This window comes from Pinus tabuliformis, chromosome 6, assembly GCF_031772625.1.
Source record: "Pinus tabuliformis cultivar Carrire ecotype Pingquan chromosome 6, CPIR1, whole genome shotgun sequence".
Taxonomy (NCBI): domain Eukaryota; kingdom Viridiplantae; phylum Streptophyta; class Pinopsida; order Pinales; family Pinaceae; genus Pinus; species Pinus tabuliformis.
Window position 1 is genome coordinate 69,159,856 of NC_142292.1, and position 144,179 is coordinate 69,304,034.

Below are 144,179 nucleotides of genomic sequence, written 5' to 3' on the forward strand. Positions count from 1 at the left end.
AATTTTTGGATAATGCAATAGCAGAACTGTTGTCACAATAAATCACAGTTCCTTTTACCTGCTCTTGGCCTAAGCTCCTTAACATCCTTCTCATCCAAACTGCTTGACATGCTGCTGCTGTAGCTGCCACGTACTCTGCTTCTGCTGTAGACAATGCCACAATTGGCTGTTTCTTGGAAGCCCATGAAATGGCTCCTGAACCCATATGAAAAACATAACCGGAAGTGCTTTTCCGATCATCTACACTACCGGCCCAATCACTATCAGTGTATCCAACTAAATTTGAACATTCTGAAGTAGTATATAAAATTCCAAACCTTTTGGTACCTTTGACATACCTCAGAATTCTTTTTGCTGCCTGCCAATGTGCTTCCTTTGGCCTCTCCATGAATCTGGAAATTAAACTAACAGCAAACATAATGTCAGGCCTAGTAGCTGTTAAATACATAAGGCTGCCAACAATACTCTTGTACAAACTAGGATCAAAATCCTTGCTGCTGTCCTCTCTACTGAGTTTTAATCCCATTACTGTGGGAGTGATTGCTGCTTTACATTCTTGCATGTTAAATCTGCCAACACTGATTCCTTTTCATTTTGATCTACTTCTATGCCTAAGAAGTATCTCAAGAAACCCATGTCAGTCATTTCAATTCCTCTTTCATGACTGATTTAAAATTCTCAATGAGCTGATCATCATTACCTGTGAAAATAACATCATCACATATAAGACAACAATTAAAATTTTACCATCCTTTTCTTTGATGTAGACGGGGTGGGTTCTCCTTCACACTTGTCAAATTCATTATCCAATAGATAGGAATCTATCCTGCTGTACCATGCTCTTGGCGCTTGCTTCATCCCATAAATAGCCTTCTTCAATTTGCACACTTTGTGCTCTTCACCTTTCTTCTCATAGCCTAGAGGTTGTTCAACATAAACCTCTTCCTTTAACACTCCATTTAGGAATGCTGACTTCACGTCCATTTGGTAAACTTTCCACTTGTTTTGAGCTGCTATGGACAGCACTGCTCTCACGGTTTCCATTCTTGCAACCGGGGCGAAAGTCTCCTCATAATCTCTCCCATATTGCTGCTTGTACCCTTTGACAACCAGCCTTGCCTTGTGTCTTTCTATTTTACCTTCAACATTGCTCTTGGTCTTGTAAACCCATTTCACTCCAATGACTTCTTTGCCTTTTGGTAGCTCAACCAAATCCCATGTTTTGTTTCTCTCTATGGCATTCATCTCCTCATCCATAGCTTCTATCCATTTCTTATCTTTAATTGCATCTTTGAAATGAATAGGGTCTTCAACATGACAATATAAAGCAAATAAAGAATTCATACCTTCATTTGTTGCTTCTTGTTCATAAATTTCATTTAAATTTCTGAACTTCTTACCTCTTTCATTTGGTGTATAAGTGCTTGAAGAAGCACTTGAATTTCCTCCTTGTGGTGTGCTTGAAGAAGCACTTTCATTTCTTCTCAAGGGTGTCTCTTGCTGTCCTTGTGTTGGCGCTGCTGTTTGGGGTGTTTCAGCCATTTCCTCATCATCATCATCATGAGACAAACAGTTTTTAACATTAACTGTTTTCTCTATGCTTCCATCCCAAGCTTCCTCCTCAATGAATTGAACATCTCTGCTGACAAAAAATTTCTTGGTAGATGGGATATACAACCTGTAAGCTTTGGATTCCTCACTGTATCCAATGAAGATACATTTCTCCCCTTTGGTGTCCAACTTCCTCCTTAGCTGATCGGGTATGTGTGCATAGGCCACACATCCAAAAACTTTCAAGTGGGTGACACCTTGCTTTCTCCCACTCCATGCTTCTTCCGGCACTTTGTTCAACACTGCTTTTGTAGGACACCTGTTCAAAATATACACTGCACAATTTACAGCTTCAGCCCAATAATCATTTGGCAAATGCTTTGCTTTCAGCATGCTCCTCGCCATATCCATGATGGTTCTATTCTTCCTTTCAGCAACTCCATTTTGCTGTGGGGTGTACCTAGCTGTAAACTGTTTGTGAATTCCATTTTCTCTAAAAATCGTAGGAATTCCTTGGAGATATACTCACCTCCTCTGTCAGTTCTCAAAACTTTTATATGCAGCCCGCTTTGGTTCTCCACAAGTGCTTTGAAATTTCGAAATTTCTGAAACACTTCACTTTTGATCTTAAGGAAATATACCCAAGTTTTTCTTGTAAAGTCATCAATAAATGTTAGAAAATATTGGTTGCCTGCTAATGATGGAGCTTGCATTGGTCCACATAAATCTGAGTGGATGATCTCTAAGGGTGCCTTTGCCCTTATGCTTTTACCTGATGGAAAACTTTCTCTATGTTGTTTCCCCAAAATCCAACCTTCACATAGGTTGTCCGGTTTCTCTATCAATGGTAATCCTCTTACCATTCCTTTTCTGCTTAACAAGTTTAGACCTCCAAAATCGAGATGTCCAAATCTCAAGTGCCACAACCAATTTTCATCCTTTGGCACGCTTTGGAAAGCCTCTTGTGTCACTGCTGCAATTTCTTCTTTATTTTTCAAATCTGCTCTTATTCTAAGAGGGAACATTATGTTCCTTGTCATCTTCACTTCAGCAATGCATCGCTTGCTGGGTGCTCTGTCCATAATGGTGCATACATCATTCTTAAAGAAAACATTGTACCCCTTATGGACAAGCTGTCCAATACTCAAGAGGTTACACCTCATTCCAGGGACATAGTAGACATCTGCTATGGTTTTCTTTTCTCCTTGCTTTGTAAATATTTTTACCTCTCCTTTTCCCATAACAGAAATTTTGCTATCAGTTCCTAGTGTGACTTCTGATTTCACATTTTTATCTAGGGCAGAAAAGAAGGCTATGTTTCCTGTCATATGGTTGCTGCAACCTGAGTCTAAAAACCATATGTCTTCACTGTTTGTTTCAGCCATATTACAAGCTAACAGCACATTATTTTGGCTCATATTTTCACTAGTAATGTTTGCATTAGATCTATTGATCATATCATGCTGCTTCTTTTTACATTCACTGGCATAATGCCCATATTTTTTACAATAATAGCATTGGACATTGGATTTTTCATACCTTTGTCCTTGAGCATGATGTTGTCCTCTTTGCTGGTTGTTGCCTTGGCCTTGGTTCTGATTTGGATTGCTGCCTCTTCCTTGAGCATTTGCTGGGCTGTTCCTTCCACCTCTGTTTTGACTTCTGCCTCTTCCTCTCTTGTTTCCTCTGCCTTGACCTCTTCCTCTTCCAAAAGACATCTGGGTCTTGAAGGCTTGCTCTAGAGATGAGTTTTCATTCCTACTCAACCTCTGCTCATGTGTTATCAGTGATGCATGTAGTTCATCAACTGAAAAGTTTGAGAGATCCTTTGTCTCTTCAATGGTGGTGACAATCGCATCAAACTTTGAGGGTAAGACCCTCAATATTTTCTCCACAATCCTCCTTTCTTCAATGGTTTCTCCATGAGTCCTCATCTGTGTGATCAGACCAATCACATGTGTGAAGAATGAGTCAATGTTGTCTGACTCCTTCATGTTCAGATTCTCAAAATCCTTCCTCAGCAATTGTAGTTTTGCTGTTTTCACTCTCTCCATGCCTTGATAGGCTGTTTTGAGGGTTTGCCATGCTGCATTGGATGTCTTAGCTGCTGCTATTCTTGGAAATACACTCTGGTCCACTGCTTGATACAACAATACAATGGCTTTTGCATCCTTCTTCCTATTGCTCTTCAGCAGATCTTTCTCTGCCTGAGTTAGGTTATTAAATTGATTTTCATCTGCTGGTTCTGCAAACCTAGATTCAACTAATTCCCATAAATCTTGAGAGATAAACACGGCTCTCATGGTTATGGCCCAATAGTCATAGTTTTTCCCATTAAACTGTGGGAGCTGGGTGTTAAAAATACCCATACTAGTGTTGGTGCTAGCCATTCTTTCAATACTTGACTGTGTAAAAGAAATTCACTGACTGTCTTCACTCTGCTGGTGAAGCTGCTACAGCAATAAACCCTTCCTTCAGCTTCTTTGACACTTCAAAGAGCCTGGACTAGCTCTGATACCATGTTGGGAATTTATGAAAATTCCCTAACAGACAGACAACAAAAATGCTCTGTTTTTATACTCTGTTTTAACACAGAAAAACAGAAAAAAAATCGTTCTCTGCCCTGGTGTTGCAGCAACGTAGATTGGTGTTGCAGCAACGCTGTAACTGGTGTTGCAGCAATGCAAAAAAAAATATTTTCTGAAAACTGAATTTCAACAGTGCACAGCAAAAGGGAAGTTGTATTCATGTATAATACTTCCTCTAACAGAGAGATTTCTACAAGGCTACTTTAAAGACAGTTCAAACTTAAAAAAAACTTCATGCTGTAAACAGAAAATACATTACTGTGTCTGCACTGCTGTACATTACAGAAAACAAAATACTCTGTCTCCTCTGAAAAATCAACAGGCTGTTTTTCACTGCTGTGTCTGCACTCTGCATTGCTGTGACTGCACTCCTGTGCATTTACAAAACACTCTGTTTCTGGTCAGAACTAATGTTGCTGTAACACTCTGTTTCAGCTCAGAACGCTGTTGTAACACGCTGCTGTAACACGCTGTTTCTTCCTTGAAACATTTTACACTGCTGTGTGTAAATTACATTCATACATTCACGCTGCTGCATACATAAAAAAAAAACTTCTGCACTGCTGTGCATTACAAAGAGAGAGCTCTGTCTCTATTCCAAAAAAAAGCTAACACACTGCTGTGTCTACATTTCATTTTTCAGATTCAACAAAAAAACTGAACTTCACGTTTTTTTACTTGCCGTAACAGCAAAACTATACCTGTGAATTAAAATAAAATAAAATTAAAAATCCTACCTACATTTACCAACTACAGCAATAAATTACCATCATTCCGTGAGTGACCACCATTCCGTAATAAATTGCTGTGTAATGGTTGATTCAGGAAAAGATTGGAGCTGTGGCTGTTTAATGGCAGTTTCATCAATGTAGAGGTATGGCTGTTGATTCATCAGTACAGGAGTATGGCAAAGGACAAGCCCTGCAGTTGAAAATAATATTTCAACAGGCCTTAATCCCCCTCACACTCATCCGCGGGCCACAGAAATCTTGGTGGTCATCGAGGGTACTCTCTCAGTCGACTTTATCACCACTGCCAATAAATTGTTCAGCAAAACGCTTGAGAAGGGAGACGTGTTCGTGTTCCCCAAAGGTCTGGTGCACTTCCAATAGAACGTGGGCTATGGCAACGCAGTGGCCATCGCTGCACTGAGCAACCAGCTTCCAGGAACCCAGCAGGTCGCCCAATCCTTGTTTGGAGCCTCTCCCAGTTGATGCCTCCCTTCTGGCCAAAGCTTTCAAGATCGATGCCTCCCTCGTGCAACTTCTCCAAAGGAAATTCTTGGGTTGATGCCCACTCATCTAATTCAATCATTCATTCATGCCAGGAGTCACCAGTCATTCGTCGGGTTGTTATGCGACCAAACAAACAAATCAATAAAACCTCTCTTTCCCTCACGTACGTGTACACTCGTGACTCCTCTATATGCAATAAAGGAAAATTTTACATCAATATGGGTGTTTGAGAGTTTTATGTTATAATCATTTACACCTTTCTGTTTCTGTTTAATGGACACGACACTGCCTAATAGCTTATCGGTTGAATTGATGGAGCGTTGCACGATGCATCTCATCTGATGCAAACAAAATAAAAGTATTTGTCTTTTAATTGTGATGCAAAGAAAGAAAAGTATTTGACTTTGAATTAAAGACGGGATATAAAGAAACACTCTTATCATTTAATCCGTACTGGTGTCCTTTTTGGTAATGTGAAATTTCCGTGTTGCGATCGTTTACTCTTTGACACAACATACCCTAATATCTCCGCTCAATACATCGACCACGGCATCATCATGCCTCTCTTCCAAACAAAACAAATATATGGCTGAGGTGAAAAAAATACACTCACTGCATTATAAAGACTAAATGAATGACTGATTAAATTTAGTTTTTTCCTCTGGTGACACTACTTTAAATTTAGATTTTGTGTCTGGCGGACATGATTTCAATTCAGGTTTTGCTTCGGGCGGACGAGATAAATCGTTTTAAATTTGATTTCAAAATATGTTCTTAGATTGATTTTTAATGACTTTTGGATTTTGGATTTTGTATTTGAATGGCAAAATTAAATTTCCATTTATTTAATTTTTTTATTTTCTTTTTAAATTTTGTATTTGAATTTGAAATAATAAAAAAAATCCAAATTTCAGTTCTGTATTTCAAATGCTAAAAAGTTGTATGAATTCCTTTTAAAATAAATAAATAGTAACATACTATTTTTGACCACATAAAAATACATATAAACATCACTATATTATTTGACTTTCTAAGTGTTAGATTTTGTATTTGAATTTGAAATGATAAAAAGAAGATATGAATTTCAATAGAATAACAACTCAAATGTTGCCTATTTTTTTTTTGTTTTAATTCAGAGCCGAATTATAAACAGGTGGATGGATACCCCCAATTTCTGAAATATAACACAAAATTTATATAGACCATCCACATGAATAAGAATTTATTGCAATTAAATATAAACAGGAGGACGGATACTCCCCAATTTCTGAAATATAACACAAAATTTATATAGGCCATCCATATGAATAAGAATCTCTATTGAGGGAACAACTTATGCAATCTAGACCATTCTACCTTGTAGGTAGTTATGGGCACATTGTATTTATTAACATATATGCCAAACAAATATAAGGAAATCCCAAATATTTACCTCCTCTTTTAGAGTTAAAAATATAATTTAAAATTTAATGTAAGTTTTACATTAAATTCTAAGCAAACTGTATTACTATTAAATAAATAAATCTTAAAACTATATTTTACGTCAAAAATTTACACTTGGGAATATTTCAGAAATTGGGTTTTACATTTTGTATATTTTTAGTAAATAGATTTTTTTTCTACCAATACATTAATACTGATTTTTAATGAAAAACAAATATTTACAAATACATTGACACTTTAAAAATTACTAATTAATATTAACAACACTCATGTGAATAATAATAATAATTATTATTATTATTTTAATTACATTATTAATGCATCACTACTATTATTATCAATGTTAACAATAATAATATTTTTTGTAGAATAACATTAATATTTACTAATACATTATGTTTCGCTACCCGAGCTCTGGGCATTCAATGCCGAGCAGAGTGAATCGATGGCGTTGCAGAATGCAGTTAATGGACGCTCGCAACGAAGGAATGAAGCTCGATATCAAGGGGCAGTGTGAGGCGACGCAGACTCATTGGCATGGTGAACTGGGAAGGTGCGAGCGCAGAGGAATTTGAGGTGGGTGGATGTCTTACCACCTCAACACGCAGTCTTGGTTTTCCGCCGCTGCAACACAAGGAATTGCCTTAGGTGGGAGCGGCAATTCAAGAGCATTCAAGGACAATTGGATGCGAGGAGTGAAATCTCCCCCTCCGGCGAAGTTTGCTCAGTGGTTGTCACGCCTGTGTGTGGTTTGGGGCGAAATCAGCACTGTGCTTGTTTTTACAATTCACTTCAGGTACTCGAAGGAGGCAACAGGAAGCTCATGGCAAAGCTGCGGGAACGGCAACCGAGCAGAAGGGGACCAGGGCGTGGTTCATCCTCTCGACCCCCTGCAGCTGATGAGCACCACCATTGCTGCTGCTGCTACTATTATAGGAGGGCAAGAGCCACACCAATTCCAGCCGGGCAATTCACGGAGGTTGGCAGCTCAAGTGAAGGAGAGCCAGTGCTTCCAGCATTTGGCTCAGTCGTGTTCACTCTGGGCAGCTCAAAGGATAATGCAGGTATCAATGCTCACATTTCAGTTCTTTTCACTAAAGTCCCTGAAGGAAATGTTGTTGGAAAACCTCCAGGATCGGTGGAGCAGCCTCCAGGAGGTACTGGTGAGGAGAGCCCTGTTTTGCAGCCACCAATTGAGGCGGGCACCTCAGGGAAAGAGATTTTGCATGCCCCCTCACATCCCCTGGAGCCGGAACCTCAGGGCACTGCAAAGGATCCATGGACCACCATGTGGGAAGGAATCCCTGAGGGCCAAGGGTGGAGCTATATCGTGGAAGATAAAAGTCTCTGCGATGACTGAGCCTCCGACGCACGCACTGGCACATGCCTTTCTCTCTCAGCTCGGGTCCAGGATAAAAGTCTCTGCGGGTATTGGGGTTCTGGTCATCATTGTGTTTGTTTACTTGCAGTTTTTAATATTGTCTTGTTTATGTCAGTCTTGTTTACTCTCAGTTTTTAATACTATCTTGTTCATGTCGGTCCATTGTAAGTTCTTTGATGGACACGGTCCACAGTCAGTTTTGGATGGAAGCCCCTGCATGGGCCGTCACGTTCATGTTTAACTCAATGCGGTTCCAGGTTCTGATGTTAGTCATGTCATTTTGGTCTCCAGCCTCAGTAAGTTTTTGGAGGGATTTTGGAAGTCCAGTAGGTGCTGCCCCTGCGAGGGAGCTTTTTGTTTCAAAGCTAAGCTATCCAAGGTGCAACTGCTGGCCCTGGAAGGCATGTCTCACTGTTTGTAAAGTTTACCTGTAAATTTAATACAATAGACTAGCTAGGATTTTACGAGAAAAAATATTACTAATAACATTTAAGTAGTGATGTTAACATAAATAAGACTAGTATTATTAACATTGAAATTATTAACTTGAACATTAACATTATAATATAAATATTATTAACCTTAATATTGATAAATAACATTAGTAATATTTCAATTCTATTCATTAATAAGGATGATGGTAATGTTTTAGATGTTAACAATATTAATAGAAAAAATATTTACATTAATATTATTCACGATATTATTATTAACATCATTAATACATTATTAATAATATCAATAGAATACAATTCAACCAAATTGAAGAGACATAAAGTCAAAAGTATTCCACAATGTGTGAGGCTTGCATGCGCAGGTGGTTTCCTTAAGCACCCAAAAAGCCGAGCAAAAGCAAAAACTCTCCACTCAAGGAATAGTTTTGAGCTTGAAAGGCGTCAAATCTATGCCAAATTAGTTTCCTGATGCGATTGTGAAACGAAAAGGTTGCAAGAACGGGGTAAATGTGTATATTTTTTTTTCATAGATCCATATTGCAGTGAAAAGGTTGCAGGGGTATAGGTGTATATTTTTTTTTCATAGATCCATATTGCATTGTTCCCGTGTGCGTAATTGTGGATATGTTCCATGCATAGCCATCTTGGAGCGTCCTTGTGTACGTGAAAGGAGGAATACATTTTCAAGAGATTATCATATTGCTTGGAAATTAAGAGAGGAGAATCCCAACACATGTGATACCGCTAGTGCTCTTATTTTGAAAGGCATGACTATTTTTAGGTTATTGTGATTATTATGTGAATTTAGTGATTGTGGAAGCAAGGATTGGAATTGATGGATTGTGGAATGAAATTTTATATTATGAATACATGTTTTGTTGGGAATTGTATGGGAAAGAAAACATAAGTAATAGGGACTTTTTTCTATTTTAGAATATTGTCAAGTGGTTAAGTCCACATAGCCTTACCAAATATTTTCCTAAGAAAAATCCGAGGAGAAATTAATATTAAGAAAATAACATAATTGAAGAGAAATATTATGCTAAATTATTATTCATGAAATATCATAATGAGAAAGAATGATTAAGTTAAGAATTTAGCTAGAGAGAAATGATAAGCTGGATGAAAAGGAAAAGAAAGCACAACTAGAGAGAAAGATTTGCTTTAAAGGCGAAAGGAAAGAATTTTTCCTAATTAAAAAGGAAAGCCTAGCTAATTAAAGGAAAAATATGTTGGGAAGAATTATAAAATACCACTAAGGAATACATACGGGTTTGTTGTTTCAAGAGGCAAGAAATTGACCTCTGGGGGAATTACTGGTAGTAACTCATTGGTTGGGAGGAACATGCTCTCTCCCATAGGTTTCCCAGGAGACTATTCTATTGAATATCTGAGAAGGAGACTATTCTATTGAATTCTAATTGAAATTAGAGGGATATTACATGTCCACCCATGGTCAACATAATCATCATGGTTGGCCATGGGCAACCATTACCAAACATGGACAATAATGGTGAATAGTGGTAATTTCTTTCAATCATAACTTATCATATTAAAGTATATGTTGAAGTGGGATGTTACATCTTACTATGCGTGACTGCAACCTTACAAAAGTTTCTACCCAAAATTGACTATAATCCAACCCTAGATACCCTTATTTGATCTTTGTGAATGCTTAAAATTATATGCTTGATGGTTGTATGAACTACATATCCTCTTCAGGTTTGAGGGTTTCTTCAAGGGATCTATAGATCAAGGCAAAACAAAAATTCCTTATCAAAGAACAGGCCTACATACTTGTGGCTAGGGTTTCTTCTGCCACTTGTCTTCCTCTAACTAGTGCTGTGATACCACCTGTTGGTTTTTAGAATCTGTAAAAACATTTTCAACAAAGAAGTAATGATAGAAAACACTTAAAATTTTATGTGGTAAAACAATGAAAATTTATCAAGAAAATATCCATGAGACAAGGTAAGTCAGCCATGGTTAACCATCATTTTCAACCATGATCAAACATGGAAAGCCATGGTCAGTGGTGGTAAACCATTGCCAATGATAATCTATCATAGCGAATGGTAAAGTTTTACAAATCATGTTCATCCATGGTCAACATGGTAATCATTTTTGACCATAGTCAGCCATGGTCAACCATTACCAAAGATGGACAATGATTGTCAATAGTGGTAAACCTTTTTCAATCATAATCTATCATATTAAAGTATAGGTTGAAGTGGACTAGCATGATCATCCATAGTCAACTATAGGTTTACCATATTAAACCCTCCTCGACTACAACTTGAAAAAATTTACCATAGTCAAGGATAGTCAACCGTTGTCTACTAATCTTTCCCACACACATTGATCATCAGCTAGCAGAACCCCATTAGTAAATTGTGCTTGATATATGCCGATCGATGACATTTTGCACCTTTTATATGCCAATAGACGTATGGAAATTATATCGATCGACGTATATCAACCACATTTACTAATGTGCTTGGGATAGTTTCTATTCATTGAAAAGATAAATCACTTTCTGCAAACACTCACACAAAATACACAATCAAAGTCCTGTCAAACCTAGTCTTGTCTTCTACATTAGTCCCTGAAGGAGGAGTGAGTTACAATATTGACACTTTTGATTATTGAGTTTCATAATTTTATGGAAAGCTCCATTGTTTTTGATGCACGTGCATCTTACCTCCAAATCAAAATAACTTTTGAATAGAATAGTCATTTTCATTTACCAAGGCAGTTGGTTCCCTAATTGAGTGTAATTATTTATTTAATTGTGTTTTCGTATGTTTTCTTAAGAAATGTACACAAGTGATGAAAATGAGGAGTATTGTAACTAGATCTCTCTTTTAGAATATAGATATCGAGAATATTTGAGAGAGTTAGATAGAAATGAGGGAAGTTAGATTGTTGAAAGTTTTATGGACCTAGGAATCCTAGAATAGGGGTTTTAGGGGAGGATTTTATGGATCTAAACCATAATATAGTTCCGAATCCTTATGTATAAATATGTAGCTAAAATAAGATCACGTGTGTGTGTGGGGAAAGAGAGAGAACGAAGAGGCTTGAGGAGTCAAGTATTGCTTCAAAGCCAAGAAAGGGCCATGCAATGAAAATATGGCTACAAGGGCCTATGTAAAGTATTTATGTACATATATTAATAGAAGAAACACTTTGATGCAAATGTTTGACCTGCGTGTTGTGATTCTGGCCATTCTCTTAGTCTTTTTACAATACAAAGTTTATTCTGTGTATTATGTTGAATTCAATATATATAGGTTAATTGCAAGTGAATCGAAGATTAGGTGGAATTGCACTAAGAGAAAGTGTCATCAAAAGTGCGCAAAGGCCATTCCCCATGGTTGACATCATCATCTTGAATCCTATTTTTTCTTATAAATTCATTTTAGTTGTACATTTTTCTTAGGAGGCCCATTTTAGATCTCAAAATTCCCCTAACGAAAACCCAAAAAGGTTTGAATTCAAAATGTCATGAATTAAGAAAGGAATGATTATGCTAAAAGGACACAATGGAAAATAAGTAAATTAACATAGAATACATTTAAGTTCTATGACAGGCCTCCTAGGTAAATCTACTCACTATTCCTCTCTAGAATCGAGAATGAAACCATAAGAATGATAATCTCAACTATGGACATATACAGAGGAGCATGATGGCATATAACAAGATCAATTTCCAGTGTCCGAAAATAAGAGCAAAGGGTCGAGGGAAATTACATGATAGTTAATGGCAAAGCAAAACTCCTAGAAACCCTTTGAAAATTTAGTAACCAACGTTTTAAAAATGAGACAAAGTATCAGAATGATTCCTCGTTGGTATACAAGCCATAAACCCTTAAATTTCCTCCAAAAAGAAGCATTGTAATAGTTAGAAATTGTAATGGCGAACCAAGAGATCTAAAAACTAAACTTAGTTCAAGTAAAAAAATGAGAATTGTTGTCTACCTCTACCTCTTATGAAAAATTTCTTGTGTGGATGAAAGACTTCTGAAAATATGGAAGAGATATACAAAAAAAAAATGAATATTGGTATCAAGAACACCTGCCATGATAAAAGGTCAGGGTTTGAAACCCTCATTTAGCCTTTACAGAGAGAAAACCACATTGATAACAAAATAATTGTTAAAAGGTAAATGAACAAGGTAGAGCAACTTTACCCTAGTCGTATACCCTTCTTTTAGTCTCAACCATTGGATGTCCTTGGTGCGTCACAACCATAGAACCTAATCAACATGTGATTAAGGGGAGATGACCTAGGCATAATTTGACAAGAAATAACAATAACGTCGAGGGGGGTGATAACCCAATGTTCCAAGTTCATATGAGTGTATTCATAGGTGTAATGATCAAATAAGAAAATATTGTATAATGTATATCCTTTGCTAGGATAGTGTAAAGGGGTGTGAATACATATATAATACAACTATTGTGACATAACCATAAAGGGTACCAGAACCTATGATTCAAGACATGTATATATTATAAAGTCCATTGCTTTATGATTTCCCAAAACCTTATGAATGGAAAGAGTTATTGTCAATGCGGTAATAATGTTAGTAAGAAAGAGAACTATAGTAGTCCTATGAACTTTACCTATGGTTGTTTCTCTAATGGAGGTGTAGATATGGAAACAAACCAAAAAAAATAATGAGACTCGAGGTCTTGATTAGTAAATCACTGTAAAATAATGCTAAGTATAAAATAACACTTATGAATTCAAAGGAGGAACATGATTGATGTTCCAATTTTATTATGAAGACATATTTCCTAAGGAGAAATTGTTGTTGACACTATATTTAAGTCAATGAATTTTTGTTTTTCTTTTAGTGTGAAAATGAGATACATTACAACAAAATCAATTAGAGAAACTGGCCTTATCCAGACCTTGTGTTACAAAACTTTGTTGTGGAAGTTGATAAGGAAGTAATTTTACTTGGAAAAGATGTTGGTGAAAAGAATATGTGAAGTTTCATTTTCATTTCTAATTGCATAGTAAATGGAATGTAAATTTTGTGACTTGAGGGGTCATCTCTATAAATTATATAATTAGAAGCCTCAGTTTTGTTGTCATGTGAGATTTGAATCCTAACTGGCAGGAAAATAGTTGAAATCAGTTATGTCCAAGAAGGGGGAAGGAACAAAAAAAAAAAAATCCTCCTTTTTGCCATTATTTAGTACAACTATTGGCAGACCAAGAAATTTTCATGAGTGGAGATATATTTCATGAGGTGGAACTGTAAAAAGAGAACTATGGGATATAAAGACAATTTATTTTGAAAAGAGGAGTAGTGGGAGAGACAAACTGTTTTAGAACCCATTGAACTAGCAAGACGCTGCTAAAGGGTTCAGGAGGTAGATTTCGAAAGAGATTTCTATGTTCTTTTCGATAAAGAGAGAAGTGGAGCATGTAGGGAACAAACTGGAAAAACTATTTCATGGTTGGGAGGAACGTTGAAGCCTTAGCATAATTTCGGGAAGCATTTAGGTGAGGATAGAAATGTTATTGATTTTTATGTTGACCAATTTACTTTGGAAATTGGAAGGTTCAATACTAAATTTGAACTATGGGAAAATCCTCATAATGATTATAACTGTAATAGGTAGATACATGTACATGTATTTGTAGTTGCGTGTGTATCTGTCTCCAATCTGTTACAGGTAGCTTGAACACTACAAGTGTAGGTCAAGCTTTACATTTGTTGTAGAGGATGGTAAGAGGTTTAAATAAGAAACTCAGCCTAGAATTTACCTTGAGGGTGTGAATGATTTAAAAGGAAAAGAAAAGAATGTCACCTCAGGTAAAAGCGCTATAAATAAGTCTAATGAATGTCAAATTTATAACCTGAATTTGTTTGCTTAATTCCTTTTGGTCGTAGAAATGAATGTTGATAATATATCTATATATATATATATATATATATATATATATATAGTATATATATATATATATTATATATATATATATATATATATATATAGATATAAGGTTCAGTAATTAATACTAGAAGGAGAAGAGACTTGGCTGACGTTAGATGTCCTAGGCCATAACTAGGGAGGATTGCTATTTATTATCCCAGGGACAACAATCCTGAATGTCGAAGAGGTTAGGGCTCAGAGGAGAACTTGGAGAAGTTTCCATGACATAACCCACTAGTGTACATGAAAATAAAAAGATTCTTTGCTATATATTTCATTAAAGTATATAGGAATCATAGCATTGGTAGTATGGGAGTAAATATAATCATATCAAACTTATGGAAAAAAATATGGCATACATGTTTACATAAATGAATGGAGAAATGATAAATGTAAGGGTGCAAAAGCCCTATAAAATAGAAACCCATACTTTAGAAGATATTTTCAAGAAAAACAATCATACAATTGTGCCTTTTATTACGAACAAAACACCAATAAATTTAATCCACATCCACATGGGTGACGACATCTTTTTTTATACTCTAACTTATACAAAAGAAAAAAAAAAAAACCCTGTCATGTAAAGTTATTTATTAACTTATACAAGGTTTCATAACAATAATATACTATCACCTTCGTGGCATGAGGAGAAAACAAATATAATGTATATAAGAGTTTACAAACATGACCAAGATTGGTAAGTATATATTAACTATAAAATTTACTAATGGAAGCAAAGAATCGTTAAACTCCAATAATGATGAATAAAGGTGAAAATATTGTCTACAAAAGTTGAGATTTTTCAAAAAAATATTTTTAGGAATTACATAGAAAGTTTCAGAAATTCATAAAACCATGGCCAACATAAGGACTTTTCATAAAACCCTAAGCCAAGAAAATTCTAGAAGGGTCTTGGTAACGTCAGTATGAAAATCGTAGAAAAGAAATGAAAATTTTGTAAGCACTTGTAATGGTTGTGAAGCATAGGAGAGAAAATATTGTGAAAATCCATTTTAAGAAAAGGCTCAATGAAGATAACCAAAGCCACAACTAACCTACAAGGTGAATACAAATTTGGTTAAAAACACTAAAATTTTCTCAAGGGATTATTGTAAAAGTAACGTGGTAAACATGTAAGGAAGGTAAACAAGAGGGTTTACCTGACGAGTGACATGAAGTAGTTGTCCAAACCCTGCTCCATAAAATATGAATTATTAGTATCGATGATTATGCTATAATGGTAAACCGTTCTTCCTTTCTAAAGAGAAAAACAAGCTAGGGTTTGAACTTATAGAAAGGTTTTTTAGGGAATTTTACCTTGTAAATATTGTATGGCTTGGAGCCGCAACATTGAATCTTGGAAAAGGTGGACACCATAACTTGGAAGCCACATAAAGTTGGGATTTCACCTGTAATTTTAACCAAAAATGATGATTAACAGAGAAATAAGATTTAACTAACAATTAGTTGCAAGGAGTAAATATGCATAATAATAAAAGTTAAATGAATGCTTTTAGGGTCTATTTCCAACCTAGAGATGTAAAATTTTCCTTGGACCACAAGAAAAACCTTTGATAGAAGCATTTGGGCCAAAGCCAACAAAGAATTACTATGCGAACCATCAATACTAGAGGGATAAACCCTAATTACCAAGAGAAAGCTTCCAATTTCATAGCTTGTTTCAAAAACAACATAAGAGAAAATGAGACGAAGGTGGTGGTTGGGCCATAAGGAGGTAGTTACTTAAGACCAAAACAAAATAAATTCACCATTGATATCAACCCTGAGCAATCTGGACCGTCGAGATTACACACGTTATTGAGCAGATTGAGAGGTGGACCATACCACGAACTATATCAAATTCACACGGGCCAAGGGTGGGAAGGCCTCCACGAAATAAAAAATAGCCACGGAGGACTCCACGGAGTCGAGAACCTTGAGAAGCATAAGGGAAAAAATATATCTCTAACCAAGGAATTTAATCATTGTGAACCTTTTTCCCATACATTAATATATATGTCAACTCTACGAAACCTACAGAGATATAGGTTAATCCTCTTTGTAATTTTTTAAATAATATCATACCATAAGGTCGAGAACATGGTTTATATGGAGCAAGGCTAAACACAAACAATTAATTGGGTATTGCAATGTACTTATGGTTGTAGTAGTTGTATATTATAATGCAAGCATAACATAAACCTTTGACTATCAGAAAGGTTGGTTAGATCAATACTTCAAATAAACATATTTTAGGCATTGAGGAGATGATCCTAATCCATAATAAGTTCCTCAATTGGAATACCATGCCATATATGAATCTAGACAAAAGTGTTGGGAGTGAACTCTCATTGTTTCACGAAGAAGATATCTGGAAAATGGATCAATACGTTATCAAGGATAGTTTGCTGGGCTTTAATAATTGAAGAAAATCGTTTTATATATTTATATATATATATATATATATATATATATATTGATAGATTACAAGTAATTCTAATTGAAATTAGAGTGATCTTACATGTCCACCCATGGTCAACATAGTCATCATGGTTGGCAATAGGCAGCCATGGGCAACCATTACCAAACATGGAAATAATGGTGAATAGTGGTAAACTTTTTTCAATCATAATTTATCATATTAAAGTATATGTTGAAGTGGGATGTCACATCTTACTCTGTGTGACTGCAACATTACAAAATTTTCTACCCAAAATTGACTATAATCCAACCGTAGATACCCTTATTTGATCTTTGTGAATGCTTAAAATTATATGTTTGATGGTTGTATGAACTACATATCCTCTTCAGGTTTGAGAGTTTCTTCAAGCGATCTATAGATAAAGACAAAACACAAATTCCTTATCAAAGAACAGGCCTACAAACGTGTGGCTAGGGTTTCTTCTGCCACTTGTTTTCCTCTAACTAGTGCTATTATACCACTTGTTGGTTTTTAGAATCTGTATAAACATTTTCAACAAGGAAGTAATGATAGAAAACACTTAAAATTTTATGTGGTAAAACAATAAAAATTTCTTAAGAAAATATCCATTAGACAAGGTAAGTTAGCCATGGTTAACCATCATTTTCAACCATGATCAAACATGGAAATCCATGGTCAGCGGTGGAAAACCATTGCCAATGATAATAGATCATAGTGAATGGTAAAGCTTTTCAAATCATGCTCACCCATGGTCAACATGGTAATCATGGTTGACTAGAGTCAGCCATGGTCAACCATTACCAAAGATTGACAATGATTGTCAATAGTGGTAAACCATTTTCAATCATAATGTATCATATTAAAGTATAGGTTGAAGTGGACTAGCATGGTCATCCATAGTCAACTATAGGTTTACCATAGTAAACCCTCCTCGAATATAGCTTGAACAAATTTACCATAGTCAAGGATAGTCAACCGTTGTCTACTAATCTTTCCCACACACATTGATCATCAGCTAACACAACCACATTAATAAATTGTGCTTGATATATGCCGATCGACGACAATTTGCACCTTTTATATGCCAATAGACGTATGGAAATTATATCGATCGACATATATCAACCACATCTACTAATGTGGTTGTGATAGTTTCTATTCATTGAAAAGATAAATCACTTTCTGCAAACACTCACACACAATACACAATCAATGTCCTATCAAACCTAGCCTTGTCTTCTACATTAGTCCTTGAAGGAGGAGTGAGTTACTGTATTGACACTTTTGATTATTTATTTTCATAATTTTATGGAAAGCTCCATTGTTTTTTATGCACGAGCATCTTACCTCCAAATCAAAATAACTTTTGTCTAGAATAGTCATTTTCATTTACCAAGGGAGTTGGTTCCCTATTTGAGTGCAATTATTTATTTAATTGTGTTTTCGTATGTTTTCTTAAGCAATGTACACAAGTGATGAAAATGAGGAGTATTGTAACTAGATCTCTTTTAGAATATATATATCGAGAATATTTGAGAGAGTTAGAGAGAAATGAGGGAAGTTAGATTGTTGAAATATTTATGGACCTAGGAATCCTAGAATAGGGGTTTTAGGTGAGGATTTTATGGATCTAAACCATAATATAGTTTAGAATCCTTATGTATAAATATGTAGCTAAAATAAGATCATGTGTGTGTGTGGGAAAGAGAGAGAACGAAGAGGCCTGAGGAGTCAAGTATTGCTTCAAAGCCAAGAAAGGGCCATGCAATGTAAATATGGCTACAAGGGCCTATGTAAAGTATTTTATGTACATATATTAATAGAAGAAACACTTTGATGCAAATGTTTGACTTGCGTGCTGAGATTCTCGCCATTCTCAAAGTATTTTTACAATACGAAGTTGATTCTGTGTATTATGTTGAATTCAATATATACATGTTAATTGCAAGTGAATCAAAGATCAGGTGGAATTGCACTAAGAGAAAGTGCCGTCAAAAGTGCGCAGAGGCCAGAGGACTGTTGTTTGAAGCTCAGGGGGGACAACATCTCAAAACACAATTAAAATACAAAGGAAATGAATGCACTTAAGAGAGTCGCGCAACTGAAGTGATTATAGTAGAGCAGTGGAATCATGGTGATCCTAGGAGATTAAAGAAGAACTATGATGGATCAATGTGTATAAGTGTGTATGAAGAAGACTAGAGGATTGGAGAAGGACCAAGATCAAAAAATAAAGGATGAGGATAGAGGAAAAACTGGTAGAAGAATCCAAACACAAAGACGAGCACAACACCTAGTTTGTTTTGAAGTCCCGATGGAAGTTCATCACTTGAGAGCGTCGGGAGATGGAAATTGATAGCGCCAGGTCAAAGGATTTATCCTAGAAGGATAAGAAAACAGTTTCTTGACAACTTCGGGCCGGAGGAATTATCCTAGAAAGAGAAGATGAGTGCTTAACTAGAATAGGCATGATGATTGGGACTGGGCTAACATGTGAGCCCAACTAATCAATAGAGGGCTGGGATTGTTTGGAGCATTACACGGAGTTGAGTGTGGGCCAGCTAAGATACGGATATACCGAGATTTATTTTAATAGTGAGTCGGGTATCAAAGTAATGAGGCCTTTATAAATATCGGATGTGGGTAGCGGTAGACATAGAAGCCAACATACCAATCAATGTCGCGACAATACAAGTGGACCGTCCTGGAAGCTTCAAGCCCAAATGTTTTTTATGATTTAATGTAAGGGACTTGGCCCGAGATGATGGATCGCATGGTTATAAGGCATGGTCACAAGGAGAATGAAGAGAAGCCTAAGACCGACGAGAAATTGGGGCTTTCTACACTTACATGAGGGGAGTCAAGGTACAATTCACATGAGGTATCCACACCTGTTTTAATAAGTAAGGGTCGAGGCCACAAGAATTTGAATATATATAGAAAGGGTTGATACCCTTTAGCGCCTCCCACTAGAAATTATATTATAAAAAGGTTATATCCTTTGAAATCCTCCCACTGTGACTATATTATTATTTTGTAAGTTGTACGCTATTATAAAGGGTTGAAGGAAGTGCCTCTTTGATAGAGGTTTGGGCACTGTGGGTTTTCTAAGCCAGGGATTTAAGCAGGGTCGGATCGGGCCTACATCAAAGTGGCGTCAGAGCAGGAATTCTATGTGAACCTCAAAATAGGGAGGTTGAAAGGAGTAAAGAAGTAGATGAAAAAGAAGAAAGAACAGATTTAGTAGAACTAATCAAAGGAGATCCTGGCACAGGAAGCTGAGAGGAAGCTTAAGAAGAAGGATCAGATATGGAGGGGTTCGAATGAGATTGCAGGTTGTCCATATTTTGAGGTTTTTCCTTTTTGGGAGTTTGAGGCAGAATGCCAGACAAGTGAAATTGAGCATGGAGGAAAAAATTTCAATGCTTATGACTAGATAGAAGGGTATAGATGAATTTTATATTTCTGACTAAAATGAAGAATATAGGTAAATATTATCTAGTATCTACCATCAAGAATTTTTTTATTACAATTCTTGTTTTAATGGATCCATGAGTCGGTTCACAAAGGACACTGACATCATTTTCGGACCAAATGCGATGAGGATAATTAATGAAGGAACGATTGTTGCAAGTTCTCGAGACAAGAAGGCTAACTTTGTTAGTTAGAAAGATGTTTTAATTTTTTCATATCTAAGATGAGACATGTGCTCTTTCTCTATTATCTATATAAAATTCATTTGATGTTTTTCTATTAGCTATAAAAGTGGGTATATTTAAGGTTAAGACCATAGTAAGAGATACCAGTTTATGTGACTTTAAAGGTCACTTAGTTAGCAATTTTATTTATAAATTCAAAATAAAATGCAAGAAATATCTCGATAGCCTTTCAAGATCCTTTAGGAGGTTGAGAATAACTAGCGAGATGAGAAATGTTTACAAATTCGATGTATTTTTGGTAGAGATAACGTTGAGATAACATGGGAGAAAAGAGATATTGGACATGCAAATGTAGCCATGTCCACTATTTCAATGAGCTTATGTGTCGGAACATAGAGATTGATTGTAAATATCAAATCAATGCAATGATCACAAGTGCCATTGAATTTTATTTTAGATGTCTTTGTTGATAAAAATGTTATTGTATTCATTTGATGAGAGTCACTGCTTTGCTCCAACAACTCAAACAAGTGGAGCAAAGCTCGAAAAATATAGATATGTAAAACCTACAATTGTAAAAACTTGAAGAGCCTGCAATTTGAAGATAGGGAGGGATGTAGGGGAAGAGAGATAATTTTTTAATAGTTTAGGACACTATTGGATTAGAGAAGCTATACCTCATTGGGGTTCTAAGACATGCATATGGGTATTTTTTTCCAATCGTTTAAGGTATGTAGGATCTGTAAGTTTGACAACGTAACTTTATGAGATGGTTATGAGACATTTCACATGCTAATGATGCCCAATTATGTTGGGAAACTTGGATAATATCTAGGAGACTGTACCGTTTTTTGAGGGCTATGAGATATTTCGTGTGATAATGATGTCCAATGATGCTGGGAAACTTGGATAATGTCTATGAGACTATACCATTCAGTGGAATAGGGAGGAAATTGAAGGAGTCTTACTAAATCAAGCATTTCTTTCAAAGCTAAAGCCTTTGGAGGATTTTTGGTTCTATTATTTATTGTGCCAATGTGTGTAAGTTTCATTTTCAAAAGTGTAAGTCTAAAGAGAGGGTGTTAGATTATAAAGCTTATTTATGTAAAAATGACAAGATATTACGCGTCATTTTTGGATGATGGTTCACACGATCACTCGATCACCTCCATGAATAGGAAGTATTTAGATTTTATAAACAATTGCAATATCTACAACATAGACATATGTTATTGTAACACAAGCTAATATCAAATATCTTATTTGAATCCCTCACATTGATTCACTGTTTGTTGGATTGTCATTGTGGCTCTCATTCAATTAGATCATATTCCAATATAGGCGAGGAGGGGAAATTGCAAAAGTAACAAACAACTTATCCCATTCCATGTAATTTTAAAAACCATAAACACTGTGAGCAAGAAATTTATGAGATGTTAGACCAAGGAGTGGGTTATTGTGATCAAAAGTATCTCTCTTTTCGACTAATTTAAGAAGTAAATAAACATTGCTAAAATAGGAACAAATTCTCATAAACTTCATAGTGAAATAGGGTGTTGGTCACTTCGGAAAATGCCATGGGATGAAATATTTTGTCACATTTGCAAGAGTAAGAGCGTTGAAGATGAAAAGAACCTTCTCTTGAATTGTGATATTCTACTGACCTTTGATTTAATTTTCAAAATATCTGTCACTCTACTAGTCTTCTTTGCCATTCAAGTTAGCACAACTATGGTGATGTTGGAACTAATTTGATAATTCTTTTTGAGCACAAAAATAAAATGTAAAAGAATTCGTAGGATTCTACTGTATAGTCAGGTTCTATTGCTGTTGATTATGCATGTTGCGTTGCAATACAGCCAGGCCTTCCCTGAATTCCATGTGGTCCTGCAAAAAATTGATGTAGGTGCGCTGATTTCTCCTACCAGCTAGATAATTTCCCACTTGCGACCCGCCTAACCCCGACCTGTGACTGCCCCAAGAGCTTGACCGGGAACTATTCTCTGTACTTTGCACACTCGAATCCATTTTCAGACTTCCCAGAATGTCAAAGAACCTTCTGTCACTCCAGCTCAAATCCGAGATGCTCTTGTCCCACCGCTCCCGAAACCGACCATCCACCATCCCATCCACCTCACTGGCCTCCAGCGAAGCCCCAAGGTTCTGACCCAAGACACCCTCAAGTTCAAAAGTTTATAAACATTCTCTCCAACAATAATATTAAAATCGATCGTATTCATACAGACTTTACTCTACGATTCTACTCTCAAATCTTCCTTGAGGTTCTAGACCAGAAGCCAATTCCAATTCAGTCAAATAACAACACCAAACCCTACAACGACACTGAAACCATCAACTCCACTCAGACCGTGGCCCCCTGAAGCTTCCCACTCGAAATCTCAAGCTCATATGACGCCTTGAGTTTCTTCCCTTCAACCCAAACCCAACAACTGACTCACAACGACCTCAGCTTCAGCCGCCAGGCCTTCACAGAGGCCACCTGATCATTAAAGAACCTTGAACCATGAAAAATGAACATACCGTTATTCCTTATATAGCAGATGTAGGAATGTGTGATGATGTAGTACCATGTGAATAAGCTGATGGAGGTGAGATCCCGATGTATTTCCATAATTCGCAGGCGTCCACTATGATTTCCTAGTTCTTCTCTTGGTCCATCGTTCCCATCCTATGTTTCCTCCCACAAGTGATCAGGGTCGTTTTGTGCTCCATAATTAAACTTCTCCGAAATCCACATTATCTTGCAATCACCCAAGGTGGTGCGCCGACCTTTGCACAAAGAACCAAGGTGTGGGAACTGATAACACACACAGAGGGCCCTTCCATGAACGAGTTTTGTACTAGGGCGACGATCATAAAGACGTCGCGGGTGTAAGAAAAGGATGTGCTTGCCACGGGGTTCCATGACAGGCCAAGGCTTACATGGAGTGATGCGAAAGGGCCCAAGGGGTAGGGGGATGAGGTGGGCAAGGGTGGGGAATATGACGGTAAGGAGGGGAGGCGGGAAGGAATGGGAGAGGGGATCGTCAGGCAAAAAGAAAGGGGAATGGCAGAGGGAAGGGATGGGGGGGGGATAAATAGGGAAGAGGGGAAAGAAAGTGAAGGGGAGAGGAGGGGAAGGAAAGGGGGAGGGATAAGGGGAGGCGGGAGAGGCCAATTAGCTACCCTAATAATCTAAAAGAAAAGTCCCCAAATATTAAGTTTGTTAACTTCCTTGTAAGGCTAAGAGAAACCTCCAAAATCCAGAATTTGTATCTCATCAACACACTTTTGGGATGCTAGTCATGCCTGTGACCTCATTCACAATGCTCCTTTCTTCTCTCAACTGGTATGCATGGTTAGGCTGTTTGTGAGCTTCGTGATTATTTCCTCTGAGACTATGGAAGAAAGACACCAATTCGAAGGAGGGGATCAACCCTTGGGATCTCTTGATTATTTGGTTTAAGGTAGTGTTTTTAGCTGATGAAGCATAGATCATATGCCTAATAATTATCATGGAGTTCCCTAATACCTGTATTGTTTTTATGCCCTTCTTTTGGGCCAATGCGAGACCGAGGAGCAAGCCATACGCTTTTGCTTGGTTGTTTTTCTTCCATCCAAGCCCCCAAGCATATCTATATTCAATGATTCCTTCGGGATTAATGAAAATCCCTCCCCCTCATGCCATCCCTTTCTGATAATGCTTTCTGAGCATAAAAATAAAATGTAAAAGAATTCGTAGGAGTCTCTTACCATCTAAAGGTTCCATGGACCATGTAGGCCTTGGTGAGTGCTAATCATCATCGTCATCATCATAACCATATAAATGACTAGATAGTATTATTATCTAGATATCTACATTGCATTCATTTTTGTTTATCACTATTAATTATAGTTTACATTTTTATAAACATTTTTTTTTCTTAAGCTTGAATTAGTTTAATTCTATATCATTTTCAAATTCAATACATGCATTTTAAATAATGCAATATAATTGAGAAGGTAAAAGAAGAATCATAGCAACACATTTCTTTTTTTTGGTACAGTAAGAAGTTATTAAAAAAAAGAACATACATTTATATGTGATATTCTTTTGAATCAAATTTAGTGTCTAGCACACATATTTGATGAGAAAATTATTAATTTAAGTTTGATATATTTTTATGTGATATTGTTTTAAATCAAATTTATTGTGTAGCACACATATTTGATTAGAAAACTATTAATTTAAGTTTTATAAATTAATAAAAAAATAAAATAAATTTGACTAAAAATTGGTAAAAATCATTTGAAATGTTAATAGGAAATATAATTTTGCAAATTAGTTTTTAACAAGTAGGAAATGGAGTTTTTTTTTGGAGTAAGGATTAGGGTAGTCTTCATCTTAGGTTATTTTTAATCTTAATATTGAACGAAGTTTGACTTAGCTTCTTTGGGGACAGTTAACACAATGCTCATCAAGAAGCAATAATTTTTTTTAGTTATGTTGGAAGTTATTAAAAATAAAACAATATATATTTTATGAGATATTGTTTTAAATTAAATTTATGAGTACATTTTTTAATTTTTTTATCATTTAACTTAAAAGAAATGAAAATTTTAATTAAAAAAAAAAGAAAGAAATTGATATTTTGATAAGAAACATAAATTTGCAAATTATCTTTCAACACTGAAATAATTTAAAAGATAGCAACATATCAATCCACTATTGATATCCATAAAAAGAAACCACAATACCAGAAAACTACTACGAAATGAGGTGGATGAAAAATGGTTATTACGGTGGGTTCTCCGGTTACTAAATTAAGAGGTTGTCCTTGTTTTTTAAAGTAAGGATTAGGGTAATTTGCATAAAGAGTGGCTGTTTCATGTTATTGAACAATGTTTGACTTAGCTGCTTTCCCGGAGGGTTAACACACACAATGGAAATAATCTTTATGAAGAGCAAAACGCTTGAGAAGGGAGACGTGTTCGTGTTCCCCAAAGGTCTGGTGCACTTCCAACAGAACGTGGGCTATGGCAACGCAGTGGCCATCGCTGCACTGAGCAGCCAGCTTCCAGGAACCCAGCAGGTCGCCCAATCCTTGTTTGGAGCCTCTCCCCCGGTTGATGCCTCCCTTCTGGCCAAAGCTTTCAAGATCGATCAATCCTTGTTTGGAGCCTCTCCCCCGGTTGATGCCTCCCTTCTGGCCAAAGCTTTCAAGATCGATGCCTCCCTCGTGCAACTTCTCCAAAGGAAATTCTTGGGTTGATGCCCACTCATCTAATTCAATCATTCATTCATGCCAGGAGTCACCAGTCATTCGTCGGCTGTTATGCGACCAAACAAACAAATCAATAAAACCTCTCTTTCCCTCACGTACGTATTTGACTTTGAATTAAAGACGGCATATAAAGAAACACTCTTATCATTTAATCCGTACTGGTGTCATTTTTGGTAATGTGAAATTTCCGTGTTGCGATTGTTGTGTACGTGAAAGGAGGAATACATTTTCAAGAGATTATCATATTGCTTGGAAATTAAGAGAGGAGAATCCCAGCACATGTGATACCCCTGGTGCTCTTATTTTGAAAGGCATGACTATTTTTAGATTATTGTGATTATTATTTGAATTTAGTGATTGTGATAGCAAGGATTGGAATTGATGGATTATGGAATGAAATTTTATATTATGAATACATGTTTTGTTGGGAATTGTATGGGAAAGAAAACATAAGTAATAGGGACTTTTTTCTATTTTAGAATATTCTCAAGTGGTTAAGTCCACATAGCCATACCAAATATTTTCCTAAGAAAAATCCGAGGAGAAATTAATATTAAGAAAATAACATAATTGAAGAGAAATATTATGCTAAATTATTATTCATGAAATATCATAATGAGAGAGAATGATTAAGTTAAGAATTTAGCTAGAGAGAAATGATAAGCTGGATGAAAAGGAAAAGAAAGCACAACTAGAGAGAAAGATGTGCTTTAAAGGCGAAAGGAAAGAATTTTTCCTAATTAAAAAGGAAATCCTAGCTAATTAAAGGAAAAATATGTTGGGAAGAATTATAAAATACCACTAAGGAATACATACGGGTTTGTTGTTTCAAGAGGCAAGAAATTGACCTCTGGGGGAATTACTAGTAGTAACTCATTGGTTGGGAGGAACATGCTCTCTCCCATAGGTTTCCCAGGAGACTATTCTATTGAATATCTGAGAAGGAGACTATTCTATTGAATTCTAATTGAAATTAGAGGGATATTACATGTCCACCCATGGTCAACATAGTCATCATGGTTGGCCATGGGCAACCATTACCAAACATGGACAATAATGGTGAATAGTGGTAATTTCTTTCAATCATAACTTATCATATTAAAGTATATGTTGAAGTGGGATGTTACATCTTACTATGCGTGACTCCAACCTTACAAAATTTTCTACCCAAAATTGACTATAATCCAACCCTAGATACCCTTATTTGATCTTTGTGAATGCTTAAAATTATATGGTTGATGGTTGTATGAACTACATATCCTCTTCAGGTTTGAGGGTTTCTTCAAGGGATCTATAGATCAAGACAAAACACAAATTCCTTATCAAAGAACAGGCCTACAAACTTGTGGCTAGGGTTTCTTCTGCCACTCGTCTTCCTCTAACTAGTGCTATGATACCACTTGTTGGTTTTTAGAATCTGTAAAAACATTTTCAACAAAGAAGTAATGATAGAAAACACTTAATATTTTATGTGGTAAAACAATGAAAATTTATCAAGAAAATATCCATGAGACAAGGTAAGTCAGCCATGGTTAACCATCATTTTCAACCATGATCAAACATAGAAAGCCATGGTCAGTGGTGGTAAACCATTGCCAATGATAATCTATCATAGTGAATGGTAAAGTTTTACAAATCATGTTCATCCATGGTCAACATGGTAATCATTGTTGACCATAGTCAGCCATGGTCAACCATTAAAGTATAGGTTTAAGTGGCCTAGCATGATCATCCATAGTCAACTATAGGTTTACATATTAAACCCTCCTTGACTACATTTTGAACAAATTTACCATAGTCAAGGATAGTCAACCGTTGTCTACTAATCTTTCCCACACACATTGATCATCAGCTAGCACAACCCCATTAGTAAATTGTGCTTGATATATGCGATCGACGACATTTTGCACCTTTTATATGCCAATAGACATATGGAAATTATATCGATCGACGTATATCAACCACATTTACTAATGTGCTTGTGATAGTTTCTATTCATTGAAAAGATAAATCACTTTCTGCAAACACTCACACACAATACACAATCAATGTCCTATAAAACCTAGTCTTGTCTTCTACATTAGTCCCTGAAGGAGGAGTGAGTTACCATATTGACACTTTTGATTATTGATTTTCATAATTTTATAGAAAGCTCCATTGTTTTTGATGCACGAACATCTTACCTCCAAATCAAAATAACTTTTGAATAGAATAGTCATTTTCATTTACCAAGGCAGTTGGTTCCCTAATTGAGTGTAATTATTTATTTAATTGTGTTTTCGTATGTTTTCTTAAGAAATGTACACAAGTGATGAAAATGGGGAGTATTATAGCTAGATCTCTCTTTTAGAATATAGATATCGAGAATATTTGAGAGAGTTAGATAGAAATGAGGGAAGTTAGATTGTTGAAAGATTTATGGACCTAGGAATCCTAGAATAGGGGTTTTAGGCGAGGATTTTATGGATCTAAACCATAATATAGTTCGGAATCCTTATGTATAAATATGTAGCTAAGATAAGATCATGTGTTTGTGTGGGGAAAGAGAGAGAATGAAAAGGCTTGAGGAGTCAAGTATTGCTTCAAAGTCAAGAAAGGGCCATGCAATGAAAATATGGCTACAAGGGCCTATGTAAAGTATTTATGTACATATATTAATAGAAGAAACACTTTGATGCAAATGTTTGACCTGCGTGCTGTGATTCTGGCCATTCTCAAAGTCTTTTTACAATACGAAGTTGATTCTGTGTATTATGTTGAATTCAATATATATAAGTTAATTGCAAGTGAATCGAAGATCAGGTGGAATTGCACTAAGAGAAAGTGCCATCAAAAGTGCGCAGAGGCCAGAGGACTGTTGTTTGAAGCTCAGGTCCATCATTTTTCGTATAGCAAGGTCCATCGAAAGTATGAAACATGGGTACTCCTTGGATGAGGAACTAAATTTTGCATCCAATGAGTACTCCCGATTGAAATTTGGGTAAAGCCTTAGGGAGATGAGTTTAAAATACGAGCTAAAAAAGTAGTTTTATTATTTTATTATGTTTTAATATTTTTACTTTTTTACTCCAAAATGGTGAATCATCCCCCATGGTTGACATCATCATCTTGAATCCTATTTTTTCTTATAAATTCATTTTAGTTGTACATTTTTCTTAGGAGGCCCATTTTAGATCTGAAAATTCCCCTAACGAAAACCCAAAAAGGTTTGAATTCAAAATGTCACGAATTAAGAAAGGAATGATTATGCTAAAAGGACACAATGGAAAATAAGTAAATTAACATAGAATACATTTAAGTTCTATGACAGGCCTCCTAAGTAAAGCTACTCCCTATTCCTCTCTAGAATCGAGAATGAAACCATAAGAATGATAATCTCAACTATGGACATATGCAGAGGAGCATGATGGCGTATAACAAGATCAATTTGCAGTGTCTGAAAATAAGAGCAAAGGGTCGAGGGAAATTACATGATAGTTAGTGGCAAAGCAAAACTCCTAGAAACCCTTTGAAAATTTAGTAACCAACCTTTTAAAAATGAGACAAAGTATCAGAATGATTCCTCGTTGGTATACAAGCCACAAACCCCTAAATTTCCTCCAAAAAGAAGCATTGTAATAGTTAGAAATTGTAATGGCGAACCAAGAGATCTAAAAACTAAAATTAGTTCAAGTAAAAAAATGAGAATTGTTGTTTACCTCTACCTCTTATGAAAAATTTCTTGTGTGGATGAAAGACTTCTGAACATATGGAAGAGATATAGAAAAAAAAAATGAATATTGGTATCAAGAACACCTGCCATGATAAAAGGTCAAGGTTTGAAACCCTCATTTAGCCTCTACAGAGAAAAAACCACATTCTTAACAAAATAAATGTTAAAAGGTAAATGAACAAGATAGTGCAACTTTACCCTAGTAGTATACCCTTCTTTTAGTCTCAACCATTGGATGTCCTTGGTGCGTCACAACCATAGAACCTAATCAACATGTGATTAAGGGGAGATGACCTAGGCATAATTTGACAAGAAATAACAATAACGTCGAGGGGGGTGATAACCCAATGTTCCAAGTTCATATGAGTTTATTCATAGGTGTAATGATCAAATAAGAAAATACTGTATAATGTATATCCTTTGCTAGGATTGTGTAAAGGGGTGTGAATACATATATAATACAACTATTGTGACATAACCATAAAGGGTATGAGAACCTATGATTCAAGACATGTAAAACATGCATGTATATGTTATAAAGTCCATTGCTTTATGATTTACCAAAACCTTATGAATGGAAAGAGTTATTGTCAATGCGGTAATAATGTTAGTAAGAAAGAGAACTATAGTAGTCCTATGAACTTTACCTATGGTTGTTTCTCTAATGGAGGTGTAGATATGGAAACAAACCAAAAAAAATAATGAGACTCGAGGTCTTGATTAGTAAATCACTAGAAAATAATGCTAAGTGTAAAATAACACTTATGAATTCAAAGGAGGAACATGATTGATGTTCCAATTTTATTATGAAGACATATTTCCTAAGGAGAAATTGTTGTTGACACTATATTTAAGTCAATGAATTTTTGTTTTTCTTTTAGATTGAAAATGAGATACATTACAACAAAATCAATTAGAGCAACTCGCCTTATCCAGACCTTGTGTTACAAAACTTTGTTGTGGAAGTTGATAAGGAAGTAATTTTACTTGGAAAAGTTGTTGGTGAAAAGAATATGCGAAGTTTCATTTTCATTTCTAATTGCATAGAAAATCGAATGTAAATTTTGTGACTTGGGGGCTCATCTCTATAAATTATATAATTAGAAGCCTCAGTTTTGTTGTCATGTGAGATTTGAATCCTAACTGGCAGGAAAATAGTTGAAATCAGTTATGTCCAAGAAGGGGGAAGGAACAAAAAAAAAAAAAAAAATCCTCCTTTTTGCCATTATTTAGTACAACTATTGGCAGACCAAGAAATTTTCATGAGTGGAGATATATTTCATGAGGTGGAACTGTAAAAAGAGAACTATGGGATATAAAGACAATTTATTTTGAAAAGAGGAGTAGTGGGAGAGACAAACTGTTTTAGAACCCATTGAACTAGCAAGACACTGCTAAAGGGTTCAGGAGGTAGATTTCGAAAGAGATTTCTATGTTCTTTTCGATAAAGAGAGAAGTGGAGCATGTAGGGAACAAACTGGAAAAACTATTTCATGGTTGGGAGGAACGTTGAAGCCCTTAGCATAATTTCGGGAAGCATTTAGGTGAGGATAGAAATGTTATTGATTTTTATGTTGACCAATTTACTTTGGAAATTGGAAGGTTCAATACTAAATTTGAACTATGGGAAAATCCTCATAATGATTATAATTGTAATAGGTAGATACATGTACATGTATTTTTAGTTGCGTGTGTATCTGTCTCCAATCTGTTACAGGTAGCTTGAACACTACAAGTGTAGGTCAAGCTTTACATTTGTTGTAGAGGATGGTAAGAGGTTTAAATAAGAAACTCAGCCTAGAATTTACCTTGAGGGTGTGAATGATTTAAAAGGAAAAGAAAAGAATGTCACCTCAGGTAAAAGCGCTATAAATAAGTCTAATGAATGTCAAAATTATAACCTGAATTTGTTTGCTTAATTCCTTTTGGTCGTAGAATTGAATGTTGATAATATAGATATATATATATATATATATATATATATATATATATATATATATATATATATATATTATATATATATATATATATATATATATATATATCTATATATATATATCTATATATATATATATATATATATATATATACATACATATATATATATATATATATATATATACATACATACATATATATATATATATATATATATATTATATATATATATATATATATATATATATATATACATACATATATATATATATATATATATATATATATATATATATATATATATAAGCTCAGTAATTAAGACTAGAAGGAGAAGAGACTTGGCTGACGTTAGATGTCCTAGGCCATAACTAGGGAGGATTGCTATTTATTATCCCAGGGAAAACAATCCTGAATGTCGAAGAGGTTAGGGCTCAGAGGAGAACTTGGAGAAGTTTCCATGACATAACCCACTAGTGTACATGAAAATAAAAAGATTCTTTGCTATATATTTCATTAAAGTATATAGGAATCATAACATTGGTAGTATGGGAGTAAATATAACCATATCAAACTTATGGAAAAAAATATGGCATACATGTTTACATAACTGAATGGAGAAATGATAAATGTAAGGGTGCAAAAGCCCTATTAAATAGAAACCCATACTTTAGAAGATATTTTCAAGAAAAACAATCATACAATTGTGCCTCTTATTACGAACAAAATACCAATAAATTTAATCCACATCCACATGGGTGACGATATTTTTTTATACTCTAACTTATACAAAAGAAAAAAAAAGAAAAAAACCCTGTCAGGTAAAGTTATTTATTAACTTATACAAGGTTTCATAACAATAATATACTATCACCTTCGTGGCATGAGGAGAAATCAAATATAATGTATATAAGAGTTTACAAACATGACCAAGATTGGTAAGTATATATTAACTATAAAATTTACTAATGGAAGCAAATAATCGTTAAACTCCAATAATGATTAATAAAGGTGAAAATATTGTCTACAAAAGTTGGGATTTTTCAAAAAATACATATTTTTAGGAATTACATAGCGAGCTTCAGAAATTCATAAAACCATGGCCAACATAAGGCCTTTTCATAAAACCCTAAGCCAAGAAAATTCTAGAAGGATCTTGGTAACGTCAGTATGAAAACCGTAGAAAAGAAATGAAAATTTTGTAAGCACTTGTAATGGTTGTGAAACATAGGAGAGAAAATATTGTTAAAATCCATTTCAAGAAAAGGCTCAACGAAGATAACCAAAGCCACAACTAACCTACAAGGTGAATACAAATTTGGTTAAAAACGCTAAAATTTTCTCAAGGGATTATTGCAAAAGTAACGTGGTAAACATGTAAGGAAGGTAAACAAGAGGGTTTACCCGACGAGTGAGATGAAGTAGTAGTCCAAACCCTGCTCCATAAAATATGAATTATTAGTATCGATGAATATGCTATAATGGTAAACCGTTCTTCCTTTCTAAAGAGAAAAACAAGCTAGGGTTTGGACTTATAGAAAGGTTTTTTAGGGAATTTTACCTAGAAAATATTGTATGGCTTTGAGCCGCAACATTGAATCTTGGAAAAGGTGGACACCATAACTTGGAAGCCACATAAATTTGGGATTTCACCTGTAATTTTAACCAAAAATGATGATTAACAGAGAAATAAGATTTAACGAGTGAAAATGCCTAAATTCTAAACAATTAGTTGCAAGGAGTAAATATGCATAATAATAAAAGTTAAATGAATGCTTTTAGGGTCTATTTCCAACGTAGAAATGTAAAATTTTCCTTGGACCACAAGAAAAACCTTTGATAGAAGCATTTGGGCCAAAGCCAACAAAGAATTACTATGCGAACCATCAATACTAGAGGGATAAACCCTAATTACCAAGAGAAAGCTTCCAATTTCTTAGCTTGTTTCACAAACAACATAAGAGAAAATGAGACGAAGGTGGTGGTTGGGCCATAAGGAGGTAGTTGCTTAAGACCAAACAAAATAAATTCACCATTGATATCAACCCTGAGCAATCTAGACCATCGAGATTACACACGTTATTGAGCAGATTGAGAGGTGGACCATACCACGAACTATATCAAATTCACACGGGCCGAGGGTGGGAAGGCCTCCACGAAATAAAAAATAGCCACGGAGGACTCCACAGAGTCGAGAACCTTGAGAAGCATAAGGGAAAAAATATATCTCTAACCAAGGAATTTAATCATTGTGAACCTTTTCCCATACATTAATATATATGTCAACTCTACGAAACCTACAGAGATATAGGTTAATCCTCTTTGTAATATTTTAAATAATATCATACCATAAGGTCGAGAACATGGTTTATATGGAGCAAGGCTAAACACAAACAATTAATCGGGTATTGCAATGTACTTATGGTTGTAGTAGTTGTATATTATAATGCAAGCATAACATAAACCTTTGACTATCAGAAAGGGTGGTTAGATCAATACTTCAAATAAACATATTTTAGGCATTGAGGAGTTGATCCTAATCCATAATAAGTTCCTCAATTGGAATACCATGTAATATATGAATCTAGATAAAAATTTTGGGAGTGAACTCTCATTGTTTCATGAAGAAGATGTCTGGAAAATGGATCAATACGTTATCAAGGATAGTTTGCAGGGCTTTAATAATTGAAGAAAATCGTGTTATGATATATATATATATATATATATATATATATATATATATATATATATATATATATATATATATATATATTATATATATATATATATATATATATATATCTTGATAGATTACAAGTAATTCTAATTAAAATTAGAGTGATCTTACATGTCCACCATGGTCAACATAGTCATCATGGTTGGCAATAGGCAGCGATGGGCAACCATTACCAAACATGGACAATAATGGTGAATAGTGGTAAACTTTTTTCAATCATAATTTATCATATTAAAGTATATGTTGAAGTGGGATGTTACATATTACTATGCGTGACTGCAACCTTACAAAATTTTCTACCCAAAATTGACTATAATCCAACCACAGATACCCTTATTTGATCTTTATGAATGCTTAAAATTATATGTTTAATGGTTGTATGAACTACATATCCTTTTCAGGTTTGAGAGTTTCTTCAAGCAATCTATAGATCAAGAAAAAACACAAATTCCTTATCAAAGAACAGGCCTAGAAACTTGTGGCTAGGGTTTCTTCTGCCACTTGTCTTCCTCTAACTAGTGCTATTATACCACTTGTTGGTTTTTAGAATCTGTATAAACATTTTCAACAAGGAAGTAATGATAGAAAACACTTAAAATTTTATGTGGTAAAACAATGAAAATTTCTTAAGAAAATATCCATGAGACAAGGTAAGTCAGCCATGGTTAACCATCATTTTCAGCCATGATCAAACATGGAAAGCCATGGTCAGTGGTGGTAAACCATTGCCAATGATAATCTATCATAGTGAATGGTAAAAATTTTCAAATCATGCTCACCCATGGTCAACATGGTAATCATGGTTGACCAGAGTCAGCCATGGTCAACCATTACCAAAGATGGACAATGATTGTCAATAGTGGTAAACCATTTTCAATCATAATGTATCATATTAAAGTATAGGTTGAAGTGGACTAGCATGGTCATCCATAGTCAACTATAGGTTTACCATAGTAAACCCTCCTCGACTATAGCTTGAAAAAATTTACCATAGTCAAGGATAGTCAACCGTTGTCTACTAATCTTTCCCACACACATTGATCATCAGCTAACACAACCACATTAATAAATTGTGCTTGATATATGACGATTGACGACATTTTGCACCTTTTATATGCCAATAGATGTATGGAAATTATATCGATCGACATATATCAACCACATTTACTAATGTGGTTGTGATAGTTTCTATTCATTGAAAAGATAAATCACTTTCTGCAAACACTCACACACAATACACAATCAATGTCCTATCAAACCTAGTCTTGTCTTCTACATTAGTCCTTGAAGGAGGAGTGAGTTACTCTATTGACACTTTTGATTATTTATTTTCATAATTTTATGGAAAGCTCCATTGTTTTTGATGCACGAGCATCTTACCTCCAAATCAAAATAACTTTTGACTAGAATAGTCATTTTCATTTACCAAGGGAGTTGGTTCCCTAATTGAGTTCAATTATTTATTTAATTGTGTTTTCGTATGTTTTCTTAAGAAATGTACACAAGTGATGAAAATGAGGGGTATTGTAACTAGATCTCTCTTTTAGAATATATATATCGAGAATATTTGAGAGAGTTAGAGAGAAATGAGGGAAGTTAGATTGTTGAAATACTTATGGACCTAGGAATCCTAGAATAGGGGTTTTAGGTGAGGATTTTATGGATCTAAACCATAATATAGTTCAGAATTCTTATGCATAAATATGTAGCTAAAATAAGATCATGTGTGTGTGGGGGGAAAGAGAGAGAACGAAGAGGCTTGAGGAGTCAAGTATTGCTTCAAAGCCAAGAAAGGGCCATGCAATGTAAATATGGCTACAAGGGCCTATGTAAAGTATTTTATGTACATATATTAATAGAAGAAACACTTTGATGCAAATGTTTGACTTGCGTGCTGAGATTCTCGCCATTCTCAAAGTCTTTTTACAATACGAAGTTGATTCTGTGTATTATGTTGAATTCAATATATACATGTTAATTGCAAGTGAATCGAAGATCAGGTGGAATTGCACTAAGAGAAAGTGACGTCAAAAGTGCGCAGAGGCCAGAGGACTGTTGTTTGAAGCTCAGGGGCGACAACATCTCAAAACACAATTAAAATACAAAGGAATTGAATGCACTTAAGAGAGTCGTGCAACTGAAGTGATTATACTAGAGCAGTGGAATCATGGTGATCCTAGGAGATTGAAGAAGAACTATGATGGATCAATGTGCATAAGTGTGTATGAAGAAGACTAGAGGATTGGAGAAGGACCAAGATCAAAAAAGAAAGGATGAGGATAGAGGAAAAACTGGTAGAAGAATCCAAACACGAAGACGAGCACAACACCTAGTTTGTTTTGAAGTCCCGATGGAAGTTCGTCACTTGAGAGCATCAGGAGATGGAAATTGATAGCGCCAGGTCAAAGGTTTTATCCTAGAAGGATAAGAAAACAGTTTCTTGAAAACTTTGGGCCGGAGGAATTATCCTAGAAAGAGAAGATGAGTGCTTAACTATAATAGGCATGATGATTGGGACTGGGCTAACATGTGAGCCCAACTAATCAATAGAGGGCTGGGATTGTTTGGAGCATTACACGGAGTTGAGTGTGGGCCAGCTAAGATACGGATATACCAAGACTTATTTTAATAGTGAGCCGGATATCAAAGTAATGAGGCCTTTGTAAATATTGGATGTGGGTAGCGACAGACATAGAAGCCAACATACCAATCAATGTCGAGACAATACAAGTGGACCATCCCGGGAAGCTTCAAGCCCAAATGTTTTTTATGATTTAATGTAAGGGACTTGGCCTGGGATGATGGATCGCATGGTTATAAGGCATGGTCACAAGGAGAATGAAGAGAAGCCTAAGACCGACAAGAAATTGGGGCTTTCCACACTTACATGAGGGGAGTCAAGGTACAATTCACATGAGGTATCCACACCTGTTTTAATAAGTAAGGGCTGAGGCCACAAGAATTTGAATATATATAGAAATGGTTGATACCCTTTAGCGCCTCCCACTGTGACTATATTATTATTTTGTAAGTTGTACGCTATTATACAGGGTTGAAGGAAGTGCCTCTTTGATAGAGGTTTGGGCACTGTGGGTTTTCTAAGCCAGGGATTTAAGCAGGGTCGGATTGGGCCTACATCAAAGTGGTATCAGAGCAGGAATTCTGTGTGAACCTCACAATAGGGAGGTTGAAAGGAGTAAAGAAGTAGATGAAAGAGAAGAAATAACAGATTTAGTAGAACTAATCAAAGGAGATCCTGGCACAGGAAGCTGAGAGGAAGCTTAAGAAGAAGGATCAGATATGGAGGGGTTCGAATGAGATTGCAGGTTGTCCATATTTTGAGGTTTCTCCTTTTTGGGAGTTTGAGGCAGAATGCCAGACAAGTGAAATTGAGCATGGAGGAAAAATTTTCAATGCTTATGACTAGATAGAAGGGTATAGATGAATTTTATATTTCTGACTAAAATGAAGAATATAGGTAAATATTATCTAGTATCTACCGTCAAGAATGTTGTTATTACAATTCTTGTTTTAATGGATCCATGAGTCGGTTCACAAACGACGCTGACATCATTCTTGGACCAAATGCGATGAGGATAATTAATGAACGAACGATTGTTGCAATTTCTCGAGACAAGAAGGCTAACTTTTTTAGTTAGAAAGATGTTTTAATTTTTTCATATCTAAGATGAGACGTGTGCTCTTTCTCTATTATCTATATAAAATTCATTTGATGTTTCTCTATTAGCTATAAAAGTGGGTATATTTAAGGTTAAGACCATAGTAAGAGATACCAGTTTATGTGACTTTAAAGGTCACTTAGTTAGCAATTTTATTTATAAATTCAAAATAAAATGCAAGAAATATCTCGATAGCCTTTCAAGATCCTTTAGGAGGCTGAGAATAACTAGCGATATGAGAAATGTTTACAAATTCGATGTATTTTTGGTAGAGATAACGTTGAGATAACATGGGAGAAAAGAGATATTGGACATGCAAATGTAGCCATGTCCACTATTTCAATGAGCTTATGTGTTGGAACATAGAGATTGATTGTAAATATCAAATCAATGCAATGATCACAAGTGCCATTGAATTTTATTTTAGATGACTTTGTTGATAAAAATGTTATTGTATTCATTTGATGAGAGTCATTGCTTTGCTCCAACAACTCAAACAAGTGGAGCAAAGCTCGAAAAATATAGATATGTAAAACCTACAATTGTAAAAACTTGAAGAGCCTGCAATTTGAAGATAGGGAGGGATGTAGGGGAAGAGAGATAATTTTTTAATAGTTTAGGACACTATTGGATTAGAGAAGCTATACCTCATTGGGGTTCTAAGACATGCATATGGGTATTTTTTTCCAATCGTTTAAGGTATGTAGGATCTGTAAGTTTGACAACGTAACTTTATGAGGTGGTTATGAGACATTTCACATGCTAATGATGCCCAATTATGTTGGGAAACTTGGATAATATCTAGGAGACTGTACCGTTTTTTGAGGGCTATGAGATATTTCGTGTGATAATGATGTCCAATGATGCTGGGAAACTTGGATAATGTCTATGAGACTATACCATTCAGTGGAATAGGGAGGAAATTGAAGGAGTCTTACTAAATCAAGCATTTCTTTCAAAGCTAAAGCCTTTGGAGGATTTTTGGTTCTATTATTTATTGTGCCAATGTGTGTAAGTTTCATTTTCAAAAGTGTAAGTATAAAGAGAGGGTGTTAGATTATAAAGTTTCTTTATGTAAAAATGACAAGATATTATGGGTCATTTTTGGATGATGGTTCACACGATCACTCAATCACCTCCATGAATAGGAAGTATTTACATTTTAGAAACAATTGCAATATCTACAACATAGACATATGTTATTGTAACACAAGCTAATATCAAATATCTTATTTGAATCCCTCACATTGATTCACTGTTTGTTGCATTGTCATTGTGGCTCTCATTCAATTAGATCATATTCAAATACAGGCGAGGAGGGGAAATCGCAAAAGTAACAAACAACTTATCCCATTCCATGTAATTTTCAAAACCATAAACAATGTGAGCAAGAAATTTATGAGATGTTAGACCAAGGAGTGGGTTATTGTGATCAAAAGTATCTCTCTTTTTGACTAATTTAAGAAGTAAATAAACATTGCTAAAATAGGAACAAATTCTCATAAAATTCATAGTGAAATAGGGTGTTGGTCACTTCGGAAAACGCCATGGGATGAAATATTTTGTCACATTGGCAAGAGTAAGAGCGTTGAAGATGAAAAGAACCTTCTCTGTAATTGTGATATTCTACTGACCTTTGATTTAATTTTCAAAATATCTGTCACTCTACTAGTCTTCTTTGTCATTCAAGTTAGCAAAAATATGGTGATGTTGGAATTAATTTGATAATTCTTTTTGAGCACAAAAATAAAATGTAAAAGAATTCGTAGGATTCTACTGTATAGTCAGGTTCTATTGCTGCTGATTATGCATGTTGCGTTGCAATACAGCCAGGCCTTCCTTGAATTCCATGTGGTCCTGCACACAATTGATGTAGGTTCGCCGATTTCTCCTACCAGCTAGATAATTTCCCACCTGCTACCCCCCTAACCCCGACCTGCGACTGCCCCAAGAGCTTGACCGGGAACTATTCTCTGTACTTTGCACACTCGAATCCATTTTCAGACTTCCCAGAATGTCAAAGAACCTTCTGTCACTCCATCTCAAATCCGAGATGCTCTTGTCCCACCGCTCCCGAAACCAACCATCCACCATCTCATCCACCTCACTGGCCTCCAACGAAGCCCCAAGGTTCTGACCCAAGACACCCTCAAGTTCAGAAGTTTATAAACATTCTCTCGAACAATAATCTTAAAATCGATCGTATTCATACAGACTTTACTCTATGATTCTACTCTCAAATCTTCCTTGAGGTTCTAGACCAGAAGCCAATCCCAATTCAGCCAAATAACAACACCAAACCCTACAACGACACTGAAACCATCAACTCCACTCAGACCCATGGCCCCCTGAAGCTTCCCACTCGAAATCTCAAGCTCATATGATGCCTTGAGTTTCTTCCCTTCAACCCAAACCCAACAACTGACTCACAACGACCTCAGCTTCAGCCGCCAGGCCTTCACAGAGTGTTGGGTCCCTATAATACTAGTGATTACCCCATTACTATTGTAGTTATACCCCTTATTTATATTGTTGTGCCCCTATTACCCCCATATTATTATTTCTGTGCCCCATAGAATCCCTCTATTGTTATTTTTGTGGCTTTATATTATTATTGTTAGGTCGGCTGGATTATATTGTGACTCCTTAGACTCCTATATATAGAAAGGAGGTTTTGTCATTTGTATCATCCAAGAATTGTTCATTTATGTAATGTAAAGGAGGTTTCCCCCTCGAAGAGGCTGAATTCTAAGGCGTGGATCTCTCTTTTCTATCTTTTTGTGAGCTGGTTTCATAACATTTGGTATCAGAGCTTTGGATTCTAGGGTTTCGCTGCTCCAAACAGGTCATTGTGGAATTTTCGCTATAACTTTTTGTCTGTGACGTTTCAGAAGTCGCAAAAAAAAACCCATTTGAGAAGAATTGGCGCTGAACCTGGCGTCCAAATTTCAAAGCTTTTCGCGCAATATGTTAGGAGATATGATCTGATGAAGTTGGCCTTTTTGCAGACTCCTGAATTACATTCAAAACAGGTGACCTGGGGAAAATCGTCATAACGCTCTCTCTGAGGATCGGATTGAAATTTCGTAAAAAGTTACAAAAATAGGATGGACTGTAGTTTCCTGTGTGTGTGTTTTAGATTCAAAAGTTGAAACCGTGACTCATGGCACATCGTACAAGTTCGCTCTACTGAACCAGTCTAAAAGCAAGTCACTGTGGGAGATTTCACATAACTCTTCCTTGGAGAATCCAATTTGGCTCAGACTTGTGGCATTGGAAAGAGGATGCAGAAGGCTACTACAAGTAGCAATTTCAGAACTGGATGATCCGAAATTACAGAGATACATCAGATTCAATATCGGGCTTCTATAAAGTGAAAAAAGGTGTGTAGTTTTTTTTTAATTTTTTGTGTAAGCTTGGTTTAACGGAATTCAAAGGGCATAGTAAAGCATTATTATCGGTAACTGATGCCCCGAGGAAAGAAAATGCAAACACCTAGTAAGGAACCTGAAAGCTCTAGCATGACTCATGAAGAAGAAGAAGAAATGCTACATGATATATCAAAATTACAAGAACAAGTGCAACAAAAGTCACGCTCACAAAAACTAACAGAAGCTAAGATAAGTGGCGTGGAATCTAAGATAAGGGCATGGAAGCTAAGATGGATGATTCGAAGACAGATTTGAAGAGAGACATGGCAGATTTGAAGACAGATATGGAAGAATTGAAGAAGTTGCTACAAGAAAGGGTCACTAATGGTGAAAAGGTAGTAAAGGAAACTCATGATGAGAACAAAAGAAATGTTAATCATGATTCCATAGATGCTAATGTTGGATCGAAGAATCACCATATTCCAAAAATCGATATGAGGAAGTTTGATGGCAAGGATCCCGCCACATGGATATTACAGATGGAGCAATTCTTCGATCTCAATAATGTGAAAAACACACAAAAGGTACGTATGGCAACTGTATATTTGGAACCAAATCAGTTTGTATGGTATCAATGGCTTTGCTCTCGTAAACAATTTATCACTTGGGCAATTTTTACGGAAGAATTGATAGCACATTATGAAGATACAAAAAGCAACACTTTTTTTAGCCAATTGATAAGTCTCAAACAAAAGGGTTCAATAATGGAGCACATTGAGGAGTTCCAAAAATTGAACATAAGGGTAAAAGATATTCCAGAGGAGCATAGGATTGATGTGTTCATAGGGTCTTTAAAGGATAATATCCAACATGATGTTCGCCTTTGGGAACCTGATTCATTAGAGAAGGCATTCAGGTTAGCAAGAAAAATGGAAAGCAAAATTATGGCAACTAGGAAGCATACCACTCACAACTATAAAGACGGAAGTGTTGTTGCCCCTAGTCTTCCACAACCTATAAGGTTGACACCACAACAATTGGAAGAAAAAAGAGCAAAAGGGCTTTGTTACAGTTGTGATAGCAAATACACTAAAGGTCATAAGTGTGCTGAGAAGAAATTATTCTACATAGATTGTGAAGAGGAAGAAGAAAAGGAGCAAGAAAGGTCAAAAGAAGAAGATATACTCCAGGAACAAAGCCTAGATGAAGAACAAATAAATCCGACCATATCTTGTAATGCATTGGCGGGAATTACCACTCCTCAAACCATCAAGATAGAAGGACAAATCAAGAAGAAAAAGGTAATAGTGTTGATTGATTCAGGAAGCACCCACAATTTTATTCATTGTAGGGTAGCAAAAGAATTGAATTGCTTCCTATATCCAGCACCAGAGTGTCAAGTGATGATTGCAAATGGAGGAACAATAAATTGCTCTGGAAAGTGCCATAATATCAAGCTATCCATGGGAGAATATGTATTGACTAGCCCAATGCTTTCCATTCCAATGGGAGGTGCGATGTTGTACTAGGAGTCCAATGGCTACAATCCTTGGGTACAATAGCTTTTAATTTTCAAGAACTTTTCATCAAATTTTCTTCGGAAGGAAAGGAAGTTGAATTAAGGGGTATTGCAGGGAAACCAGGAAAGATAATCAGCTCTAATGGTATGACAAAGCTTCTAAAAAAGGAGCAAAGAGGTGTAATTGCACAATTATGTTCGCTAGATGTTTCCACATTGGAATCATCTATTTCTCCAGATCTCCAAAAAGTCTTGGACAATCATTCCAAGGTATTTGAGACTCCCAAGGGTCTCCCACCTATGCGTGATCATGATCATGCTATTCATCTGATTCCAGGAAGTGTTCCTCCAAACATCAGGCCGTACAGATATCCCTATGTCCAAAAAAGTGAAATTGAACGTATGGTTGCAGAAATGCTAGAGGCTGGTATAATTCAACCGAGTCAAAGTTCTTTCTCAGCTCCAGTAGTATTGGTGCACAAGAAGGATGGATCATGGCGCATGTGTCCAGATTATAGGGAGCTCAACAAGCTCACTATTAAAGATAAGTTCCCCATTCCTGTTATTGATGAATTACTGGATGAATTGCATGGATCAATTTACTTCACCAAGTTGGATCTTCGTTCGGGATATCATCAAATCAGAATGAAGATTGAAGACATTCCAAAAACGGCATTTAGAACTCATGAGGGTCATTATGAATTTTTGGTCATGCCTTTTGGCCTTACCAATGCACCTTCAACATTTCAAGGTTTGATGAATTCAATTTTCAAACCATTCCTTAGAAAATTTGTGTTAGTATTTTTTGATGATATACTAATCTACAGCAAGTCTTGGAAGGATCATGTTGAACATGTTGACAAGGTGCTACAACTATTGGAGGAGAAACAATTATATGCAAAAAGATCCAAATGTTTCTTTGGAGTCCAGGAGGTGGAATATTTGGGTCATATTGTATCTCATGAAGGAGTTAAGGTAGACCCTAGCAAAATTAAAGCCATTAAGGAATGGAAAATCCCCACATCCATAAAGCATCTGCGAGGATTTCTTGGGTTGACAGGGTATTATCGCAAGTTTGTTAAGAATTATGGGAGAATAGCAGCACCTCTAACAACATTATTGAAGAAAGATTCATTTTCATGGACTCCGGAAGCAACAAAGGCCTTTGAACATCTTAAAGAGGCAATGTGCCAAGCACCGGTCTTAGCTACACCGGACTTCACAAAAACCTTTATTGTGGAATGTGATGCTTCAGGAAATGGAATTGGTGTTGTTCTAATGCAAGATGAAAGACCCATTGCTTTTGAAAGTCGTCCAATCAAGGGAAAGTTTTTAAGCAAAGCTATTTATGAGAAGGAAATGTTGGCAATACTCCATGCACTTAAGAAATGGCGACCCTACCTAATGGGAAGACACTTCAAGGTAAAAAAGGATCATGATAGCCTTAAATACTTTTTAGAACAAAGATTATCCTCTGAAGAGCAACAAAAGTGGGTCACAAAGATGTTGGGTTATGACTTTGAAATCATCTACAAAAAAGGGAAGCAAAATGTGGTGGCAGATGCACTCTCAAGAAAGGATGAGGATGTGGAAGCATTGTTGTGTGCCATTTCTATTATCCAACCAGATTGGATAAACGAAGCAAGGGAGGAATGGAAGAATGACGAAGAAGTGTGGGCACTTATTCGAAAGCTACAACAAGATTCCAGTACTTCTGATACATTTAGCTGGCAAAATGATTCGTTATGGTACAAAGATCGCTTATACCTCTGTAAGAATTCCCAGCTAAAACAAAAGATTCTTATGGAATTGCACACTTCTCCCTTAGGAGGGCACTCAGGATTTTTAAAAACTTACCACAGGGTTAAGAAGGAATTTTTTTGGGATGGCCTTAAATCAGATATTCAAAAGTTTGTGGCGGAATGTTTGGTTTGCCAGCAAAATAAAGTTGAAACAATTAAGACACCGGGTCTATTACAACCTTTATCCATTCCAAGCCAACGTTGGGAGGAGGTTTCAATGGATTTTATCACAGGTTTACCCAAGTCTGAGGGAAAGAGTGTCATCATGGTGGTAGTTGACAGACTTACCAAGTATGCACACTTTTGTGCATTATCACATCCATTTAAAGCCAGTACAGTTTCTACTGCATTTATGGAAACAGTTCAAAAGCTACATGGAAACCCAAAGATTATTGTAAGTGACAGAGATCCCATTTTCACTGGAAATTTTTGGACAGAATTATTTTCTTGTCTTGGTACTCAGTTAGCTCATAGCTCATCTTATCATCCTCAATCTGATGGGCAAACTGAGATAGTAAACAAATGTTTGGAAGGATATCTTCGTTGCTTTGTATCTGATAAACAGACACAATGGGTCAAATGGTTGCCTCTGGCTGAATGGTGGTATAACACTTCCTTCCATACAGCAACAAAAATGACCCCATTTATGGCACTTTATGGGTATCAACCACCATCCATCACATCATATTTAAGAGAAAATTCTAAGGTTCAGGCAGTGGAACATCACATCGAACATCAACAACAAGTCCTCCAACTCTTAAAGGATAACCTCGTGTTGGCACAAAATAGAATGAAACAACAGGCAGATCAACATCGCAGTGAAAGAAGTTTTGATGTAGGTGATTGGGTATTCCTACGGCTACAACCATATAAGCAAATGTCCCTAAAGCAAGCTAAGAAGGATAATAAATTATCACCAAAGTATTATGGTCCGTACAAGGTGTTGCAAAAGATTGGTACTATGGCATACAAATTGGAGCTTCCTGCAGCTTCTCGATTGCACCCAGTTTTCCATGTTTCATGTTTAAAGAAGGTTATAGGTGACAAGCTCCCAATTCAAACAATATTGCCAGAACTTGATGAGGAAGGAAAAATTATATTGGAACCGGAAGCAGTCACAGAAACAAGAACTCGACAGCTACGAAATCGATCAATTTCAGAGTATCTTATCAAGTGGAAGAACTTATCCGCTGAAGATTCCACATGGGAGGATGAGAATTTTATGCAGAAGTATCCAGAACTACTCAAGCGTTGAGGACAACACTTTTTTGAAGGAGAGGGGCATGTTGGGTCCCTATAATACTAGTGATTACCCCATTACTATTGTAGTTATACCCCTTATTTATATTGTTGTGCCCCTATTACCCCCATATTGTTATTTCTGTGCCCCATAGAATCCCTCTATTGTTATTTTTGTGGCTTTATATTATTATTGTTAGGTCGGCTGGATTATATTGTGACTCCTTAGACTCCTATATATAGAAAGGAGGTTTTGTCATTTGTATCATCCAAGAATTGTTCATTTATGTAATGTAAAGGAGGTTTCCCCCTCGAAGAGGCTGAATTCTAAGGTGTGGATCTCTCTTTTCTATCTTTTTGTGAGCTGGTTTCATAACACAGAGGCCACCTGATCATTAAAGAACCTTGAACCATGAAAAATGAACATACCGTTATTCCTTATATAGCAGATGTAGGAATGTGTGATGATGTAGTACCGTGTGAATAAGCTGATGCAGGTGAGATCCCGATGTATTTCCATAATTCGCAGACGTCCACTATGATTTCCTAGTTCTTCTCTTGGTCCATTGTTCCCATCCTAAGTTTCCTCCCACAAGTGATCAGGGTCGTTTTGCGCTCCATAATTAAACTTCTCTGAAATCCCCATTATCTTGCAATCACCCAAGGTGGTGCGCCGACCTTTGCACAAAGAACCAAGGTGTGGGAATTGATAACACACACAGAGGTCCCTTCCATGAACGAGTGTTGTACTAGGGCGACAATCATAGAGACGTCGCAGGTGTAAGAAAAGGACGCGCTTGCCACGGGGTTCCATGACAGGCCAAGGCTTACATGGAGTGATGAAAAAGGGCCCAAGGGGCAGGGGGATGAGGTGGGAAAGGGTGGGGAATATGACGGTAAGGATGGGAGGTGGGAAGGAATGGGAGAGGGGAGTGACAGGGAAAAAGAAAGGGGAATGACAGAGGGAAGGGATGGGGGGGTGATAAATAGGGAAGAGGGGAAAGAAAGTGAAGGGGAGAGGAGGGGAAGGAAAGGGGGAGGGATAAGGGGAGGCGGGAGAGGCCAATTAGCTACCCTAATAATCTAAAAGAAAAGTCCCAAATATTAAGTTTGTTAACTTCCTTGTAAGGCTAAGAGAAACCTCCACAATCCAGAATTTGTATCTCATCAACACACTTTTGGGATGCTAGTCATGTCCGCGACCTCATTCACAATACTCCTTTCTTCTCTCAACTGGTATGCATGGTTAGGCTGTTTGTCATCTTTGTGATTATTTGCTCTGAGACTATGGAAGAAAGACACCAAATCGAAGGAGGGGATCAACCCTTGGGATCTCTTGATTATTTGGTTTAAGGTAGTGTTTTTAGCTGATGAAGCATAGATCATATGCCTAATAATTATCATGGAGTTCCCTAATACCTGTATTGTTTTTATGCCCTTCTTTTGGGCCAATGCGAGACCGAGGAACAAGCCATACTCTTTTGCTTGGTTTTTTTTCTTCCATCCAAGCCCCCAAGCATATCTATATTCAATGATTCCTTCACGATTAATGAAAATCCCTCCGCCTCATGCCACCCCTTTCTGATAATGCTTTCTAAGCATAAAAATAAAATGTAAAAGAATGCGTAGGAGTCTCTTACCATCTAAAGGTTCCATGGACCATGTAGACCTTGGTGAGTCCTAATCATCATCATCATCATCATAACCATATAAATGACTAGATAGTATTATTATCTAGATTTCTACATTGCATTCATTTTTGTTTATCACTATTAATTATAGTTTACATTTTTATAAACATTTTTTTTTTCTTAAGCTTGAATTAGTTTAATTCTATATCATTTTCAAATTCAATGCATGCATTTTAAATAATGCAATATAATTGAGAAGGTAAAAGAAGAATCATAACAACACATTTCTTTTTTTGGGTACAGTAAGAAGTTATTAAAAAAAAGAACATACATTTATATGTGATATTCTTTTGAATCAAATTTATTGTCTAGCGCACATATTTGATAAGAAAATTATTAATTTAAGTTTGATATATTTTTATGTGATATTGTTTTAAATCAAATTTATTGTGTAGCACACATATTTGATTAGAAAACTATTAATTTAAGTTTTATAAATTAATAAAAAAATAAAAAATAAAATAAATTTGACTAAAAATTGGTAAAAAGCATTTGAAATGTTAATAGGAAATATAATTTTGCAAATTAATTTTTAACTAGTAGGAAATGGAGTTTTCTTTTGGAGTAAGGATTAGGGTAGTCTTCATCTTAGGTTAATTTTAATCTTAATATTGAACGAAGTTTGACTTAGCTTCTTTGGGGGACAGTTAACACAATGCTCATCAAGAACATACAATTAAGAAGGTGAAAGACTCATCATAGCAATAATTTTTTTTAGTTATGTTGGAAGTTATTAAAAATAAAACAATGTATATTTTATGAGATATTGTTTTAAATTAAATTTATGAGTACATTTTTTAATTTTTTTATATCAATTAACTTTAAAAAAATTAAAATTTAATTAAAAAAAAAAGAAAGAAATTGATATTTTGATAAGAAACATAAATTTGCAAATTATCTTTCACACTGAAATAATTTAAAAGATAGCAACTTATCAATCCACCATTGATATCCATAGAAAGAAACCATAATACCAGAAAACTACTACGAAATGAGGTGGATGAAAAATAGTTATTACGGTGGGTTCTCCGGTTACTAAATTAAGAGGTTGTGCTTGTTTTTTAATTAAAGAGTGGTTGTTTCATGTTATTGAAGAATGTTTGACTTAGCTGCTTTCCCGGAGGGTTAACACACACCATGGAAATAATCTTGATGAAGAGCATAGCGATATGTTTGGAGATGGGAAAACGAATATGGTTTGGTACAGTAAATGCGCGTGATAAATACAAAATAATGTTAAACATCACATCGATGACTGTCTATATATATATTTAATTCTGGACGACTTAGTTCAATGTTTATATATTTAAAAAAATATTTCCAAATGGAAAAGGTGTGTTGTGCAATACTTTTCTATTTAACAAATAAAAGAAAAACAGAATGTTTCTGCTACGAGTAGACAGACTGACCAAGTCTGCATGAAGAAATGAAACCCGAAATTGTTGACAACTTCGTTGAGATACTTAAATCTAAAACATATCCCTTCTTCCCTTGGTTGAGACGCAGCCAAATCCAATAAGGACAGGGTCATATGTGGCGGACGGGATTGGGGTTGGGTAGCCAATGACTATGACTGCGTCTTTCTCAATTTTAATTTTGAAACACGCAACCGCGTCCAAGTACAAAGAAGGAGTCCATCAAGCAAGCAAATTTAACTCAAGAACTTGGCGTTGGCGGCGTTGCTGTTATAAAAAAGAAGAATGCTCTTCATATTTCACCAAAATCAATCTATCATATAAGGATCAAATCAGATCAGAGGGAGCATCTACTCGAATCGAATCGAAGAATAGTAGTCACTCAGTTGCCTGCAGTCCAGTCATGAAATCCTTTCTAGCGCTAGCGCTTGTAGTACTAGTGGCGCATAATATTGTTAATATTGTGCGTGCAGGTGCTGCAGATCCTTTACAAGACGTTTGTGTGGCTAACACGAAGAGTGGAGGTTGTTGAAATAATAATTTCAACTGAAGCTTTATTTTTGCGATGCGATCTATCGCAAATCGCATTCTCAGCCTCATTGCCTTTGGTTACAACTTGTGTTTTCTGGTGATTGCGATGGTGCGATGCGATCCGATCGCATATCGCAGATCGCATCATATGTGTGCCCCAAATTTTGTGTTCCAACCAAATGGGATTTTGCGATGCGATCTAATTAAAGTCAATGGGTGAAGTATAGGCCAGCATTAAATGAAATTTTACGTGAAGTAAAAGTTTTTACTTACCGCCAGTAGATGTCAGTAAAACAGTAAATGCTATTTACTGTGGGTTGGTAAGTTTTGGTGAAGTCTTTAATTTTATTTCAGCGGGAGTATGGGCACAAGAAAAGGCTGAAGAGGAATGGTAATGCACAACAGTGCGAAGTAATGAAATTGAAGAGTGAGGCACAGCAGTGCGATGTATTGTAACCCACGCAGCAGCGTGAAGAAAATTCGTGTAATTTCCACACAGCAGTGAAAGTAATTTTTCTGTAGTAGAAGTCTGTTTTTACAGCAGTGAATGTAGAAGAGATTCTTACACACAGCAATGTAAAATCTCAGGAGAAGACTGAGTAATTTTTTTTAAATGTTCTTGGTGAATCCCTCTGAGAGAGGAAGAAGGTTGTAACAACAGTTGCTCTTATTAATGAATAGAAATGTGTGGTGTGTGAAATCTCTGTCACCTGCAAGTAAATTTTTTTTAAGTTTCCGCTGTGTTAAAGATCCTGTGGAGGTAACAGAGCATTGTTCTCTGTTCTGTGTTTTTGTTTTTGGGATTTTGCCAGAAAAATCCCCAACAGTGGTATCAGAGCTAATCCAGGCTCTTTGGAGGTGACAAAGAAGCTGAAGGAAAGACTCTTGTTGCAGCAGCAGTAAAGCTTCTCCAGCAGTGTGAAGTTTCAGCCAAAGGGATTCAGGTATTTTTCAAGTTTTTGTGTTACTGTTGAAGAAACAGTCAGTGATTTAAAAAAAACAGTCAAGTATTTAAAGCCTAGATAAGAATGGCAAGGTCAAAGAAGAAAGCCTCCAATCCTCCTAAAGTTGTGTCTCCCTCCTTTACTAAAATAGAAAACAATCTATTTGAAAGCATTCTAGTTGAGGCTCCAAGGTTCGATGGGAACTTCGATATATGGGAAATAAAAATGAGGGCTTTCTTACAGTCTGAAGGGATTGAAATCTGGAAATCAGTGATTGATGATAACAAGAGGGATAAAGAATCCAAGGAGTACAATGCAAAGGCAGCAAAGACTATCTTGGATGGACTCCCTGATTCTATAAAGAAGAATCTAGGAAAATATTCATCAGCAAAGGATATATGGGACAGACTGCATGACCTTCATGTAAAGGGAGCACTGACCATGACAATGAGTCAAGAAGAAACTTATGAACCCATCATAGAAGCTGAGAATGAAAAGCTTGACCTCATCAAGCTTCAGGTAAAAGAAAGGGATGAAGAGCTTACCAAGCTGAAGAAGGAGCTTGACCAATGCAAGAAGAAACATCATGAAGAAGTCATATCCATGACAAATCAGCTGAATGAAGCAAAGAAGCAGGAAGACGCCTTGACAAGTCAACTTGAACAAAGGCACAAGAGAGTGAACAAGCTTGTAGAAGAGATTGGACAGTACAAGGAAGAGGTCTCCTCCCTTAAGTCTGAACTACAAGAAGCCAGGAAGCAGGCACAAGGAGCTGAAAAGAAAATGGAGAGCAGTCAAGTAGAAATCTCCAAAATGAAGACAGAAATTATCTCCCTTAAAATAGTAGCAGCTGAAGCTACTCGTAGCAAAGAAGAAACTGAGGGACAACTAGCAAAGAAAAATAATGTATGTGAAAAGTTGGAAGAAGAGATTGTCCTCCTCAGGAAGAAGGTTGAAGGGATGAACAAGATCATGAAGAGCTCTCAAGCCTTGGATGATATGCTCAGCTATCACAGATCTCCATTTGATAAATCAGGACTTGGGTATGTAGGTGAACCCTCAAACAAGAATGAAGATACTCTAACCAAAGGAGATGTGAAGAAGCCAGAAAGAAGTTGTGATGCTTCTAGTTCCAGCAAAGGCAAGGAGAAAAATGAAGGCTGCAATAGAAGAAATCCTACTCCAAGCAGAAAACCAGCTCCAAGAGGAAGTGTAGCTGATGTCAAAGAGGCAAGATGCAATGGTTATCAACAAAGGATCTCAAGGCAGCAAGGCTTCAGAAGTACATCAAGGAAACCTCCATCTCCCAGGTACCAAAGTTCATTTTTGGGTTATTGTTATGCTTGCTCAAACTTTGGTCATATGGCAAAATACTGTAGAGCATTTCATGGAGATAGATGTTGTGGTCCCCGACAATCTCCAAGAAATAATTTCACAAGAAGAAATCATGAATTCTTATTCATGAATAAAGTTGAATGCTTCAAGTGTCATAACATTGGGCATATGGCACGTGACTGTAACTTAACATGGGCTCTTACACAAGCTAGACCCATGCAAAAGAAGAAAGTTACACAAGTATGGAGAAGGAAGGAAAGGCAATCTGAAAACCCCTTGAACTCCCCAGTGGATCTAAATTTGTTTTGAGAAGAGTCTGCCAAAAGAAGACAAGCACACATTAAAGGGGAGCTTGTAATTTTTTTGCTGAACTGTCTTAACAGTCACTCTTTGATGAAGACCTTTTCATAAGGGAAAGATATGAAGTTAAATCTACCATAGAAGCAGAGAAGAAAAGTATGCAAAGCAAGAAGACCCTCACAGCAGTGGGAAGACAGAACATAAAACAACAGTTTGTAAATTTTTTTTGGAGCACAAGGATTAGAATGAACAGCAGTAAAAAAAATGTAATGTTTTTCTTCATACGCAATGCAGCATGCAAAGAAATGCATAAAGAAAAACAGGAACAGCAGATTTTTAATGCACATGGGTGAATGATAATGTGTGGCAGCAGAAAAATGAAAGGAACTGCACAGCAGTGCATTGTGTAAATAAAAAAATGAATGAAGACTAAGATTGTGTGAAGCAAGGGTGTAAATAAGAAAAGGCAGCAGCCCATGTTAATTTTTTTTTGTGTGGAGAATGCAGCGCAAAACAGCGTGAGGATGATTTCTCTCTATGTGCAAGTATTGGAGAGTAAAGAGTTAGTGTATGGGCACACAGCAGTATGATGGAACAAAAGGCAGCCACAGTGCAAACTGCAGAGGCAACGCAACAGCAAATAAAAACCCAGGGATGACAGAGTCTATGGTTATGGGTATGGACAACAGTGCATAAGAAAAGGCAGCAGCATGATGGCAAGAAGGAGAAGCACAGTAGTGCGAAGAAAATGAAACCAGAACTAAGAGAGAATGAATAAATGTGTTTTTACACAGCAATGCAAATAAGAAAATGCAGCAGCATGAAGTTTTTGTTGAAGAAATGAATGGTAATGGGCAGCAACACATGTAAAAGAAATTTTTTCTTTACAGCAGCAAATGTAAGTGCAGTGAGTGTGTTGTTTGCATCTGAAATGCAAGTGAGACACAGCAGAAGTACGATTGTAATCAATGAAGGGGAGCAGGCAGCAGCATGAAGAAAAGTTTTCCCATTGTGAAGAAGGGAAGCACGCATAAGTGCACAAGTAAAGAATTCTCACACAATAGTGTGAATGTGAGAAAGGAAAGGCGCAGCAACGCATATGTAAGAATTTTTTTTATTAACGCACAGCAGTACAGGTGTAGACGCAGTAGCGTGGAGCAGACACAGCAGTGTGGGGTAGACGCAGCAAAGAAGATGGAACAACAGTGCAGCAGAGAATATGCAGCAGCATAAAAGAACAATGTAATGAGTATGCACAACAGTGCAATGAATGTTTTGTTTTGAAACTGCATCTAAAGTAGTGTTTGGCAGTAATCCCTCTGTGAGAGGAAGTGAAGTTCTTAGTGAATCCCTCTGTTAAAGAGGAAGGTGCTTTTCAACACAGTGTCATGGTAAATCCCTCTGTCAAGAGGAAGATGCTTTTTAGCATACACATGGTAAATCCCTCTATCAAGAGGATGATGCTTTTCAGCATAGTCACAGGTGAATCCCTCTGTCATGAGGAAGGTGCTCTTAAGCATAGTTTCAGGTTAATCCCTCTATTAAGAGGAAGATTATTTTGTTGTGTGTGGAACTGCATCAGAAGTAGTTGGTGAATCCCTCTATGTGAGGAAGATGTCTTTGTAACAGCAGTGTTGGTGAATACCTCTATGTGAGGAAGTGTTTGGGTATGATTGATAACCCAGCAGTTGAAATTAAAGGGGAGTGTTGAAATAATAATTTCAACTGAAGCTTTATTTTTGCGATGCGATCTATCGTAGATCCCAAATCGCATTCTCAGCCTCATTGCCTTTGGTTACAACTTATGTTTTCTGGCGATTGCGATGGTGCGATGCGATCCGATCGCATATCGCAGATCGCATCATATGTGTGCCCCAAATTTTGTGTTCCGACCAAATGGGATTTTGCGATGCGATCTAATTAAAGTCAATGGGTGAAGTATAGGCCAGCATTAAATGAAATTTTACGTGAAGTAAAAGTTTTTACTTACCGCCAGTAGATGTCAGTAAAACAGTAAATGCTATTTACTGTGGGTTGGTAAGTTTTGGTGAAGTCTTTAATTTTATTTCAGCGGGAGTATGGGCACAAGAAAAGGCTGAAGAGGAATGGTAATGCACAACAGTGCGAAGTAATGAAATTGAAGAGTGAGGCACAGCAGTGCGATGTATTGTAACCCACGCAGCAGCGTGAAGAAAATTCGTGTAATTTCCACACAGCAGTGAAAGTAATTTTTCTGTAGTAGAAGTCTGTTTTTACAGCAGTGAATGTAGAAGAGATTCTTACACACAGCAGTGTAAAATCTCAGGAGAAGACTGAGTAATTTTTTTTAAATGTTCTTGGTGAATCCCTTTGAGAGAGGAAGAAGGTTGTAACAACAATTGCTCTTATTAATGAATAGAAATGTGTGGTGTGTGAAATCTCTGTCAGCTGCAAGTAAATTTTTTTTAAGTTTCCGCTGTGTTAAAGATCCTGTGGAGGTAACAAAGCATTGTTCTCTGTTCTGTGTTTTTGTTTTTGGGATTTTGCCAGAAAAATCCCCAACAGAGGTATGTAAGACTTTGAGTTTGAGGTCGTGATCATGTGTTTGCTTATCAGGGTTTCGTTTCGTTTCATGCGATGTGAATAACAATATAATCTGATCATGTGATTAGGGTTTCGATTCGTTTCATGCGATGTGAATCTGATCATATATATATGTTTATTTGACTGTAATTGCAGTTAATGTGAACGGGTTCCCGTGTACGGATGCAAGCATGGTTACCGCAAATGACTTCATGTTCAGGGGCTTAAATATTGCAGGGGATACAAGTAACATGATGGGATCCAACGTCACTGTAGCCAATGTAATGCAGATACCAGGCTTAAACACCTTGGGAATCTCCATGGCTCGGATTGATTTCGCTGCTCCTCTCGGCCTTAATCCCCCTCACACTCATCCGCGGGCCACAGAAATCTTGGTGTTCATGGAGGGTACTCTCTCAGTCGGCTTTATCACCACTGCCAATAAATTGTTCAGAAAAACGCTTGAGAAGGGAGACGTGTTCGTGTTCCCCAAAGGTCTGGTGCACTTCCAACAGAACGTGGGCTATGGCAACGCAGTGGCCATCGCTGCACTGAGCAGCCAGCTTCCAGGAACCCAGCAGGTCGCCCAATCCTTGTTTGGAGCCTCTCCCCCGGTTGATGCCTCCCTTCTGGCCAAAGCTTTCAAGATCGATGCCTCCCTCGTGCAACTTCTCCAAAGGAAATTCTTGGGTTGATGCCCACTCATCTAATTCAATCATTCATTCATGCCAGGAGTCACCAATCATTCGTCGGCTGTTATGCGACCAAACATACAAATAAATAAAACCTCTCTTTCCCTCACGTACGTGTATAGTCGTGACTCCTCTATATGCAATAAAGGAAAATTTTACATCAATATGGGTGTTTGAGAGTTTTATGTTATAATCATTTACACCTTTCTATTTCTGTTTAATGGACACGACACTGCCTAATAGCTTATCGGTTGAATTGATGGAGCGCTGCACGATGCATCTCATCTGATGCAAACAAAATAAAAGTATTTGTCTTTTAATTGTGATGCAAACAAAAGAAAAGGCAGTTGTCTATAACGCGACTTTTTGAAAGTCTTTCCGGCGGGTTATTCCAGTCGAAATCCGGCAGGAATTTATTGGAATCGCAAGTTTGATAGCTAGTTTCTGCACAATGAAAGCGTCCCAGGGGTTTTCGAGGGTGCTGAATCCAAATATGCAGTTAAAAAACCATTTTAACTGCAAGAAATCAAGATTTAACCTCAATTTCTTCCGCCAGATTCCGTCACCGGAATCTCCAAAAAATCGCATTATAGACAACTCCAAAGAAAAGTATTTGACTTTGAATTAAAGACGGGATATAAAGAAACACTCTTATCATTTAATCCGTACTGGTGTCCTTTTTGGTAATGTGAAATTTCCGTGTTGCGATCGTTTACTCTTTGACACAACATACCCTAATATCTCCGCTCAATACATCGACCACGGCATCATCATGCCTCTCTTCCAAACAAAACAAATATATGGCTGAGGTGAAAAAAATACACTCACTGCATTATAAAGACTAAATGAATGAGTGATTAAATTTAGTTTTTTCCTCTAGTGACACTCCTTTAAATTTAGATTTTGTGTCTGGCGGACATGATTTCAATTTAGGTTTTGCTTCGGGTGGACGAGATAAATCGTTTGAAATTTGATTTCAAAATATGTTCTTAAATTGATTTTTAATGACTTTTGGATTTTGGATTTTGTATTTGAATGGCAAAATTAAATTTCCATTTATTTAATTTTTTTTTTTTTTATTTTGTATTTGAATTTGAAATAATAAAAAAAATCCAAATTTCAGTTCTGTATTTGAAATGCTGAAAAGTTGTATGAATTCTGTCACATATCTCACCTATGTAAAAAAAAAAATTCTTTTACCATGGTGTCTGCACCATCTTTATATAGTTGCTTATACTGTCGTATATAACTGATATTGCTATTTGATATTGTCCATCACGGGTACCAATGGTTTAATTTAACTTTTAGTTTACTTGTCCAACTCCATTATGATGCTACACCACCTCGACACTATGTAATGGATAACTTTGTTATGTGGTTACGGAAATATATTAAATCCCATCTACCATTATTTGCTGGCGCTCCCTCCGCGGAACACCTGGACTGAGCTTTTACTTCCGCTGGCTTGATCACGTGCTCGGGCATGGCCTTCCAGGCTGGAAACCTTCCCGCTCTTGCACTTTGGATTTACCGCCTGGATCTACGGTGTAAGGGCTTCGAGGAAGATCAAGGGTGGAGGTTTCTCCACGTCTCATGGCTGTGACTTCGCGTTTATATTGTGGATATCCCGGATTATTCGAGATTTCGTTGGCTCTGTTTGGCGCTCCACAGCTCTTTGCATCCTTCCGCCACAACTGGGAGACTATCCCACATCTCTGCGCTGATTCTCCTCTGTCGCTTTCTTCCAGCATGCGACCTCACCATGGCGCTACCGCTCCGAGGATGTGAGTCTTTAAACCAACTTGGTAAGGTTTCTGTTTGTTAAGATCCTTTCGATTTTTTCTATGTTTTTCTTAAGGAATAAACAAAGTAATCGGCTCTCTCTGTTGCATGACAAATTGTGATGTTCTGCCACCGTGGCTCTTTCGGCGGACTGCTCTTCCCTCAGGCAATATTCTGCCGAACGTTTATAGGTACACATGTAGGCTTCCCCTTGCACCGTGGATATACACTTGTTTACATTTATTGTTTGTCTTTCGTCTGAGGGTTTCATCTCTGTGTTTAATCGAAAACCCCAACCTTATTTCTTCACGGTTGGCGCAGATGGCGGTAACAGGATTATAAGTTCTGGTTCCATACATATTGGGGTTGATTTGTGAAAGCTGGGTTAACCCCCTTGAGTCTACGGCGGTCTTGAGTGCAAATCTCAGGTTCATGAGGCTGTGCCTCTCGACCGCTGTCTATGTAGCTACTGAACATCATTTTGCTATGTTTCATCTGGATTCATGACTAAGTTTAACACTTTGTTGAGGACTTTTACGAATTATTGTAACTGGGTCTCGACCCATATTGGAAAGACTGCTTTTCGATTTAATATAGAGCAACGTTAAACTTTCCTATTTTATTATCATTCTTCTTACATGGTTTTCCCGTAAGGGTCGAATTTTAAGCATTACTCAGTTTGTATATCTATATTCTTGCTCTGGAATTCGTTCACATTGTTTATGGCTTTACCGAGGGTTTGGTTTATAACGGCATTCGCCCCTTCCCAATTGGTCTTGAAAGTACCATAAGGGTTCGCACCTGCATCCTGTGCAATGGATGCATGGTCGGACTCGGTGTTGGGATTCTTGCAAAAAGAGACCTTCGGGTCCTACATTCTGATTATGAATATAGGTTATGTTTCGCTCATGTTTCTATCATAATGTATACTCTGTCCGCTATATAATGTCTGCCTTAACTCTCTGATATGGTTATCATGATTTTGCTGTGCGTTTGTTCGTTTGCCGTAACAATGCTTACTCTATTGTTTTCACAGAGTTTAACATCATATCGATTTGTTTAATGACAGTAATGCAATCGATTTGTATGATAAATATAATACGATTATCTGTTAATGAAGATAATATTGTTATACTCAGGAGTGATATTATGGTAGTCTATTACAGTCCTTAACTGTTCAATTTCTTTGGCTATTAATTTAAGGATCATGCATAGGGTTAAGTTCTTCTTTTCGGCCGGTTTATTTTTCAAGAGGAATGACGAGCAGAGGCTTCAGGCTTCTGCCTACCGCAAGGGTTACTCCGAGCCACACTAGCCGCGGACCTATTCCGGTTCGAGCTTAAGACTTTTACTTTCTAACTTCCTACTTCTCTTCAAAACTTTGCATCCTGAGGCTATCTACGGATTCCTCTCAAGGTTATAATTTACACAGCTAAGGATGCATTGGCCTTCTGTAGACATTACGTGTTAGGGTATGGATTCCTGTTACAGGATTTCCGCCTACTTCGCATGATACCCGACTCTGCATATTCAGACCCTAACCTCTGCTAATATTTTAAGCTGTAATAATAAATTTCCCTTCACGCTACAGGTATGCAGATTTACACAGTTACTTAGTTGAACACGAAGACATGCATTTCTATATCGCTTAAATATTCACAGTTATTCTATTTTTGATAGTACTGTAGAGTCTCTGTCCCACTGATAATACGCAGTTAGCTACAGGTATTCTGAGTTACCCATTCTATACAAACAATTGCAGATACTTTAGGGTTTAGTTACTTACCTGGTCGCTGCTCGTAGGGAAATTCTTCAGCAAATCTCCTGCAAATTCCTGTGTCAAGCTCGTTATCCACCCATCCGTGAGACTTGTCCTCCGGGACCCGAGTCTCCCCCCGAGCTTCTTCTTACCGTATCACAATCCTCAGTAAGACAGCACCTAGTGCTCGACTATCTGGTCACTACCAGAATTAGTCCAAAACAAAGTTTTTCCTTTTTCCTTCTGTCTGTCTCTACAGCACAGAATTCTGTCTACCAACTTCCTCCTTTTCCTGGAAATCCTTCCAGATAGGGAAGGTGGTTATTTTCAGTTTAATTAACTACTTTCCTTTTCTTTTTCCAGTTCCCTTTTGGGAGCTCCAATACTTTCTGAGTAATTCTTTAAAACATTATTTTAATGCATATTTAAAATTAACAGATTACTCTTAAAAGAAAATAAGTTCCTCAATGTCATTTAGTTTTTACCGCAGTAAACTATAAATAATTACATTTTACGGGGTCATCACATCTCCCCCCCCTGAGTTTGGACATCGTCCCGATGTCTAGCGTTCTCAAACAGCTCCGGATAAGCTTTCCTAAAAAGCTCTTCATCTTCCCAAGTAGCCTCATCCGGCCCATAGTGCTGCCACTGCACTTTAATTTGGGTAATAAGCCGCTTCCGCAGCTGTACTTCTCTCTGGTCGAGAATGCTCAGCGGCTCGACCAAGACCTCTCCTTCCGGTTCGACCTGCAAACAATAACAGTGTCAGTTTTCTATCTCTTGACACCTTTCCAATTAGTTCACTTGAAAGCAACTCTTACCCGTATATCTTGCCACTTGATCACATGCTTAGGGTCATAAATATACTTTTTAAGCACGGATACATGGAAGACATTATGAATTTTAATGTGGCTTGGTAAAGCTAGCTGATAAGCTACTGGCCCAACTCTTGCCAAGACCTGAAAAGGTCCAAAATAACGAGGCGCGAGTTTAGCACAACTGCTCCATTGCAGAGTACTCTTCTTGGCTTGTATTCTTATATAAACGTGGTCGCCCACCTGATACTCTTTGAACCTCCTCTTCCGATCTGCAAAATTCTTTTGCCGATCTTGAGCGGCCTTCAGGTTAGCTCGCACCCTTTTGACCATGTCCTCCATTTCCTTGAGCATTTCGGGTCCCAACCTTAACTTATCTTCCGGGCCACTCCAATTTGAGGGCGTCCGACATTTGCGTCTGTACAAGACTTCAAATGGAGACATTTGAATAGATGTGTGATATCCATTGTTATAATCGAATTCTACCAAGTCTAGATAATCTTCCCACTGAGTCGGCTTTTGCATTATACATGCTCTCAGCATGTCTTCCAACACCTGATTTACTCTCTCTGTCTGTCCATCAGTCTGGGGATGGTATGCTGTACTAAAGTTCAGCTGTGTACCCAATTCTGCAAATAGTGCTTTCCAAAAGGCGGATGTAAACTTTACATCCCGATCTGATATTATAATCTTTGGAAGCCCGTGGAGTCTGAACACATTCTGCATAAATATGTGTGCAATTTGTACTGCCCTGTAGGTCGATTGCACTGGGATAAAGTGGGCTGCTTTACTCAACTTATCAACTACCACCATAATAGAGTCATTGTTCCTCTTTGTTCTAGGCAACCCAGTTATAAAATCCATAGATATAATTTCCCATTTCCATTCTGGGATTGGTAGGGGTTGCAATAACCCAGCCGGGTGCTGGTGCTCTGTCTTGATCTGCTGGCACTCTAAACATCGCGCTAAATATTCAGCTACATGTCTTTTCATTCCTGGCCAGTAGTATTCCTTCCGAAGTGCAGCAAGCATTTTCTGGTATCCGGGATGACCTGCGTAGTGACTGGTATGAAACTCATTCAGAATTAAATTTTTAAGACTATTGTCATTCGGTACAAACAGTCGTTTTTTGTAAAACAGCATCCCATCCTTGCTCACTTCATACCCTTGCTGGCTTTCCTGGCTAGAAAGTGACTTTTTTCGCTTCATTTGCTGATATTCAGCATCCTGGTTTGCTGCTGTTTTTATCCTCTCTTGCAAGGAGTTTTCCCACTTGCTGAGAGTAACTTCGTATAAACATTGTACCTTTCGACTTAGGGCGTCTGCTACACGGTTTTCTTTTCCTTTCAGGTGTTTAATATCAAAATCGAATCCACTTAAGAAATCTGCCCAACGGGCTTGCCTTTCATTCAAGGTGGGCTGACTGAAATAGTTCGTCAAGCTGTGATGATCTGTTAATAACAGAAATTTTCTACCCAGAAGATAATGTCGCCACATTTTAAGTGCATGTATGACGGCTGCCAACTCCAAGTCGTAGGCAGATTACTTCTGCTCATGTTCCTTCAACTTTCTCGACTCATAGGCGATCACTCTCCCTTCTTGCATTAACACACCTCCAACGCCTTCTCGACTAGCATCAGTACATACTACATAATCCTTATTAGGATCAGCTATACTTAGAACGGGAGCAGTAGTGAGTAAGTGCTTAAGTCGTTCAAAACTTTTTTGACATTCTGAACTCCATTTGAATGTCCTCCCTTTCTTTTGCAAGGACGTGATAGGATATGCCACTCTCGAAAAGCCTTCCACAAATCTTCTGTAGTACCCTGCTAACCCCATGAAAGATCTGATATCCGCCACATATTTAGGCACGGGCCAATTCATTATGGTTTTTATTTTCTCAGGATCCACTGCAATCCCTTCTTTGGTGATCACATGGCCTAAATACTGTATCTCCTCTTTATAGAAATCGCATTTGCTGAGTTTAGCATACAGCTGATGCTCTCGCAGGGTTTGCAGCACCATCCGGAGGTGTTCCTCGTGTTCCTCCTTGGAACGAGAATAAATCAGAATATCATCAATGAATATTAGTACAAATTTGTCTAAAAACCGATGGAACACGCTGTTCATTAATCACATGAATGTGGCGGGTGCATTAGTCAGTCCGAAAGGCAGCACTACAAACTCGCAGTGTCCATATCGGGTTCTGAAAGCTGTTTTAGCAATATCCTCTTCTTTAATTCTGATCTGATGGTAACCAGATCGCAGATCAATTTTGGAGAATATTGTCGCCCCCTTGACCTGATCAAAAAGCTCATCAATTCGAGGTAAGGGGTATTTATTTTTAATTGTGAGTTTGTTCAGCTGTCGGTAATCGATACACATCCGAAAAGTTCCGTCTTTCTTCTTGACGAATAGCACCGGAGCTCCCCATGGAGATACACTGGGACGGATATAATTTTTATCCAGCAGTTCTTGTAATTGCATTTTCAACTCAGTCAGCTCAGGTACACTCATTCTATAAGGTGTCCGCGAAACTGGGGCAGCTCCTGGTATTAACTCAATGGTGAAGTCAATATCCCTTTTCGGAGGTAATCCAGGAATTTCCTCTAGAAACACATCCGCGAATTCTTTTATTACTTGAAGGTGGTCTAGCGGACTCCCCTTATTCTTGGTTTCTGCATAATTCACCTGAATGGCATACACTTGGCATCTTTTCCGGATGCATTTCGCTAGCTGAGATGCAATGATTGGCCGGACCTGCACTGGCCGTTTAATTCCCTGCATCTCCTGCTCCATTCCAGAGTCATCCTTGAATCGTATGACCTTTGTTTTGCAGTTCACTAAAGCCCAATGCTTTTCTAACCAATCCATCCCAATTAGGACGTCATAGGATCCAAGTGGAAGCATGTTCAGATCTGCTACCACTGGCTGTCCTGCTATCGTTATAGAGCAGTTTTTGATCTTTGCCATTACTCGTCTTTTAGTCCCTGTAGCTAGCTGTACCAGCCACGGGTTCTTGAATTTTTCAGGCTGCAATTTACACTGTTCAACTATCTTTGGACTAATATAACTCAAAGTAGCTCCTGGGTCAATTAGAACAGTGATAGAAAGGTTCAAAATTTTACCTTCAAATTCGACCATAGTGGGCTGGTATTCTGCCTGGCGGTCGTCCAAGGCTGCATTAATTTTTGGCACACTTCGTCCCACGTCGCCCACGGTTGATGCTTCATGAATCTGGGAGATCTGATCCGTCCCCTTCCGTTGCGGACAGTTCTTGACATAGTGTGGTCCGCCACAACCCCAGCACTGTACTGGGGGTCTGGTTACTCCCTCATTGTCCAAGGCTCACCCTTTCTGGTTTCACTGATAGGCTTGGGCCTGAATGAACCTCTCGGTGCTGCTCTGCTACTCTGGCCTTTGATGCTTCCTTTAGCTCCACCAACCCGGCCTCCTCTATTGTTTCCCACAATTTTACTATTCTTTTTCTCATTCCATTTCCTGTTAGAACTGTCCCCTTTCTGTTTGCTTTGCTGGTAGCACATTCTGGCTTTACGGATGGCTTCGTCCATGGTTCTGGGATTGTCAAATTCGATCCTTTCTCTCATATACATGGGTAAGCTGCTAACAAACCGTTGCACCTTAGCTTTTTCTTCTTTAAGGTAGGGTACATAACGGAGCAAGGAGGTGAAACGATTGATGAATTCATCCATAGTCTGCTGCCCCAACCGCAGATCGTGGAATTCCTTTGCTTTTTCATCATAAAAGCGTTCTGTCAAATATCTCTCTTTAAAGTATTTTTGAAATTTTTCCCATGTTATGGTTCGTTCGCTTACCCCTTTTACGATTTTAACTTCTTCCCACCACAGTGTTGCTTTCCCTTGCAACTGAAAAATGGCCAATCGTGCCTTCAAGTTATGGTCATACTCATATAGTTGGAAATATTTATTCATGTTAATTAGCCATGCTTCAGCCGCTTCCTCTTGTTCCCCATCGTAGTGCGGGGGTTTAATTTTCCGGAATTCTCCCTGCAATTCCACCTTTTGTCGCTTTGAAGTCTGTTGTTCTGATGCATTAGCAGATTGATCCTCTCCATCTTCTGGAATTTCAGATTCTGCTTGGTAGCGCTGTTCCTCCGTCATTCTCTGTTGCTCTGCACTAGGGTTGGCCAGTGGCGGGTTCTGTTTGTCAGACAAGCTTTTTAATATCCTTTCCTGCTCCATTGTCAAACGTGCATTGTCCTCACGCAACCGAGCCATTTCATTCTTCAGCTCCTGAACTGTTTCTAATATGGCCAGATTCGTATTACGGGTCTCCTCACCCAGCTACACCCACAACTCTGGGTTGTCTCCTGGATTCATTATTCTCTTTTCCCCTTGTCTAACCTGGTCTGGTCTAGACATAAAACAGTTAATATTGTGAGCTTCTGGGCACCATTTTGTTACCCCAATCAAAGAAATATCAATGCTGTAATGACTTTGCTCTTTAAAAAAAAAAAATCAAAAGAAAAACATATTATTCATACCCCAGAGGCCACAGTATGGGCAACCTGGGCTCTGATACCAATTGTCACATATCTCACCTATGTAAAAAAAAAAAAATCTTTTACCATGGTGTCTGCACCATCTTTATATAGTTGCTTATACTGTCGTATATAACTGATATTTATATAGTTTCTTATACTGTCGCATATAACTGCTATTTGATATTGTCCATCACGGGTACCAATGGTTTAATTTAACTTTTAGTTTACTTGTCCAACTCCATTATGATGCTACACCACCTCGACACTATGCAATGGATAACTTTGTTATGTGGTTACGGAAATATATTAAATCCCATCTACCATTATTTGTTGGCGCTCCCTCCGCGGAACACCTGGACTGAGCTTTTACTTCCGCTGGCTTGATCACGTGCTCGGGCATGGCCTTCCAGGCTGGAAACCTTCCCGCTCTTGCACTTTGGATTTACCGCCTGGATCTACGGTGTAAGGGCTTCGAGGAAGATCAAGGGTGGAGGTTTCTCCACGTCTCATGGCTGTGACTTCGCGTTTATATTGTGGATATCCCGGATTATTCGAGATTTCGTTGGCTCTGTTTGGCGCTCCACAACTCTTTGCATCCTTCCGCCACAACTGGGAGACTATCCCACATCTCTGCGCCGATTCTCCTCTGTCGCTTTCTTCCAGCATGCGACCTCACCATGGCGCTACCGCTCCGAGGATGTGAGTCTTCAAACCAACTTGCTAAGGTTTCTGTTTGTTAAGATCCTTTCGATTTTGTCTATGTTTTTCTTAAGGAATAAACAAAGTAATCGGCTCTCTCTGTTGCATGACAGATTGTGATGTTCTGCCACCGTGGCTCTTTCGGCGGACTACTCTTCCCTCAGGCAATATTCTGCCGAACATTTATAGGTACACATGTAGGCTTCCCCTTGCACCGTGGATATACACTTGTTTACATTTACTGTTTGTCTTTCGTCTGAGGGTTTCATCTCTGTGTTTAATCGAAAACCCCAACCTTATTTCTTCATGGTTGGCGCAGATGGCGGTAACAGGATTATAAGTTCTGGTTCCATACATATTGGGGTTGATTTGTGAAAGCTGGGTTAACCCCCTTGAGTCTACGGCGGTCTTGAGTGCAAATCTCAGGTTCATGAGGTTGTGCCTCTCGACCGCTGTCTATGTAGCTACTGAACATCATTTTGCTATGTTTCATCTGTATTCATGACTAAGTTTAACACTTTGTTGAGGACTTTTACGAATTATTGTAACTGGGTCTGGACCCATATTGGAAAGACTGCTTTTCGGTTTAATATAGAGCAACGTTAAACTTTCCTGTTTTATTATCATTCTTCTTACATGGTTTTCCCGTAAGGGTCGAATTTTAAGCATTACTCAGTTTGTATATCTATATTCTTGCTCTGGAATTCGTTCGCATTGTTTATGGCTTTACCGAGGGTTTGGTTTATAACGGCATTCGCCCCTTCCCAACTGGTCTTGAAAGTACCATAAGGGTTCGCACCTGCATCCTGTGCAATGGATGCATGGTCGGACTCGGTGTTGGGATTCTTGCAAAAAGAGACCTTCGGGTCCTACATTCTGATTATGAATATAGGTTATGTTTCGCTCATGTTTCTGTCATAATGTATACTCTGTCCGCTATATAATGTCTGCCTTAACTCTCTGATATGGTTATCATGATTTTGCTGTGCGTTTGTTCGTTTGCCGTAACAATGCTTACTCTATTGTTTTCACAGAGTTTAACATCATATCGATTTGTTTAATGACAGTAATGCAATCGGTTTGTATGATAAAGATAATACGATTATCTGTTAATGAAGATAATATTGTTATACTCAGGAGTGATATTATGGTAGTCTATTACAGTCCTTAACTGTTCAACTGCTTTGGCTATTAATTTAAGGATCATGCATTGGGTTAAGTTCTGCTTTTTGGCCGGTTTATTTTCCAAGAGGAATGACGAGTGGAGGCTTCAGGCTTCTGCCTGCCGCAAGGGTTCCTCCGAGCCACACCAGCCGCGGACCTATTCCGGTTCGAGCTTAAGACTTTTACTTTCTAACTTCCTACTTCTCTTCAAAACTTTGCATCCTGAGGCTATCTACAGATTCCTCTCAAGGTTATAATTTACACAGCTAAGGATGCATTGGCCTTCTGTAGACATTACGTGTTAGGGTATGGATTCCTGTTACAGGATTTCCGCCTACTTTGCATGATACTCGACTCTGCATATTCAGACCCTAACCTCTGCTAATATTTTAAGCTGTAATAATAAATTGCCCTTCACGCTACAGGTATGCAGATTTACACAGTTACTTAGTTGAACACGAAGACATGCATTTCTATATCACTTAAATATTCACAGTTATTCTATTTTGATAGTACTGTAGAGTCTCTGTCCCACTGATAATACGCAGTTAGCTACAGGTATTCTGAGTTACCCATTCTATACAAACAATTGCAGATACTTTAGGGTTTAGTTACTTACCTGGTCGCTGCTCGTAGGGAAATTCTTCAGCAAATCTCCTGCAAATTCCTGTGTCAAGCTCGTTATCCACCCATCCGTGAGACTTGTCCTCCGGGACCTGAGTCTCCCCCCGAGCTTCTTCTTACCAGATCACAATCCTCATTAAGACAGCACCTAGTGCTCGACTATCTGGTCACTACCAGACTTAGTCCAAACAAAGTTTTTCCTTTTTCCTTCTGTCTGTCTCTACAGCACAGAATTCTGTCTACCAACTTCCTCCTTTTCCTGGAAATCCTTCCAGTTAGGGAAGGTGGTTATTTTCAGTTTAATTAACTACTTTCCTTTTCTTTTTCCAGTTCCCTTTTGGGAGCTCCAATACTTTCTGAGTAATTCTTTAAAACATTATTTTAATGCATATTTAAAATTAACAGATTACTCTTAAAAGAAAATAAGTTCCTCAATGTCATTCAGTTTTTACCGCAGTAAACTATAAATAATTACATTTTACGGGGTCATCACAAATTCCTTTTAAAATAAATAAATAGTAACATACTATTTTTAACCACATAAAAATACATATAAACATCACTATATTATTTGGCTTTCTCAGTGTTAGATTTTGTATTTGAATTTGAAATGATAAAAAGAGATATGAATTTCAATAGAATAAAAACTCAAATGTTGCCTATTTTTTTTTTGTTTTAATAGAGAGCCGAATTATAAGCAGGTGGATGGATACCCCCCAATTTCTGAAATATAACACAAAATTTATATAGACCATCCACATGAATAAGAATTTATTGCAATTAAATATAAACAGGAGGACGGATACTCCCCCAATTTCTGAAATATAACACAAAATTTATATAGGCCATCCATATGAATAAGAATCTCTATTGAGGGAATAACTTATGCAATCTAGACCATTCTACCTTGTAGGTAGTTATGGGCACATTGTATTTATTAACATATATGCCAAACAAATATAAAGAAAACCCAAATATTTACCCACTCTTTTAGAGTTAAAAATATAATTTAAAATTTAATGGAAGTTTTACATTAAATTTTAAGCAAATTGTATTACTATTAAATAAATAAATCTTAAAACTATATTTTACGTTAAAAATTTACACTTGGGAATATTTCAGAAATTGGGTTTTACATTTTGTATATTTTTAGTAAATAGATTTTTTTTCTACCAATGCATTAATACTAATTTTTATTGAAAAACAAATATTACAAATACATTGATACTTTAAAAATTACTAGTTAATATTAACAACACTCATGTGAATAATAATAATAATAATAATAATAATTACATTATTAATGCATCACTACTATTATTATCAATGTTAACAATAATAATATTTTTTTGTAGAATAACATTAATATTACTAATAACATTTAAGTAGTGATGTTAACATGAATAAGACTAGTATATTAACATTGAAATTATTAACTTGAAAATTAACATTATTAATATAAATATTATTAACCTTAATACTGATAAATAACATTAGTAATATTTCAATTCTAGTCATTAATAAGGATGATGGTAATGTTTTAGATGTTAACAATATTAATTAAAATAATATTTACATTAATATTATTCACAATATTATTATTAACATCATTAATACATTATTAATAATATCAATATAATACAATTCAACCAAATTGAAGAGACATAAAGTCAAAAGTCTTCCACAATGTGTCAGGCTTGCATGGGCAGGTGGTTTCCTTAAGCACGCAAAAAGCTGAGCAAAAGCAAAAACTCTCCACTCAAGGAATAGTTTTGAGCAAATATTGATGGATAGTTAAGCTTGAAAGGCGGCAAATCTATGCCAAATTAGTTTGATGATGCGATTGCGAAACAAAAAGGTTGCAGGAACAGGGTAAAGGTGTATATTTCTTTTTCATGGATCCATATTGCATTCAAAAGATTGCAGGAACGGGGTAAAGGTGTATATTTTTTTTCATAGATCCATAGTACATTGTTCCCGTGTGCGTAATTGTGGATATGTTCCATGCATAGCCATCTTGGAGCGTCCTTGTGTACGTGAAAGGAGGAATACATTTTCAAGAGATTATCATATTGCTTGGAAATTAAGAGAGGAGAATCCCAGCACATGTGATACCCCTGGTGCTCTTATTTTGAAAGGCATTACTATTTTTAGATTATTGTGATTATTATTTGAATTTAGTGATTGTGATAGCAAGGATTGGAATTGATGGATTATGGAATGAAATTTTATATTATGAATACATGTTTTGTTGGGAATTGTATGGGAAAGAAAAAATAAGTAATAGGGACTTTTTTCTATTTTAGAATATTGTCAAGTGGTTAAGTCCACATAGCCGTACCAAATATTTTCCTAAGAAAAATCCGAGGAGAAATTAATATTAAGAAAATAACATAATTGAAGAGAAATATTATGCTAAATTATTATTGATGAAATATCATAATGAGAGAGAATGATTAAGTTAAGAATTTAGCTAGAGAGAAATGATAAGCTAGATGAAAAGGAAAAGAAAGCACAACTAGAGAGAAAGATGTGCTTTAAAGGCGAAAGGAAAGAATTTTTCCTAATTAAAAAGGAAAGCCTAGCTAATTAAAGGAAAAATATGTTGGGAAGAATTATAAAATACCACTAAGGAATACATACGGGTTTGTTGTTTCAAGAGGCAAGAAATTGACCTCTGGGGGAATTACTGGTAGTAACTTATTGGTTGGGAGGAACATGCTCTCTCCCATAGGTTTCCCAGGAGACTATTCTATTGAATATCTGAGAAGGAGACTATTCTATTGAATTCTAATTGAAATTAGAGGGATATTACATGTCCACCCATGGTCAACATAGTCATCATGGTTGGCCATGGGCAACCATTACCAAACATGGACAATAATGGTGAATAGTGGTAATTTCTTTCAATCATAACTTATCATATTAAAGTATATGTTGAAGTGGGATGTTACATCTTACTATGCGTGACTGCAACCTTACAAAATTTTCTACCCAAAATTGACTATGATCCAACCCTAGATACCCTTATTTGATCTTTGTGAATGCTTAAAATTATATGTTTGATGGTTGTATGAACTACATATCCTCTTCAGGTTTGAGGGTTTCTTCAAGGGATCTATAGATCAAGACAAAACACAAATTCCTTATCAAAGAACAGGCCTACAAACTTGTGGCTAGGGTTTCGTCTGCCACTCGTCTTCCTCTAACTAGTGCTATGATACCACTTGTTGGTTTTTAGAATCTGTAAAAACATTTTCAACAAAGAAGTAATGATAGAAAACACTTAAAATTTTATGTGGTAAAACAATGAAAATTTATCAAGAAAATATCCATGAGACAAGGTAAGTCAGCCATGGTTAACCATCATTTTCAACCATGATCAAACATGGAAAGCCATGGTCAGTGGTGGTAAACCATTGCCAATGATAATCTATCATAGTGAATGGTAAAGTTTTACAAATCATGTTCATCCATGGTCAACATGGTAATCATTGTTGACCATAGTCAGCCATGGTCAACCATTACCAAAGATGGACAATGATTGTCAATAGTGGTAAACCATTTTCAATCATAATCTATCATATTAAAGTATAGGTTGAAGTGGACTAGCATGATCATCCATAGTCAACTATAGGTTTACCATATTAAACCCTCCTCGACTAAAACTTGAACAAATTTACCATAGTCAAGGATAGTCAACAGTTGTCTACTAATCTTTCCCACACACATTGATCATCGGCTAGCACAACCCCATTAGTAAATTGTGCTTGATATATGCCGATCGACGACATTTTGCACCTTTTATATGCCAATAGACGTATGGAAACTATATCGATCGACGTATATCAACCACATTTACTAATGTGCTTGTGATAGTTTCTATTCATTGAAAAGATAAATCACTTTCTGCAAACACTCACACACAATACAGAATCAATGTCCTGCAAAACCTAGTCTTGTCTTCTACATTAGTCCCTGAAGGAGGAGTGAGTTACCATATTGACACTTTTGATTATTGATTTTCATAATTTTATAGAGATCTCCATTGTTTTTGATGCACGAGCATCTTACCTCCAAATCAAAATAACTTTTGAATAGAATAGTCATTTTCATTTACCAAGGCAGTTGGTTCCCTAATTGAGTGTAATTATTTATTTAATTGTGTTTTCGTATGTTTTCTTAAGAAATGTACACAAGTGATGAAAATGAGGAGTATTGTAGCTAGATCTCTCTTTTAGAATATAGATATCGATAATATTTGAGAGAGTTAGATAGAAATGAGGGAAGTTAGATTGTTGAAAGATTTATGGACCTAGGAATCCTAGAATAGGTGTTTTAGGGGAGGATTTTATGGATCTAAACCATAATATAGTTCGGAATCCTTATGTATAAATATGTAGCTAAAATAAGATCATGTGTTTGTGTGGGGAAAGAGAGAGAACGAAGAGGCTTGAGGAGTCAAGTATTGCTTCAAAGTCAAGAAAGAGCCATGCAATGAAAATATGGCTAGAAGGGCCTATGTAAAGTATTTATGTACATATATTAATAGAATAAACACTTTGATGCAAATGTTTGACCTGCGTGCTGGGATTCTGGCCATTCTCAAAGTCTTTTTACAATATGAAGTTGATTCTGTGTATTATGTTGAATTCAATATATATAGGTTAATTGCAAGTGAATCGAAGATCAGGTGGAATTGCACTAAGAGAAAGTGCCGTCAAAAGTGCGCAGAGGCCAGAGGACTGTTGTTTGAAGCTCAGGTCCATCGAAAGTATGAAACATGGGTACTCCTTGGATGAGGAACTAAATTTTGCATCCAATGAGTACTCCCGATTGAAATTTGGGTAAAGCCTTAGGTAGATGAGTTTAAAATACGAGCTAAAAAAGTAGTTTTATTATTTTATTATGTTTTAATATTTTTACTTTTTTACTCCAAAATGGTGAATCATCCCCCATGGTTGACATCATCATCTTGAATCCTATTTTTTCTTATAAATTCATTTTAGTTGTACATTTTTCTTAGGAGGTCCGTTTTAGATCTCAAAATTCCCCTAACGAAAACCCAAAAAGGTTTGAATTCAAAATGTCACGAATTAAGAAAGGAATGATTATGCTAAAAGGAAGCAATGGAAAATAAGTAAATTAACATAGAATACATTTAAGTTCTATGACATGCCTCCTAAGTAAAGCTACTCCTTATTCCTCTCTAGAATCGAGAATGAAACCATAAGAATGATAATCTCAACTATGGACATATACAGAGGAGAATGATGGCGTATAACAAGATCAATTTCCAGTGTCTGAAAATAAGAGCAAAGGGCCGAGGGAAATTACATGATAGTTAGTGGCGAAGCAAAACTCCTAGAAACCCTTTGAAAATTTAGTAACCAACATTTTAAAAATGAGACAATCTATCAGAATGATTCCTCGTTGGTATACAAGCCACAAACCCCTAAATTTCCTCCAAAAAGAAGCATTGTAATAGTTAGAAATTGTAATGGCGAACCAAGAGATCTAAAAACTAAAATTAGTTCAAGTAAAAAAATGAGAATTGTTGTTTACCTCTACCTCTTATGAAAAATTTCTTGTGTGGATGAAAGACTTCTGAACATATGGAAGAGATATCCAAAAAAAAAAATGAATATTGGTATCAAGAACACCTGCCATGATAAAAGGTCAGGGTTTGAAACCATCATTTAACCTCTAGTAGTATACCCTTCTTTTAGTCTCAACCATTGGATGTCCTTGGTGCGTCACAACCATAGAACCTTATCAACATGTGATTAAGGGGAGATGACCTAGGCATAATTTGACAAGCAATAACAATAACATCGAGGGGGGTGATAACCCAATGTTCCAAGTTCATATGAGTTTATTCATAGGTGTAATGATCAAATAAGAAAATACTGTATAATGTATATCCTTTGCTAGGATAGTGTAAAGGGGTGTGAATACATATATAATACAACTATTGTGACATAACCATAAAGGGTACCAGAACCTATGATTCAAGACATGTAAAACATACATGTATATATTATAAAGTCCATTGCTTTATGATTTACCAAAACCTTATGAATGGAAAGTGTTATTGTCAATGCGGTAATAATGTTAGTAAGAAAGAGAACTATAGTAGTCCTATGAACTTTACCTATGGTTGTTTCTCTTATGGAGGTGTACATATGGAAAAAAACCAAAAAAAATAATGAGACTCGAGGTCTTGATTAGTAAATCACTAGAAAATAATGCTAAGTGTAAAATAACACTTATGAATGCTAAGCACGCAAAAAGCCGAGCAAAAGCAAAAACTCTCCACTCAAGGAATAGTTTTGAGATGGGTAGTTAAGCTTGAAAGGCGTCAAATCTATGCCAAATCAGTTTCCTGATGCGATTGAGAAACAAAAAGGTTGCAAGAACAGGGTAAAGGTGTATATTTTTTTTTCATAGATCCATATTGCATTGAAAAGGTTGCAGGAACAGGGTAAAGGTGTATATTTTTTTTCATAGATCCATATTACATTGTTCCCTTGTGCGTAATTATGGATATGTTCCATGCATAGCCATCTTGGAGCGTCCTTGTGTACGTGAAAGGAGGAATACATTTTCAAGAGATTATCATATTGCTTGGAAATTAAGAGAGGAGAATCCCAGCACATGTGATACCCCTGGTGCTCTTATTTTGAAAGGCATGACTATTTTTAGATTATTGTGATTATTATTTGAATTTACTGATTGTGGTAGCAAGGATTGGAATTGATGGATTATGGAATGAAATTTTATATTATGAATACATGTTTTGTTGGGAATTGTATGGGAAAGGAAACATAAGTAATAGGGACTTTTTTCTATTTTAGAATATTGTCAAGTGGTTAAGTCCACATAGCCGTACCAAATATTTTCCTAAGAAACATCCGAGGAGAAATTAATATTAAGAAAATAACATAATTGAAGAGAAATATTATGCTAAATTATTATTGATGAAATATCATAATGAGAGAGAATAATTAAGTTAAGAATTTAGCTAGAGAGAAATGATAAGCTGGATGAAAAGGAAAAGAAAGCACAACTAGAGAGAAAGATGTGCTTTAAAGGCGAAAGGAAAGAATTTTTCCTAATTAAAAAGGAAAGCCTAGCTAATTAAATGAAAAATATGTTGGGAAGAATTATAAAATACCACTAAGGAATACATACGGGTTTGTTGTTTCAAGAGGCAAGAAATTGACCTCTGGGGGAATTACTGGTAGTAACTCATTGGTTGGTAGGAACATGCTCTCTCCCATAGGTTTCCCAGGAGACTATTCTATATAATATCTGAGAAGGAGACTATTCTATTGAATTCTAATTGAAATTAGAGGGATATTACATGTCCACCCATGGTCAACATAGTCATCATGGTTGGCCATGGGCAACCATTACCAAACATGGACAATAATAGTGAATAGTGGTAATTTCTTTCAATCATAACTTATCATATTAAAGTATATGTTGAAGTGGGATGTTACATCTTACTATGCGTGACTGCAACCTTACAAAATTTTCTACCCAAAATGGACTATAAAACAACCCTAGATACCCTTATTTGATCTTTGTGAATGCTTAAAATTATATGTTTGATGGTTGTATGAACTAAATTTCCTCTTCAGGTTTGAGGGTTTCTTCAAGGGATCTATAGATCAAGACAAAACACAAATTCCTTATCAAAGAACAGGCCTACAAACTTGTGGCTAGGGTTTCTTCTGCCACTCGTCTTCCTCTAACTAGTGCTATGATACCACTTGTTGGTTTTTAGAATCTATAAAAACATTTTCAACAAAGAAGTAATGATAGAAAACACTTAAAATTTTATGTGGTAAAACAATGAAAATTTATCAAGAAAATATCCATGAGACAAGGTAAGTCATCCATGGTTAACCATCATTTTCAACCATGATCAAACATGGAACGCCATGGTCAGTGGTGGTAAACCATTGCCAATGATAATCTATCATAGTGAATGGTAAAGTTTTACAAATCGTGTTCATCCATGGTCAACATGGTAATCATTGTTGACCATAGTCAGCCATGGTCAACCATTACCAAAGACGGACAATGATTGTCAATAGTGGTAAACCATTTTCAATCATAATCTATCATATTAAAGTATAGGTTGAAGTGGACTAGCATGATCATCCATAGTCAACTATAGGTTTAACATATTAAACCCTCCTCGACTAAAACTTGAACAAATTTACCATAGTCAAGGATAGTCAACCGTTGTCTACTAATCTTTCCCACACACATTGATCATCAGCTAGCACAACCCCATTAGTAAATTGTGCTTGATATATGCCAATCGACGACATTTTGCACCTTTTATATGCCAATAGACGTATGGAAATTATATCGATCAACGTATATCAACCACATTTACTAATGTGCTTGTGATAGTTTCTATTCATTGAAAAGATAAATCACTTTCTGCAAACACTCACACACAATACACAATCAATGTCCTGTAAAACCTAGTCTTGTCTTCTACATTAGTCCCTGAAGGAGGAGTGAGTTACCATATTGACACTTTTGATTATTGATTTTCATAATTTTATAGAAAGCTCCATTGTTTTTGATGCACGAGCATCTTACCTCCAAATCAAAATAACTTTTGAATAGAATAGTCATTTTCATTTACCAAGGGAGTTGGTTCCCTAATTGAGTGTAATTATTTATTTAATTGTGTTTTCGTATGTTTTCTTAAGAAATGTACACAAGTGATGAAAATGAGGAGTATTGTAGCTATATCTCTCTTTTAGAATATAGATATCGAGAATATTTGAGAGAGCTAGATAGAAATGAGGGAAGTTAGATTGTTGAAAGATTTATGGACCTAGGAATCCTAGAATAGGGGTTTTAGGGGAGGATTTTATGGATCTAAACCATAATATAGTTCGGAATCCTTATGTATAAATATGTAGCTAAAATAAGATCATGTGTTTGTGTGGGGAAAGAGAGAGAACGAAGAGGCTTGAGGAGTCAAGTATTGCTTCAAAGTCAAGAAAGGGCCATGCAATGAAAATATGGCTACAAGGGCCTATGTAAAGTATTTATGTACATATATTAATAGAAGAAACACTTTGATGCAAATGTTTGACCTGCGTGCTGGGATTCTGGCCATTCTCAAAGTCTTTTTACAATACGAAGTTGATTCTGTGTATTATGTTGAATTCAATATATATAGGTTAATTGCAAGTGAATCGAAGATCAGGTGGAATTGCAGTAAGAGAAAGTGCCGTCAAAAGTGTGCATAGGCCAGAGGACTGTTGTTTGAAGCTCAGGTCCATCATTTTTCGTATAGCAAGGTCCATCGAAAGTATGAAACATGGGTACTCCTTGGATGAGGAACTAAATTTTGCATCCAATGAGTACTCCTGATTGAAATTTGGGTAAAGCCTTAGGGAGATGAGTTTAAAATACGAGCTAAAAAAGTACTTTCATTATTTTATTATGTTTTAATATTTTTACTTTTTTACTCCAAAATGGTGAATCATCCCCCATGGTTGACATCATCATCTTGAATCCTATTTTTTCTTATAAATTCATTTTAGTTGTACATTTTTCTTAGGAGGCCCATTTTAGATCTCAAAATTCCACTAACGAAAACCCAAAAAGGTTTGAATTCAAAATGTCACGAATTAAGAAAGGAATGATTATGCTAAAAGAACACAATGGAAAATAAGTAAATTAACATAGAATACATTTAAGTTCTATGACAGGCCTCCTAAGTAAAGCTACTCCCTATTCCTCTCTAGAATCGAGAATGAAACCGTAAGAATGATAATGTCAACTATGGACATATACAGAGGATCATGATGGCGTATAACAAGATCAATTTCCAGTGTCCGAAAATAAGAGCAAAGGGTCGAGGGAAATTACATGATAGTTAGTGGCGAAGCAAAACTCCTAGAAACCCTTTGAAAATTTAGTAACCAACCTTTTAAAAATGAGACAAAGTATCATAATGATTCCTCATTGGTATACAAGTCACAAACCCCTAAATTTCCTCCGAAAAGAAGCATTGTAATAGTTAGAAATTGTAATGGCGAACCAAGAGATCTAAAAACTAAAATTAGTTCAAGTAAAAAAATGAGAATTGTTGTTTACCTCTACCTCTTATGAAAAATTTCTTGTGTGGATGAAAGACTTCTGAACATATGGAAGAGATATCCAAAAAAAAAATGAATATTGGTATCAAGAACACCTGCCATGATAAAAGGTCAGGTTTTGAAACCCTCATTTAGCCTCTACAGAGAAAAAACCACATTCTTAACAAAATAAATGTTAAAAGGTAAATGAACAAGATAGTGCAACTTTACCCTAGTAGTACACCCTTCTTTTAGTCTCAACCATTGGATGTCCTTGGTGCGTCACAATCATAGAACCTAATCAACATGTGATTAAGGGGAGATGACCTAGGCATAATTTGACAAGCAATAACAATAACGTCGAGGGGGGTGATAACCCAATGTTCCAAGTTCATATGAGTTTATTCATAGGTGTAATGATCAAATAAGAAAATACTGTATAATGTATATCCTTTGCTAGGATAGTGTAAAGGGGTGTGAATACATATATAATACAACTATTGTGACATAACCATAAAGGGTACCAGAACCTATGATTCAAGACATGTAAAACATACATGTATATATTATAAAGTCCATTGCTTTATGATTTACCAAAACCTTATGAATGGAAAGAGTTATTGTCAATGCGGTAATAATGTTAGTAAGTAAGAGAACTATAGTAGTCCTATGAACTTTACCTATGGTTGTTTCTCTTATGGAGGTGTAGATATGGAAACAAACCAAAAAAAATAATGAGACTCGAAGTCTTGATTAGTAAATCACTAGAAAATAATGCTAAGTGTAAAATAACACTTATGAATTCAAAGGAGGAACATGATTGATGTTCCAATTTTATTATGAAGACATATTTCCTAAGGAGAAATTGTTGTTGACACTATATTTAAGTCAATGAATTTTTGTTTTTCTTTTAGATTGAAAATGAGATACATTACAACAAAATCAATTAGAGCAACTGGCCTTATCCAGACCTTGTGTTACAAAACTTTGTTGTGGAAGTTGATAAGGAAGTAATTTTACTTGGAAAAGTTGTTGGTGAAAAGAATATGCGAAGTTTCATTTTAATTTCTAATTGCATAGTAAATGGAATGTAAATTTTGTGACTTGGGGGGTCATCTCTATAAATTATATAATTAGAAGCCTCAGTTTTGTTGTCATGTGAGATTTGAATCCTAACTGGCAGGAAAATAGTTGAAATCAGTTATGTCCAAGAAGGGGGAAGGAACAAAAAAAAAATCCTCCTTTTTGCCATTATTTAGTACAACTATTGGCAGACCAAGAAATTTTCATGAGTGGAGATATATTTCATGAGGTGGAACTGTAAAAAGAGAACTATGGGATATAAAGACAATTTATTTTGAAAAGAGGAGTAGTGGGAGAGACAAACTGTTTTAGAACCCATTGAACTAGCAAGACACTGCTAAAGGGTTTAGGAGGTAGATTTCGAAAGAGATTTCTATGTTCTTTTCGATAAAGAGAGAAGTGGAGCATGTAGGGAACAAACTGGAAAAACTATTTCATGGTTGGGAGGAACGTTGAAGCCCTTAGCATAATTTCGGGAAGCATTTAGGTAAGGATAGAAATGTTATTGATTTTTATGTTGACCAATTTACTTTGGAAATTGGAAGGTTCAATACTAAATTTGAACTATGGGAAAATCCTCATAATGATTATAATTGTAATAGGTAGATACATGTACATGTATCTGTAGTTGCGTGTGTATCTGTCTCCAATCTGTTACAGGTAGCTGGAACACTACAAGTGTAGGTCAAGCTTTACATTTTTTGTAGAGGATGGTAAGAGGTTTAAATAAGAAACTCAGCCTAGAATTTACCTTGAGGGTGTGAATGATTTAAAAGGAAAAGAAAAGAATGTCACCTCAGGTAAAAGCGCTATAAATAAGTCTAATGAATGTCAAAATTATAACCTGAATTTAATTTGTTTGCTTAATTTATTTGATATATATATATATATATATATATATATATATATATATATATATATATATATATATATATATATAAGGCTCAGTAATTAAGACTAGAAGGAGAAGAGACTTGGCTAACGTTAGATGTCCTAGGCCATAACTAGGGAGGATTGCTATTTATTATCCCAGGGACAACAATCCTGAATGTCGAAGAGGTTAGGGCTCAGAGGAGAACTTGGAGAAGTTTCCATGACATAACCCACTAGTGTACATGAAAATAAAAAGATTATTTGCTATATATTTCATTAAAGTATATAGGAATCATAACATTGGTAGTATGGGAGTAAATATAACCATATCAAACTTATGGAAAAAAATATGACATACATGTTTACATAACTGAATGGAGAAATGATAAATGTAAGGGTGAAAAAGCCCTATAAAATAGAAACCCATACTTTAGAAGATATTTTCAAGAAAAACAATCATACAATTGTGCCTTTTATTACGAACAAAATACCAATAAATTTAGTCCACATCCACATGGGTGACGATATTTTTTTATACTCTAACTTATACAAAAGAAAAAAAAAAGAAAAAAACCCTGTCAGGTAAAGTTATTTATTAACTTATACAAGGTTTCATAACAATAATATACTATCACCTTCGTGGCATGAGGAGAAAACAAATATAATGTATATAAGAGTTTACAAACATGACCAAGATTGGTAAGTATATATTAACTATAAAATTTACTAATGGAAGCAAAGAATCGTTAAACTCCAATAATGATGAATAAAGGTGAAAATATTGTCTACAAAAGTTGGGATTTTTCAAAAAATACATATTTTTAGGAATTACATAGTGAGCTTCAGAAATTCATAAAACCATGCCCAACATAAGTCCTTTTCATAAAACCCTAAGCCAAGAAAATTCTAGAAGGGTCTTGGTAACGTCAGTATGAAAACCGTAGAAAAGAAATGAAAGTTTTGTAAGCACTTGTAATGGTTGTGAAGCATAGGAGAGAAAATATTGTGAAAATCCATTTCAAGAAAAGGCTCAATGAAGATAACCAAAGCCACAACTAACCTACAAGGTGAATACAAATTTGGTTAAAAACGCTAAAATTTTCTCAAGGGATTATTGTAAAAGTAACGTGGTAAACATGTAAGGAAGGTAAACAAGAGGGTTTACCCGACGAGTGAGATGAAGTAGTAGTCCAAACCCTGCTCCATAAAATATGAATTATTAGTATCGATGAATATGCTATAATGGTAAACCGTTCTTCCTTTCTAAAGAGAAAAACAAGCTAGGGTTTGAACTTATAGAAAGGTTTTTTAGGGAATTTTACATTGTAAATATTGTATGGCTTGGAGCCGCAACATTGAATCTTGGAAAAGGTGGACACCATAACTTGGAAGCCACATAAAGTTGGGATTTCACTTGTACTTTTAACCAAAAATGATGATTAACAGAGAAATAAGATTTAACGAGTGAAAATGCCTAAATTCTAAACAATTAGTTGCAAGGAGTAAATATGCATAATAATAAAAGTTAAATGAATGCTTTTAGGGTCTATTTCCAACCTAGAAATGTAAAATTTTCCTTGGACCACAAGAAAAACCTTTGATAGAAGCATTTGGGCCAAATCCAACAAAGAATTACTATGCGAACCATCAATACTAGAGGGATAAACCCTAATTACCAAGAGAAAGCTTCCAATTTCATAGATTGTTTCACAAACAACATAAGAGAAAATGAAACGAAGGTGGTGGTTGGGCCATAAGGAGGTAGTTACTTAAGACCAAAACAAAATAAATTCACCATTGATATCAACCCTGAGCAATCTGGACCGTCGAGATTACACACGTTATTGAGCAGATTGAGAGGTGGACCATACCATGAACTATATCAAATTCACACGGGCCGAGGGTGGGAAGGCCTCCACGAAATAAAAAATAGCCACGGAAGACTCCACGGAGTCGAGAACCTTGAGAAGTATAAGGGAAAAAATATATCTCTAACCAAGGAATTTAATCATTGTGAACCTTTTCCCATACATTAATATATATGTCAACTCTAAGAAACCTACAGAGATATAGGTTAATCCTCTTTGTAATTTTTTAAATAATATCATACCATAAGGTCGAGAACATGGTTTATATGGAGCAAGGCTAAACACAAACAATTAATTGGGTATTGCAATGTACTTATGGTTGTAGTAGTTGTATATTATAATGCAAGCATAACATAAACCTTTGACTATCAGAAAGGTTGGTTAGATCAATACTTCAAATAAACATATTTTAGGCATTGAGGAGTTGATCCTAATCCATAATAAGTTCCTCAATTGGAATACCATGCCATATATGAATCTAGACAAAAGTGTTGGGAGTGAACTCTCATTGTTTCATGAAGAAGATATCTGGAAAATGGATCAATACGTTATCAAGGATAGTTTGCAGGGCTTTAATAATTGAAGAAAATCGTCTTATGATATCTACATATATATATATATATATATATATATATATATATATATATATATATATATATATATATATATATATATATATATATATATATATATATATATATATATATATTGATAGATTACAAGTAATTCTAATTGAAATTAGAGTGATCTTACATGTCCACCCATGGTCAACATAGTCATCATGGTTAGCAATAGGCAGCGATGGGCAACCATTACCAAACATGGACAATAATGGTGAATAGTGGTAAACTTTTTTCAATCATAATTTATCATATTAAAGTATATGTTGAAGTGGGATGTTACATCTTACTATGCGTGACTGCAACCTTACAAAATTTTCTACCCAAAATTGACTATAATCCAACCATAGATACCCTTATTTGATCTTTGTGAATGCTTAAAATTATATGTTTGATGGTTGTATGAACTACATATCCTCTTCAGGTTTGAGAGTTTCTTCAAACAATCTATAGATCAAGACAAAACACAAATTCCTTATCAAAGAACAAGCCTACAAACTTGTGGCTAGGGTTTCTTCTGCCACTCATCTTCCTCTAACTAGTGCTATTATACCACTTGTTGGTTTTTAGAATCTGTATAAACATTTTCAACAAGGAAGTAATGATAGAAAACACTTAAAATTTTATGTGGTAAAACAATGAAAATTTCTTAAGAAAATATCCATGAGACAAGGTAAGTCAGCCATGGTTAACCATCATTTTCAGCCATGATCAAACATGGAAAGCCATGGTCAGTGGTGGTAAACCATTGCCAATGATAATCTATCATAGTGAATGGTAAAAATTTTCAAATCATGCTCACCCATGGTCAACATGGTAATCATGGTTGACCAGAGTCAGCCATGGTCAACCATTACCAAAGATGGACAATGATTGTCAATAGTGGTAAACCATTTTCAATCATAATGTATCATATTAAAGTATAGGTTGAAGTGGACTAGCATGGTCATCCATAGTCAACTATAGGTTTACCATAGTAAACCCTCCTCGAATATAGCTTGAACAAATTTACCATAGTCAAGGATAGTCAACCATTGTCTACTAATCTTTCCCACACACATTGATCATCAGCTAACACAACCACATTAATAAATTGTGCTTGATATATGACGATCGACGACATTTTGCACCTTTTATATGCCAATAGACGTATGGAAATTATATCGATCGACATATATCAACCACATCTACTAATTTAGTTGTGATAGTTTCTATTCATTGAAAAGATAAATCACTTTCTGCAAACACTCACACACAATACACAATCAACGTCCTATCAAACCTAGTCTTGTCTTCTACATTAGTCCTTGAAGGAGGAGTGAGTTACTGTATTGACACTTTTGATTATTTATTTTCATAATTTTATGGAAAGCTCCATTGTTTTTTATGCACGAGCATCTTACCTCCAAATCAAAATAACTTTTGACTAGAATAGTCATTTTCATTTACCAAGGGAGTTGGTTCCCTAATTGAGTGCAATTATTTATTTAATTGTGTTTTCGTATGTTTTCTTAAGAAATATACACAAGTGATGAAAATGAGGAGTATTGTAACTAGATATCTCTTTTAGAATATATATATCGAGAATATTTGAGAGAGTTAGAGAGAAATGAGGGAAGTTAGATTGTTGAAATATTTATGGACCTAGGAATCCTAGAATAGGGGTCTTAGGTGAGGATTTTATGGATCTAAACCATAATATAGTTCAGAATCCTTATGTATAAATATGTAGCTAAAATAAGATCATGTGTGTGTGTGGGGAAAGAGAGAGAACGAAGAGGCTTGAGGAGTCAAGTATTGCTTCAAAGCCAAGAAAGGGCCATGCAATGTAAATATGGCTACAAGGGCCTATGTAAAGTATTTTATGTACATATATTAATAGAAGAAACACTTTGATGCAAATGTTTGACTTGCGCGCTGAGATTCTCGCCATTCTCAAAGTCTTTTTACAATACGAAGTTGATTATGTGTATTATGTTGAATTCAATATATACATGTTAATTGCAAGTGAATCGAAGATCAGGTGGAATTGCACTAAGAGAAAGTGCCGTCAAAAGTGCGCAGAGGCCAGAGGACTATTGTTTGAAGCTCAGGGGGGACAACATCTCAAAACACAATTAAAATACAAAGGAATTGAGTGCACTTAAGAGAGTCGTGCAACTGAAGTGATTATAGTAGAGCAGTGGAATCCTGGTGATCCTAGGAGATTGAAGAAGAACTATGATGGATCAATGTGTATAAGTGTGTATGAAGAAGACTAGAGGATTGGATAAGGACCAAGATCAAAAAAGAAAGGATGAGGATAAAGTAAAAACTGGTAGAAGAATCCAAACACGAAGACGAGCACAACACCTAGTTTGTTTTGAAGTCCCGATGGAAGTTCGTCACTTGAGAGCGTAGGGAGATGGAAATTGATAGCACCAGGTCAAAGGATTTATCCTAGAAGGATAAGAAAACAGTTTCTTGACAACTTCGGGCCGGAGGAATTATCCTAGAAAGAGAAGATGAGTGCTTAACTAGAATAGGCATGATGATTGGGACTCGGCTAACATGTGAGCCCAACTAATCAATAGAGGGCTGGGATTGTTTGGAGCATTACATGGAGTTGAGTGTTGGCCAGCTAAGATACGGATATACCGAGACTTATTTTAATAGTGAGCCAGATATCAAAGTAATGAGGCCTTTGTAAATATCGGATGTGGGTAGCGGCAGACATAGAAGCCAACATACCAATCAATGTCGAGACAATACAAGTGGACCATCCCGGGAAGCTTCAAGCCCAAATGTTTTTTATGATTTAATGTAAGGGACTTGGCCCGGGATGATGGATCACATGGTTATAAGGCATGGTCACAAGGAGAATGAAGAGAAGCCTAAGACCGACGAGAAATTGGTGCTTTCTACACTTACATGAGGGGAGTCAAGGTACAATTCACATGAGGTATCCACACCTGTTTTAATAAGTAAGGGCCGAGGCCACAAGAATTTGAATATATATAGAAAGGGTTGATACCCTTTAGTGCCTCCCACTGTGACTATATTATTATTTTTTAAGTTGTACGCTATTATACAGGGTTGAAGGAAGTGCCTCTTTGATAGAGGTTTGGGCACTGTGGGTTTTCTAAGCCAGGGATTTAAGCAGGGTCGGATTGGGCCTACATCAAAGTGGTATTAGAGCAGGAATTCTATGTGAACCTCACAATAGGGAGGTTGAAAGGAGTAAAGAAGTAGATGAAAAAGAAGAAAGAACAGATTTAGTAGAACTAATCAAAGGAGATCCTGGCACAGGAAGCTAAGAGGAAGCTTAAGAAGAAGGATCAGATATGGAGGGGTTCGAATGAGATTGCAGGTTGTCCATATTTTGAGATTTCTCCTTGTTGTGAGTTTGAGGGAGAATGCCAGACAAGTGAAATTGAGCATGGAGGAAAAAATTTCAATGCTTATGACTAGATAGAAGGGTATAGATGAATTTTATATTTCTGACTAAAATGAAGAATATAGGTAAATATTATCTAGTATCTACCATCAAGAATGTTGTTATTACAATTCTTATTTTAATGGATCCATTAGTCGGTTCACAAAGGACGCCGACATCATTCTTGGACCAAATGCGATGAGGATAATTAATGAACGAACGATTGTTGCAATTTCTCGAGACAAGAAGGCTAACTTTTTTAGTTAGAAAGATGTTTTAATTTTTTCATATCTAAGATGAGACGTGTGCTCTTTCTCTATTATCTATATAAAATTCATTTGATGTTTCTCTATTAGCTATAAAAGAGGGTATATTTAAGGTTAAGACCATAGTAAGAGATACCAGTTTATGTGACTTTAAAGGTCACTTAGTTAGAAATTTTATTTATAAATTCAAAATAAAATGCAAGAAATATCTCGATAGCCTTTCAAGATCCTTTAGGAGGCTGAGAATAACTAGCGAGATGAGAAATGTTTACAAATTCGATGTATTTTTGGTAGAGATAACGTTGAGATAACATGGGAGAAAAGAGATATTGGACATGCAAATGTAGCCATGTCCACTATTTCAATGAGCTTATGTGTCGGAACATAGAGATTGATTGTAAATATCAAATCAATGCAATGATCACAAGTGCCATTGAATTTTATTTTAGATGTCTTTGTTGATAAAAATGTTATTGTATTCATTTGATGAGAGTCACTGCTTTGCTCCAACAACTCAAACAAGTGGAGCAAAGCTCGAAAAATATAGATATGTAAAACCTACAATTGTAAAAACTTGAAGAGCCTGCAATTTGAAGATAGGGAGGGATGTAGGGGAAGAGAGATAATTTTTTAATAGTTTAGGACACTATTGGATTAGAGAAGCTATACCTCATCGGGGTTCTAAGACATGCATATGGGTATTTTTTTCCAATCGTTTAAGGTATGTAGGATCTGTAAGTTTGACAACGTAACTTTATGAGGTGGTTATGAGACATTTCACATGCTAATGATGCCCAATTATGTTGGGAAACTTGGATAATATCTAGGAGACTGTACCGTTTTTTGAGGGCTATGAGATATTTCGTGTGATAATGATGTCCAATGATGCTGGGAAACTTGGATAATGTCTATGAGACTATACCATTCAGTGGAATAGGGAGGAAATTGAAGGAGTCTTACTAAATCAAGCATTTCTTTCAAAGCTAAAGCCTTTGGAGGATTTTTGGTTCTATTATTTATTGTGCCAATGTGTGTAAGTTTCATTTTCAAAAGTGTAAGTCTAAAGAGAGGGTGTTAGATTATAAAGCTTCTTTATGTAAAAATGACAAGATATTATGCGTCATTTTTGGATGATTGTTCACACGATCACTCGATCACCTCCATGAATAGGAAGTATTTAGATTTTATAAACAATTGCAATATCTAGAACATAGACATATGTTATTGTAACACAAGATAATATCAAATATCTTATTTGAATCCCTCACATTGATTCACTGTTTGTTGCATTGTCATTGTGGCTCTCATTCAATTAGATCATATTCCAATATAGGCGAGGAGGGGAAATCGCAAAAGTAACAAACAACTTATCCCATTCCATGTAATTTTCAAAACCATAAACAATGTGAGCAAGAAATTTATGAGATGTTAGACCAAGGAGTGGGTTATTGTGATCAAAAGTATCTCTCTTTTTGACTAATTTAAGAAGTAAATAAACATTGCTAAAATAGGAACAAATTCTCATAAACTTCATAGTGAAATAGGGTGTTGGTCACTTCGGAAAATGACATGGGATGAAATATTTTGTCACATTTGCAAGAGTAAGAGCGTTGAAGATGAAAAGAACCTTCTCTTGAATTGTGATATTCTACTGACCTTTGATTTAATTTTCAAAATATCTGTCACTCTACTAGTCTTCTTTGCCATTCAAGTTAGCACAACTATGGTGATGTTGGAACTAATTTGATAATTCTTTTTGAGCACAAAAATAAAATGTAAAAGAATTCGTAGGATTCTACTGTATAGTCAGGTTCTATTGCTGCTGATTATGCATGTTGCGTTGCAATACAGCCAGGCCTTCCCTGAATTCCATGTGGTCCTACACACAATTGATGTAGGTTCGCCTATTTCTCCTACCAGCTAGATAATTTCCCACCTGCGACCCCCCTGACCCCGACCTGTGACTGCCCCAAGAGCTTGACCGGGAACTATTCTCTGTACTTTGCACACTCGAATCCATTTTCAGACTTCCCAGAATGTCAATGAACCTTCTGTCACTCCAGCTCAAATCCGAGATGCTCTTGTCCGACAGCTCCCAAAACCGACCATCCACCATCCCATCCACCTCACTAGCCTCCAACGAAGCCCCAAGGTTCTGACCCAAGACACCCTCAAGTTTAGAAGTTTATAAACATTCTCTCCAACAATAATCTTAAAATCGATCGTATTCATACAGACTTTACTCTACGATTCTACTCTCAAATCTTCCTTGAGGTTCTAGACCAGAAGCCAATCCCAATTCAGCCAAATAACAACACCAAACCCTACAACGACACTGAAACCATCAACTCCACTCAGACCCGTGGCCCCCTGAAGCTTCCCACTCGAAATCTCAAGCTCATATGACACCTTGAGTTTCTCCCCTTCAACCCAAACCCAACAACTGACTCACAACGACCTCAGCTTCAGCCGCCAGGCCTTCACAGAGGCCACCTGATCATTAAAGAACCTTGAACCATGAAAAATGAACATACCGTTATTCCTTATATAGCAGATGTAGGAATGTGTGATGATGTAGTACCGTGTGAATAAGCTAATGGAGGTGAGATCCCGATGTATTTCCATAATTCGCAGGAATCCACTATGATTTCCTAGTTCTTCTCTTGGTCCATCGTTCCCATCCTAAGTTTCCTCCCACAAGTGATCAGGGTCGTTTTGTGCTCCATAATTAAACTTCTCCGAAATCCCCATTATCTTGCAATCACCCAATGTGGCGCGCCGACCCTTGCACAAAGAACCAAGGTGTGGGAATTGATAACACACACAGAGGTCCCTTCCATGAACGAGTGTTGTACTAGGGCGACGATCATAGAGACGTCGCAGGTGTAAGAAAAGGACGCGCTTGCCACGGGGTTCCATGACAGGCCAAGGCTTACATGGAGTGATTCGAAAGGGCCCAAAGGGAAGGGGGATGAGGTGGGCAAGGGTGGGGAATATGACGGTAAGGAAGGGAGGCGGGAAGGAATGGGAGAGGGGAGCATCAGGGAAAAAGAAAGGGGAATGGTAGAGGGAAGGGATGGGGGGAGGGGGTAAATAGGGAAGAGGGGAAAGAAAGTGAAGGGCAGAGGAGGGGAAGGAAAGGGGGAGGGATAAGGGGAGGCAAGAGAGGCCAATTAGCTACCCTAATAATCTAAAAGAAAAGTCCCCAAATATTAAGTTTGTTAACTTCCTTGTAAGGCTAAGAGAAACCTCCACAATCCAGAATTTGTATCTCATCAACACACTTTTGGGATGCTAGTCATGCCTGCGACCTCATTCACAATTCTCCTTTCTTCTCTCAACTGGTATGCATGGTTAGGCTGTTTGTCAGCTTCGTGATTATTTCCTCTGAGACTATGGAAGAAAGACACCAATTCGAAGGAGGGGAACAACCCTTGGGATCTCTTGATTATTTGGTTTAAGGTAGTGTTTTTAGCTGATGAAGCATAGATCATATGCCTAATAATTATCATGGAGTTCCCTAATACCTGTATTGTTTTTATGCCCTTCTTTTGGGCCAATGCGAGACCGAGGAACAAGCCATACGCTTTTGCTTGGTTGTTTTTCTTTCCATCCAAGCCCCCAAGCATATCTATATTCAATGATTCCTTCGGGATTAATGAAAATCCCTCCCCCTCATGCCACCCCTTTCTGATAATGCTTTCTGAGCATAAAAATAAAATGTAAAAGAATTCGTAGGAGTCTCTTACCATCTAAAGGTTCCATGGACCATGTAGACCTTGGTGAGTGCTAATCATCATCATCATCATCATCATAACCATATAAATGACTAGATAGTATTATTATCTAGATATCTACATTGCATTCATTTTTGTTTATCACTATTAATTATAGTTTACATTTTTATAAACATTTTTTTTCTTAAGCTTGAATTAGTTTAATTCCATATCATTTTCAAATTCAATGCATGCATTTTAAATAACGCAATATAATTGAGAAGGTAAAAGAAGAATCATAACAACACATTTCTTTTTTTCTGGTACAGTAAGAAGTTATTAAAAAAAGAACATACATTTATATGTGATATTCTTTTGAATCAAATTTATTGTCTAGCACACATATTTGATGAGAAAATTATTAATTTAAGTTTGATATATTTTTATGTGATATTGTTTTAAATCAAATTTATTGTGTAGCACACATATTTGATTAGAAAACTATTAATTTAAGTTTTATAAATTAATAAAAAAATAAAATAAATTTGACTAAAAATTGGTAAAAAGCATTTGAAATATTAATAGGAAATATAATTTTGCAAATTAGATTTTACCAAGTAGGAAATGGAGTTTTTTTTTGGAGTAAGGATTAGGGTAGTCTTCATCTTAGGTTATTTTTAATCTTAATGTTGAACGAAGTTTGACTTAGCTTCTTTGGGGACAGTTAACACAATGCTCATCAAGAAGCAATAATTTTTTTTAGTTATGTTGGAAGTTATTAAAAATAAAACAATATATATTTTATGAGATATTCTTTTAAATTAAATTTATGAGTACATTTTTGAATTTTTTTATCAATTAATTTAAAAGAAATGAAAAAATTAATTAAAAAAAAGAAGAAAGAAATTGATATTTTGATAAGAAACATAAATTTGCAAATTATCTTTGAACACTGAAATAATTTAAAAGATAACAACTTATCAATCCACCATTGATATCCATGGAAAGAAACCCACAATACCAGAAAACTACTACAAAATGAGGTGGATGAAAAATGGTTATTATGGTGGGTTCTAAATTAAGAGGTTGTCCTTGTTTTTTAAAGTAAGGATTAGGGTAATTTGCGTAAAGAGTGGTTGTTTCATGTTATTGAACAATGTTTGACTTAGCTGCTTTCCCGGAGGGTTAACCCACAATGGAAATAATCTTCATGAAGAGCATAGCGATATGTTTGGAGATGGGAAAACGAATATGGTTTGGTACAGTAAATGTGCGTGATAAATACAAAATAATGCTAAACATCACATCGATGACTGTTTATATATATATATATATATATATTAACTGTGGACGACTTAGTTCAAAGTTTATATATTTAAAAAAATATTTCCAAATGGAAAAGGTGTGTTGTGCAATACTATTCTGTTTAACCAATAAAAGAAAAACAGAATGTTTCTGCTACGAGTAGACAGACTGACCAAGTCTGCATGAAGAAATGAAACCCGAAATTGTTGACAGCTTCGTTGAGATACTTAAATCTAAAACATATCCCTTCTTCCCTTGGTCGAGACGCAGCCAGATCCAATAAGGGCAGGGTCATATGTGGCGGACGGGATTGGGGTTGGGTAGCCAATGACTATGACTGCGTCTTTCTCAATTTTAATTTCGAAACACGCAACCGCGTCCAAGTACAAAGAAGGAGTCCATCAAGCAAGCAAATTTAACTCAAGAACTTGGCGTTGGCGGCATTGCTGTTATAAAAAGGAAGAATGCTCTTCATATTTCACCAAACTCAATCTATCATCTTCATATTTCATCAGACTCCATCTATCATCTAAGGATCAGATCAGATCAGAGGGAGCATCTACTCAAATCGAATTGAAGAATAGTAGTCAGTCAGTTGCCTGCAGTCCAGTCATGAAATCCTTTCTAGCGCTAGCGCTTGTAGTACTAGTGGCGCATAATATTGTTAATATTGTGCGTTCAGGTGATGCAGATCGTTTACAAGAAGTTTGTGTGGCTGACACGAAGAGTGGAGGTATGTAAGACTTTGAGTTTGAGGCCGTGATCATGTGTTTGCTTACCAGGGTTTCGTTTCGTTTCATGCGATGTGAATAATAATATAATCTGATCATATATATATGTTTATTAGGTTTTCGATTCGTTTCATGCGATGTGAATAATAATATAATCTGATAATATATATATTTTTATTTGACTGTAATTGCAGTTAATGTGAACGGGTTCCCGTGTAAGGATGCAAGCATGGTTACCGCAAATGACTTCATGTTCAGGGGCTTAAATATTGCAGGGGATACAAGTAACATGATGGGATCCAACGTCACTGCAGCCAATGTAATGCAGATACCAGGCTTAAACACCTTGGGAATCTCCATGGCTCGGATTGATTTCGCTGCTCCTCTCGTCCTTAATCCCCCTCACACTCATCTGCGGGCCACAGAAATCTTGGTGGTCATCGAGGGTACTCTCTCAGTCGGCTTTATCACCACTGCCAATAAATTGTTCAGCAAAACGCTTGAGAAGGGAGACGTTTTCGTGTTCCCCAAAGGTCTGGTGCACTTCCAACAGAACGTGTGCTATGGTTTTTGAATGTGTAATTTCAACGCAGACGTACATCGCCAGAAACCGTTCACCAAACTCGCCTGAGATTTCTCGAACCACTTTCCTGCAAAGTCATTTTCTGTATTTTTGAACCCGATGCAATATGGTGCAGATGCGTGGCTCTCCCCATACGTAAGCAAGTCTGACATTCTCAGGACATAAATCTCTACAGCAAACGGCCTCCCGATATTCTCCTCCACCGTTCGATTGTTTCCATCGCTCTCCACCGTCGATTGTCTGAAGATGCATACGAGCCTGCAGTAAATGTTGCGTCGAGTAAAATAAAATCTTGGTTGACTGCAGACTTTTTCCATGAAGACATTTAATGAAAGTAGGTGAATATTAAAGTTTTTATATACAACACGTAAGTTTTTTTATGTCGAAGGTATGGTGCATTTAAAGAAAGGCATGGTAAGTTTGTTTTTTTTTATGCAATGTAATATTCAAAAAGAAGGAGCTCGTATATTATGTTTTTGTTGGTTGACTTTTGGTACTAAGACTTGAGCACAGCAGTGCAATACGAAAAGTGAAGATGAAGTTTTTATGAAGCATGATGCGAATATAGCACAGCAGTGCGGAAAAGAACCAGAATCCTTTGTATGGTTTTGTAATTTTGTTTATGTGATATGCACAGAAGTGAAGCAGACGTATAATGTTTTTGAGCTGCATATGTAAATTTTTATTACAGCAGTAAATGTAAAAGGGATTTTACAGCAGTAAACCCAGCTCAGTAATTCTCAGGTGGAGACAGAGTTGTTTTTGTTGAATCCCTCTCAGCAAAGAGGATGAATATGTATCAGTGATTTTTGTTTTGATGAATAGAAATATTTTTGTGGTGGTGTAATACTCTGTCTTCAGTCATTTTATTTTAAAGCTTCCCTGTGCACAAAAGATCCTGGAGTAAAGGAAACAAAGCATTGCCTCTGTGGAGTTTATTTTCTTTGTTTTTGGGATTTTCTCAGATAAATCCCCAACAGTGGTATCGGAGAAGGTTTAGGCTCTTTGAAGGTGACAAAGAAGTTGAAGGGAGGAGTCTTTTTTGCAGCAGTAGATCTTCTCCAGCAAAGTAAAGTCTCAGGCAAAGGATTCAGGTATTTCAAAAGTTTTTTTATGTGTTGCTGAAGAAGCAGTCAGTTGTTTTAAAATACACAGTCAAGAAATTGAAGCATAGTTGAGGCTGCAAGAATGGCTGGCACAAGCACCAGTAATAGCATGGGTATGCAGCTCCCATTATTTGATGGTAAAAACTATGACTATTGGGCAATAAAAATGAAAGCCTTGTTTGCTTCCCAAGACTTATGGGAAATAGTTGAGGAAGGTTTTGAACAACCAACAGATGAAAATGAGTTTAATGCATTAACTCAAGGAGAGAAGGATCTGCTGAAGAGCTGCAAGAAGAAGGATTCAAAATCCCTTTTCTTCTTGTATCAAGCAGTGCATGGAAGCGTGTTTCCAAGGTTAGCAGCAGCTAAGACATCCAATGAAGCATGGCAAACCCTCAAGACAGCCTATCAAGGCATGGAGAGAGTGAAGACAGCAAAACTACAATTGCTGAGGAAGGATTTTGAGAATCTGTGCATGAAGGAGTCAGACAACATTGACTCATTCTTCACACATGTAATTGGTTTTGTCACACAGATAAGGACTCATGGAGAAACCCTTGAAGATAGGAGGATTATGGAGAAAATATTGAGGGTCTTACCCTCAAAGTTTGATGCGATTGTCACCACCATTGAAGAGACAAAGGATCTCTCAAAATTTTCAGTTGATGAGCTACATGCATCACTGATAACACATGAGCAGAGGTTGAGTAGGAATGAAAACTCATCTCTAGAGCAAGCCTTCAAGACCCAGATGTCCTTTGGAAGAGGAAGAGGTCAAGGCAGAGGTAACAAGAGAGGAAGAGGCAGAAGCCAGAACAGAGGTGGAAGGAACAGCCCAGCAAATGCACAAGGAAGAGGCAGCAATCCAAATCAGAACCAAGGTCAAGGCAGCAGCCAACAAAGAGGACAACATCATGCTCAAGGACAAAGGTACGAAAAATCCAATGTCCAATGCTATTATTGTAAAAAATATGGGCATTATGCCAGTGAATGTAGGAAGAAGGAGCATGATATAAATAATAGACCAAATGCAAATGTCACTAGAGAAAACATCAGCCAAAATAATGTGTTGTTAGCTTGTAACATGGTTGAAACAAACAGTGAGGACATATGGTTTTTAGACTCAGGTTGCAGCAACCATATGACAGGAAACATAGCCTTCTTTTCTGCCATAGATAAAAATGTGAAATCAGAAGTCACACTAGGAACTGATAGTAAAATCTCTGTTATGGGAAAAGGAGAGGTAGAAATATTTACAAAGCAAGGAGAAAGGAAAACCATAGCAGATGTCTACTATGTCCTTGGAATGAGATATAACCTCTTGAGTATTGGACAGCTTGTCCATAAGGGGTACAATGTTTTCTTTAAAAATGATGTGTGCACCATCATGGATATAGCACCCAGCAAACGATGCATTGTTGAAGTAAAGATGACAAGGAACAGGATGTTCCCTCTCAGGATCAGGGCAGATTTGAAAAACAAAAATGAAATTGCAGCAGTCACCCAAGAGGCTTTCCAAAGCGTGCCAAAGGATGAAAATTGGTTTTGGCACTTGAGATTTGGACATCTCAATTTTGGAGGTCTAAACTTGTTAAGCAGAAAAGGAATGGTAAGAGGATTACCATTGATAGAGAAACCGGACAGCCTATGTGAAGGCTGCATATTGGAGAAACAACATAGAGAAAGTTTTCCATCAGGGAAGAGCATAAGGGCAAAGGCACCCTTAGAGATCATCCACTCAGATTTATGTGGACCAATGCAAAATCTATCATTAGCAAGCAGCCAATATTTCCTAACATTCATTGATGACTTTACAAGAAAGACTTGGGCTTATTTCCTTAAAAACAAGAGTGAAGTGTTTGAAAAATTCCAAAATTTCAAAGCACTTGTGGAGAACCAAAGCGGGCTGCATATTAAAGTTTTGAGAACTGATAGAGGAGGTGAGTATATCTCCAAGGAATTCCTAAGATTTTTTAGAGAAAATGGAATTCACAAACAGTTTACAGCAAGGTACACTCCGCAGCAAAATGGAGTTGCTGAAAGGAAGAACAGGACCATCATGGATATGGTGAGGAGCATGTTGAAGGCAAAGCATTTGCCAAATGATTATTGGGCTGAAGCTGTAAATTGTGCAGTTTACATTTTGAATAGCTGTCCTACAAAAGCAGTGTTGAACAAAGTGTCGGAAGAAGCATGGAGTGGGAGAAAGCAAGGAGTCACCCACATGAGAGTTTTTGGATGTGTGGCCTATTCACACATACCAGATCAGCTAAGGAGGAAGTTGGACAGCAAAGGGGAGAAATGTCTTTTCATTGGATACAGTGAGGAATCCAAAGCCTACAGGTTGTATATCCCATCTACCAAGAAGTTTTTCATCAGCAGAGATGTTCAATTCATTGAAGAGGAAGCTTGGGATGGAAGCAAAGAGAAAACAGTGAATGTTAAAAACTGTTTGTGTTATAGAAATTTTTGTGCCTTGCATCACTGAGCATGAAATGTCAATAATCAAGGGATCCAAAGTCCCTAAACATGTTGTTCCTACCCCTAGAAGAACAAGGCCAGCAAACCACAGCAATTCACAAAAGTTCTCCACCTGAAAACACTCAAAAACAAGGCAATTCTGGATCATGTCAACTGCTCCACTGAGCATCTGCGCTGAATGTCAACTGCTCCACTGTCTACCTGCATTGAATGTCAACTGCAAAGAAGGCTACCTGCGCTGAGCGAGTTTGGACAAGTGGCAGAGTCATTCCTCAAGGTGTCAATGCCAAGGAAGCTTCCAAAATGACACTTGGATCAAGGAATTCGACTGGTGATGAGTAAGAGGTTCCAAATCTCCAAGTGGAAGCAAGAACCTCCAAGTGGACTCAAGAACTGAAGTGGGAGAGGACACTAGTCAGCTTCATGCCAGCCTCAAGCTAACTCATCCTTTCTCCAAAACTCCTATATATAGATCTCTCTCATGAGGTCAAGGGAAGGCTGGAATTTGGTATTTGCAAAGAATTGTTGTTGGTTTGTGGCTAGAAACATTGGGTGTGTTATGCTTTGAAGGGAATTGAAGAAGGAATTCCATTCTGCTGGGAAGGAGATGCTGGGTTGGAGCCCTATGGGTTGTATCTCTTCCTGAATCCTGTTACTTTCAATAAAGCTATCTTGATTCTTCCCTATATGCTGGTGTATTTTGTATGATTGCATTAGTATATTTGATTTACTTCTAATCCTGAATCATTTATGAATATGTATATTTGCCTTTGTATTGTGTTCTTCTCTTGTTGCAAGTAGCTGTTCTCTTGTCACAGGTAGCTGTTCTCTTGTGATCTCGTGGGATTCAAGTAGCTGTTCTCTTGATCAAGCGAGGAGGCAAGTAGCTGTGGACACACAAAGAGAAGAGGATCTAGATCGAGGGACAATCGGAAGACAACGGTAAGTCTGCCAACCTCCCCTCTTTCACATTTCATAAAGGAAGGAATCATAATAGCTGTATTCGTTTGTTGCTAAGGCGCTGTCACACCTTAGGTGGATAGGATCGTCCTAAATAGGCATTTTTCCCCACAACAAATTGGCGACTCCACTGGGGAAGAACTTGTTTATTCATTTCATTTGTGTTTCCGTCATTTGTTTACTTCATAGACTTGACAGCAATTCTTGAACTGCATCTTTCCCGGATGCAAAGTAAAAGTTGTTGCTTTGATCCAATATGTTGGACTTGTCTATGATCTAAACTAGATCCACAAATGATTTGATTGATCCTTGTGATAGTCTTTAGTACCCTATCAAAGCATCCCTCTGTTTATACCTTGCTTATGTTTCTGATTTGGCCTGAAACAGTTGATTTTTGAGCATTTTGTGACCCAGAAACCAAGAGAAACGAGAGTTTCTCTCTTCAGCGCAGGCACTGTGAAGGCAGTCTGCATTTCAACGCAGGTCCCTAAGGGGCTACCTGCGCTGAATGCCAAACTGACAGTGTTGGAGCTGCGCTGAACCAGTGTGGCCTTGAGCAGCTGGGGTTCTTTGTCCTTTGTTGCCCTATTTTGATCTCTGTTTTTGCAGCCTTTAACCAACATAGGTACTAGCCTGATAACCCTTTTCTTTGCCTGAATTCCGCCCCATTTTTGTACAAAAATATTGTGAATGTTTTTATGTGTTTGTGGCGTCATTTACAGTCTTCCTTTGCATGAGTAAAGTAGTCTTTCTGTAGCCTTTGATTCAGATCTGATTGAGAGTGATCTTAGAAGAGAGTTCATTGGCTGTTTGTTCAGATTGATCATAGTTTTACTTTTGCTTATTGGTTTGAGTTTGTTCTTTTCAAAGTATCAGAACAAGTCTTTATTTCAAAAATCGCAAAGTGATTGTAATCTCTTCTACCCTTGTTGATTTCGAAGAAAGAGAACTTGTTTATTTTGATCATTGTAAAAGCAAATTCAAAGTTGTGCAAAAAGCTTTCTTTGTAGGCAATTATACTAAGAAAGGTGAAAACAAACACCTGCATTGTGCATTTTGCATTTGATAGTTTGCATGTTGGATTTAGGAGAAGTGCATTAGAGTGTGCTGATTGCTCTTTGAGAAAAGATAGTCGCTCTCTTTTCCCTTAGTAGCTAGGATTTTCAAAGTTGAAAGATTGTAAAGCTTGCTTATCATCTTAGACTGCATTTAGGAATTTGTATCATACATCTCGTGGTGAACCTTGAAAGGCAAACTTTAAAAAGATCAACCTAAAATAAACTGAATGAACCTAACAACGCTTTGTAACATAACGCACAACATAGAGGTCTAGGCTAGAGACGTGTTCCGACGTCGTTAAACATAGTGACTGTCGATCTCGAAGAAGGTGGGTGATTCCTCCTGAGAGTCGGTGGCGCTAATACGGATTGTGCTCCCACGTACCGTCGCGTATATATTGGGAGACCCCTATAGGCATATATCTTTTATTCTTAGGAAGCCATGTCGGCCGCCCTACTGATCGCAATGCAGTGAACACAGCATTCACGAAGATCGACCACCCGTACCGTAAAACGTATTCTGTGGTTTTGCGAAAAGTTTGGCACACCCTCTGCCTAGATCCCCAGAGCAGTTTCTTTTGGCCTTTTTCAGACTCTATAATAGAAAAAGTCCATCTCAGCATTTGTCACTTCGGGCTCGTTAAAACATCGAAGGAGACTAGAGTCATCTTTATCTTTTTCTCGACTCTTTAAAACTGAAAAAGCAAGTTGTGTCTAAAAGCGTCTAATAAAATTCATTCAGTTCGGAAACACAAATTTCCCCTTTTTATATTTTGGTTGATCGAGTAATCCGCAATCATGGAAGAAAGTCAATTGAAACCCCGTCGTTCGCGGAGGCTTACGAGTCAACCGTCTTTGTCTCCGGAATCGAAAACAGTATGGACAAAGCGAACTCGTATAACCGGTTCGAAATCTCCTATCAAAGTTAGAACAAGTGTTCCAACTACATTTGAGATTCCGGTTACTCCAAACATTTCTGGAAACCCTGCCTCTATAGAAGAAGTTCAACAGCCACAGAAGGACAGTAATACTGATCCTAGTCTGAGGGCAAATACTTATATAACTGAACTAGTTCCATCTGTAACCGGTCCAGAGAGTTTTGTTCCTCAAACAACTGTCGTTGTCGAAACAACCACTTCTTCGGCACCAGAAATATTTTACGGACCTGACGGTCTTCCTCTTCCACCTGGTTTGATTGCGATAGAGGAAATTGTAGAGGATCCGCAAGCAAATACTCCAACCCATTTTGGAGTAGGAGTCACTCTATTTCCTTCATCAGAAGTTAATCCACCACAAGTGGAAATTCCTGTAGAATCGCTAGGCAATCTATTGGATAGACTTAAAATGTCTGAACAACCGTCAACATCTAGGACTGTGTCAAACGACACAGCGACAGCAGAAGCCCCTGCCGTCACTCCAACAATGTTTGCCGGCATACCATCTGTCCCAACTAGCTCACAACCGCTAGAAGGAGTCCACCAAGGGACTATTTTGACAGTGTGGTCTGTTCCAGTTTGTTCATCCAGAATAATATCCGGCAACTCTTATGTTGAGACTCGCCAAATTGATCCATTTGGAGGTCAATTTGGGCAATTCAGTCCCCAAGGACAATCAATCCCCTTGAGTTCCGGATTGCTACCGTATGGGGGGCAGTATGCCTTTTCATTACCCCCTCCGGGAGGGTACCCATACGGGAGTTCACAACAGTATTCAGGTTATACTGGAATTACATCAGGCAGTTGGGTACCAATGCTACCTCAACAACCAAGGTTTGTATATTCTGTGCAACAGTGTGTACCTATGATGAACATCCCGACCACACCGGCGATTGTAACAGTGTCACAAGTTCAAGGGATGCCTGTTGCATGTCAACCTCAGATTTCTCAGGTCGTAATGCAACAGCCTCTTGACCATGGGTCACAACCACAATCGCCAACTGGTGGGGCGACACAGGTCCAAACGGGTACAATTACCCAACACCTTGGTCCAATGGTTAGCATAGCACAACAGAACATGGCTTCACAACCATGGCTAGTGCAATACCAACAACCACAATTCCAGCAAGTGTACCAAGGTTCCGAGCAGCAGATCTTTGCGAACAGTGGACAACCGTATATCCAAAACGGTCAAAACCAACCACTGTACAGTGGTCAAGTCCACCAACCGTATCAGTCATACCAACATCAATTACATTATGCTGGTATGCAAAGGCCCACTGCTCAAGCGATTCCATCGTACCCTGGTTATGCTTCACCTAACCTGAATCAACAGTTACCATTCGTGGCAACTTTAGAGTTACCCGATTTACACCGGTTAACCAACGATCCGATTGCTTATGCCCCTTGGTGGCCAGCGATTCCTCACAAACTTCCATCTGACATTCCTAAATTCAATGGAAATCCAGGTGAAGACCCATCGAATCACGTGATGACTTTTCATCTGTGGTGCTCGTCAAATACCCTGAACGATGATTTGATAAGGCTTCGCCTTTTTCAGAGGACATTGACAGGTCCAGCGGCTAAATGGTATATTGAATTGCCTAGAGCCTCTTTCGACAATTTTAGCTCCCTAGCCACGACTTTATTAACCCATTTCCAATTACCGATAAGGTATGAAACGGGAACAGAAATATTAACCAACTTCAAGCAGACAACTGCCACTCATATATCTGATAATATACATGAGTGGCGTCGTCGTCGTAGGATGGTGAAAACATACGTTCCCGATCAGCTGTTGGCTGAATGGTTTATAAAGTCGTTACTTCCTGCTATAACGGAAGATGTGGCGAAGGGGGGAGTCGTAACAGAGGAGCAAGTTATTGCTCGTGCACAATATCTAGACTTAGTTTATACTCAGTCTGGCACGCTCTACGACAAAATACCTGACGCCCCTAGACCGGAATTTTCAATTCCTCCTCCTCCAAAATCCAATAGTGACTCTCATGCCGGTGATGGCGTGATTGGCACGGCAAACGCGAAATCGATAAAGGCTTCGTCTAAGAAAGCCCGTAAGAATTCAGATCAAAATGCAAAAGAGGAAATTCTTGCTTCGGAAGTAAATGCCATATCCGCAGATAAAGGCAAAGAAACCAATCAACCTGGAAGCAATAAGAAGCAAAACAAAGGGAAGAAGAAGAAACAGAGTGAGTCATCTCCTGGAAAGAATTCTTCAAACCCTCCTGGGAAAGGGAAACAAAATTTTCCATGTCAAATATGTGACGAGGAGGATCACTGGACAAAAAATTATCCATTCAAAGCTGAGTTAAAGAAGTTCTTTAAAAGTTCCCAAACCTCAGCTGTGTTAACTGATCCATTTCCCAACCCAGGAAAAAATCTGGTTGATAGTGGAAATGCTTCCCCGTCACAAGTGCTTATGTTGTTGGTTTCAAAACAGCAGAATGATTCTTTGATTTCGACAAGGAACAAAGATTATGGGAATCCTCAGCTGTCGAATGACAAAGGTAAAGATCAACCAAGTAGTTCGACAACAACTTCGACAGAGGTTGTACCACACATCATTCCTGAATTAACAATAAAACCACCTAAGGGAGTAGTACACAAGTCGACATTTAATCCTCGCGCCAGAGCGGCGCAGCATTATAACATAGTGGAAGATTTGGCCCAATCGCCATCCGCTATGTCGACTCTTGAAGTATTACAAAATTGCCCATCCCAAAGGCAGGCTTTGTTATCGGCTATTGGTGGGGTTGATCCTAAGGATTCCAATCTTGTATCCTTTGATCACAAAGGATACGATCCTCAGTTACCAGCTCAACTAGCTTTCCTTATTCAAGTGAAAGCCCTCAACAAAACTGTTCACAGAACAATTATTGATGAGGGAGCATCTACATGCATTATGTCAATGAGTTGCTGGAAAACTTTAGGATCTCCAACCTTGTCGCGATCATCGACGACATTAAAAGCTTTCGACGGAAGGACTTATACCCCGTACGGTATCCTTAATAACTTGAAGGTTGAACTAGGAGGAAAAACAGTGGAAATTGATGTTGAGGTCATCGATGGGAATCTTGACTACGACATCCTACTGGGCAGACCATGGATCTATGCCATGGCAGCTGTGGTATCGACTTATTTTAGGAAGATCGCATTCCCGTTTGAAGGAGGGATTACGGTCGTCGACCAACAGAACTTCCTCCCTAATGGTTCACAAGTTACAGGAAGCATTCCCATGATCCATGAGAGCAACCATTCGCTTCAAGATATCGGAGTAGGATTATTGAAAGACCTCACAATGATGGGAACTTTCGCGCTACCACCTCCTATTTACATAGGAAATATACCGTTTGTAGCAACCTGCAACATGATATCTTCCACGAAGGTCGCAAAAGACAATGTCGACATGGATCATGCAATTGTTTTGCCCCCAAGCCCTTTAAAAATATTGTAGCAATCAATGTTTCAAGCATGGGAGGCGAACCCAAATCAACGCTCATCAAGCGTTTGGGTAGATAGGTCTAGAGAATATGGTACCTCATTAGACCCTTGGTCGAAAGTACATGGGACTGACGAAAAAATCTTACAATCAATGTTGATTGAGGGGGCACCATGGAATGATCACCACCATCGTTCCCTTCTTCCGGAATATGAAGAAGATACTCAACATGACCTTTATCACCCTTCAGTTTTTGAATTCCTAACAAATACTGTAAATACGGTGGATTCCGAGCGAAACTTATCCAATATTGAAGAGACTATAGCCATAAATATCTCGACTAAAACGAATGTTGTAGAGAATATTTATGTCGGCAAAGGTTGTTCCCCTTCAGAACTAGAAATATATAACGCTCTTTTTCGCGAATTCAGAGATGACTTTGCTTGGTCATATGATGAAATGCCAGGCATTGACTCGAGTATCGTTGAACATGAAATTAAAATGTATCCCGATGTCAAACCAGTTAGACAACGGCTTCGGCAGGTGCACCCCAAGATAGCCGCTGCCATTAAGGCAGAAGTTGAAAAACTTCTCCATGCTGGATTCATCTACCCGGTTCCTCTAACTGATTGGGTATCGAATATTGTCCCTGTTATGAAAAAACAAGGGACGATTAGAGTGTGTGTCGATTATAGGGATGTAAACCAAGCTTGTCCAAAGGACAACTACCCTACACCCTTCATCGACCAGATAATTGATGAATGCGCCGGATGTGAAATCTTTTCATTTATGGACGGATTTTCCGGATATAATCAAATAAATATCCGCCCACAGGACCAGTCAAAGACTGCATTTATTTGTCCGTGGGGCACATTCGCTTATAGAAAATTACCCTTTGGTTCGAAGAACGCAGGGGCGACATTTCAGAGGGCAATGAATTATGCCTTCCATGACATCAAGAACATCGTTCAACCTTATCTCGACGACCTTCCGGCTCATTCGCGAAAGCGGACTGCTCATCCACAGCATTTAAGAGCGATATTTCTACGTTGCCGACACTACAAGATAAGACTCAATCCGCACAAATGTGTGTTTTGCGTCGGTTCTGGTCGTTACTTGGCTTTGTAGTCTCTAAGGACGAGATTCGTCTCTACCCTTGCAAGGTTCAGGCAATCGTTAATTTGCCTCCACCTTCAAATTTGCTTCAGATTCAGAAACTCCAAGGGAAAGCAAACTTTCTGAGGAGGTTCATTCCAAATTACGCAGAACTTGCTAAAGGTTATACTCGTCTTTTGAAAAAGGATGTACCTTTCATATGGGACCAGGTGGCGCAAGCTTCCTTTGATGCTCTGAAGGATTGTCTAGTAAAAGCATCATTAATGTACGCCCCGGACTATCAAAAAGATTTTAACCTGTATCTGGCTGCAGCAGATACGACCATTGCGATGGTTTTAGTTCAAGAAGTCGATGGAATTGAACATCCTATCTATTATTTAAGTAAAAACTTAAATGATACAGAAAGTAAATATTCTTATGTTGAAAAACTAGCGCTTGCAGCTGTTCAAGCGATTCAAAGGTTTCGACATTATGTCCTCTTTTGGAAAACTACCATTTTGTCAGATTGCAACCCCATGACTTATATACTGTCGCGACAATTGCTAGGGGGCAAATATTCAAAATGGATAGCGATCCTTCAATAGTTTGATCTGGAATTTGTAAAATCCAAATCAAAGAAAGCTCTAGTTTTCGCAGAATTATTGTGCGATCTCCCATCGTCGTCCAACGATGAAACATCAGAAGAGTCAATCGTGGACGAAAGTTTGTTTCTGATATCTACAAGCGATGATTGGTATGGAGATATCATAGTTTATCTCCAAACCCAAAAATTCAGGCCTAACACCTCTCACTCTGAACAGAAACGTATACGACACCAAGCAAAAGACTACATGATTGTCGGTGATACACTTTACCGTCGTGGTATCGATACAGTTCTGAGGAGGTGCCTTACCCATGAGGAGGCTGAAAAAGCCCTGAATGAGTGTCATTCAGGCGCGTGTGGGGGGCATCAATCTGGATATGCAACAGCACAAAAAATCTTACGAGCATGATACTTCTGGCCAACCATGTTCAAAGATTGCATAATCGCAGTCAGAAGTTGCCACGCTTGTCAAATTTTTGATAGCAAAACTAGAAGACCACCCGCACCTTTAAAGCCAATAGTTGTTGTTGGGCCTTTCGCCAAATGGGGCATCGATTTCATGCAATGTAACCCCACCTCGACCAGGGGGCATGGGTATATTATAGTCGCTGTTGACTATTTTACCAAATGGGCCGAGGCGATGCCTACATTGGATAACACCGGTGAAACAGCTGCCCTTTTCTTTTTCAATCATGTAGTCGCCAGGTTCGACGTACCACAAGCTATAGTTACAGATCATGGATCACATTTTCGCAATCACATGATGGTCGAATTAGCTGCCAAGCTAGGGCTATCTCACGACAGCTCTACCCCGTATTATCCGCAAGCCAACGGACAAGTTGAAGCAATCAACAAGGTCCTGAAGCGTATGTTGCAAAGGATGATCGGGGTTCATAAAAGAAGGTGGCACCTAATCCTGTACTCAGCCTTGTGGGCTTACCGAACGTCGGTAAAGAACGCGACCGGGTTCACACCTTTCCAACTGGTGTATGGCCTGGAAGCAGTCTTGCCAATCCAGTGCGAAATTTCGTCGCTTAAACTCGCAATTGATCTCCTCCCCGGAACTTCAGAAGAAGAGGCTCATTTCTTGGAATTAATCCAGTTGAATGAAAGCCGTCGTGACGCCGCTTTGGCTAACGAAGCCCATAAGAAACGATTCAAGGCGCAGTTTGACAAAAATGTCAAACCCCGTGTCTTCTCAGAAGGTGATTTGGTCTTGCTTTATGACCAAGAATCCGATAAATTGGGAGCAGGTAAATTTAATTCCTTATGGATGTGCCCCTATATTGTTAAAAGGGTGTTAGCAAAAGGAGCCTACGAGTTAACGGATTATGACAGAATTCCACTGGCGCAGCCCCGCAACGGTTTGTACCTCAAGCGTTACTATGCTTAAATAGTAACCTGCATGCTTTTGTTGTATTTTGTTTTCGGTAAAGTATTTGTTCTAGTCGAGTGATCCACCTTTTTCATTTGTTACAGATGTCAAACCTTCTGGAGACATGTGTTGGATATGCCGACGGAGCAAGTCGTAGTTCACGGAACCTATCCTCCGCGGCCTGGGCCATTTTTGATCCAAGCGGCGAGTTAGTAAGTTTCAGAGGTGTGTGTATTGGGCAATCAACGAATAACATCGCTGAGTATAGCGCGTTCATAGAACTACTCTCTGATGCCATCACCCGTGGCATACGCCGACTAATTGTCAGGCTAGACTCACAGCTCGTAATACTACAACTCAATGGTATATATTCCGTTCGCAATCCAGCTATTTATCGCATGTTCCTAAGGGTTAAGATTTTGGAAAGACAGTTTGATTCAATTCAATACCAGCATATTTCCAGAAACTTAAACACATTAACCGACTCATTAGCAAATTATGTGTTAGATAGACATTTGCAACATTTATAAAAGAGACACATCATCAATGATTGTACATATGGATCATATAACTCAACCAGAATAAAACTCGAAAATCAAAATATATATAAGCTGTTTATCGTTCATACATAATGTTCTGTAACCAAGACAAAAATCGGTCATATGACCTAAAACTCAAAAATACTAGGGGGCACCCTAGCCTAGTGGTGCTCATGATAGCACGTCACGGCCTGTGCAATCATGCGCAAGAGACGAGTCCATCGTCTAGGCACACCAGTAGTATGCCGCTGCAACTGTAAAGGTAACTCATCGATCCGTACATCCGGAATGCCGAGAGTAAGGCTCTCAACGTGCTCCTGCACAGCTGTAATGGTCTCAGCGTCATCAAGGTCGCGAAGAATAACTCTCCCAGCAGGCTCCAATGCGGGGGCAGCAACTGGCGGTCTCGGATGAACTGCTGGACGAACAGGACCAACATCTACATGCACCCAAGAGTTTGATTAAAAGTCTTGATAGAATAAAGCACAGCAACATTATGAATAAAAACAGTAAACAGTGATATGGTCAAAGATTTTACCAATAGCGCCCCACTGTTCGCCATCCGGTAACACCAAATCCGGATCACCTCGGAAATCCATACCCACATATGGATACTCGGAAAAGACCATCTCCTGGCGCTCGAACCACCTGAAGAAGGCATCAATGAAAGTAATCTGAGGTTGACCAGCATGCCTAGACATGTGATCAACCCACCTCTGCATGCGTGGCTCGGTCGGAGAAGGCAAGTCGAGTACAATATACTGAGGCTGCATCAGTGGGATTTTCTCCAAGGCGAAGGCAGTCAGAATAGAACCAAAACCAAAGTTCTTCAGCTTCCCGTCCTTTACCTTAGTCAATTGACTTTTCATCTGGACAAGTACTGCATCACACCAGTTGAATACTTTCGGTTGGAGACACTCCAAGGCGTGCTGCACATAAGACCTGTTGGCAACGTGTAGAGATGCGCTACCGGCCATCCTACCAATAGTATACAGAATGGACCTGAGAGACCTATCAGTAATCTCACGGATAACAACCTTTCCGTCTCTGCTCGGCTGGGAACCTTCCCTGCAGTACTGGCGAACATAGTCTCTCACAGAGTCATTCCCCCGGGCCGAACCTGACAAAGAAATGGGGGCACCCTGCCTTGACAACCCAGTCAAGAAGTAAATGTCTACTATGGTCAAGGGGATGGTTTTTCCCCTAATCTGGAATACTTGGTTGATGGGATCCCAAGCATCAAGCATATACTGCAGCAAATTAATCTGTGCTCTCATGCTAGAGATACGGAAAAACTTCAGCAGGCCACAGTTCCGCAGCGCGTTCACCGTGACAGGGTCATGGAGGGCAATCATGTCCTCCTCTTCATGTTCTCGTTCTCGCCATGTAAGGGACATTTTTGCTCAAAGATCCCTGCAAAACAAACAAGAGAATGAGTAAGATCCTGAATTTGATGAGAAACTAGCGAAATTTCATCAAAAAAAAAATGTGTTGAAAACTCAGTTTTTTGAACCCAACGCAGGCAGGCAGTGTCCTACCTGTGTTGAAGGTCAGGCTGCCTTAAGGCAGCTTGACATTCAACGCAGGTTTCGAATGGGCAACCCGCGCTGAAGTTAGGGCGCCCTGGAAAAACCCCTGAGGCTCAGAAAGACTGGAAAACAGGCACAGAATGGAAAAAGGAAACCATGAAAAGAAAGAGCTAGGGTTTAGCTCCTACCTGATCCAGACTGCGCCGAGAATCGTCCACAGAATCTCCTGAAATCAGCTGATGAAAATCAAGGGGGAAGAGGCACCTCCAGAGCTCCAACAAACCAAGATCAAATGAAATGGTAAAATGAGAGGTAAAAACACCTTTTAATGGCTTTTTACGTAGTTCAAAGCAAAATATTAGGGTTATAATCTCATTTTCATGCAAATATTATTCATTTCTAACCAAGTTTGATGCAGCAATTGAGAATGCAGTACTATCGTTGAAAAGAGAAAAGCTAGTTATGGTAAAAATTTAAAATTTGACTATATAATTGAGCAGTTTTAGCATAAAGTTCATGCTCGTTAAAAAATAAACGCAAGATCCGAGCAGTTTTAACGCGGTCTTCATGCTCGTTAAAAAATAAATATAAGCAGTGAGCAGAGTTTCCTCCAGTGTTTAAGCTCATTTTTAACTAAAAAATGAACCTATCCCGGTAAATAACCACTGTGATCGTAAATTTATCAGCCATAAAAACCTTGGTCGTGTTTGCACCTGCCACCTCCACTTTTCATTTGGCTGATCGTTCACCTCCATATGATTGTTTACCCATTTTGAGGAACAGCTGCGAAGAGTGATTTCACCTAGCCATCCTTGTGACACTGCCGTGATTGGAAAATTCCAACCTGTACCTGGAATCAGTTGCTATCCCTGTTTATCACTCGTTCCTCAAAAGACGAGTCTTCTTTAAGCTCTTTTCAACTGACTCGTAAAAATACGAAAAGATTGCCGAGTTTTGGCCTTCCAGCTCATTAAAGGACAGGAAGAGCTATCCCTCCTCTAGATTTTAATCTTTTTGGACCTGAGGGATTATTGCACAAAAAGGTCGAGCGCTTGTTTTATTCGGCTCGTTAAAGTGATCGAAAACTCATCCCTTCTGTATTGTTTTATACTTTTTCGGACTTAAGGGATTAGATGACGAAAAAGGAATTTTGGATTTGACTTTATGTACCTTTTCAGACTCTCTAAAAATGAAAAGGACCGAGTTATCCTTGTCGTTAGACTCGTTAAAATGATTAAATAGCAACAAACTTGTCTTTAGACGAGAACGAGTTTCCCTATCGCTAGGCTCGTTAAAACCTAGCGATGGGCTTACCCGAAGGGCAGGTTATAGAACAAGCATATGTTATCCTCCTCAAGCTTGACAAAAAATAAAGAGGTACTGGTCAGCAATGACTGGGGAAAAATTGGGAAAAATCAAGAAAACTTTGATGGTAGCAGGTCGCTCTTGAACATGACACTTTTCCTCCGTACCACATTCGGTTTGGGTTGTTTCATTCACCAGTCACATCACCATGGTCTCGCCATGCCATCCATATTTGGGGTAATGCTACCAATCCATCGCATCAGTGTCGCCATATGTTCAAGAGAAGTCATTCAGAAAGAGTCAACCGGGTTCCATCCACTGCCATACATTATCCTTCATCCATTCATGACCGCCACCCTGAATCATATGTCACAGATTGTTTTCACCTCCATTAAAATCATTAGCTTCGTTCCGTGTCATTGATGTGGGATTCATTAAGGCCCTCCTTTGACGGATCGCTCCTTGTCGATATCAGCTCATTATCCAAGGAGTTGATCTAGGAACAACCCCTTTCAGTACTTTGAAGCTTGCATGCCTCAATGGCAAGTTTCTCACTTCCGGCGACAGGTATACATCAATGACCTTCGACCAGAAGATTTTACGTGGTGTTCGACGCCAAGTCCTTTATTCACACCACGTGAATTGTACTGCAGTACCTTGAGGGCCATTATCATTATCGGTGATTCCTCTCGCGCTTGTTAACGGTTTACATCATTGACCAGTAATCAAGCGATGTCTTTCCATGTTCGACTTCAGCGCAATTCTCACATGGATCGACTTGTACTTAGAGTGAAGATCGAACGAGTTTGAAGACCCCGGATCTATTTTCATCCATCCGGGCTGCGATATATATTCAGGAAAAATAAAGACATTTGACATGTACATCATTGCAGCAGATGATCATCCTATTCAAAGGAGGATAATTTCACCAAAATTATCAGTCTACCATCAGACGATCGTCTGTTCTATGTACAAAAATGAATTTATAAAGCTGAGCATGGGAATGCCCACCTCAGCTAGATCATGAAAGCAGTATGAATCATAATGTATTGTATTGTATTTTATTACAGGTCTCCTCCCAACAGATGGATGAACTTCGGACCCTCCTGGATAAAGCATTTCACCCGATAAACGGCCTCATACTTTAGGGGGCAACTGTTATAGACATTTTTGTGCCTTGCATCACTGAGCATGAAATTTCAATAATCAAGGGATCCAAAGTCCCTAAACATGTTGTTCCTACCCCTAGAAGAACAAGGCCAGCAAACCACAGAAATTCACAAAAGTTCTCCACCTGAAAACACTCAAAAACAAGGCAATTCTGGATCATGTCAACTGCTCCACTGAGCATCTGCGCTGAATGTCAACTGCTCCACTGTCTACCTACGTTGAATGTCAACTGCAAAGAAGGCTACCTGCGCTGAGCGAGTTTGGACAAGTGGCAGAGTCATTCCTCAAGGTGTCAATGCCCAGGAAGCTTCCAAAATGACACTTGGATCAAGGAATTCGACTGGTGATGAGTAAGAGGTTCCAAATCTCCAAGTGGAAGCAAGAACCTCCAAGTGGACTCAAGAACTAAAGTGGGAGAGGACACTAGTCAGCTTCATGCTAGCCTCAAGCTAACTCATCCTTTCTCCAAAACTCCTATATATAGATCTCTCTCATGAGGTCAAGGGAAGGCTGGAATTTGGTATTTGCAAAGAATTGATGTTGGTTTGTGGCTAGAAACATTGGGTGTGTTATGCTTTGAAGGTAATTGAAGAAGGAATTCCATTCTGCTGGGAAGGAGATGCTGGGTTGGAGCCCTATGGGTTGTATCTCTTCCTGAATCCTGTTACTTTCAATAAAGCTATCTTGATTCTTCCCTATATGCTGGTGTATTTTGTATGATTGCATTAGTATATTTGATTTACTTCTAATCCTGAATCATTTATGAATATGTATATTTGCCTTTGTATTTTGTTCTTCTCTTGTTGCAAGTAGTTGTTCTCTTGTCACAGGTAGTTGTTCTCTTGTGATCTTGTGGGATTCAAGTAGCTGTTCTCTTGATCAAGCGAGGAGGCAAGTAGCTGTGGACACACAAAGAGAAGAGGATCTAGATCGAGGGACAACCGGAAGACAACGGTAAGTCTGCCAATCTCCCCTCTTTCACATTTCATAAAGGAAGGAATCATAATAGCTGTATTCGTTTGTTGCTAAGGCGCTGTCACACCTTAGGTGGATAGGATCGTCCTAAATAGGCATTTTTCCCCACAACAGTTTGTCTCATGATGAAGATGATGAGGAGGTGGCTGAAATGCATCCCCAAACAGCAGCGCCAACACAAGGACAGCAAGGGACACCATTGAGGATAAATGAGAGTGCTTCTCCAAGCACACCACAAGGAGGAAATTCAAGTGCATCTTCAAGCACTTGCACACCAAATGAAAGAGGTAAGAAGTTTAGAAATCTAAGTGATATTTATGATGAAGGAATTAATTCCTTATTTGCCTTGTATTGTCATGTTGATGATCCTATTCATTTCGAAGATGCAATCAAAGATAGGAAATGGATAGAAGCTATGGATGAGGAGATGAATGCCATAGAGAGAAACAAAACATGGGATTTGGTTGAGCTACCAAAAGGCAAAGAAGTCATTGGAGTCAAATGGGTCTACAAGACCAAAAGCAATGCTGAAGGCAAGATAGAAAGGCACAAGGCAAGGCTAGTTGTCAAAGGGTACAAGCAGCAATATGGGAGAGATTATGAGGAGACTTTCGCACCGGTTGCAAGAATGGAAACCATGAGAGCAGTGTTGTCCATAGCAGCTCAAAACAAATGGAAAGTCTACCAAATGGACGTGAAGTCAGCATTCCTAAATGGAGTGTTAAAGGAAGAGGTTTACATTGAACAGCCTCTAGGCTATGAGAAAAAAGGTGAAGAGCACAAAGTGTGCAAATTGAAGAAAGCTCTTTATGGGCTGAAGCAAGCGCCAAGAGCATGGTACAGCAGGATAGATTCATATCTATTGGATAATGAATTTGACAAGTGTGAAGGAGAACCCACCGTCTACATCAAAGAAAAAGATGGTAAAATTTTAATTGTTGTCTTGTATGTTGATGATGTTATTTTCACAGGTAATGATTATCAGCTCATTGATAATTTTAAATCAGTCATGAAAGAGGAATTTGAAATGACTGATATGGGTTTTTTGAGATACTTCTTAGGCATAGAAGTAGATAAAAATGAAAAAGGAATTTTTATCTCACAAGCAAGATATGTAAATCAAGTATTGAGAAGATTTAACATGCAAGAATGCAAGGCAGCGATCACTCCCACAGTAATGGGATTAAGACTCAGCAGAGAGGACAACAGCAAGGATTTTGATCCTAGTTTGTACAAGAGTATTGTTGGCAGCCTTATGTATTTAACAGCTACTAGGCCTGACATTATGTATGCTGTTAGTTTAATTTCCAGGTTCATGGAGAGGCCAAAGGAGGCACATTGGCAGGCAGCAAAAAGAATTTTGAGGTATGTCAAAGGTACCAAAATGTTTGGCATATTATATAGTGTCTCAGAAAGTTCATATTTAATTGGATACACTGATAGTGATTGGGCTGGAAGTGTAGATGATCAGAAAAGCACTTCCGGTTATGTTTTTCATATGGGTTCAGGAGCCATTTCATGGGCTTCTAAGAAGCAGTCCATTGTAGCATTGTCTACAGCAGAGGCTGAATATGTGGCAGCTACAGCAGCAGCATGTCAAGCAGTTTGGAAGAGAAGAATGTTGAGGAGCTTAGGCCAAGAGCAGGTAAAAGTGACAGTGATTTTTTGTGACAATAGCTCAGCTATTGCATTGTCAAAGAATTTAGTGTTTCATAAGAGAACGAAACACATTGATACAAGGTTTCACTACATCAGAGAATTGGTGAACAATGGAGAAATTGTCCTAGAACATTGCAAGACTCAAGAATAGGTAGCAGACATCTTGACAAAGCCATTGGATCAGAAAAGCTTTGAATTTTTGAGAAAGTGTCTGGGTATGATCGAATGCCCAGCAGTTGAAATTAAAGGGGAGTGTTGAATGTGTAATTTCAACGCAGACGTACATCGCTAGAAACCGTTCACCAAACTCCCTGAGATTTCTCGGACCACTTTCCGGCAAAGTCATTTTTCGTATTTTTGAACCTGATACAATATGGTGCAGACGCGTGGCTCTCCCCATACGTAAGCAAGTCTGACATTCTCGAGACATATAGCTCTGCAGCAAATGGCCTCCCGATATTCTCCTCCACCGTTCGATTGTTTCCATCGCTCTCCACCGTCGATTGTCCGAAGATGCATACGAGCCTGCAGTAAATGTTGCGTGGAGTAAAATAAAAGCTTGGTTGACTGCAGACTTTTTCCATGAAGACATTTAATGAAAGTAGGTGAATATTAAAGTTTTTATATACAGCACGTAAGTTTTTTTATGTCGAAGGTATGGTGCATTTAAAGAAAGGCATGGTAATTTTGTTTTTTTTACGCAATGTAATATTCAAAAAGAAGGAGCTCGTATATTATGTTTTTGTTGGTTGACTTTTGGTAATAAGACTTGAGCACAGCAGTGCAATACGAAAAGTGAAGACGAAGTTTGTATGAAGCATGATGCGAATATAGCACAGCAGTGCGGAAAAGAACCAGAATCCTTTGTATGGTTTTGTAATTTTGTTTATGTGATATGCACAGAAGTGAAGCAGACGTATAATGTTTTTGAGATGCATATGTAAATTTTTATTACAGCAGTAAATGTAAAAGGGATTTTACAGCAGTAAACCCAGCTCAGTAATTCTCAGGTGGAGACAGAGTTGTTTTTGTTGAATTTTTTTTGGTGAATCCCTCTCAGCAAAGAGGATGAATATGTGTCAGTGATTTTTGTTTTGATAAATAGAAATATTTTTGTGGTGGTGTAATACTCTGTCTTCAGTCATTTTATTTTAAAGCTTCCCTGTGCACAAAAGATCCTGGAGTAAAGGAAACAGAGCATTGCCTCTGTGGAGTTTATTTTCTTTGTTTTTGGGATTTTCTCAGAAAAATCCCCAACAATGACAACACAGTGGCCATCGCTGCACTGAGCAGCCAGCTTCCAGGAACCCAGCAGGTCGCCCAATCCTTGTTTGGAGCCTCTCCCCCGGTTGATGCCTCCCTTCTGGCCAAAGCTTTCAAGATCGATGCCTCCCTCGTGCAACTTCTCCAAAGGAAATTCTTGGGTTGATGCCCACTCATCTAATTCAATCATTCATTCATGCCAGGAGTCACCATTCATTCGTCGGTTGTTATGCGACCAAACAAACAAATAAATAAAACCTCTCTTTCCCTCACGTACGTGTACAGTCGTGACTCCTCTATATGCAATAAAGGAAAATTGTACATCAATATGGGTGTTTGAGAGTTTTATGTTATAATCATTTACACCTTTCTGTTTCTGTTTAATGGACACGACACTACCTAATAGCTTATCGTTTGAATTGATGGAGTGCTGCACGATGCATCTCATCTGATGCAAACAAAATAAAAGTATTTGTCTTTTAATTGTGATGCAAACAAAAGAAAAGTATTTGAATTTGAATTAAAGACGGGATATAAAGAAACACTCTTATCATTTAATCCGTACTGGTGTCCTTTTTGGTAATGTGAAATTTCTGTGTTGCGATCGTTTACTCTTTGACACAACATACCCTAATGTCTCCGCTCAATACATCGACCACGGCATCATCATGCCTCTCTTCCAAACAAAACAAATATATGGCTGAGGTGAAAAAAATACACTCACTGCATTATAAAGACTAAATGAATGACTGATTAAATTTAGTTTTTTCCTCTGGTGACACTACTTTAAATTTAGATTTTGTGTCTGGCGGACATGATTTCAATTTAGGTTTTGCTTCGGGTGGACGAGATAAATCGTTTGAAATTTGATTTCAAAATATGTTCTTAAATTGATTTTTAATGACTTTTGGATTTTGGATTTTATATTTGAATGGCAAAATTAAATTTCCATTTATTTAATTTTTTTTTTTTTTTTTATTTTGTATTTGAATTTGAAATAATAAAAAAAATCCAAATTTCAATTCTGTATTTGAAATGCTAAAAGGTTGTATGAATTGCTTTTAAAATAAATAAATAGTAACATACTATTTTTAACCACATAAAAATACATATAAACATCACTATATTATTTGACTTTCTCAGTGTTAGATTTTGTATTTGAATTTGAAATGATAAAAAGAGATATGAATTTCAATAGAATAACAACTCAAATGTTGCCTATTTTTTTTTTGTTTTAATCGAGAGCCGAATTACAAACAGGTGGATGGATACCCCCCAATTTCTGAAATATAACACAAAATTTATATAGACCATCCACATGAATAAGAATTTATTGCAATTAAATATAAACAGGAGGACGGATACTCCCCCAATTTCTGAAATATAACACAAAATTTATATAGGCCATCCATATGAATAAGAATCTCTACTGAGGGAACAACTTATGCAATCTAGACCATTCTACCTTGTAGGTAGTTATGGGCCCATTGTATTTATTAACATATATGCCAAACAAATATAAAGAAATCCCAAATATTTACCCACTCTTTTAGAGTTAAAAATATAATTTAAAATTTAATGTAAGTTTTACATTAAATTTTAAGAAAATTGTATTACTATTAAATAAATAAATCTTAAAACTATATTTTACGTTAAAAATTTACACTTGGGAATATTTCAGAGATTGGGTTTTACATTTTGTATATTTTTAGGAAATAGATTTTTTTTCTACCAATACATTAATACTAATTTTTAATGAAAAACAAATATTACAAATACATTGATACTTTAAAAATTACTAATTAATATTAACAACACTCATGTGAATAATAATAATAATTTTAATTACATTATTAATGCATCACTACTATTATTATCAATGTTAACAATAATAATATTTTTTTGTAGAATAACATTAATATTACTAATAACATTTAAGTAGTGATGTTAACATGAATAAGACTAGTATTATTAACATTGAAATTATTAACTTGAACATTAACATTATTAATATAAATATTATTAACCTTAATACTGGTAAATAACATTAGTAATATTTCAATTCTAGTCATTAATAAGGATGATGGTAATGTTTTAGATGTTAACAATATTAATTAAAAAAATATTTACATTAATATTATTCACAATATTATTATTAACATCATTAATACATTATTAATAATATCAATATAATACAATTCAACCAAATTGAAGAGACATAAAGTCAAAAGTCTTCCACAATGTGTCAGGCTTGCATGCGCAGGTGGTTTCCTTAAGCACACAAAAAGCCGAGCAAAAGCAAAAAATCTCCACTCAAGGAATAGTTTGGAGCGATTATTGATGGGTAGTTAAGCTTGAAAGGCGTCAAATCTATGCCAAATTAGTTTCTTGATGCGATTGCAAAACAAAAAGGTTGCAGGAACAAGGTAAAGGTGTATATTTTTTTTCATAGATCCATATTGCATTGAAAAGGTTGCAGGAACGGGGTAAAGGTGTATATTTTTTTTTATTACATTGTTCCCGTGTGCGTAATTGCATATATGTTCCATGCATAGCCATCTTGGAGCGTCTTTGTGTACGTGAAAGGAGGAATACATTTTCAAGAGATTATCATATTGCTTGGAAATTAAGAGAGGAGAATCCCAGCACATGTGATACCCCTGGTGCTCTTATTTTGAAAGGCATGACTATTTTTAGATTATTGTGATTATTATTTGAATTTAGTGATTGTGATAGCAAGGATTGGAATTGATGGATTATGGAATGAAATTTTATATTATGAATACGTGTTTCATTGGGAATTGTATGGGAAAGAAAACATAAGTAATAGGGACTTTTTTCTATTTTAGAATATTGTCAAGTGGTTAAGTCCACATAGCCGTACCAAATATTTTCCTAAGAAAAATCCGAGGAGAAATTAATATTAAGAAAATAACATAATTGAAGAGAAATATTATGCTAAATTATTATTGATGAAATATCATAATGATAGAGAATGATTAAGTTAAGAATTTAGCTAGAGAGAAATGATAAGCTGGATGAAAAGGAAAAGAAAGCACAACTAGAGAGAAATATGTGCTTTAAAGGCGAAAGGAAAGAATTTTTCCTAATTAAAAAGGAAAGCCTAGCTAATTAAAGGAAAAATGTGTTGGGAATAATTATAAAATACCAGTAAGGAATACATACGGGTTTGTTGTTTCAAGAGGCAAGAAATTGACCTCTGGGGGAATTACTGGTAGTAACTCATTGGTTGGGAGGAACATGCTCTCTCCCATAGGTTTCCCATGAGACTATTCTATTGAATATCTGAGAAGGAGACTATTCTATTGAATTCTAATTGAAATTAGAGGGATATTACATGTCCAACCATGGTCAACATAGTCATCATGGTTGGCCATGGGCAACCATTACCAAACATGGACAATAATGGTGAATAGTGGTAATTTCTTTCAATAATAACTTATCATATTAAAGTATATGTTGAAGTGGGATTTTACTTCTTACTATGCGTGACTGCAACCTTACAAAATTTTCTACCCAAAATTGACTATAATCCAACCCTATATACCTTTATTTGATCTTTGTGAATGCTTAAAATTATATGTTTGATGGTTGTATGAACTACATATCCTCTTCAGGTTTGAGGGTTTCTTCAAGGGATCTATAGATCAAGACAAAACACAAATTCCTTATCAAAGAACAGGCCTACAAACTTGTGGCTAGGGTTTCTTCTGCCACTCGTCTTCCTCTAACTAGTGCTATGATACCACTTGTTGGTTTTTAGAATCTGTAAAAACATTTTCAACAAAGAAGTAATGATAGAAAACACTTAAAATTTTATGTGGTAAAACAATGAAAATTTATCAAGAAAATATCCATGAGACAAGGTAAGTCAGCCATGGTTAACCATCATTTTCAACCATGATCAAACATGGAAAGCCAAGGTCAGTGGTGGTAAACCATTGCCAATGATAATCTATCATAGTGAATGGTAAAGTTTTACAAATCATGTTCATCAATGGTCAACATGGTAATCATTGTTGACCATAGTCAACCATGGTCAACCATTACCAAAGACGGACAATGATTGTCAATAGTGGTAAACCATTTTCAATCATAATCTATCATATTAAAGTATAGGTTGAAGTGGACTAGCATGATCATCCATAGTCAACTATAGGTTTACCATATTAAACCCTCCTCGACTAAAACTTGAACAAATTTACCATAGTCAAGGATAGTCAACCGTTGTCTACTAATCTTTCCCACACACATTGATCATCAGCTAGCACAAACCCATTAGTAAATTGTGCTTGATATATGCCGATTGACGACATTTTGCACCTTTTATATGCCAATAGACGTATGGAAACTATATCGATTGACGTATATCAACCACATTTACTAATGTGCTTGTGATAGTTTCTATTCATTGAAAAGATAAATCACTTTCTGCAAACACTCACACACAATACACAATCAATGTCCTATAAAACCTAGTCTTGTCTTCTACATTAGTCCCTAAAGGAGGAGTGAGTTACCATATTGACACTTTTGATTATTGATTTTCATAATTTTATAGAAATCTCCATTGTTTTTTATGCACGAGCATCTTACCTCCAAATCAAAATAACTTTTGAATATAATAGTCATTTTCATTTACCAAGGCAGTTGGTTCCCTAATTGAGTGTAATTATTTATTTAATTGTGTTTTCGTATGTTTTCTTAAGAAATGTACACAAGTGATGAAAATGAGGAGTATTGTAGCTAGATCTCTCTTTTAGAATATAGGATATCGAGAATATTTGAGAGAGTTAGATAGAAATGAGGGAAGTTAGATTGTTGAAAGATTTATGGACCTAGGAATCCTAGAATAGGGGTTTTAGGGGAGGATTTTATGGATCTAAACCATAATATAGTTCGGAATCCTTATGTATAAATATGTAGCTAAAATAAGATCATGTGTTTGTGTGGGGAAAGAGAGAGAACGAAGAGGCTTGAGGAGTCAAGTATTTCTTCAAAGTCAAGAAAGGGCCATGCAATGAAAATATGGCTACAAGGGCCTATGTAAAGTATTTATGTACATATATTAATAGAAGAAACACTTTGATGCAAATGTTTGACCTGCGTGCTATGATTCTGGCCATTCTCAAAGTCTTTTTACAATACGAAGTTGATTCTGTGTATTATGTTGAATTCAATATATATAGGTTAATTGCAAGTGAATCGAAGATCAAGTGGAATTGTACTAAGAGAAAGTACCGTCAAAAGTGCGCAGAGGCCAGAGGACTGTTGTTTGAAGCTCAGGTCCATCATTTTTCGTATAGCAAGGTCCATCGAAAGTATGAAACATGGGTACTCCTTGGATGAGGAACTAAATTTTGCATCCAATGAGTACTCCCGATTGAATTTTGGGTAAAGCCTTAGGGAGATGAGTTTAAAATACGAGCTAAAAAAGTAGTTTTATTATTTTATTATGTTTTAATATTTTTACTTTTTTACTCCAAAATGGTGAATCATCCCCCATGGTTGACATCATCATCTTGAATCCTATTTTTTCTTATAAATTCATTTTAGTTGTACATTTTTCTTAGGAGGTCCATTTTAGATCTCAAAATTCCCCTAACGAAAACCCAAAAAGGTTTCAATTCAAAATGTCACGAATTAAGAAAGGAATGATTATGCTAAAAGGAAACAATGGAAAATAAGTAAATTAACATAGAATACATTTAAGTTCTATGACAGGCCTCCTAAGTAAATCTACTCCTTATTCCTCTCTAGAATCGAGAATGAAACCATAAGAATGATAATCTCAACTATGGACATATACAGAGGAGAATGATGGCGTATAACAAGATCAATTTCCAGTGTCTGAAAATAAGAGCAAAGGGTCGAGGGAAATTACATGATAGTTAGTGGCGAAGCAAAACTCCTAGAAACCCTTTGAAAATTTAGTAACCAACATTTTAAAAATGAGACAAAGTATCAGAATGATTCCTCGTTGGTATACAAGCCACAAACCCCTAAATTTCCTCCAAAAAGAAGCATTGTAATAGTTAGAAATTGTAATGGCGAACCAAGAGATCTAAAAACTAAAATTAGTTCAAGTAAAAAAATGAGAATTGTTGTTTACCTCTACCTCTTATGAAAAATTTCTTGTGTGGATGAAAGACTTCTAAACATATGGAAGAGATATCCAAAAAAAAAATGAATATTGGTATCAAGAACACCTGCCATGATAAAAGGTCAGGGTTTGAAACCCTCATTTAGCCTCTACAGAGAAAAAACCACATTCTTAACAAAATAAATGTTAAAAGGTAAATGAAAAAGATAGTGCAACTTTACCCTAGTAGTATACCCTTCTTTTAGTCTCAACCATTGGATGTCCTTGGTGCGTCACAACCATAGAACCTAATCAACATGTGATTAAGGGGAGATGACCTAGGCATAATTTGACAAGCAATAACAATAACGTCGAGGGGGGTGATAACCCAATGTTCCAAGTTCATATGAGTTTATTCATAGGTGTAATGATCAAATAAGAAAATACTGTATAATGTATATCCTTTGCTAGGATAGTGTAAAGGGGTGTGAATACATATATAATACAACTATTGTGACATAACCATAAAGGCTACCAGAGCCTATGATTCAAGACATGTATATATTATAAAGTCCATTGCTTTATGATTTACCAAAACCTTATGAATGGAAAGAGTTATTGTCAATGCGGTAATAATGTTAGTAAGAAAGAGAACTATAGTAGTCCTATGAACTTTACCTATGGTTGTTTCTCTTATGGAGGTGTACATATGGAAAAAAACCAAAAAAAATAATGAGACTCGAGGTCTTGATTAGTAAATCACTAGAAAATAATGCTAAGTGTAAAATAACACTTATGAATGCTAAGCACGCAAAAAGCCGAGAAAAATCAAAAACTCTCCACTCAAGGAATAGTTTTGAGATGGGTAGTTAAGCTTGAAAGGCGTCAAATCTATGCCAAATCAGTTTCCTGATGCGATTTCGAAACAAAAAGGTTGCAGGAACAGGGTAAAGGTGTATATTTTTTTTTCATAGATCCATATTGCATTGAAAAGGTTGCAGGAACGGGGTAAAGGTGTATATTTTTTTTCATAGATCCATATTACATTGTTCCTGTGTGCATAATTGTGGATATGTTCCATGCATAGCCATCTTGGAGCGTCCTTGTGTACGTGAAAGGAGGAATACATTTTCAAGAGATTATCATATTGCTTGGAAATTAAGAGAGGAGAATCCCAGCACATGTGATACCACTGGTGCTCTTATTTTGAAAGGCATGACTATTTTTAGATTATTGTGATTATTATTTGAATTTACTGATTGTGGTAGCAAGGATTGGAATTGATGGATTATGGAATGAAATTTTATATTATGAATACATGTTTTGTTGGGAATTTTATGGGAAAGAAAACATAAGTAATAGGGACATTTTTCTATTTTAGAATATTGTCAAGTGGTTAAGTCCACATAGTCGTACCAAATATTTTCCTAAGAAACATCTGAGGAGAAATTAATATTAAGAAAATAACATAATTGAAGAGAAATATTATGCTAAATTATTATTGATGAAATATCATAATGAGAGATAATGATTAAGTTAATAATTTAGCTAGAGAGAAATGATAAGCTGGATGAAAAGGAAAAGAAAGCACAACTAGAGAGAAAGATGTGCTATAAAGGCGAAAGGAAAGAATTTTTCCTAATTAAAAAGGAAAGCCTAGCTAATTAAAGGAAAAATATGTTGGGAAGAATTATAAAATACCACTAAGGAATACATACGGGTTTGTTGTTTCAAGAGGCAAGAAATTGACCTCTGGGGGAATTACTGGTAGTAACTCATTGGTTGGGAGGAACATGCTCTCTCCCATAGGTTTCCCAGGAGACTATTCTATATAATATCTGAGAAGGAGACTATTCTATTGAATTCTAATTGAAATTAGAGGGATATTACATGTCCACCCATGGTCAACATAGTCATCATGGTTGGCCATGGGCAACCATTACCAAACATGGACAATAATGGTGAATAGTGGTAATTTCTTTCAATCATAAATTATCATATTAAAGTATATGTTGAAGTGGGATGTTACATCTTACTATGCGTGACTGCAACCTTACAAAATTTTCTACCCAAAATTGACTATAATCCAACCCTAGATACCCTTATTTGATCTTTGTGAATGCTTAAAATTATATGTTTGATGGTTGTATGAACTACATTTCCTCTTCAGGTTTGAGGGTTTCTTCAAGGGATCTATAGATCAAGACAAAACACAAATTCCTTATCAAAGAACAAGCCTACAAACTTGTGGCTAGGGTTTCTTCTGCCACTCGTCTTCCTCTAACTAGTGCTATGATACCACTTGTTGGTTTTTAGAATCTGTAAAAACATTTTCAACAAAGAAGTAATGATAGAAAACACTTAAAATTTTATGTGGTAAAACAATGAAAATTTATCAAGAAAATATCCATGAGACAAGGTAAGTCAGCCATGGTTAACCATCATTTTCAACCATGATCAAACATGGAAAGCCATGGTCAATGGTGGTAAACCATTGCCAATGATAATCTATCATAGTGAATGGTAAAGTTTTACAAATCATGTTCATCCATGGTCAACATGGTAATCATTGTTGACCATAGTCAACCATGGTCAACCATTACCAAAGACGGACAATGATTGTCAATAGTGGTAAACAATTTTCAATCATAATCTATCATATTAAAGTATAGGTTGAAGTGGACTAGCATGATCATCCATAGTCAACTATAGGTTTACCATATTAAACCCTCCTCGACTAAAACTTGAACAAATTTACCATAGTCAAGGATAGTCAACCGTTGTCTACTAATCTTTCCCACACACATTGATCATCAGCTAGCACAACCCCATTAGTAAATTGTGCTTGATATATGCCGATCGACGACATTTTGCACCTTTTATATGCCAATAGACGTATGGAAACTATATCGATCGACGTATATCAACCACATTTACTAATGTGCTTGTGATAGTTTCTATTCATTGAAAAGATAAATCACTTTCTGCAAACACTCCTACACAATACACAATCAATGTCCTGTAAAACCTAGTCTTGTCTTCTACATTAGTCCCTGAAGGAGGAGTGAGTTACCATATTGACACTTTTGATTATTGATTTTCATAATTTTATAGAAATCTCCATTGTTTTTTATGCACGAGCATCTTACCTCCAAATCAAAATAACTTTTGAATAGAATAGTCATTTTCATTTACCAAGGTAGTTGGTTCCCTAATTGAGTGTAATTATTTATTTAATTGTGTTTTCGTATGTTTTCTTAAGAAATGTACACAAGTGATGAAAATGAGGAGTATTGTAGCTAGATCTCTCTTTTAGAATAAGATATCGAGAATATTTGAGAGAGTTAGATAGAAATGAGGGAAGTTAGATTGTTGAAAGATTTATGGACCTAGGAATCCTAGAATAGGGGTTTTAGGGGAGGATTTTATGGATCTAAACCATAATATAGTTCGGAATCCTTATGTATAAATATGTAGCTAAAATAATATCATGTGTTTGTGTGGGGAAAGAGAGAGAACGAAGAGGCTTGAGGAGTCAAGTATTGCTTCAAAGTCAAGAAAGGGCCATGCAATGAAAATATGGCTACAAGGGCCTATGTAAAGTATTTATGTACATATATTAATAGAAGAAACACTTTGATGCAAATGTTTGACCTGCGTGCTGTGATTCTGGCCATTCTCAAAGTCTTTTTACAATACGAAGTTGATTCTGTGTATTATGTTGAATTCAATATATATAGGTTAATTGCAAGTGAATCGAAGATCAGGTGGAATTGCACTAAGAGAAAGTGCCGTCAAAAGTGCGCTGAGGCCAGAGGACTGTTGTTTGAAGCTCAGGTCCATCATTTTTCGTATAGCAAGGTCCATCGAAAGTATGAAACATGGGTACTCCTTGGATGAGGAACTAAATTTTGCACCCAATGAGTACTCCGGATTGAAATTTGGGTAAAGCCTTAGGGAGATGAGTTTAAAATACGAGCTAAAAAGGTAGTTTTATTATTTTATTATGTTTTAATATTTTTACTTTTTTACTCCAAAATGGTGAATCATCCCCCATGGTTCACATCATCATCTTGAATCCTATTTTTTCTTATAAATTCATTTTAGTTGTACATTTTTCTTAGGAGGCCCATTTTAGGTCTCAAAATTCCCCTAACGAAAACCCAAAAAGGTTTGAATTCAAAATGTCACGAATTAAGAAAGGAATGATGATGCTAAAAGGAAACAATGGAAAATAAGTAAATTAACATAGAATACATTTAAGTTCTATGACAGGCCTCCTAAGTAAAGCTACTCCCTATTCCTCTCTAGAATCGAGAATGAAACCATAAGAATGATCATCTCAACTATGGACATATACAGAGGAGAATGATGTCGTATAACAAGATCAATTTCCAATGTCTGAAAATAAGGGCAAAGGGTCGAGGGAAATTACATGATAGTTAGTGGCGAAGCAAAACTCCTAGAAACCCTTTGAAAATTTAGTAACCAACCTTTTAAAAATGAGACAAAGTATCGGAATGATTCCTCGTTGGTATACAAGCCAAAAACCCCTAAATTTCCTCCAAAAAGAAGCATTGTAATAGTTAGAAATTGTAATGGCGAACCAAGAGATCTAAAAACTAAAATTAGTTCAAGTAAAAAAATGAGAATTGTTGTTTACCTCTACCTCTTATGAAAAATTTCTTGTGTGGATGAAAGACTTCTGAACATATGGAAGAGATATCCAAAAAAAAATGAATATTGGTATCAAGAACACCTGCCATGATAAAAGGTCAGGGTTTGAAACCCTCATTTAGCCTCTACAGAGAAAAAACCACATTCTTAACAAAATAAATGTTAAAAGGTAAATGAACAAGATAGTGCAACTTTACCCTAGTAGTATACCCTTCTTTTAGTCTCAACCATTGGATTTCCTTGGTGTGTCACAACCATAGAACCTAATCAACATGTGATTAAGGGGAGATGACCTAGGCATAATTTGACAAGCAATAACAATAACGTCGAGGGGGGTGATAACCCAATGTTCCAAGTTCATATGAGTTTATTCATAGGTGTAATGATCAAATAAGAAAATATTGTATAATGTATATCCTTTGCTAGGATAGTGTAAAGGGGTGTGAATACATATATAATACAACTATTGTGACATAACCATAAAGGGTACCAGAACCTATGATTCAAGACATGTAAAACATACATGTATATATTATAAAGTCCATTGCTTTATTATTTACCAAAACCTTATGAATGGAAAGCGTTATTGTCAACGCGGTAATAATGTTAGTAAGAAAGAGAACTATAGTAGTCCTATGAACTTTACCTATGGTTGTTTCTCTTATGGAGGTGTAGATATGGAAAAAAAACCAAAAAAAATAATGAGACTCGAGGTCTTGATTAGTAAATCACTAGAAAATAATGCTAAGTGTAAAATAACACTTATGAATTCAAAGGAGGAACATGATTGATGTTCCAATTTTATTATGAAGACATATTTCCTAAGGAGAAATTGTTGTTGACACTATATTTAAGTCAATGAATTTTTGTTTTTCTTTTAGATTGAAAATGAGATACATTACAACAAAATCAATTAGAGCAACTGGCCTTATCCAGACCTTGTGTTACAAAACTTTGTTGTGGAAGTTGATAAGGAAGTAATTTTACTTGGAAAAGTTGTTGGTGAAAAGAATATGCGAAGTTTCATTTTCATTTCTAATTGCATAGTAAATGGAATGTAAATTTTGTGACTTGGGGGGTCATCTCTATAAATTATATAATTAGAAGCCTCAGTTTTGTTGTCATGTGAGATTTGAATCCTAACTGGCAGGAAAATAGTTGAAATCAGTTATGTCCAAGAAGGGGGAAGGAACAAAAAAAAAAAAAAAATCCTCCTTTTTGCCATTATTTAGTACAACTATTGGCAGACCAAGAAATTTTCATGAGTGGAGATATATTTCATGAGGTGGAACTGTGAAAAGAGAACTATGGGATATAAAGACAATTTATTTTGAAAAGAGGAGTAGTGGGAGAGACAAACTGTTTTAGAACCCATTGAACTAGCAAGACACTGCTAAAGGGTTCAGGAGGTAGATTTCGAAAGAGATTTCTATGTTCTTTTCGATAAAGAGAGAAGTGGAGCATGTAGGCAACAAACTGGAAAAACTATTTCATGGTTGGGAGGAACGTTGAAGCCCTTAGCATAATTTCGGGAAGCATTTAGGTGAGGATAGAAATGTTATTGATTTTTATGTTGACCAATTTACTTTGGAAATTGGAAGGTTCAATACTAAATTTGAACTATGGGAAAATCCTCATAATGATTATAATTGTAATACGTAGATACATGTACATGTATTTGTAGTTGCGTGTGTATCTGTCTCCAATCTGTTACAGGTAGCTTGAACACTACAAGTGTAGGTCAAGCTTTACATTTTTTGTAGAGGATGGTAAGAGGTTTAAATAAGAAACTCAGCCTAGAATTTACCTTGAGGGTGTGAATGATTTAAAAGGAAAAGAAAAGAATGTAACCTCAGGTAAAAGCGCTATAAATAAGTCTAATGAATGTCAAAATTATAACCTGAATTTGTTTGCTTAATTCCTTTTGGTCTTAGAATTGAATGTTGATAATATATATATATATATATATATATATATATATATATAGATATATATATATATATATATATATATATGTATATATATATATGTATATATATATATATATAGGCTCAGTAATTAAGACTAGAAGGAGAAGAGACTTGGCTGACGTTTGATGTCCTAGGCCATAACTAGGGAGGATTGCTATTTATTATCCCAGGGACAACAATCCTGAATGTCAAAGAGGTTAGGGCTCAGAGGAGAACTTGGAGAAGTTTCCATGACATAACCCACTAGTGTACATGAAAATAAAAAGATTCTTTGCTATATATTTCATTAAAGTATATAGGAATCATAACATTGGTAGTATGGGAGTAAATATAACCATATTAAACTTATGGAAAAAAATATGGCATACATGCTTACATAACTGAATGGAGAAATGATAAATGTAAGGGTGCAAAAGCCCTATAAAATAGAAACCCATACTTTAGAAGATATTTTCAAGAAAAACAATCATACAATTGTGCCTTTTATTACGAACAAAATACCAATAAATTTAATCCACATCCACATGGGTGATGATATTTTTTTATACTCTAACTTATACAAAAGAAAAAGAAAGGAAAAAACCCTGTTAGGTAAAGTTATTTATTAACTTATACAAGGTTTCATAACAATAATATACTATCACCTTCGTGGCATGAGGAGAAAACAAATATAATGTATATAAGAGTTTACAAACATGACCAAGATTGGTAAGTATATATTAACTATAAAATTTACTAATGGAAGCAAAGAATCGTTAAACTCCAATAGTGATGAATAAAGGTGAAAATATTGTCTACAAAAGTTGGGATATTTCAAAAAATACATATTTTTAGGAATTACATAGCGAGCTTCAGAAATTCATAAAACCATGGCCAACATAAGGCCTTTTCATAAAACCCTAAGCCAAGAAAATTCTAGAAGGGTCTTGGTAACGTCAGTATGAAAACCGCAGAAAAGAAATGAAAATTTTGTAAGCACTTGTAATGGTTGTGAAGCATAGGAGAGAAAATATTGTGAAAATCCATTTCAAGAAAAGGCTCAATGAAGATAATCAAAGCCACAACTAACCTACAAGGTGAATACAAATTTGGTTAAAAACGCTAAAATTTTCTCAAGGGATTATTGTAAAAGTAACGTGGTAAACATGTAAGGAAGGTAAACAAGAGGGTTTACCCGACGAGTGACATGAAGTAGTAGCCCAAACCCTGCTCCATAAAATATGAATTATTAGTATCGATGAATATGCTATAATGGTAAACCGTTCTTCCTTTCTAAAGAGAAAAACAAGCTAGGGTTTGAACTTATAGAAAGGTTTTTTAGGGAATTTTACCTTGTAAATATTGTATGGCTTGGAGCCGCAACATTGAATCTTGGAAAAGGTGGACACCATAACTTGGAAGCCACATAAAGTTGGGATTTCACCTGTAATTTTAACCAAAAATGATGATTAACAGAGAAATAAGATTTAACAGGTGAAAATGCCTAAATTCTACAATTAGTTGCATAATAATAAAAGTTAAATGAATGCTTTTAGGGTCTATTTCCAACCTAGAAATGTAAAATTTTCCTTGGACCACAAGAAAAACCTTTGATAGAAGCATTTGGGCCAAAGCCAACAAAGAATTACTATGCGAACCATCAATACTAGAGGGATAAACCCTAATTACCAAGAGAAAGCTTCCAATTTCATAGCTTGTTTCACAAACAACATAAGAGAAAATAAGACGAAGGTGGTGGTTGGGCCATAAGGAGGTAGTTACTTAAGACCAAAACAAAACCATAAACAATGTGAGCAAGAAATTTATGAGATGTTAGACCAAGGAGTGGGTTATTGTGATCAAAAGTATCTCTCTTTTTGACTAATTTAAGAAGTAAATAAACATTGCTAAAATAGGAACAAATTCTCATAAACTTCATAGTGAAATAGGGTGTTGGTCACTTCGGAAAACGCCATGGGATGAAATATTTTGTCACATTGGCAAGAGTAAGAGCGTTGAAGATGAAAATAACCTTCTCTTGAATTGTGATATTCTACTGACCTTTGATTTAATTTTCAAAATATCTGTCACTCTACTAGTCTTCTTTGCCATTCAAGTTAGCACAAATATGGTGATGTTGGAATTAATTTGATAATTCTTTTTGAGCACAAAAATAAAATGTAAAAGAATTCGTAGGATTCTACTGTATTGTCAGGTTCTATTGCTGCTGATTATGCATGTTGCGTTGCAATACAGCCATGCCTTCCCTGAATTCCATGTGGTCCTGCACACAATTGATGTAGGTTCGCCGATTTCTCCTACCAGCTAGATAATTTCCCACCTGCAACCCCCTCACCCCGACTTGCGACTGCCCCAAGAGCTTGACCGGGAACTATTCTCTGTACTTTGCACACTCGAATCCATTTTCAAACTTCCTAGAATGTCAAAGAACCTTCTGTCACTCCAGCTCAAATCCGAGATACTCTTGTCCCACCGCTCCCGGAACCGACCATCCACCATCTCATCCACCTCACTGGCCTCCAACGAAGCCCCAAGGTTCACACCCAAGACACCCTCAAGTTCAGAAGTTTATAAACATTCTCTCCAACAATAATCTTAAAATCGATCGTATTCATACATACTTTACTCTACGATTCTACTCTCAAATCTTCCTTGAGGTTCTAGACCAGAAGCCAATCCCAATTCAGCCAAATAACAACACCAAACCCTACAACGACACTGAAACCATCAACTCCACTGAGACCCCTGGCCCACTGAAGCTTCCCACTCGAAATCTCAAGCTCATATGACGCCTTGAGTTTCTTCCCTTCAACCAAAACCCAACAACTAACTCACAACGACCTCAGCTTCAGCCGCCAGGCCTTCACAGAGGCCACCTGATCATTAAAGAACCTTGAACCATGAAAAATGAACATACCGTTATTCCTTATATAGCAGATGTAGGAATGTGTGATGATGTAGTACCGTGTGAATAAGCTGATGCAAGTGAGATCCCGATGTATTTCCATAATTCGCAGGTGTCCACTATGATTTCCTAGTTCTTCTCTTGGTCCATTGTTCCCATCCTAAGTTTCCTCCCACAAGTGATCAGGGTTGTTTTGCGCTCCATAATCAAACTTCTCCGAAATCCCCATTATCTTGCAATCACACAAGGTGGTGCACCGACCTTTGCACAAAGAACCAAGGTGTGGGAATTGATAACACACACAGAGGTCCCTTCCATGAACGAGTGTTGTACTAGGGCGACAATCATAGAGACGTCGCAGGTGTAAGAAAAGGACGTGCTTGCCACGGGGTTCCATGACAGGCCAAGGCTTACATGGAGTGATGCGAAAGGGCCCAAGGGGCAGGCGGATGAGGTGGGAAAGGGTGGGGAATATGACGGTAAGGAGGGGAGGCAGGAAGGAATGGGAGAGGGGAGCGACAGGGAAAAAGAAAGGGGAATGACAGAGGGAAGGGATGGGGGGGGGGGATAAATAAGGAAGAGGGGAAAGAAAGTGAAGGGGAGAGGAGGGGAAGGAAAGGGGGAGGGATAAGGGGAGGCAGGAGAGGCCAATTAGCTACCCTAATAATCTAAAAGAAAAGTCCCAAATATTAAGTTTGTTAACTTCCTTGTAAGGCTAACAGAAACCTCCACAATCCAGAATTTGTATCTCATCAACACACTTTTGGGATGCTAGTCATGCACGTGACCTCATTCACAATACTCCTTTCTTCTCTCAACTGGTATGCATGGTTAGGCTGTTTGTCAGCTTTGTGATTATTTCCTCTAAGACTATGGAAGAAAGACACCAATTCGAAGGAGGGGATCAACCCTTGGGATCTCTTTATTATTTGGTTTAAGGTAGTTTTTTTAGCTGATGAAGCATAGATCATATTCCTGATAATTATCATGGAGTTCCCTAATACCTCTATTGTTTTAATGACTTCTTTTGGGCCAATGCGAGACCGAGGAACAAGCCATACGCTTTTGCTTGGTTGTTTTTCTTCCATCCAAGCCCCCAAGCATATCTATATTCAATGATTCCTTCGGGATTAATGAAAATCCCTCCCCCTCATGCCACCCCTTTCTGATAATGCTTTTTGAGCATAAAAATAAAATGTAAAAGAATTCGTAGGAGTCTCTTACCATCTAAAGGTTCCATGGACCATGTAGACCTTGGTGAGTGCTAATCATCATCATCATCATCATCATCATAACCATATAAATGACTAGATAGTATTATTATCTAGATATCTACATTGCATTCATTTTTGTTTATCACTATTAATTATAGTTTACATTTTTATAAACATTTTTTTTTCTTAAGCTTGAATTAGTTTAATTCTATATCATTTTCAAATTCAATGCATGCATTTTAAATAATGCAATATAATTGAGAAGGTAAAAGAAGAATCATAAAAACACATTTCTTTTTTTTTGGTACAGTAAGAAGTTATTAAAAAAAAAGAACATACATTTATATCTGATATTCTTTTGAATCAAATTTATTGTCTAGCGCACATATTTGATAAGAAAATTATTAATTTAAGTTTGATATATTTTTATGTGATATTGTTTTAAATCAAATTTATTGTGTAGCACACATATTTGATTAGAAAACTATTAATTTAAGTTTTATAAATTAATAAAAAAATAAAAAATAAAATAAATCTGACTAAAAATTGGTAAAAAGCATTTAAAATGTTAATAGGAAATATAATTTTGCAAATTAATTTTTAACAAGTAGGAAATGGAGTTTTTTTTTGGAGTAAGGATTAGGGTAGTCTTCATCTTAGGTTAATTTTAATCTTAATATTGAACGAAGTTTGACTTAGCTTCTTTGGGGGACAGTTAACACAATGCTCATCAAGAACATACAATTAAGAAGGTGAAAGACTCATCATAGCAATAATTTTTTTTAGTTATGTTGAAAGTTATTAAAAATAAAACAATATATATTTTATGAGATATTGTTTTAAATTAAATTTATGAGTACATTTTTTAATTTTTTTATCAATTAACTTAAAAGAAATGAAAAATTTAATTAAAAAAAGAAGAAAGAAATTGATATTTTGATAAGAAACATAAATTTGCAAATTATCTTTCACACTGAAATAATTTAAAAGATAGCAACTTATCAATCCACCATTGATATCCATAGAAAGAAACCACAATACCAGAAAACTACTACAAAATGAAGTGGATGAAAAATGGTTATTACGGTGGGTTCTCTGGTTACTAAATTAAGAGGTTGTCCTTGTTTTTTAATTAAAGAGTGGCTCCGGTTACTAAATTAAGAGGTTGTCCTTGTTTTTAATTAAAGAGTGGTTGTTTCATGTTATTGAACAATGTTTGACTTAGCTGCTTTCCGTGAGGGTTAACACACACAATGGAAATAATCTTCATGAAGAGCATAGCGATATGTTTGGAGATGGGAAAACGAATATGGTTTGGTACAGTAAATGCGCGTGATAAATACAAAATAATGTTAAACATCACAACGATGACTGTCTATATATATATATTTAATTGTGGACGACTTAGTTCAATGTTTATATATTCAAAAAAATATTTCCAAATGGAAAAGGTGTGTTGTGTAATACTTTTCTGTTTAACAAATAAAAGAAAAACAGAATGTTTCTGCTACGACTAGACAGACTGACCAAGTCTGCATGAAGAAATGAAACCCGAAATTGTTGACAGCTTCGTTGAGATACTTAAATCTAAAACATATCCCTTCTTCCCTTGGTTGAGACGCAGCCAGATCCAATAAGGACAGGGTCATATGTGGTGGACGGGACTGGGGTTGGGTAGCCAATGACTATGACTGCGAAACACGCAACCGCGTCCATGTACAAAGAAGGAGTCCATCAAGCAAGCAAATTTAACTCAAGAACTTGGCGGCGTTGTTGTTATAAAAAAGAAGAATGCTCTTCATATTTCACCAAACTCAATCTATCATCTTCATATTTCATCAAACTCCATCTATCATATAAGGATCAGATCAGATCAGAGGGAGCATCTACTCGAATCGAATCGAAGAATAGTAGTCAGTCAGTTGCCTGCAGTCCAGTCATGAAATCCTTTCTAGCGCTAGCGCTTGTAGTACTAGTGGCGCATAATATTGTTAATATTGTGCGTGCAGGTGATGTAGATCCTTTACAAGAAGTTTGTGTGTCTGACACGAAGAGTGGAGGTATGTAAGACTTTGAGTTTGAGGTCAGGGTTTGAAACCCTCATTTAGCCTCTACAGAGAAAAAACCACATTCTTAACAAAATAAATGTTAAAAGGTAAATGAACAAGATAGTGAAACTTTACCCTAGTAGTACACCCTTCTTTTAGTCTCAACCATTGGATGTCCTTGGTGCGTCACAATCATAGAACCTAATCAATATGTGATTAAGGGGAGATGACCTAGGCATAATTTGATAAGCAATAACAATAACGTCGAGGGGGGTGATAAACCAATGTTCCAAGTTCATATGAGTTTATTCATAGGTGTAATGATCAAATAAGAAAATATTGTATAATGTATATCCTTTGCTAGGATAGTGTAAAGGGGTGTGAATACATATATAATACAACTATTGTGACATAACCATAAAGGGTACCAGAACCTATGATTCAAGACATGTAAAACATACATGTATATATTATAAAGTCCATTGCTTTATGATTTACCAAAACCTTATGAATGGAAAGAGTTATTGTCAATGCGGTAATAATGTTAGTAAGAAAGAGAACTATAGTAGTCCTATGAACTTTACCTATGGTTGTTTCTCTTATGGAGGTGTAGATATGGAAACAAACCAAAAAAAATAATGAGACTCGAAGTCTTGATTAGTAAATCACTAGAAAATAATGCTAAGTGTAAAATAACACTTATGAATTCAAAGGAGGAACATGATTGATGTTCCAATTTTATTATGAAGACATATTTCCTAAGGACAAATTGTTGTTGACACTATATTTAAGTCAATGAATTTTTGTTTTTCTTTTAGATTGAAAATGAGATACATTACAACAAAATCAATTAGAGCAACTGGCCTTATCCAGACCTTGTGTTACAAAACTTTGTTGTGGAAGTTGATAAGGAAGTAATTTTACTTGGAAAAGTTGTTGGTGAAAAGAATATGCGAAGTTTCATTTTCATTTCTAATTGCATAGTAAATGGAATGTAAATTTTGTGACTTGGGGGGTCATCTCTATAAATTATATAATTAGAAGCCTCAGTTTTGTTGTCATGTGAGATTTGAATCCTAACTGGCAGGAAAATAGTTGAAATCAGTTATGTCCAAGAAGGGGGAAGGAACAAAAAAAAAAATCCTCCTTTTTGCCATTATTTAGTACAACTATTGGCAGACCAAGAAATTTTCATGAGTGGAGATATATTTCATGAGGTGGAACTGTAAAAAGAGAACTATGGGATATAAAGACAATTTATTTTGAAAAGAGGAGTAGTGGGAGAGACAAACTGTTTTAGAACCCATTGAACTAGCAAGACACTGCTAAAGGGTTCAGGAGGTAGATTTCGAAAGAGATTTCTATGTTCTTTTCGATAAAGAGAGAAGTGGAGCATGTAGGGAACAAACTGGAAAAACTATTTCATGGTTGGGAGGAACGTTGAAGCCCTTAGCATAATTTCGGGAAGCATTTAGGTGAGGATAGAAATGTTATTGATTTTTATGTTGACCAATTTACTTTGGAAATTGGAAGGTTCAATACTAAATTTGAACTATGGGAAAATCCTCATAATGATTATAATTGTAATAGGTAGATACATGTACATGTATTTGTAGTTGCGTGTGTATCTGTCACCAATCTGTTACAGGTAGCTTGAACACTACAAGTGTAAGTCAGGCTTTACATTTTTTGTAGAGGATGGTAAGAGGTTTAAATAAGAAACTCAGCCTAGAATTTACCTTGAGGGTGTGAATGATTTAAAAGGAAAAGAAAAGAATGTCACCTCAGGTAAAAGCGTTATAAATAAGTCTAATGAATGTCAAAATTATAACCTGAATTTGTTTGCTTAATTTGTTGATATATATATATATGTATATATATATATATATATATATATATATATATATATATATATATATATATATATATATACATACATATATATATATATATATATAAGGCTCAGTAATTAAGACTAGAAGGAGAAGAGACTTGGCTGACGTTAGATGTCCTAGGCCATAACTAGGGAGGATTGCTATTTATTATCCCAGGGACAAAAATCCTAAATGTCGAAGAGGTTAGGGCTCAGAGGAGAACTTGGAGAAGTTTCCATGACATAACCCACTAGTGTACATGAAAATAAAAAGATTCTTTGCTATATATTTCATTAAAGTATATTGGAATCATAACATTGGTAGTATGGGAGTAAATATAACCATATCAAACTTATGGAAAAAAATATGACATACATGTTTACATAACTGAATGGAGAAATGATAAATGTAAGGGTGCAAAAGCCCTATAAAATAGAAACCCATACTTTAGAAGATATTTTCAAGAAAAACAATCATACAATTGTGCCTTTTATTACGAACAAAATACCAATAAATTTAATCCACATCCACATGGGTGACGATATTTTTTTATACTCTAACTTATACAAAAGAAAAGAAAAAAGAAAAAAACCCTGTCAGGTAAAGTTATTTATTAACTTATACAAGGTTTCATAACAATAATATACTATCACCTTCGTGGCATGAGGAGAAAACAAATATAATGTATATAAGAGTTTACAAACATGACCAAGATTGGTAAGTATATATTAACTATAAAATTTACTAATGGAAGCAAAGAATCGTTAAACTCCAATAATGATGAATAGAGGTGAAAATATTGTCTACAAAAGTTGGGATTTTTCAAAAAATACATATTTTTAGGAATTACATAGTGAGCTTCAGAAATTCATAAAACCATGGCCAACATAAGGCCTTTTCATAAAACCCTAAGCCAAGAAAATTCTAGAAGGGTCTTGGTAATGTCAGTATGAAAACCGTAGAAAAGAAATGAAAGTTTTGTAAGCACTTGTAATGGTTGTGAAGCATAGGAGAGAAAATATTGTGAAAATCCATTTCAACAAAAGGCTCAATGAAGATAACCAAAGCCACAACTAACCTATAAGGTGAATACAAATTTGGTTAAAAACGCTAAAATTTTCTCAAGGGATTATTGTAAAAGTAACGTGGTAAACATGTAAGGAAGGTAAACAAGAGGGTTTACCCGACGAGTGAGATGAAGTAGTAGTCCCAACCCTGCTCCATAAAATATGAATTATTAGTATCGATGAATATGCTATAATGGTAAACCGTTCTTCCTTTCTAAAGAGAAAAACAAGCTAGGGTTTGAACTTATAGAAAGGTTTTTTAGGGAATTTTACCTTGTAAACATTGTATGGCTTGGAGCCACAACATTGAATCTTGGAAAAGGTGGACACCATAACTTGGAAGCCACATAAAGTTGGGATTTCACCTGTACTTTTAACCAAAAATGATGATTAACAGAGAAATAAGATTTAACGAGTGAAAATGCCTAAATTCTAAACAATTAGTTGCAAGGAGTAAATATGCATAATAATAAAAGTTAAATGAATGCTTTTAGGGTCTATTTCCAACCTAGAAATGTAAAATTTTCCTTGGACCACAAGAAAAACCTTTGATAGAAGCATTTGGGCCAAAGCCAACAAAGAATTACTATGCGAACCATCAATACTAGAGGGATAAACCCTAATTACCAAGAGAAAGCTTCCAATTTCATAGATTGTTTCACAAACAACATAAGAGAAAATGAGACGAAGGTGGTGGTTGGGCCATAAGGAGGTAGTTACTTAAGACCAAAACAAAATAAATTCACCATTGATATCAACCCTGAGCAATCTGGACCGTCGAGATTACACACGTTATTGAGCAGATTGAGAGGTGGACCATACCATGAACTATATCAAATTCACACGGGCCGAGGGTGGGAAGGCCTCCACGAAATAAAAAATAGCCACGGAGGACTCCACGGAGTCGAGAACCTTGAGAAGCATAAGGGAAAAAATATATCTCTAACCAAGGAATTTAATCATTGTGAACCTTTTCCCATACATTAATATATATGTCAACTCTAAGAAACCTACAGTGATATAGGTTAATCCTCTTTGTAATTTTTTAAATAATATCATACCATAAGGTCGAGAACATGGTTTATATGGAGCAAGGCTAAACACAAACAATTAATTGGGTATTGCAATGTACTTATGGTTGTAGTAGTTGTATATTATAATGCAAGCATAACATAAACCTTTGACTATCAGAAAGGTTGGTTAGATCAATACTTCAAATAAACATATTTTAGGCATTGAGGAGTTGATCCTAATCCATAATAAGTTCCTCAATTGGAATACCATGCCATATATGAATCTAGACAAAAGTGTTGAGAGTGAACTCTCATTGTTTCATGAGAAGATATCTGGAAAATGGATCAATACGTTATCAAGGATAGTTTGCAGGGCTTTAATAATTGAAGAAAATCGTGTTATGATATATATATATATATATATATATATATATATATATATATATATATGATAGATTACAAGTAATTCTAATTGAAATTAGAGCGATCTTAGATGTCCACCCATGGTCAACATAGTCATCATGGTTAGCAATAGGCAGCGATGGGCAACCATTACCAAACATGGACAATAATGGTGAATAGTGGTAAACTTTTTTCAATCATAATTTATCATATTAAAGTATATGTTGAAGTGGGATGTTACATCTTACTATGCGTGACTGCAACCTTACAAAATTTTCTACCCAAAATTGACTATAATCCAACCATAGATACCCTTATTTGATCTTTGTGAATGCTTAAAATTATATTTTTGATGGTTGTATGAACTATATATCCTCTTCAGGTTTGAGAGTTTCTTCAAGCAATCTATAGATCAAGACAAAACACAAATTCCTTTTCAAAGAACAAGCCTACAAACTTGTGGCTAGGGTTTCTTCTGCCACTCATCTTCCTCTAACTAGTGCTATTATACCACTTGTTGGTTTTTAGAATCTGTATAAACATTTTCAACAAGGAAGTAATGATAGAAAACACTTAAAATTTTATGTGGTAAAACAATGAAAATTTCTTAAGAAAATATCCATGAGACAAGGTAAGTCAGCCATGGTTAACCATCTTTTTCAGCCATGATCAAACATGGAAAGCCATGGTCAGTGGTGGTAAACCATTGCCAATGATAATCTATCATAGTGAATGGTAAAATTTTTCAAATCATGCTCACCCATGGTCAACATGGTAATCATGGTTGACCAGAGTCAGCCATGGTCAACCATTACCAAAGATGGACAATGATTGTCAATAGTGGTAAACCATTTTCAATCATAATCTATCATATTAAAGTATAGGTTGAAGTGGACTAGCATGGTCATCCATAGTCAACTATAGGTTTACCATAGTAAACCCTCCTCGAATATAGCTTGAACAAATTTACCATAGTCAAGGATAGTCAACCATTGTCTACTAATCTTTCCCACACACATTGATCATCAGCTAACACAACCACATTAATAAATTGTGCTTGATATACGACGATCGACGACATTTTGCACCTTTTATATGCCAATAGACGTATGGAAATTATATCGATCGACATATATCAACCACATCTACTAATGTGGTTGTGATAGTTTCTATTCATTGAAAAGATAAATCACTTTCTGCAAACACTCACACACAATACACAATCAACGTCCTATCAAACCTAGTCTTGTCTTCTACATTAGTCCTTGAAGGAGGAGTGAGTTACCGTATTGACACTTTTGATTATTTATTTTCATAATTTTATGGAAAGCTCCATTGTTTTTGATGCACGAGCATCTTACCTCCAAATCAAAATAACTTTTGACTAGAATAGTCATTTTCATTTACCAAGGGAGTTGGTTCCCTAATTGAGTGCAATTATTTATTTAATTGTGTTTTCGTATGTTTTCTTAAGAAATATACACAAGTGATGAAAATGAGGAGTATTGTAACTAGATCTCTCTTTTAGAATATATATATCGAGAATATTTGAGAGAGTTAGAGAGAAATGAGGGAAGTTAGATTGTTGAAATATTTATGGACCTAGGAATCCTAGAATAGGGGTTTTAGGTTAGGATTTTATGGATCTAAACCATAATATAGTTCAGAATCCTTATGTATAAATATGTAGCTAAAATAAGATCATGTGTGTGTGTGGGGAAAGAGAGAGAACGAAGAGGCTTGAGGAGTCAAGTATTGCTTCAAAGCCAAGAAAGGGCCATGCAATGTAAATATGGCTACAAGGGCCTATGTAAAGTATTTTATGTACATATATTAATAGAAGAAACACTTTGATGCAAATGTTTGACTTGCGTGCTGAGATTCTCGCCATTCTCAAAGTCTTTTTACAATACGAAGTTGATTCTTTGTATTATGTTGAATTCAATATATACATGTTAATTGCAAGTGAATCGAAGATCAGGTGGAATTGCACTAAGAGAAAGTGCCGTCAAAAGTGCGCAGAGGCCAGAGGACTATTTTTTGAAGCTCAGGGGGGACAACATCTCAAAACACAATTAAAATACAAAGGAATTGAATGCACTTAAGAGAGTCGTGCAACTGAAGTGATTATAGTAGAGCAGTGGAATCATGGTGATCCTAGGAGATTGAAGAAGAACTATGATGGATCAATGTGTATAAGTGTGTATGAAGAAGACTAGAGGATTGGAGAAGGACCAAGATCAGAAAAGAAAGGATGAGGATAGAGGAAAAACTGGTAGAAGAATCCAAACACGAAGACGAGCACAACACCTAGTTTGTTTTGAAGTCCCGATGGAAGTTCGTCACTTGAGAGCGTCGGGAGATGGAAATTGATAGCACCAGGTCAAAGGATTTATCCTAGAAGGATAAGAAAATAGTTTCTTGACAACTTCGGGCCGGAGGAATTATCCTAGAAAGAGAAGATGAGTGCTTAACTAGAATAGGCATGATGATTGGGACTCGGCTAACATGTGAGCCCAACTAATCAATAGAGGGCTGGGATTGTTTGGAGCATTACACGGAGTTGAGTGTGGGCCAGCTAAGATACGGATATACCGAGACTTATTTTAATAGTGAGCCAGATATCAAAGTAATGAGGCCTTTGTAAATATCGGATGTGGGTAGCGGCAGACATAGAAGCCAACATACCAATCAATGTCGAGACAATACAAGTGGACCATCCCGGGAAGCTTCATGCCCAAATGTTTTTTATGATTTAATGTAAGGGACTTGGCCCGGGATGATGGATCACATGGTTACAAGGCATGGTCACAAGGAGAATGAAGAGAAGCCTAAGACCGACGAGAAATTGGGGCTTTCTACACTTACATGATGGGAGTCAAGGTACAATTCACATGAGGTATCCACACCTGTTTTAATAAGTAAGGGCCGAGGCCACAAGAATTTGAATATATATAGAAAGGGTTGATACCCTTTAGTGCCTCCCACTGTGACTATATTATTATTTTTTAAGTTGTACGCTATTATACAAGGTTGAAGGAAGTGCCTCTTTGATAGAGGTTTGGGCACTGTGGGTTTTCTAAGCCAGGGATTTAAGCAGGGTCGGCTTGGGCCAACATCAAAGTGGTATCAGAGCAGGAATTCTGTGTGAACCTCACAATAGGGAGGTTGAAAGGAGTAAAGAAGTAGATGAAAAAGAAGAAAGAACAGATTTAGTAGAACTAATCAAAGGAGATCCTGGCACAGGAAGCTGAGAGGAAGCTTAAGAAGAAGGATCAGATATGGAGGGGTTCGAATGAGATTGCAGGTTGTCCATATTTTGAGGTTTCTCCTTGTTGGGAGTTTGAGGGAGAATGCCAGACAAGTGAAATTGAGCATGGAGGAAAAATTTTCAATGCTTATGACTAGATAGAAGGGTATAGATGAATTTTATATTTCTGACTAAAATGAAGAATATAGGTAAATATTATCTAGTATCTACCATCAAGAATGTTGTTATTACAATTCTTGTTTTAATGGATCCATGAGTCGGTTCACAAAGGACGCCGACATCATTCTTGGACCAAATGAGAAAAGCTCGAAAAATATAGATATGTAAAACCTACAATTGTAAAAAAGACTTGAAGAGCCTACAATTTGAAGATAGGGAGGGATGTAGGGGTAAGAGAGATAATTTTTTAATAGTTTAGGACACTATTGGATTAGAGAAGCTATACCTCATCGGGGTTCTAAGACATGCATATGGGTATTTTTTTAATAGTTTAGGACAATCGTTTAAGGTATGTAGGATCTGTAAGTTTGACAACGTAACTTTATGAGGTGGTTATGATACATTTCACATGCTAATGATGCCCAATTATGTTGGGAAACTTGGATAATATCTAGGAGACTGTACCGTTTTTTGAGGGCTATGAGATATTTCGTGTGATAATGATTTCCAATGATGCTGGGAAACTTGGATAATGTATATGAGACTATACCATTCAGTGGAATAGGGAGGAAATTGAAGGACTCTTACTAAATCAAGCATTTCTTTCAAAGCTAAAGCCTTTGGAGGATTTTTGGTTCTATTATTTATTGTGCCAATATGTGTAAGTTTCATTTTCAAAAGTGTAAGTCTAAAGAGAGGGTGTTAGATTATAAAGCTTCTTTATGTAAAAATGACAAGATATTATGCGTCATTTTTGGATGATGGTTCACACGATCACTCGATCACCTCCATGAATAGGAAGTATTTAGATTTTATAAACAATTGCAATATCTACAACATAGACATATGTTATTGTAACACAAGCTAATATCAAATATCTTATTTGAATCCCTCACATTGATTCACTGTTTGTTACATTGTTATTGTGGCTCTCATTCAATTAGATCATATTCCAATACAGGCGAGGAGGGGAAATCGCAAAAGTAACAAACAACTTATCCCATTCCATGTAATTTTAAAAACCATAAACAATGTGAGCAAGAAATTTATGAGATGTTAGACCAAGGAGTGGGTTATTGTGATCAAAAGTATCTCTCTTTTTGACAAATTTAAGAAGTAAATAAACATTGCTAAAATAGGAACAAATTCTCATAAACTTCATAGTGAAATAGGGTGTTGGTCACTTCGGAAAATGACATGGGATGAAATATTTTGTCACATTTGCAAGAGTAAGAGCGTTGAAGATGAAAAGAACCTTCTCTTGAATTGCGATATTCTACTGACCTTTGATTTAATTTTCAAAATATCTGTCACTCTACTAGTCTTCTTTGCCATTCAAGTTAGCACAAATATGGTGATGTTGGAACTAATTTGATAATTCTTTTTGAGCACAAAAATAAAATGTAAAAGAATTCGTAGGATTCTAATGTATAATCAGGTTCTATTGCTGCTGATTATGCATGTTGCGTTGCAATACAGCCAGGCCTTCCCTGAATTCCATGTGGTCCTGCACACAATTGATGTAGGTTCGTCGATTTCTCCTACCAGCTAGATAATTTCCCACCTGCGACTCCCCTGACCCCGACCTGCGACTGCCCCAAGAGCTTGACCGGGAACTATTCTCTATACTTTGCACACTCGAATCCATTTTCAGACTTCCCAGAATGTCAATGAACCTTCCGTCACTCCAGCTCAAATCCGAGATGCTCTTGTCTGACAGCTCCTGAAACCGACCATCCACCATCCCATCCACCTCACTAGCCTCCAACGAAGCCCCAAGGTTCTGACCCAAGACACCCTCAAGTTTAGAAGTTTATAAACATTCTCTCCAACAATAATCTTAAAATCGATCGTATTCATACAGACTTTACTCTATGATTCTACTCTCAAATCTTCCTTGAGGTTCTAGACCAAAAGCCAATCCCAATTCAGCCAAATAACAACACCAAACCCTACAACGACACTGAAACCATCAACTCCACTCAGACCCGTGGCCCCCTGAAGCTTCCCACTCGAAATCTCAAGCTCATATGACACCTTGAGTTTCTTCCCTTCAACCCAAACCCAAAAACTGACTCACAACGACCTCAGCTTCAGCCGCCAGGCCTTCACAGAGGCCACCTGATCATTAAAGAACCTTGAACCATGAAAAATGAACATACTGTTATTCCTTATATAGCAGATGTAGGAATGTGTGATGATGTAGTACCATGTGAATAAGCTGATGGAGGTGAGATCCCGATGTATTTCCATAATTCGCAGGCATCCACTATGATTTCCTAGTTCTTCTCTTGGTCCATCGTTCCCATCCTAAGTTTCCTCCCACAAGTGATCAGGGTCGTTTTGTGCTCCATAATTAAACTTCTCCGAAATCCCCATTATCTTGCAATCACCCAAGGTGGTGCGCCGACCTTTGCACAAGGAACCAAGGTGTGGGAATTGATAACACACACAGAGGTCCCTTCCATGAACGAGTGTTGTACTAGGGCGATGATCATAGAGACGTCGCAGGTGTAAGAAAAGGACGCGCTTGCCACGGGGTTCCATGACAGGCCAAGGCTTACATGGAGTGATTCGAAAGGGCCCAAAGGGCACGAGGATGAGGTGGGCAAGGGTGGGGAATATGACGGTAAGGAAGGGAGGCGGGAAGGAATGGGAGAGGGGAGCGTCAGGGAAAAAGAAAGGGGAATGGCAGAGGGAAGGGATGGGGGGGGGGGGGGGGTAAATAGGGAAGAGTGGAAAGAAAGTGAAGGGGAGAGGAGGGGAAGGAAAGGGGGAGGGATAAGGGGAGGCGAGAGAGGCCAATTAGCTACCCTAATAATCTAAAAGAAAAGTCCCCAAATATTAAGTTTGTTAACTTCCTTGTAAGGCTAAGAGAAACCTCCACAATCCAGAATTTGTATCTCATAAACACACTTTTGGGATGCTAGTCATGCCCGCGACCTCATTCACAATTCTCCTTTCTTCTCTCAACTGGTATGCATGGTTAGGCTGTTTGTCAAGTTCGTGATTATTTCCTCTGAGACTATGGAAGAAAGACACCAATTCGAAGGAGGGGAACAACCCTTGGGATCTCTTGATTATTTGGTTTAAGGTAGTGTTTTTAGCTGATGAAGCATAGATCATATGCCTAATAATTATCATGGAGTTCCCTAATACCTGTATTGTTTTTATGCCCTTATTTTGGGCCAATGCGAGACCGAGGAACAAGCCATACGCTTTTGCTTGGTTGTTTTTCTTCCATCCAAGCCCCCAAGCATATCTATATTCAATGATTCCTTCGGGATTAATGAAAATCCCTCCCCCTCATGCCACCCCTTTCTGATAATGCGTTCTGAGCATAAAATTAAAATGTAAAAGAATTCGTAGGAGTCTCTTACCATCTAAAGTTTCCATGGACCATGTAGACCTTGGTGAGTGCTAATCATCATCATCATCATCATAACCATATAAATGACTAGATAGTATTATTATCTAGATATCTACATTGCATTCGTTTTTGTTTATCACTATTAATTATAGTTTACATTTTTATAAACATTTTTTTTTCTTAAGCTTGAATTAGTTTAATTCTATATCATTTTCAAATTCAATGCATGCATTTTAAATAACGCAATATAATTGAGAAGGTAAAAGAAGAATCATAACAACACATTTCTTTTTTTCTGGTACAGTAAGAAGTTATTAAAAAAAAGAACATACATTTATATGTGATATTCTTTTGAATCAAATTTATTGTCTAGCACACATATTTGATGAGAAAATTATTAATTTAAGTTTGATATATTTTTATGTGATATTGTTTTAAATCAAATTTATTGTGTAGCACACATATTTGATTAGAAAACTATTAATTTAAGTTTTATAAATTAATAAAAAAATAAAATAAAATAAAAATAATACCATTTTAGGTGATAGCCTTGAGCGATGGTGAAGGCGATGTGTAGGGTTTTGAACAGCGGTCTGGGTGCTGCCGCAACGAGGGCCGAGAGCGCTGCAGGGGATGGGGCTTCACGTTGGCGAACGGTTACCATTGCAGAGTGGAACGAAGAGGAGTTTCTGCTCATGCGAAGGTATGAGGCCACAGTCTGCGGCCCTGAACAAAGAAGTATGCTTAGCGTTTGGCGTTTTGAGGCTAGGATCTGTCCATCCTTTGCTTTTAGCAGTCAAGCGCCTCAACCCTGTTCAGATCTGTGCAAATATGTACCTGTGGGGGACGCAGTCATAAGGATCCAAGCGATCTTGGAGCGGGGGCGAGGAAAAGGATACCAGCGAGGCCGTGAGGCGAAGGAGGAAGGCCCCTTTTTTGCGTGGATATACGTGGAGGGATCTCTCTCGCGAAAGGAAGAGATCTTGAACTGCGCACTCGAACAAAGGAGACTTGGGGGCGTACGGCGCTTAGAGAATAGGCCCCGACAATTCAAGAACGATCAGAGGAACGGCAGGAGGGGACTGATCGATGCAGATCCGCTCTCCCCTGTTTTACATGGATCCAAATATTGCAGTATTGGCTTAGATCTACACGATCTAGCCTATACTCGAGTCCAGTTTGACCCCAGGCCTCAGATCGAAGGAAAAAA

At 36.8% G+C, this 144,179-nt stretch overlaps 2 protein-coding genes and 1 pseudogene across 2 annotated transcripts; all 3 read left to right on the forward strand.

Moving 5' to 3' along the window:
* LOC149257279 (germin-like protein 1-1) overlaps positions 1–25,959 on the forward strand; it is a 37,158-nt pseudogene extending 11,199 nt beyond the window's left edge.
* A 23,516-nt stretch (positions 25,960–49,475) lies between these two features.
* On the forward strand, positions 49,476–55,479 carry LOC149257280 (putative germin-like protein 3-2). Its single transcript, XM_089368076.1, has 2 exons — positions 49,476–49,596; positions 54,901–55,479. Exons 1-2 carry the CDS (start codon positions 49,476–49,478, stop codon positions 55,437–55,439), a joined length of 660 nt encoding a protein of 219 aa, XP_089224202.1. The 3' UTR covers positions 55,440–55,479.
* A 9,515-nt stretch (positions 55,480–64,994) lies between these two features.
* LOC149257281 (germin-like protein 1-3) lies at positions 64,995–113,093 on the forward strand. Its single transcript, XM_089368113.1, has 6 exons — positions 64,995–65,016; positions 90,754–90,804; positions 90,997–91,360; positions 92,366–92,379; positions 104,332–104,334; positions 112,905–113,093. The coding sequence occupies exons 1-6, from the start codon at positions 64,995–64,997 to the stop codon at positions 113,060–113,062; spliced, it is 612 nt and encodes a 203-aa protein (XP_089224239.1). The 3' UTR covers positions 113,063–113,093.
* The last annotated feature ends 31,086 nt before the right edge of the window (positions 113,094–144,179 follow it).

Excerpts from the sequence above, each read along its gene's own strand:
- LOC149257280 (XM_089368076.1), top strand. The coding sequence starts at position 49,476 with ATGAAATCCTTTCTAGCGCTAGCGCTTGTAGTACTAGTGGCGCATAAT. Across the intron at positions 49,597-54,900 it reads GGCTAACACGAAGAGTGGAG|TTAATGTGAACGGGTTCCCG; the intron begins GTTGTTGAAATA and ends CTGTAATTGCAG.
- LOC149257281 (XM_089368113.1), top strand. The coding sequence starts at position 64,995 with ATGGCGCTACCGCTCCGAGGAT. Across the intron at positions 65,017-90,753 it reads GGCGCTACCGCTCCGAGGAT|GTGATGCAGATCGTTTACAA; the intron begins GTGAGTCTTCAA and ends TTGTGCGTTCAG. Across the intron at positions 90,805-90,996 it reads GGCTGACACGAAGAGTGGAG|TTAATGTGAACGGGTTCCCG; the intron begins GTATGTAAGACT and ends CTGTAATTGCAG.